This window comes from Phaethon aethereus, assembly GCF_964289735.1.
Source record: "Phaethon aethereus genome assembly, chromosome: 5".
Lineage (NCBI taxonomy): Eukaryota > Metazoa > Chordata > Aves > Phaethontiformes > Phaethontidae > Phaethon > Phaethon aethereus.
The window spans coordinates 41,332,815-41,476,993 of record NC_138579.1 but is presented as its reverse complement, the minus strand read 5'-3'; the positions used below and the strand labels follow the sequence as shown (position 1 = coordinate 41,476,993).

At 42.1% G+C, this 144,179-nt stretch overlaps 3 protein-coding genes across 8 annotated transcripts in view; 1 reads left to right on the top strand and 2 right to left on the bottom strand.

Moving 5' to 3' along the window:
* Positions 1–32,451: 32,451 nt before the first annotated feature.
* Positions 32,452–67,997, top strand: NUMB (NUMB endocytic adaptor protein; the record flags this gene model as incomplete). Of its 5 annotated transcripts, XM_082000606.1 has the most annotated exons (10): positions 32,452–32,577; positions 44,891–44,965; positions 50,403–50,435; positions 56,186–56,260; positions 58,134–58,274; positions 59,795–59,996; positions 62,203–62,505; positions 64,349–64,498; positions 65,350–65,493; positions 67,282–67,997. In XM_082000606.1, 10 exons carry the CDS (start codon positions 32,452–32,454, stop codon positions 67,995–67,997), a joined length of 1,965 nt encoding a protein of 654 aa, XP_081856732.1. The 5 variants fall into 5 exon arrangements, with proteins under 5 accessions (XP_081856732.1, XP_081856733.1, XP_081856734.1 ...); XM_082000607.1 differs by lacking the exon at positions 50,403–50,435; XM_082000608.1 differs by lacking the exon at positions 65,350–65,493.
* Positions 67,998–72,732: 4,735 nt separating this feature from the next.
* PAPLN (papilin, proteoglycan like sulfated glycoprotein) lies at positions 72,733–111,143 on the bottom strand (the record flags this gene model as incomplete). Its single annotated transcript, XM_081999957.1, has 27 exons — positions 72,733–73,004; positions 73,562–73,737; positions 75,046–75,154; positions 75,721–75,848; positions 76,527–76,664; positions 78,059–78,197; positions 79,130–79,254; positions 80,078–80,215; positions 81,013–81,664; positions 82,861–82,990; positions 83,687–83,804; positions 83,933–84,221; positions 84,759–84,845; positions 85,483–85,639; positions 86,941–87,117; positions 88,879–89,086; positions 91,153–91,218; positions 91,924–92,050; positions 93,150–93,273; positions 93,800–93,972; positions 95,191–95,271; positions 96,158–96,281; positions 96,618–96,748; positions 97,678–97,780; positions 98,053–98,113; positions 99,445–99,560; positions 111,087–111,143. The coding sequence occupies 27 exons, from the start codon at positions 111,141–111,143 to the stop codon at positions 72,829–72,831; spliced, it is 4,110 nt and encodes a 1,369-aa protein (XP_081856083.1). The 3' UTR covers positions 72,733–72,828.
* A 32,542-nt stretch (positions 111,144–143,685) lies between these two features.
* The window catches only part of PSEN1 (presenilin 1), a gene marked incomplete at its 5' end in the record, with an annotated part of 20,297 nt that continues 19,803 nt past the window's right edge, over positions 143,686–144,179 (bottom strand). For both annotated transcript variants that reach the window (XM_082001083.1, XM_082001084.1), the window contains one exon: positions 143,686–144,179. This exon is cut by the window's right edge and continues 161 nt beyond it.

Here is a 144,179-nt window from a genome sequence, read left to right as displayed (position 1 = left end):
TGCGGCCCTTCTCTGGACCCCCTCTGTCCTGTCCACATCTTTTTTGCATAGCGGGGACCGAAGCTGAACACAGGTGTGGCCTGACAAGTGCTGAGTAGAGTGGCATAATGGCTTCTTTATCTCTGCTGGTGTTGCCTTTGCTGATGCAACCCAGCATCCTGTTGGCTTGCTTTGCCACAGCAGCGCACTGTTCACTCACATTGAGCTTGCTGTCCACCAGGACCCCCAGGTCCCTTTCTACAGAGCTGATCCCCAGCCAGGTAGCTCCCAGCCTGTGCTGCACTCCTGGATTATGTTTTCCCAGGTGTAAGACCTTACACTTGTCCTTGCTGAGCTTCATAAGGGTTCTTGTCAGCCCACTCTTCCAGCCTATCCAGGTCTTGCTGCAGGGTGGCTCTCTCTTCCGAAGTATCCGCTTGCTCACTCAGTTTGGTATCATCAGCAAACTTCATCAGGGTACAATTGATTGCATCATCCGGATCACTTACGAAGACACTCCACAGCGTTGTGCCCAATATCGATCCCTGGGGGACCCTGCTTGTGACAGGTTTCCAGTTTGAAAAGGAGCTATTTTACCACCACCTCCGGGTGCAGCGTGTCGGCCAGTTCCCCACCCACCGCACAGACCGTTTGTCTAGACCGTAACACATCGGTTTCTCTAGGAGGAGGTTGTGGGAAACCGTATCGAAATAACATAGCTGCACTTTCTCAAAATTTATGTTTATGAATTTTTTCCATCTACTAAAATATTTTATTGCTATTTAAAATAGCATTTGTGAATTTAGCAATACTTCTAGTTCCTGAAAAATAGAGATCTCAATCTAGCTTTGCTTTATAGGAAAGGGTGTGTATATATTATAAGGAATGTAACCGGAGTCTCTAAATCTTCATCTGGTTTATTCAGTCTGGATTATGTGATTTGCTTTGTCATTGTGTAAAAAGTACAGTATGTAACTGTGCTTCACTGTTTGAACTAGGATTTAACGTATACGAGCTCAAATTTGACTCTGTGACTTGGCTCTGTGTTTTGCTGTGCGTGGCTTGCACAATTCTCTTTGCTATTTGATAAAATTACATTCTGTTTCTCAAAAATTCTTAGCTGTTATTTTAATCGGATGTTAAAAACTGAGGTAATGCATTTTATCTAATGTATTAAGAGCTTGAACTGGAAAAAATATTAACTGTTTGAGATCTCATCTGGCAGCTTTTTTTCTTCCCCATCTCAGTTGCAAATGCAAATATCTAGAAATGCAAACGGATTGCTGATACTTCGTATGTTTTGAGCTAAATATGAGAGCAAGCTTGTGCAGCTGTCTCACTCCACCAAACATTTTTAAGAGTTTATAGCACTAAAGCAAATCTCACTGAATGAAGCTTTAATGTAGTTTTCAGTTGACATTTTACTAAAAAAAGATTGAAATAATGTTGCTTATTTTCTCAATGCTCTCCATTTGCATTGACTTCCAGAAAAATGCAGAGAGCGGTGCTCCATCTTGGGGAGAAATGGCAACTAAATATGAAGGTCTAATAATAAAAACACAGTAAAATCACATTTGAAGTACTCATTCAAGTAGTCTGGGCCAATCTTGTTGTTAATCGTGTACTTGAGAAGGTAAGACTTAAGTGTCTTGACCAGTAAAGCAGTAATTTTACTTAGGAGGGAAATTGGTAAAATATTACCAGTTCATTTAGGAGCCCTGTGGTTTATTATTGACCTAAGCAGCTGCTTCTATAAGGACTTGGTGCCACTACTAAGAAACAGGGAAAATGAGCCTGATCAAAGTAGTGTTGACTTTGTTCCTTATGTCATGGGCATCTTCTCGCAGGTTTGGGTATGTGGTCCTAAAAAAGGAAACACAGAAAAAAACATAAAAGCAAAAAACATACTATCTTTCCTAAACAGATGAATACAGTTTCCTTAGTGAACAGACCTGGACCATATTTTGATAAATTCCCAATCTCTATATTGGGAGAAATAGCAAATAAATATGTTGTTCTGCTAAACCAATTTCAGGAAACATGCAACTTCAAAACAGAACGGGTGTAACAAATGAAAGCTTTCACACAAGACCACCACGTACAGAGCTTAACAAATATATTGTTCCTAGTTCCCTGCAGCTGCAGAAGTGGACATGTTCACCAGGATTTCTGTAGTGGACAAGACTTGGTTAGAAAAGCCTCAATGTTCTTCAACAATACTTTTTTGGGAAGCCAAAGCAAGTAACTAGTAAAACTGTACTTATTATCCTAATCTCCAAATTTGCACGCTTTTTACTGCTTTCCTGTCAGGATGTTTTGGAGGACAGTGTGTCCCTCCCTTGAGGTCAAGGCAGGACAGGGAACAGATCTTCATCCTTAAGAACTGGAGCCATTTTAAACAATGATGCACCTTTGATATGTGATTGTCTGCAGAGAAGAGGGGTATCAGCTACACCACTTCCTCATATTGTTGTGTACTCAGAAACACGTCACTATGAAGGTCTCAAATCTTTACAAAGTCCATGTTGTAAACTGGAGTGTGTGCAAAGCTGTAATTTATGAAACCTCAATTTCTTGAAGACCTTTGTACTAATCAGTTTTAAAACTCTACCCTTGTTTTGTAGATATGGTTTAGCAGGTTGTTTTACTCCATGTGACACAGCTGTTTTAAATGTAGCAAGTTACATGTTGAGGGGGATTTTTTTGCTGTGGGTTTTTTGTTGGTGTTTGTTTGTTTGTTTCCTTTTTTCTTCTTTTTTTCCCCCAAATCATTAATTTACATCCTTCATATCTATATAGACTGACTAGTAAACAACTTTTATAATAGAATTAGAGGGCTGGGTTGGTGGGGATTTTTTTGGTCTGTTTTTAAAGCTGTGTTTTCTGCTGGAAATCTCTTTGTGAACTTTCTTCTGTGGAGCACCTCCCTTCTGAAGACACCTCCCACTTGTCCTTAAGGGGCTGTGAGTTGGTGTTAGGGGAGCGCTTCTTCTGGATTACTTGGATTACTGCTGCATAGGTTTCCCAATCTGAAGGAGTGTCAGTAGTTTAATTTCAGGGGCATGGATGTAATATTTCAAGAACTACTTGACACATGGAATGCAGGAGGTATCATGCCAGCTAATGAAGATGGGGCTTATTTGCTCACTGGCCTGCACGCTAGATTCTGAACCGGTGGTTTAGTGTGTTTTCCCAGGTGTAGCACTCTGCTTATGGGGGTGCTGGTCTAGAAAATCTGTCCTGAAAGTGTTCTCCAAGAAAGCTGAATCCCATTTTACTGGTGACATATAACACACTTTCAGATGAGTGCAAAGGAGCTGTCTTTGTAAATTAAAATAAAATTATGAAGGGGCGTGTGTGTCATGCTGTGTTCTTGGTGTTTTTTTTTCCTAAGATCTGAATGTAAATCTGATGATCTCTGATTACAACTAAAAGAGCTGCCGGAAGATCTAATGCAATGGTTGATAAGGGGTTCGCTCTTTTGGGAGGAGCGTTAGGAATGAATATCAATTTTTATAAGAGGTTTGATTTTTTTAAATGTTTTTTAAAAAATGAAAGGTGCTTTATTACAGGCAGTAGGCTCTACTGACCAGAATGTCCTTTGAAACAAAATCATTGTTGATACAAAGCTGTAGAGTTGCTTCAAGGAGTAAGTTTTAAGTACTGATACTTGCTAGGCATTTAGGATTTAATTAAGTGTCTGACTTGCAGAAAGCCACATGCCAGTTTAAGCTAAATATGTAGAATTCTAATGGAAAAATGATACAGTAATTAATAGCACATAGAAATTTCATCAGGGATTATCATTGTTTTGTAATTCTAAGTAAACTAGACATAATTTTGGTGCACTTGTGGCAGCTGTAAACCAAATCTTTTCCCATTAAAGGGGAGAAAAAAGAAGGGAGAAGGATAGGAGAGGAAACCATGGGAGGCAGGGTAGGTAGGCTATTTGGATTAGATTTATTATTCACAACATAGTGATGTGTTGGCTACTGTGATGAAAAGTTTCTGTTGGTACCTTCAGGGAGATGGGGAAGAGAGGATTATAGCTTTGACTTTCCCGCTGAGAGTCTTTAATTTTGGTTTGTACAGAAATGAAGAGGATAATTGTCCAGTCCCAAGCCTTACTGAATATAAATGTGATGTTGCCTTTCACTTACTGGATTGATACTGGGTTGTTGTTTTTTTTTTTTTTTTTAAGCTGAGAAATGCTTTCTTTCCTTTGCTGTTTTTAATGGAATAGAAAGTGGAGATGAAAAGGCATGAATTCTCCTCGAGGCCGGAGTTTGCAGAGAGGCACTTTTGTCTGAACATACAGTACTCATCCAAGCTCTTCTTTAACCCATAATCCCAAGCATAGTAGTGATTTGTATTATTTTAATTCAGGAAGCATTTTTGTGTGTGGATGAAGGGAGCGAGAGAAGAGTGTCTTAAGAGCCCAGTGACATTCTGCAGTGAGACTTTACAAGTTAAGTGAGCTGGAAGGCTGCCCTAACTTAATTTTTGCTATTAATAGTAGAACTTGATTTTGTACTTCGGTTACCTGAAGTCTGGTAGAAAGTATTTTTTCCTCATATTTGCCTGTAGGAGATTTCGCTATGAGTGAATGTGTTCAAAACATAACACTTTGGTATATGTTGAAATAGTAATTGATGTTGGGGGTGGGTATTTCCTGGTACTTAATGATGGTTTAGAAGAGTTAGTCATCATTGGCCAGGAAATACCAATACCAGACTAGATAGAGTTCAGTTATCTAAAAGATATTTCAGAGTGTCCATCTGAATGTGGTATGTTGTCAGAGTCATTGTGTTCATAATAGCATCTTGTTTTGGTGTTTAATTATAGAATAAGTAGTGGGATGTGGGTTCTGTGTGCTATAAATATATTGTCTTGGAGTCCCTGCCTCTGCTGCCCAGGCTTTTGGGAAGTGGTCAGATTGTGTTGCCCCTGCCTCTGCTGCCCAGGCTTTTGGGCAGTGGTCAGATTGTGTTGCTGAAAATTTGACTTAAATTCTGTAACTGTAAGAATTGCTTTTGGATTCTTAAAGAATACTTGCTACTTCCCCTCCTCTCCTTCCCCCTGTCCTCGGCAACCATAACTGCCGTCTGTGTACATTTTACAGTATACTTCAGTTTGGGATTAAAACTGCATCTTTTCAGGTTGATCAGGTTCCCTTCCACTTTCTGAATGGGACTGATGATTTTGTGAATCCTCAGGAAGCATTTTTTCCCCCTCAAGAGTCTTACCAATTGTTTTATTTCCCAATGAAGTTTACCTTGACCTATGTTCTTGATCTTACAGATTGCCTTGGTGCATGTATGTACTTTTTCCATGTTATTGACAGGAAGTTAAAGCACTGATACTAGAGAAAAGTGGTGTTTTATTCTGCCCCCTTCCTCCCTCCACAACCTTTATACAAATTGAAGAAGGGGCTTGTTTTGCTGCTTATACTTTTTCCTACTATAGCAAAAAACATTTTAGATTTGTGTTGGATTTTCACAGAAGCTCGTCAAACTTTTTTCCAAGGTGAATTATCAGCTTTTTGGTAGGGTTAAGCAGATGCCACGATAAACTTTAGATGACTATTTAAGAGATCTTGAGAGATAAAATACCAGTAAGGCTGAGTAATGTTTCCTTTTTAATCCCATTCATCCTGCTTAGCTCAGTCTAGATAAAGATGTCCCTCCTCCTTGCAGGAAAGGGTGCAGATGTGATAAAGACTTTTGTACCAGCCAGTAAACTGAACTGGTCAAATAAACTAGATGTGGAGTGTACAGTAGATGGTGCATAATGATCTTAATTGCTTTGGTTATGTCAAAACAAAACAACCCCCAAATTGCTGATGATCTGCTACGTAATAAATATATCTTGTTGCTATATAGCTTGTGCATTTTTCTGTGCTGTTTTTTCAATGTGAGAACTCTCTCAGGGGCCTGAAATTCCAGATGTAATTTATCATGTCATGTAACACTATTTGAAAGCACTTCCCAATTTTATGTGTGGGTATAAATTCATGATGATGTTCCTCTTCTGTGGTTAGCTAGTTAGAATTCGGAACCTGTAAAATCCTTTTCCTAGTTTAAAAAAAAAAAAAAAGCATATGTTGGCAAAAATTCATTGTTCAATGTTAAGATTGGACTCTGAATCTTTATCTTCAAATAAGATTGAGGTTTTGAATTTAAAGCTGCTTACAAAAGATTAGATTTGATACAGTTACAAGGCAAAAATCACTTCTCCAGTTATAACTATACTGTTCTGCTGATTTGGGACCGCTCAGCACCTTAACGTGAGAAGTAGTAATCCAGAGAAGTGCTCTTATCAAATAATTGCACGTGCAATTGAAAAGGGATTGGCTATTTTACAGAAAATATCTAGAAAAAGAGGTATATATAGTGTAATGAACTTTTTTGATGTGCAACAGCGTGTTTAGTAAGGGTGGTGCATCTTAGTGAATGGCAGCAGTATTTTACTTCCTCCAGGAACAGAGCTGCTGTCTGGGAATCCTCACTCTTCTGCTGTCTTTGGTGAAGCAGGCTTTTGCAGTTGCGTGCTTTCTTAATTTTTCAGATGGATAATTAGTCTCCACTCTTCTAGAACATGTGCATTTTATTACTTAATCTCTCTAAACCCAGTAACAGCTCGTACAGAGTTCATACAGTCATACAGGGTTCTACTCCTGTTCTTTTAATCTGGTGTGCAAGCCTTAGCTTGCACCTGGCATGATGGAATAAGTAAGTTTATTTAAGAAAACTGGACAAAGATGCAGAAACTGGCATATACCAATATCAAACAACCCTGGTAGTTACAACCAAAAATATTTTTTTGTTTTCTGATGTTAACAAAAAAAAAAGTATTTCTAAGCATTTGCAGACCCCTTTTCTGGAGATACTTAGTCCAGATATTTGCTGCAGTCTTTACTGTCTAGGCACAAACCATGTTGACTGAATATTTTGAGGGGGCTGAGGAGGCAGAAAACCCACCAGTGAGTGTTGTAATTCAAGGCTCGTGAGAAATCCTGAGAATGTTTTCATGACTGTCTCAATATCTCTTCTGCCTTTTGGCTTCTTTCCTTCTCAGGACAGGTGAATTTTTCCAGCTATAATCTTGTAAAAATGTATATTGGGACTTAACTGTGTAATTGTAGGCCTCTATGCTTCCATTAAGTATTACGTTCCTTTGAAATAGGCTGAAACTTCCTGCGATCTAGGCATGTAACTATCTTATTAGTACACCTCGAGATCCTTCCCTCTGCACAGTTATTTTTATAGGTGCATGCTGAAGGGTAAAGTAGCTCTATCAGTCAAACGACAAGCTTGGACAGCACAGGTGAAAGTGGGATTCACGAATGACACTCGATTCAAGTTATAGAACTAAACATGCCACACGGTTTACATACATGAGAGCCGATTTAAAATGTTTTGCTCTAGATGTTACCCTGCTCCTTGCCAGTTTTGGCAAGTTTTCTTAGGTTATCAGTGAGCACAGCTGGAGCCGGCTAAGCCTTGCATATGCCTTGAGGATGCAGAGGGAATGAGGCATCTTCTGTAGAGAGCAAGGGACCTGCAGTGGCCTGGCCCAGTGCTGCAATTGCTCAGGCTTTGCAGAAAAGCTGTGGTGTCATTGAAGATCTCACTTATGTTGTAGTATCCAAGACCAGGACCAATGCTGCCTGCTGAAAACCACTGGTTTCCATTCTCTGTCACGGAAGGATGGAGTTTATGAGCATGTTAACTGCAGAACAAAAAAGGACTTCAGTAGATTTTATTTTTAACTTCATGTAGACAGTGTCAGTGGTGCTTCTGATGGAATGTAATAAATGCAGGCACAGTAAGCTGCCCTGGTTTCTATAGCAGGATATAGCTACTGCTTCTAACAGAGATGTCCTAATGTATTATGGCTGTAGCAGTCTGTTACAAAACGTTTGCTCGGGACTCAGATGTCTCAGAACTGATGCAGGTGCTACCAAAACCTGTGCAAAACCAGACAGCCGAAGATGGCTTCGGTTTGTGCGCACCACAGTGCCTTACAGATCCAAGCTAAGTACCTCGGACGTAGCCTTTACTTTGACCCAAGGCCACGTCCAGCTTGTTTAGGTTTCCCAGAAGTGTTTCAATACACCTGACCCAGAACGAAGGCTGTCCAGGCCCTTCCTGTTGCGTGTCATGTCTGTGTACCTAACGCGAGGGGATGTGGGTGGCGAAGACAATTTGCAGGGAGTGTCTCGGGGCAGTCTGTCCAATGAAGCCTGTGTCACAGCCGCATTCTTGCCTTCCGCTCTCTCTCTTGCAGAGGTTTACCTTTTCATGCTCTGAATTTTGGAGAACTGTATCATCATGACTTATTTGTGTGTAGTGTAACCAGCAAAGTCTGTGTGCGCAGTAATGGGTGGACTTATTAAAACAACAGCCATTTTTTTCAAATGGTAAGTTAGGTACTATGGAAACCAACAACTTAATTCTATAGATAAAAGCGAGTGTTTCATAGGAGGCTTTTCTTTTCAATTCCTGGATGGACTGGATTCAAATTATTAAAGGAGGTATTTGTTAGCACTTCTAATTGAATTAGGTACAACAATGTACCCTGGGTTAGCTCTGCTTTCTTTGATCAGTTCAGTAATGTGTTTATTCCCTGAACTAAGCTTGTGGACTTCCTCTTCGTTTCTTGAAAACTGAATACCACATCTTTTTACCTTAAGACTTTGTGAATTTTAAAATTTGAGAGATTCTATGAAAGATTGTAAATGAATTGCGAGGCATCCTTGGGAAGTTCATTCCTTTTTTTAAAATGTGTATCTTAATGTAGTTGAGAACATCATGTAGAAGTGCTTTTCAAGTTGTCTGAACTCATCTCTACCAAAACCTTTAAATCTAGTGAGATCTTTAAATAATATTTATAATTGTATTCATAGTGGGAATCTTTAACTACTTAACATAGATTCAGAAAATGAATTACTAGTTACTGATAATGTTGAAACTGTTTGAACCTTTGAAATGTATTAAATACTGCATTTTTTTACATTGTATTTAGTAGATAATGTTTTTCTAGTTTGAAGACTTGAGCCTTGGTTGGATTTGCTTATAAACATCATACTCAATAAGCTGATCCATAATGCTATTAATATTCAGGTTTCTACTCAAAATCTGTTTCTTCTGTGATGCCTGTCAATAACTAGCCACCTTAAAAGCTACATAAGGTGCCACTTAGCCATAGCTGTGCTAATGATGAAGTAATTTCTTTTTACTCATGTTTTAGTCCTTATTTCAATTTTTTTTCCCCTCCTCAGACCTAGGACATAATGTGTAGTCAGTAATACTGACACACATTGCCTGCTCCCATAATCTGTAGCTACCTATATCTTCAGAAAGCACACTGTTTCTTTTCTTCCCCATTCCCAAAATCATTGTATGAAAGAAAATTAGAGCCAGAGGACTCGATTCTGATTTTGCACTGGGGTGAGCATGGATTAACTTTACAGAATGTGCATCACCCTGGGATGCACAGGTTTTACAGAGGTGTTCAGTCATCTCTCTTGCTGATGTATTACAATACCCTTAGTCCCTTCCGGAGTCTCCCTTCAGAGAGGAGGAGAGCTCTGCTGAAAGCTTCACATGTTGCAGATATTTTAATTTTACCAATGTAACTGTTTTTATGTGCAACATAATATTATTATCCAGCAGGAAATATAGCCTCCTACTGTGAACCTCAAGACTATCCAATATTTTAGGAATGCTTTCTAACCTTCTTTCCAGCATCAGGGAAACCAATATGTCAAATATCCTGTCCTGCACAATCCCCACTCCTCTGCCCCTTTAGGAAAAAAAACTTAAAAGCTTGCTTTACATGTCCTGACCCTTTTGAAATGTAAGATTTTTTTTTTAATCATTTCAGATTTTAATTGTTTCATAAATCTGGGGTGGCTTCCAGAAAAGGACCATAACAATAATAAAACGTACAAAAATCCTTCTTAGTAGAAAAGTCACTTAACTGCAGAGAATATTTTGAAAAGTAAAAATATTCTTAGTAGAACAACACCCCTCAACAAAACCAATTGAACAAAAAACCCCCCAAAACTGGACTAAAAACAATTAAACTGCAAGAACTGGAGCAGATTTGGTGTATATTCATCTATGAATATGATATTAAGCATGGGCAGATTTTAGGTATGTTCTGTGAAGTTAATTTACCTGGTCATTCAAATCTTTTTGGGCCTTTTGCCTTATTATCTAATAAGGAAGGATGGAATTGGCTTATCTGCTCATCACTGGTGTCCAAGTTTTAACTCGTGCTGTTTGAAATACTGAAACTTTTAAAGATGTATCTCAATTGTTCTGGAAATTACAACTAGATCAGGAAGTATAGAAGTTCATTTTAATAAAACATGTATTCAATCTGAGTGCATTGTCAGGTTAGTAACCTGTATTATGATTTTTCACTGCAGAAGCAGGGTAGGAATGACGCACAGCAACTATAAGTCTTATAGCCCCTTTCTGAGACAGAAAACATGGAAATGCCTCTTGCTGCAGAGTTGGGTTTGCAGTGCAAAACTCGGACCTCCAGGGAAGCTGCTGATGCTCATTAGCCTAGCCTAGCAGTATGTCAAACACACTTGTGTTTTGTCTTCATCCTTATGTCTTGTGTTACAGGGTAGTCTGCTACCACTTAAATTTGTGTGGAAAAATACATTTACTTGCTTTATGTAGAAAAGATAAATTCGGTAACAGGATTGTATGCATCAGTATATAATATACAGGGGAATTTGTCTGTAGCCCAAACCCCTGATTTCTTCCACAGCCTTATCTCTTGGTTGCTCTGTTTTCATGAGAGTTCAGAGTTCATGGGCTGTATGCCCTAAAGTAGACCACTTCCTGAATCTCCTCTTCTTCCTTAATTTTATATTTTATATTGCTGACACTTTACTCAGTGTGTAATTAATATTTGGGTCTCCTACATCTGGCTCCAATCTCCTTCTATATCTACAGAACTAGATATTTATAGCAAACCCGCCTATAGGTATTATTCCAGTGGTGAGAAACTGATTCAGTGTGCATTGTGATTCCTCTTGCGCCTACGTCAGTGACCAACTGTTGAGTTTTGGCATGCGTTGCATTCCTGGGTGTGGTTGTAGGACAATCCAAGATAGCCTGGGTTATCTTGGCTTTGTTACAGCAGCCCGTCACAGCTTAGAGGTTCATGTTAGAGGTTATGAAAAGCATTTCATTCCAGACTGTGAAGTTACTTTGTCACCTTCATCTTTAGTTCTTTTTTTTGTAGGACTTGAGAGAGAAGTTTCATGAGTAGTAAGAAAGGCCTGGTGTAGTTCACAAACTCAACACATTTTTTAAATATAGTGAGTCATGGGAATAAAAATTTTTGTAGTTGCGGTTGCTTTTCAGTTTAGAATGCTGGGTGCCCTGAATTTCATCCTGTTCTTTCTGCTATAGATTCAGGGTTAAGGAGATTGTATCTTTTAACACTAGTGAGTCTGCTTCCAGCCAGCATGACTGTAATGTTTAATCTTGAGAAGCTCCTAAAATGCAAGATGACTGACCAAGACAAGACTCAGCCATGAGTTAAGGTTACACACAGAAGGACTAAGTACAGGAAAGGAAATGAGGACTGAGCATGGAACATGAAAACCCACAGTAGCTGTCAGACATGATGCATGGACTGCAGCCCTTCTTGTGACAAGGGACTCCCAACAGGCAACATGAGTATGAGTGTACTGGAGACTGTTGTCACCTAATAGTGTTGGCATCACTCAAGACTTGGAAAGGCTAAGAAAATTCTGTCTGTTTGTATAGTCAGACACTGTGTACTTTATAGAAATGTTTCTATATAATCCTTGTATAAACAGTACTGGAGGTCAACTTCCAGTGGATGTATCTCACAATAGAGAGAGGTGGAAAAGGAGAACCTGATTTCTACAAATGTAGCCTCTTTCTTTATAGAGTATTTTCTCGTAGACAGCGAGGGAACGATAAGAATATAAAACTCATTAAGAACTCTGAACTTCAAATACTTCAGCTCTCCTTAACAGGAAAGATTGAGTGACTAAACTATGCAGCCCTTGCAAATTCTCATGTTACTACTTTTGCAGCTTGATAAATTTCATTGAAGAAGCCTTATTTATGTAAAATATTGAGGGGAAATAACTGGAGAACATGTTATTGCATAGATGATTGATCTTTTTGGATAATATTTGTGAGTTTATCAACTTTGCCTAACCACTGGAAAAAATCAATTTGGCATAATGCTTAAGTATGCTTGGTGTGAAATTTGAGGAAAGGTGGTTTGTGGCTTGCAACAGTACTTTTTGAGGCATGTGATTCAAATGCCTGTAGACACTGGTATAATTTTACTGTCATGAGGCTAAATTGGCCAGAAAAACATCTGTAATAGTTACTTGTTTTTTTCACCTCCTAACTTAACACAAGTTCTGCGATGCCGCTCTAAGTAGGAATCCAGCTTCTCAAGTTTTAATGCTGCGAAAACTGTGTGATAAACTGCTTGTATTTAGAAGGGAAGGCTTTATATAAATGCTTTCAGCATCTCTATCTACAGTGGTAAGCTAGGCTGCTACAAATGTCAAAAGAAACCTCTTATCGAGAGATGAGGAAGTTCTTGTATGAGAACCCTTTCCTTTTCCAGAAAATAATGCTACTGGAGGAGACGACTGCTTTTGATAGTGGTAGCTGTTTGGTGCGATGTGTGCAGCTCCAGAAAGCTGCAGGTAAGATGCTGCTGTGTAGATGATCTCAGGAAGTGAAATTTGAGCTGGGAAGATACAGAACAAACCATAAGCAGAGTAGAAGGATGGCACTGTAATATAGATAAGTGGCACCTGATGGACAATCAGCCTTTGAAATGAAATCTGTCCTTTAAGAAGTAATGTGAGATATTTGCACCCAGCAAGTGCTAGAAAATGGACCTACGGAGACCCTATCCATTCTGATGTAGGCAGTCTTTGGTTTGTTAGTGCTTTTTTAATGTATGCTTGCAAGATACTAGTTGCCAGTTAACCAGGGGTGAAGATTGCTAAAGCTGCTGGAACAACGGTGCAGTCTGAGTGGACTTCCTAAGTTCTGCCATGTGCACTGATGTTTTCTGGCCAAGTGAAACATGTGGCTTTGGTAATCTGAAAGGGACATAAGGTGATGCTTGGTCCCCCAGGGGTTGTGGTCAAATCCACTCTTGTGGAGCTTGCCAGCAAGAAGGGATTATGCCAGCTTCTTAGGAGATCTGATTTTCCTAGAGTGGAATAAGCTGGCTTTCCATCTCAATTCAGTACCTATGTCACCAACTCCCTATTTGCATCCCCTGCTCATAAATTCCATTCTTGTGAATGTGTTAAATAAGGTGAAGTTTAATGTACATAGAGGAATTGTAGGATAATTGAGGAATGTAGAATTGGTTCCCTGTGAAGGAAGGTGGTGTTGTCTCCCACGTAATGTTAATGACATTCTAAATGATAGTATCAATATTATCAATGTCCTATACGCTGCCTATTGTGTAAGGGACAACACATTCTGTAAGGAATAGACTTTTTTTTTAAATTGGTTTCTGGACTTAGGAAAGGAAGGCAGAGGGTACTGTTAAGAATGGTGATCTATAAATTGAGTAGCTATGCTGCAGTCACCTGCCAGAGTAACTGAGTTTATTCAAGGTGCTGCTCAGATCAGTGGACCCTGTGACTAATCATTGGTGAAGATAACACAATTGTGACTTTTATGGTTGTGTAAATCTGGCAGCACAATATCCAGTATCCTTTGCACTGAGTCCCTATCATGCCTGCTCTGCTGCTAAGTGCCAGCTGTTACATTGCAGGCATTTTTAGACTGCTTTCCTCTTCATCCTGTCTTCTGCTTCCAAGCTCAGTTGCCACCCCAGGAAGCAGCTGTCTTTTCTGAAAGTATGGTGATGTGTTGCCATCTTGATATGGCAAGCAAGGTGCAATGTTTCATCTACCAGCCTGGGCAGCAGCAGCATGATTTCCTGCTTGCTCAGTCTGTAGAGCTCATACCGTTTCTATGTCAAACCCATTCATAACAGGAGTGAAATTTGTTGCTTGCCGCTGCGGTCATCCATCGGCAGGTGATGCACAATATGGCAGTGGTAGAATCCGAACATGTTACTCAGAGGAAACTCCTGCGAGTGATGACTTTGTCATCAGAATCATTCTCATGATCAAATGATCAGAATCATTTGTCACCAAAGCCATTCAGATGACTTTGATCTGTCGCTTGCTCTGTGCTGTGTCTGGTTTTCAGGAGTGATGGGTAGCAGTGTGCTGTGCTGCAGACGTGGAAAGGCTGCCCATGGGTGCAGGATTTCAGGATCGTCATGTGATATTCCTGTCTGTGCTGAGCTTGAAGCTTCGTTGATTGCTCTGATGAATGTGAGGCCCAATGAGAATGAAGACAATTTTCCTGGTTGTTTCCTGTTTGACTTATTCCTTTGCCGAGCAGTTTAAAGTTGGGAAGATGACAGCTAGTGTATGATTCAAGAGGCTCCTGCAGCCATGTGGTTTTCCAGCATGTTACTTCTGGGCAATGCACTTTTTGGCACTCTTTCTGCCACCAAACTCCGTGTGTCGCAGAAGATCGGTGTAGCTGCTTTACTGTAGTGAACAACAGCTGATGTAGAAAGGTGAGAGACATCTGTAGACTTCACAGTTCCACCCTGGCCGAGGTTATTCCGTCAGACTGGTGCTCTTGTGGGGGCTGTTGGCACAGTGGAGCTGCTGGATTGCCACTGTTATCAGCAGCCCTGCCTATACTCTGGGCATGGACTCATGGGCAACCTGATCTCCTTCTGGGAGAACATGACCTGCTACGTGGCCGTGGGATACATTTAACCATCTGAAAGAGATAGAAGCATGATCCCATGTACGATAAACGGGATCTTATTTTGCTTAAGATCATGGCAGGAGTGAGGGAGGTAATTTCTATACCAGTGACATAACTAATGTGAGGAGAGCTTTAGGGATCTGTATTCTCTGTACTTACCTCTTTAGTTCAGCATGATGTTAATATTGGACTTTCTTCTTGGATTTGAACAACAGTAACAAGAAGGCCAAGAGCTCAGTTTGTTTGAATAATGAACGTCTTTGTCTTTTTGTCCATGTCTTAGCTGGCAGCTTATTTTAAATAAAGTTAATAAGTGCTTGGTTGCAGTACAATATGCAATATTTCTGTAGCTCTTACCTGGCCCTAGCTGACAAAATCTGCATTACTGATGGCTTGAGATATTTCTGAATTCAGCAGATATTGCTTGTAATTATCCTTTTATTTGAAGCTTGTGCTGAAATAGAAGGAACTTTTTCATGCTCTTCTGCTATTTTCCTTAGAATTGACCATTTATTTGCAGATCAGGTCTAAAATAAACACAGTTTAGAATCTCTGAGGTGGAAGAACTGTTCATGAGTAATTTTGTGAATGTGAGTATTCATGGGATTTCAGTATTCATGGAAGAAGATAGTCTTAGCTCCTTGTATAAATAAACTGGGATCCCAAAAGGCAGCACTAGCATTTTGATATCCATATGTTAGTCTTTTGAATGTATGATTGATCAACTGCTGTTGGTTAAACTGCATCTCACTAATAAGTGTTCTGTGTCTTGATGGACTAAGAGTATGGGAACACTTTTGATCTTAATTTCTAGATTCTACAGACAATTTCAGTGGAAGTTATTTATTGTTATGTGAAGGTGATTTTAAACTGTTGGTATTAGGATGCACATTGTAAGGAAAACAAACATGCAAAGGCTCGTTCTGGCTTTTAATGCCTGTTTGTTTGTAGCGCTTGTCTATATTGTAGCAGAAAGTCTGTGCTGATCTTGAAGGAGCTAATAAAACCTGTATGCTAACAGTTGGAATTAATATGGGGACGAGAAAGCTAACAGAAAAAAGTTGAATTAAGAACCCAATATTTTATGACAGGAAACTGATACAGTAAGGCTGAATCCATTATATTCTAAGCCAAAGACTTGGCTTGTGTGCTGAATTAATATAGATTTAATTTTGACTAGAAGCTGAAATGCTGATGTGAGTGCTTGCAGTGCAGTTAGTAGGTAAAGCAGTTTTACTAGTTTGGAACAGTCTGTCTCAAGTAATGAAATGAGTTGGGGTTTTTTTTCTTCTATACTGAAGGATGTTATAATGGACTTACTGGTTTAAATGTTGTCTACAGGCTGGAATTAAGATATTGTTGTGCTGGATAGACCACGTATTTTGGCTGGGTTGTTCAAGAGTTGAACATACTGCTTCCATTCTTGGTTAATGCTTTCTTTAAAAAAATTTTCATTATCATGGAGGAATTTTGTAATTACTGATTTGATACTAGGCAAAAAGGGTGGAAACCATCTATTTGGGTGTCTACTGAGTTATTTATTTAGAGAAATAAGTATACTTAAAGTAGGTCTGTATAACTGCACGCTTTTTTCTGTCCACTGAGTCTAATGCGAGTGTAAGTAACCACTTTGGATGTGGACTCCTGGATTTATAGACATCTGTGATGAGTTGACCCTGGCTGGACACCAGGTGTCCACCAAAGCTGCTCTATCAATCCCCTTATCAGCTGGACAGGGGAGAAAACGTATAACGAAAAACTTGTGCGTCAAGATAAGGATAGGGAGAGATCGTTCAGCAATTACTGTTACAGGCAATAAAGACTAGACTTGGGGAAATTAATTTAATTTAGTGCCAATCAAATCAGACTAGGGCAATGAGAACTAAAACCAAATCTCAAAATACCTTCCCCCCACCCCTCCCTTCTTCCCCAGGCTCAACTTCACTCCTGATTTGCTCTACCTCCCCCATCTCAGCAGCGCAAGGGATGGGGAACGGGGGTTGTGGTCAGTTCATCACACACTGTCTCTGCCACTCACTCCTCAGGGGGAGGACTCCTCACGCTCTTACTCTGCTTCAATGTGGGTTCCCTCTCACGGGAGACAGTCCTCCACGAACTTTTCTAACATGAGAGTCCTTCCCACGGGCTGCAGTTCTTCACGAACTGCTCCAGCCTGGGTCCCTTCAGGGGTGCTGTCCTTCAGGAACAGATTGCCCCAGCCTAGGTCCCCCACGAGGTCACGAGTCCTGCCAGCAAACCTGTTCCAGCCTGGGCTCCTCTCTGCACGAGTTCTGCCAGGACCCTGGTCTAGTGTGGTTTTCCCACAGGGTTACAGCCCCCTTTGGGCATCCACCTGCTCTGGCATGGGATCCTGCATGGGCTGCAGGTGGATCTCTGCTCCACTGTGGACCAACATGGGCTGCAGGGGGACAGCCGGCCTTGCCAAGGTCTTTACCACAGCACCTGGAACACCTTCTCCCCCTCCTTCTTCACTGACCTTGGTGTCTGCAGAGTTGTTTCTCTTGCATATTCTCACTCTTCCCTCCAGCTGCAATTGCTTTGCCTTTTTTCCCCCCTTCCCAACTACATTATCCCAGAGGTGCTACCACCATCGCTGATTGGGTCAGCCTTGGCCAGCGGTGGGTCCGTCTTGGAGCTGGCTGGCATTGGGCTCTATTGGACATAGGGGAAGCCTCTAGCAGCTACTCACCGAAGCCCCCCCACTACCAAAACCTTGCCACACAAACCCAGTATAACATCTCAAGTTGTATGTGGTAATTCTCACTGAGCATGTAATTGTGGGTTCTTAGTATATTATTGCTGATCAGCAGTAATGTGTTACTAATTTTAGTGATCATAATGAAACCTGGTAACTTCTGTGAAAGAAGAATCTGAGAGATTTCAAAAAATAGTGCCTGTGAGATTTTGTAGCAATAACAGTTAAATTCCTATCTACTGCCTCCATAAAGAAAAACATTATTATCCTTTATAAGAAAAAGGCTTTAAATGCCAAGCGATAGGAAGAGGGAGTAGGGAGGGAAGTATGCATCTGTTTATAAGATGCGATCTGAAAGACTTGACTTGGAGTTCTTCCAAAAAAACCTAAAGCTTCAATGCAGTCTGATTGATTTGTCTTTTTATCCCTTAATTTTTTTTGGACCAGAAAAATCCCCCACCCAAAATCCTCCCCAATTCCATTGAGATTCCTCTCCCTCCTCTTCTTCCCCCTCTTCCCGCCCCCACAACCCCCAACTGATAATAGGCAGATATTGAATTTAGTAAGACAAAAGGTTTTGGCATAGGGCTGAGAAGTTTCAGATCTGTTGCCATGAACAATGGAAAATCCAGTGTTGACTGGAGCTGTGGCAAGTTGCTATAATGGTGTAATAATTTCAGATTGTGGGGTTGCTCTTTAAAAGAAGCACTAGAAATAATCTAAAAATCCATTGACTTTTGACGTACAGAGACGAAAAGACATAAATTTTCAGATTAAAACTTTTTTAACCCATATTAGACTTGACTTTAGAATATCTCTGGTTTTTTTCAGCCCATAGGTTCATATTTTATTGTATAACCATGGAGGCAAGGTTATAGCTTCAAGAGAGTGTTTTTGAGAGAGGGATTTAAGAAAAGTACTATTGTAGAACCTGAGGAAAAAAACATAAGTCAGTCATGAAGTCAACATATTCTTGCTACTGTCATATGAACATTATGTTCTGGTAATTGATCCTATTACACTTGGGGTTGGTGAATTTTTTTGCCACCCATTACATAGATCAGGATTTTATGAAGTTAAATACTTGAAAAACATATCATCTCTTTAGTTATGTTGCTATATCTGATTTTCAAATCACTGAGTAAGCATGCCACTGAAGTTGTGCTTGGAACTTCTTAAGGCTTCGCAGTAAGCAGACGTGGGGAATGTTAGGCACAAAATGAGGTTTTACATGCTGTGTAATCATAAGAAATATTAGCTATGTATATACAAAATTGTACCAGAAAGCTGGAATTGTGTTAGAGTACCCTGTTTAGACACCTCTCATAGCGACTGTGGTGATAGATTCCGTAAACATCTTGTGAGCTCTTCTGTGAGTGAGGAAACATGTGGCTTATATTAGGCTCTAGAGAGGATGCAGAATATTTTAAAGGTATTTAACTGGTGGGGGAATTCAGAAAACATTACATCCTTTGTGCTTAGAAGAATTTATAGTTTGTATCTGACTTAGTTAAGCTACCTTCTGATTTGATTACATTTATGTAAAGCAAACAGATTTGGGAAATAATCCTGTTAGTGGCTGGTAATGTTTTGCTAAGAGCTATTATGAGAAAAGAGTTATGGAACAACTCAAAATTTGCACTGGACAGGTGTACAAATGTTAACAACCATTCCTAATATAATGAATAGGAATATTGCTGTGAAGAAGAATTTATGTTCTTACAAGTCTTCTTGTATGTTCTTCTCTCTAAATCGGAGATTTAGATCCAATGTCGGATCTAATTGCTACCGATGTTGTCTATCTGGACTTCTCTAAGGCCTGTGACACCGTCCCTCACAACATCCTTCTCTCTAAATTGGAGAGATATGGATTTGATGGGTGGACTGTTCAATAGATAAGGAATTGGTTGGATGGTCACAGCCAGAGGGTAGTGGTCAATGAGTAGAGCGAGTTCAATGTCCAGATGGAGATCAGTGACGAGTGGTATCCCTCAGGGGTCCGTCTTGGGACCAGTACTCTTTAATATCTTCATCAACGCCACAGGCAGTGGGATTGAGTGCACCCTCAGCAAGTTTGCAGATGACACCAAGCTCAGTGGTGCGGTTGACCTGCCCTGAGGGATGGGATGGCATCCGAAGGGACCTGGGCAACCTTGAGGAATGGGCCTGTGTAAACCTCATGAAGTTCAATAAGGCCAAGTGCAGGGTCCTGCACCTGGGTCAGGGCAACCCCCAGTATCGATACAGGCTGGGGGATGAAGGGATTGAGAGCAGCCCTGCCGAGAAGGACTTGGGCATATTGGTGGTTGAAAAGCTGGACATGATCTGGCGATGTGCGCTCACAGCCCAGAACGCCAGCTGTATCCTGGGCTGCATCCAAAGAAGCATGGCCAGCAGGTTGAGGGAGGTGATTCTGCCCCTCTAGTCCGCTCTGGTGGGACCCCACCTGGAGTCCTGCGTCCAGCTCTGGAGCCCTCAGCACAGGAAAGACATGGACCTGTTGGAGCGGGTCCAGAGGAGGGCCACAAAAATGATCAGAGGGATGGAGCACCTCTCCTAGGAGGACAGGCTGAGAGTGTTGGGGTTGTTCAGCCTGGAGAAGAGAAGGCTCCAGGGAGACCTTATTGCAGCCTTCCAGTACTTAAGGGGGGCTTCTAAGAAAGATGGGGACAGACTTTTTATTGGGGCCTGTTGCGATAGGACAAGGGTCATGGTTTTATAGTAAAAGAGGGTGGATTATGACTAGATCTAAGGAAGGTTGCTCAGAGAGGTGGTAGATGCCCCATCCCTGGAAACATTGCGGATCAGGTTGGACGAGGCTCTGAGCAACCTGGTCTAGTGGAAGATGTCCCTGCTTATTGCAGGGGCGTTGGACTAGATGACCTTTAAACATTCCTTCTAACCCAAATTGTTCAATGATTCTATGAAGGAAGCCACAGTTGCTATGCTGAACACCAGAGCGAGTTCCAAGAAGGTTCTGCCCATCTTTTATGTGAAAGTGATCTTTTTTGTGTTGCTAGGCTTACTGAGGCATGATCAAATGATTTTCCAATATTCTGACAGCCAGCAAAAGTTACGGTATATTTTATTTTGGCTCATTTTTTATCATCAAAACCTGCCAGTTTCACAAAGCCTTCACAATTTCACTGTGTGAGTTATAAATTAATATTAAAAATGCTTTTTGTGACACCCTCCTCTTTGCATTGGCTGTGGTCAAAAGCATGGCAGATCTAGTGTGAACAAGCTGAAGAAAATGCACAGATTAAAGGACCTTAATTATATTTATCTAACTGTTGGAGGATGGGAGCAAGTAAAGTGTTTTGAACTGCTGCGTAACAGCTGCCAAGCAGTGACTGACTGAAGTGCTTGGGCCTACTGCAGTAATGGTATAACAAGGAGTCATCTGTCATCTTGTGAATGTATGAGCTAATTTTTCCTCACCCATACTTCATGGCAGTTTAGGCTAACTTTCATTTTCTAATTGAGATTGACTAGCGCACACATGGCTTGTTGCCCCAGTAATTCAAATTTTGTGAGCTTGCCGGAATATACGAATTCACATGCTGGTTTTCATTTAAATGTCTTGAGCTATAGAAATTTCTGCTTCTGTGGGCTTGGGAAAGGGAGATCCTTACCACTTGTAGTGAGCCAGCTGGTGTAACTGGGTGCTAACAACTCTGCTGTGCTGTAACATGGGGGTTTGGCCAGCTGACTTGGTGTGAAGGGAGACCAACTTGTGAATTATGCTCGTTCGCAACAAGGGCTCTGTAGCACAGTAATTCTCTCTGATACAATTGGTGTTGGATCCCGGGGAAGAGTATAAGGTTAAGGCAGACATGAAATAGACTTTCACAGCTGGTCAGATTGGACTGGGTGGTTTCCTGAATGGGAGGCTGCACGTCTACTGTAGTTTCTAATACCCTTTGGAAATTTTCATCAAATAATTAAACTTTTTTTTTATCCTTTTATATTTTTGGTTTGCAAAATATCCTGAGGCAAGGAATTGTGCAAGTTGATTGCATATCATACGATAAATACTATTCTATTTTGAAACCTGGACTGCTAGAGAATTCCATCGTTTCTCCCCTATTTCTGCAATGTAAGAATTGGAAAATCATTTCCTGTTAATTTTCTGACACTTGTGATTCTATAATTTTTGTAGGTCTCCCCACCAGCAAATTGCTTTTCTGAGGTAAAGACCTTTAATGTATCTAATCTGTCCTTGAACAGAAGCTGTGATGCAGTCCTAATTACCCTTGTTACTCTTCTGCACCTTTGTGTTTCATTTCAGAAAGGGTACGTTAACTACGAGAACTACATGGTATTGAAGCTGAGCACAGTCCGGTCTTATGTTGCAGCATCTTACTGGTTTTGCTCTGCTGCTTTCATAATAATACTTAATACTGTTTGCTTATTCAACAGTTACATTTTTAGAGGACTAAACAGCTGACTTATCATCTTTCCTAAACAATAGTAATAGCTGAATTCATATTCATCATTATTTATAGTTAGGGTCATTCTCTTACCCTTTTTCCATCTGCTTTTCTCTGCTGGTTTTATCATAGAATAATTTCATCTTGTGAGATCCTCTTGTAGCTCTAAAATCAGTTTTATCTACTCCAGAACATTTTGCATCAGCTGTAAATGGTCACTCCACTATTTGCTTTTGAGAGCATGTATGAATAAAACAAAAAAATCACTGTTTCCAGCAGAGAACCCTGTGTAACTCCCCATTCTGCATCTGAGCATGCTATTATTCTTGTGGATTTACCTAGTGTGATTTACCTAGTTTCCCTATACCTGAATCCTACTTGCAGACAGAATTGGCAGCACTACTATCCCTGCTGAAGAATTCTCATAAAGCTGATACAAATTTATAGTTGTGGTTCCAAATGCTTCTGGACCATGGGCCATGCGGACTGGTGGACTGGACTTTTAAGGCTGTGGTGTGCTGGTGCAGGGCACTGTTGCTGGATCAGTTGTCCAACATGCTGTGGCTTTCACTTTTGTGTTGAGCATGACCATCGTATATGAAATGCTGCATAAATCTTCAGTATGAATATGTTTTTTTAAATCTTGCTGAAATGAATGCTCCAAGTAATCTGGTTTAGAGTGCATGTTGGCTCCTGAAACATGTGCTCAGGATCTGTAGCTTGTCTGCTGTTTCTGCTCTCCCTTCAGTTCTAGAACCAAAAATGCAGTGTATGTTCATATGTTTCTGAACTCCCAGTTAAGTAGGTAATGATCAGGTCAGTAGCACAAAGGTATGATTGATTGATTTATATTTTACCTTTTCTACTTCTAAGCAATAGATGTTTGCCATACTGGATACAATTCCTCGTATATTCACATACAGAATCGTTAAGGTTGGAAAAGACCTCCAAGATCATCAAGTCCAACCATCAACCCGACACCACCATGCCCACTAAACCATGTCCTGAAGTGCCACGTCTACACGTTTTTTGAACGCCTCCAGTGATGGTGACTCCACCACCTCCCTGGGCAGCCTGTTCCAATGCTTGCCCACTCTCTCTGTAACGAAGTTTTTTCTAATAGCTAGTCTAAACCCTGGCGCAACTTGAGGCCAGTTCCTCTCGTCCTATCACTAGTTACTTGGCAGAAGAGACCAACACCACGTCGCCACAACCCCCTTTCAGGTAGTTGTAGAGAGCAATAAGGTCTCCCCTCAGCCTCCTCTTCTCCAGGCTAAACAACCCCAGTTCCCTCAGCCGCTCCTCATAAGACTTGTGCTCTAGACCCTTCACCTGATTATTTGGTTATAAGACACTCACAGGTCCTACTGAAGTAACTCCAGTGTAAAAACCTTAGATCTGTGACTGAATTAAAAAAAAAAAAAAGCTTATTTTACTTGTAAAAGTTATTTTCTTTTAATTTAAAAAATGCGTTTATCTTCGTGAGATTTGACACATTTAACTTCAAGCCTTGGTTCTTGGATTTGGGTGATGTCTGGGTTTCGGCTGGGATAGAGTTAATTTTCTTCCTAATAGCTGGTATAGCACTGTCTTTTGGATTTCATATGAGAATAATGTTGATAACACACTGATGTTTTTAGTTGTGGCTAAGTAGTTGTAGTGCTTATGCTAAGTCAAAGACTTTTCAGGTTCCCATGTTCTGCCAGTGGGGAGATGTACAAGAAGCTGGGAGAGGACACAGCCAGGACAGCTGACCCAGGCTGGCCAAAGGGATATTCCCTGCTATATAATGTTGTGCTCAGTATAGAAAGCTGGAGTTTGGGCAGGGGGTGGCAGTTGCTGCTGAAGGACGGGCTATCTGTCACCGGGTGGTAAGCAATTGTTGCATTGAACATCACTTTATTATTATTATTATTATTATTATTGCTACTACTACTACCTACTACTACTACTTTCTTTGTAGTCCTATTAAACTGTTTTTATCTCAACCTGCGAGGGTTTTTTTTCCCCTGATTCTCTCCCCCATCCTACCTGGGGAGGAGGGCTGAATGGCTGCTTAGTTGCTGGCTGGGGCTAAACCACGACAGGTAATTAAAGGAAATCTTTTTCTACTGTTTCATCCCTTTCCGTACTTTCTTTAATATCTAATTTGTTTTCTAAATTCAACATGTATTTGTAAAGATACCTTTTAAACATGAGATCTTCTGTGTTTAGATTTGAAGACTGTTTAGTCATCTGAGATTTAGCTGCCCTAAATGTAAATGATTCACTTGGAAATGGTGTGACTTGGTTAGTTAAAATTCTTCACATGTGTGCAGATGAGCTGCAAAGCAGAATTGCCTGAACTGCTTTCCACAAGGCACAGCTAGTGTTTCTTTAGAAAACTTTTGCTTATTTTCAGTTGTTATAATATATAACTCAATTTGCTTTGTATCACACCGAGTGTTTAGGAGACCTGCTTTTCACCAGTGGTTGACAGTCATTGCAGGGTATTTTTAGACTGAGCCTATAAAACAAGGCAATTACTGCCTTATATCTCTGCTCTTAAACATTTTAGCTTATTGGATAGGACCATACGGTTTGCAGTCAGCAGTTGCTGTAGAGTCTGATGAATTGGGACACTTGCTTTAGGATAGTTATTGATGAAGAAAAGGAGGCTGCTTTCTTTTATTTGCTGAACTTCACAGGATTGGGAGAGGCAAGTGATTTCTCTTATGAGTGTTAGAAAGAGTGTTGCATATCTTTAGGAATAAATTCTGCTTTGCAATGATCAAACTTGTATTTTTCTAACTGTTTAAGACTGAGTGTGGTTGTTGTGATGGTACTTCCGTTATGATGGTACTTCCGTTACATACTGTTGTAGAATACTGAATACTGTAATTAATTGCTGCAGTCTGGGGATGAGAATTTGTTTCAAGAGTTTGGTGTATTTTACAAAATTCTAAACTTTAGGATTACCAGGGCTTCTGGTAGCTGAATGTTTTAGCCACACAATTTTTAACAGTGTCTTGGATTTGTGTAGGGTTTGTAGGGTTTGTGATTTCATTTCCTGATATTTCATAGGCTATCTGCAATTTTTGTTTAACTCTGGTTTTTGCCAGTAAGATGTTGCTGTCAACATTTCCCCCTGCCCCCCCACTTCTTCCACCCTCATCTGTGGTGCAAATAGCATTGCCAAGTGCTCTGGAAACCGCTGTGGAGTGCTCACATGATCAGCTACCTTAGCTCAGGTATGAGACAGCAAGAAATCTGATGGATTTGAGAGGATGGCTAGTACCTCACATCATATGATGACAGTATATCACAATTTCTAAGAACACTGTCAGAGAAACTTCTGTTATTGTCACCAGTCTGACCTCTCTGGTCTTATACAAAGAGTTTAAGGTTGCTGTTTCTGCTGTATTGTCAAAGTATGATCTAAATATTGCTTTCACTGCTAGAAGGTAAGTTTTCTATGGCTGATATGCTTGTTTCAGTAGTCTTTTTATTATGTATCCAACACTTTATTTTTCTACAGCAAGGAAAATCCCCTTAATTTGAATGCTAAATAATAACAACAACAACAAAATGTATTTACTGGCTCAACAAATGAACTCATGCTTCATCTTTACATTTATTTTGATATCTTAGAAGGCTTACTTGTAGTATTGTATTATTAGATCTTAATTGGGTAATGAAAGGGTAAATGGATTGGAAAGACATGTGGTGAATAATGTGGTTAGTCTACTGTATTGTGTAAGCAGGACTGTTAACGTTATAGTGAGAATGCTGATGTGGTTACATGCCTTCGTTTGCTTCAGTGTGACAGTGCTGGATTTAATTAGATTTTATGGGATCTAAACTTACAAAAAGGCTCAAAGTTCTGTATTCAAAATCCTGACACGTGGGGTGACCTTTTCTTCCTTAGAAGATAAGGGTACTCTGTGTTCTTGTGCTGGTGAATAATTGCAGAGAAGCTGTTGCAGGGCAATTTCAGCAAGTTTTGGCTAACCTTTACAGTAAGCTTGGAGAGACAGGGCATTACATGTTTTTGTACTGTGCAAGTGGGAGAGGAGGGGAGGCAGTTTGTTTAGCAGCAGTGTTTAATAAGGATTTTTCAGAGAAGTAAAACTCCATACTGGCAGCTTCATAATAGACAGGGACAGATGATTTACCTTGGCAGCAAGCAACTTGCTTTCCTAGCTTGCCTCTTTCTTATAGATGAAGTGTTCTTACCTTGTCCTCTTAAATGTAGAGATTCAAACTGCGCATTAGAAAGCAAAGTAGATCTAAATGTTTTGAACCACTTCTTTATATTAGCGCTTGTACTGTAGGTAAGCCTGCCAAAATCAAATCTGGTCCGAAGAAAACTGCTTGAAACAAGCATATTTCCTCGCTGTTGTCCTAGTATCCTAGTTATAGGCAAGATTTGCAATAAAGTTGAAGTGTCAGCAGTGAACTGAGTTTATAGGAGAAAGCAATGTGGAATACTCTTCTGAAATATGGAAGTGTGATCTGTTTGCATTTCCTGGTGCAGACCCTTGTGGATTTTGTAATAAAATTCAAGTTTTGATAATGCTAAGATGATAGCTGTTAGACATGAGTCTTTGGACAGGTGTGACCAGGTTGTACTTGCACAAGAACTCAAAGCCATGGAGTTTTCTGAAGATACATATCTTCACAGCCGTGTTGAGGAATGTTTCTGGAGTGTTTTCCTAGTAAGTAGGTTAGGCAAACATGCTTTTTTCAATGAGATTAAGATAATTTGCATGTCCTCTTAGGTCTGAAGTATCTTTGGCAGGAAAAAACGCATCCTTATTCAGAAAGCTTTGATGTCAAGAAGTGCGTGGTATTTCTTAGGCAAAAAACATATTTGAGATGGATGGACCTGTTGCTCTGGGTTTGGGGCTCTGTTTGGCTTGGTCCTTTTTTGATTAGCAATATTAGGTGCACTCCACTGGGAAAGAGCATGTAGGAGCTGGTAGTTGTGCAGCTGCTCCTACCTCACCTGTGTGTGGTCATCAGGCAATAGAGGTATGAATGAAACTTTTAATTACTAAGTCTGATTGTAACATTTTAATTGAATTAGCTTTATGTGGAGACTTGTAAATTTTAGAATGACCCCTATAACACGTTCTTAAAGCTAGATTTCCCTGCTGTTTGAAATGCATACTTCTGGGAACATCATTTATGTGTCAATTTGGTCGTCTCCTGATGGTTCAGCCTGGCAGGAGTTCTGGTGGTACAAAGCAGGAAGATGGCACCCAGGTGGGTGTGTGGGAGGTGTGTGTGTGCTGTCCCGTGCCCTGGCTGCTCTGTTACTTGTTGCAGCCGGCAGAGACCTTTGGCCTTCTTTGACCCATGACTGACTTTTTTTCTAAATTGGTAAAGTAAATAGGAAACAGTATTAAATCCTGAGAGAAACCAGAAAATAATCCCAAACCCTCTGAATGCTTTTAGAAAACTGGCTTAACTGAAGACTTAAAAGCAGTTTTTATCCCTTTCCATTGCAAACAAAAGATACCACATAACTCAATGCAGATTAAATTATCTTTGTGAAGGCTAGAGTTCAGAAGAAAGATAAAAATGGGTGTTCCTCGGTGTTGAAACTGCAGGTGGTTGCTTAGAATTGTGAAATTTGTAGTACCCCTAGCCTAAAATCTAACCACTTAAACTTTTGAATGCAATTCAGGTGCCAATACTGTCCTGCCCTGCAGAATCTGTAGTTTGGATCACCTTGTAGCAGCAACTGCTATGCAAGAAACATTTATGCAAAATGTAAATGAATTGCTTATCTCGAGGTATGGGTACATATGTGAACTCCTGCAGGGCAAGCTAAGCTCCAAATTTGCACCGTCATCAGTTCCCACCTGATCTAACTTCAGTTAATGTGAAAGCTTTCCCCGTCTCTCACTGGAAGATAAATTGCTGGCTTGTGCTCACTGAAGGGTAAAAGTGAACACATTCTTACAGCAGAGCAGCTAATAAGACAGGAATTAACATGCTAGTTTATCTTGCAGTAATTTGTTCTGCAGACGTAACCTGATGATGCACAAGGCAATGAAGCCAAGAGTGCTTCTAAGGTGGACTTTTCTCCGTGACAACATTGTTTCTGTCTCTGCTGCCCTGAGTTGTCAGTGAACTGGTACCGGTTAAAATGATACCTTTTCATGTGATCAGAAGAGTAACAGTGCCAAAGCTCTCCTTAAATTGGCTTTGGAGCCGTGTTTTCAAAATATATCAATTTGCATAAAAATAAACAGCAACATAAATTTATAAGCTCACTATGTGAATAACACTTGTCTTTTCCATATCTCTTGTAGATGCTTGTTTGGTGGTTTGCGAACTGGTCTAATGTTTAGTCTAATGTAATCTCCTGGATTGCAAAAGTGGTGCAGGTTTCCTTGTTTGGTTTTTGGTTTTTTGTTTCCAATGGGCGTGACCATTCTGATGTCGAGCTGTCTGCAGTTAGCCTTCTGCTAGAGATAACCTTGAAATGTAACAGAACTGAAAGTGGCTCTGTTTTCTCTTTTCTCCAGAAGATCTCAGCCCTTTCAGCCTTTGTTACCATTTTGTCTCTGATATAATGCTGCCTCTTGTGATTTAATTAGATTTTGATTTTCCTGTCTTGGCTTTTCACCACGTTTATCTTCAAATACTGTTTCTCTGTGATCCTCTCTCTGGGCCCAAGCTGGATTTGGGGTTGTAAAAGTGAAAAGGAAATAGTGTCTTTGGTGGTTTGGTTTGTTTCTTCTTGGGGCGTTTTAAAATGCTTTTAATTACAGGACAAAAATCAGTTGCTAAATATAGAAAAATCAGGGACAGATAACTTTCAGCCAACATAATTCCGAAACAGGATATAAAATGTTTTACAGTAGCAATGATGCTGTCAGTTTAGTAGAAAATACCCTGCTAGCTGGTTGCAGCCTAGGTTCGGGTGTCTCATGTCGGAGGCATGCTATGCTTGTATGGAAACGTGAAGTGCACTGCAAAGAATTCAAGTAGAAAATGTTCACTTGTGTTTCTCTAGAGTTCCTGTGCAGGGATTTTGAGATCCAGACAAAATTAGTAGAAATTTCAGCACGCACTTGCAGCAATTCCTGTGCTTCTCTCCTGAATCCTCAAATATGTAGCCTGTGTGAACTGTATTACTTAACGCTTTCCCATCGGATGGCAATTCTCGTTATATTGGGCTGACATGCCTGTTACCAGCAAATCAGGTGTTTACAGGGCAAACTATTTTGCAACCTACTTGAAACAGCCTGACATCTCAGAAAATCCAAGTGTGGCAGTTGGAGAAAGTTATCTGGTTGCCTGACCAGAAATTAATCATGCTATCTGTCAGCATTTCTATTAAATAGAATAAGCTATTTTTAAACCACTTGTTGCCAACATGACCTCAAAATTAGAACATGTAGGAAAATGGGTTTGGTTTTCAATGAAAAGGAAATACTTTCGGGCAAAATGCCACTTCAGCTTCTCATAGGAAGTGTAGTTGAGGAACTCTTGTTCTCATCCTCCCCTGTGGATTGAGATTCCTAGTTGGAATAAATCTCTGCTAAGGTACCAGTCTCCGGGGCAAATCAGTGCTTCCTGGGAGAAGTCCAAGGAAATGCTAACATAAGCAAATGTTATGATAAGGCAATTAGACTGTGATTTCACAAGTGGTACAGTGGCACCGTGCTGTTCTCAGCTCTTGTTTTGTTACTTACCAAAGCTTTTGAGATTCAGAGTTACCTTGAAAAGTTTTCCACAGGTTGTTTTTACACGCTTGTAGGTTTGAAATTTCTACAAAGCCTTTTTTAATTGGTCATACTCAGAATGCTGGCACATGAGCTTCACTGCATCTTTTAGTAGCAGTTGAAGAGCCTGTTGCCCCCTTTGGCAGAACTGAGTATCGATGCCTATTTCTGTCACCCGAGTGCAAGGGTGGGCAGCTGGGCGTTACGCTACGTGCTGACCGGATTCCTGAGCTTCGTACCGAAGCAGATGGAGCAGCAGTTTTGCTCATCGTGCTGTGGCACTGCTAGTCTTCAGTGGGGACAAGAGTGGGTGTCTGTCCTCGTGAGCTGAGATGGCATGTGTCGATTTGCTGCCGTACATGTCACCTGCCCGAGGTGACTGAATGCCCCCCCTGCCCTTGAAATTCTGGTTCCTTTGGACTCAGTGATGTATAGGCTCCTATGTCTGCAGTTTGTAAAGCAAAATAAGTAACTAATACTGCTCTAATCATCTCTAAGCTTTAATAGAGAATAGAAGCCTTTCACCTTCTCTTAAAAACTTCCAGAATTGCCCTGCACATTTAAAGATTTTTAAATGGCTTTTAGCTTGTAAAATAAAGAAACTGTGTTTGTAGAGGAGCTGCTTCAGCTTGTTCAGTGGTAAGAAATGTGCATATTTTTTATTTTGCACACATGTTCTAATCTCTAAATCCTACCAAGTAAATTCAAGAAAATATTTTATGTTGCTAGTTATGTCAGGCATTTTGCAGCTGTGAAGGGATGAGGCTAACACTGCTTTATAACTAGGTAATTGCGATTCAGAATCTTTGAGCAACTTCTTATCCCTACTCTTACGCTGTTAGAGCTCGTGTCTGTTCTAGGTACATGCTCCCTTCCAGGGACAGTCATCTAGCCTTTGCCATACATCTCAACCCTTCACTTAATTTTCAAGAGAGATTATTACTGCTTTCATTATTATTGCTTATTGCTTTCAAATGCTCATCAAGCAGCTTTGAGCGCAGGTGTTTGCTGCAAAAGTGGAGTTTGGTCTGGTTGTTTGCTAATGTAGAAATATTTCAGGAATTATCCCTTATGCTGAAAGAATGCCCACAATGCTACAAGACCAGGCAGTGTTGCATTCATTCACCACTGAACTCGTGCAGCATGCTTATTTGCACTTCAAGTGTTAACATCACCACACTTAAATTTCCCAGTTCTAGTGATATAGTGCTGCTATATGGGTATATCTTTAAATTATTACTTATTTTACAATATTGCTTTTAATAGATTATGGAAAGACAGAAGACTCTAGAGAAATGAGCCAATGCCATGCCTATAAGATACAGTGGGAACTGACTTGCCTGATGACTTACAGCATAAGGAGGAAAGTAACAGTTGCTGAAGGAGGGTCTGGGGAGTTGGTGACAAAACTCACACCTTTTTGTTACTTGGAATGGCTAAAGTGTGTCATGAGATATAAAACAACAATATTTTCAATTTGGCTGATCAGAATTAGTAGCGGTGGGCAGTGATTTTCTGTAATGCTTCTAATTTCTGACTTTTGTTCAGCTTTGAAATTGTTGCATTTTGAGTTTAAGCTTCTTAAATGTCAGATACCACAAACATGAATGTGTTGAATTTTCTCATCTATGTCAGATAGTTTTAACTGGAAAACACTAGTTCTTTTCAGGGTTTAAAATAGTGTTCAAACTGCTTTTAAAGCTGCTTTCATTCGAAGGCCACCTATTGACACCCATAAACATCTGTATCCTGTAGTTTAGTTAATCTAATGGGAAATAAGCGTATATAATCCAGTTAGATTTTGCTGCCTTGCATTCTGCAGCACCTTTTTTTCTATCAAAATGAGACATCATGGTTGTAAGAAGGCTTCTTAGTTAGGAAAGAAGAGCAATATCTCAAGAAGCCTTTCAGCATGTTTTATATATTCCCCACATTGTATCCCTTATGATTTTACTTCAGCAGCTGAATATGGAGTTGTCTTATTAATAGTACTTCCTCTAATGTCTTCTCAGCTAATTGTAGTTTGAATCCAGTAAAGGTGAGCATGCCTAAAGTATAGATTGGTTTGTATATAGCAACTGATACATAGAAGAATAGTGTATAAAAAGCATCTAATTCTAGGCTTTGGAAGAACTGTCTTTACCCGTTGAAGAGGTAAGGCTATCTAATTGTTTAGAGATTTACCCAGAACATGGAAGTCAATTCAGTGCATTTCTCATTTAAACTTAAGAACTTTTACCTGTAGACCATGCAAGGACTGGACTGTGCCCCCAGTAAAAACACGAGCCTATGAACAGCACAAGTATCAAATTTTAGGAGCAGTCTTGGGGCTCTGAATCCTTGCCTTGTATGGGTACCTTGGAAGCTTGTGCTACTGGTGTCCTGCTAGGTTGCTCTAGGTAGGTGTTTAAATTCGGGGAGGCAGGCTTTCAGAGCTTCTTTGTCAGCTATTTTAGGTAACCTCATGCTCAGAGTAATCGTTATTCCTAGGTCTAATGTTTCAGTTGCTGTGGAAAGATATTAAACAAGTAATGTAGATTTGTGTTTTCTACTTGGAAGTGAACATCTATCTTTCTCTGAATCTGTGTCCAGAATATTTTCCTTTCATAGGTACCTCCGTTCATATTTGCAGAAGCTCAGATTTTTCACAGGGACATTTATCATGATAGTAGTTGACCCAGAGTGGCTAAATGTGTGTTTTGGTGCCTATTGGCAGTATTCTTTTTTTCTTCTTCTAGGACGTGAAAATCTGAGAAATGAACAAACTACGGCAAAGCTTTAGGAGAAAGAAAGATGTCTATGTCCCAGAGGCCAGTAGGCCTCATCAGTGGCAGACTGATGAAGAAGGCGTTCGTACTGGCAAGTGTAGCTTTCCCGTTAAGGTAAGAGTTTCTGCCTTTCTTTTGGGTAAGAGTACCTCCATGAGGTACTCTTGCCATGAATTATTATTTGGATTTTTTTTGGCGAGCATAAGCCAGTGGCATGCTTCATTACACACTGACCTATTTTACAGTCAGCTCTCATTGCAAAGTATGTGGCTTTTTTTTAAAGCCAGATGACTCATGCAACAAACGCCTTGGAAAATCACTGTCTGAGATATTTCAACTAGATAATAATGTAGGATAAATCATGTAGCTAGACAGAGGAGTAACATAATATTTGTCTTCATTTTTCTGGAAGAGCAGAAATTGTAGACCTCTTGGATTGCATGGAAAGGTACTAATTTTTCTCTGTTAAAAGTGGAGTTATGGTTACAGTTTTACTTGTAAGATAAGCAGTGGGTTGTGCTTGGAAAGGAATCCTTCCTCCCTTTTGATAATTGAAAACATTGCAAAGTAACACCTGGGTTTCCTTCCGATGCTTGAGGTTGTAAGCACTTGCTAACTTCTAAGAGTGTCTTTGGTGCTATGATTTTGTGTGTGTGTGTATGTTACAGACTATTAATGCATGTGAAACTGAAATTACCTTTTTGAATTCTGAGAACTCATTCCAGATTATATAAGTATTATAAATAGGTACTTTCTTGTGTCACTATTTCTCCTTCCCATTTACTTAAGAAACAACGTTATTTTAATACTTTAGAAGAGTATTTGATGTTAATACTTAAGAAATATAATAATAAAAATAAATATCAAACTTAAGGTGTCTTGTTGCATATGCTGCCCTTGTAATCAAAAACTTGCTTCCTCAAAGCACACTAATACTAACACACTCTACAGATTGTAAGCAGATGACACTTATGGAAAGCTAATGGATTAAATATCTATGCAAAAGGAAAAATTTGTTCTGACACCTAAGGACCTTTTATTAGTTTTTATCTGTATTACACTTAAAGTGATTCTGTCTGATAGTTAAACAGGTGATGTTGCTAGGTGGAACTCTTGAAGCTGGCAGTTAGATATTTTTGTAAAGCTGTGGGTATGTGCAGATATACAATAAATTTGAGAGAACTTCCTTGCTAAGTTCATGCCCTACTTCACCCTACTATAGTTGTTTATGTGTGCTTTTACATATACTCAAGTGTATATAATGTTCTAGTTTGTTATGGTTGCTTGCTTGTTTGTTTTGTGTTCGTGTTCTGTTAGAAGAAAGGAACTGTAATCCAGTACTAATCAGAGATGGTGGTTTGCCAGAGCTTTGAAAGTGAGTAACTGCTTTGTGGAAGCTCAGACTTAGATTAAGGTTTAACACTGTCTAGGAGAGAAGAGGGCTGTTAGCTTGAGTCTTGTTATTTTTTAATAATTTAGCCATTACACAGGTTGAAAAGCAAAATGCTCAATTTCTAGACATTTAGTTTTACTCAAAACTTTTTCAATCCTTTACTAAACACAAAGGGTGTGAATCACTTCTTGCTGTTTAAAGACTGACTTTTATTTAACTCTCAGTCAGGACTTGCACTTATAATGACAAATGCTTCCTGTGTTTAAATGAAGCATTCATCTATTCCGGGCACATGTACCCAAAGTCAAAAAAGGTTTTGGGCTATTCTGTGCTGAAGAGGCATAGAAATGGATGAGTCTTTGCATCCTGTCATCATGATGGGAATTATTTACCCTTATTTGCCTGCTTTATATTGGAATTCACTGAATTAATTTAACTTGCTCTTTGGAAAAAATACTCTGAAGTAAACTCATCTTTACATATGTTTCTTGATTTGGTCAGAATGGTAGACTGTTAATATTTGAAGAATTTGCAATTAGATGAAAACTTAAAATCAGAACCATTTGACATTGAGAGGCATTTTAGCTTATTTGATTAGAAATTATCTTCCAAAATACTGTGCCTGGAGATGGGCAGTAGTGGAAATTTTTATTAGGCTTGGGATGCAAAGTGGGTGTTAACTGGTGTTTAATAGATACAGACAGGAAGTATGGCATTGTGAGTGAACGAGATAAACCAGATGTAGAGTCATTGGTTTGGTGGGTGGTACTATATTTTGCTCACAAAAAAGAATAGAACTTTGTGCTATTGAAGGAGAGTATCCTGTCACACTGTTCTTAGGTATTATTCAGAAATTCATACATTCCAGGAAAAGTATGCTGTCTCCTATGTCCTTAAATATCTGATGGGGTGACTTTTCTTCCTGATGCTCCTCAATGGAGCAGAATAAACTGAGATATTTTAGGAAAAATGGGTAATGAATAGGAATGCATTTAAATCTGAAACATGGTGAAAATATCTTCAATTTCTTAAAGTTCCTAAATGGGAATTCCAGACTGGTCAATTGCCTGTATATAGCTGCTCAACCACAGTTGAATATGGTACCGGGAGTGGGGGGTGCTTAGTCTGTCACTTTTTATGGCCTGCCTTGCCCACTTGCTAAAAAAATCAGCCGTAGTTCTTCAGAGCTCAAAGCATAGCTGAGTGGCAAGACTGGAGTCTGGCTTTTGCAGAAATGATGAAGATTTTTACCTGTATAGCTGATGAAGGCCTGAGAATTGTTAACAAATGTCTCTACAGCTGTTTTTAAGGTTTTCTGTATGAAAGTAAAATACATGAAACTAATGTAGTAGCAGCCCTGTTGAGGGCTTTGTTTCTTCTAATGCTTGCTATTTTATTTAGGCAAGACTCTAATGCTCTATTTTGGAGAGAGGAGACTAGTGCAAATGCAGAATAGGGAACATTTGCTCTTGGTTTCTCTTGTAAAAGAGAAAGATCATAAAAGTTTGATGGGTGAAAGAGATGTCGGGCTGTAGTGTTAAGTTGGTTTGGTATTTAACTTCTTGCATTTGGGTATTTTTATTTTGTGCAGAGTTGGGGTGTTTATAGTGCTAGCACAGATTTATCCTTTTTTTATATATTACAGAACATGTGGAAGTACTTTGAAAGTCATGTTGCAAATAGGATTTCATTCTGCCTCCAGGCTTCATTCTGTTAGTGTTGGATAGGGACTCCAGTAGCTGCTCATTCATTGTGCTTTGAGGATGCTGTACTGCAAACAGATTTAATGTTATTGAAAGGTTTTCTACGTTGGCAAGGTTCTTGAAGCTCTTCCTGTGCTACATCCACAGCTGATCCTTATCGTTAATTAAAGTCTGTAAGCTGTTGGATTTTGAGCAAATCTAATGCATCTATGGATTGTCTTCATTTTGGTAGAGAAGATGCTCTGTGGAAAGTATTGGCAAAAATCCTATTACATTGTTGCTTTAAAATTCAGGGAAGTGGATTTGATGCACAGTTGATTCTCTCCAGTGCTGTGCTCATAAATTTGGAGGTGGTGATAATTCTGGGCGCATACTGTTACTTTTAGGCAATAACGCCTTTTTTTTTGTTGTTTTGTTTTGTTTAACAGTCTGTGTTTTTCCACCAGTTGGAGTGGCTGTGTTATATGTAACCAGCTACTGATCATATTTTCTCAGTCATCTGTGTGTAGGATGTATTTACAGATAGCTCTTCACTGTGTTGGAAATCTAACCATGCTTGAGGTGGTAATCTGACACATTCAAAATTGGGGCCTCGGAATGGCTACTGATGTTCCTGCAGTGCTCTTCTGTGTAAACTGCTTTGAATCCGCTAAAGTTGCATTGAAAGAAGAGCCAGGATGCTGGAGTGTATGAATGGATGTTTTTTTTTTTTTCACTCCAGTGCATCAGCAGAGAGACAGGTGCCTGTCTGTCAGCAAAAGTATGAAGAGGATGTTAAAATTGTGTTTAGACAAGTGTGACTTGCGGACTTTTGCTATTCCATTGGGAACATAATAGTATTCCTCCCCGAACTTGTGTGGTGTGGATGCATGATACATTGCAGCTCTTATAGATGTACTCAGAGTTGCCCCATTATTAAATGTGGCACTGGTACAGCTGCTGGAAAATCCATGCAGAAGTATATTTTCAGGGGTGAACTCTCTTCCACTGTCCTAACAAACTAAAGAGTTACTACCATGTTTCAATAGTGAATCATCCCCCTGACAGAAAAACTGTGCCAGATATATGTAATGTATAAGGGACTTAGAGCCATTGTATTTAAAACTATTCAGAAGTAGATTATTCTAACAGACATTATCAGTGCTATAATTTATTTTTACACAATCTTTATACATCATAATCGCAAAAAATGAAGTTCATTGACATACACATTTTCAAACTTGCTTTCTTGCTCCAGACGCTACCTCACTGAGAACATGCAGCTGTTCTATGTTTTAATGACTAAAATATTTGACACTAGGGCTTCTTTTGTCTGAAAGGCCTTTTCGAATGTCCCTCTGGGTAAGTAGTTTTTATTCATACAAATGCACTTTAGAGTAGCTGGCCTGTGAAATTTATATCAGAAAAATTAGGTCATTTCCCTCTACTTAACAAAACTGAACAAACCAAACATTTGGAAGTTCTTGGTGGTTCTAACCAACCGGACATATTAAACAGAATATTAACAGCTGATTCCTGCCTGTGGTTCTAGAAGACACAAGAGTCACATACATCTTGGATTAATTTAATTAGTTTTATTCTGTCACTTTCATGTTTTTGGTTGTCCGTCTCTTTTGACCTTAATGCATCTAAGGCTACTGTTGCCTGTAGCCTGCAAGTTTACTTGTGTATTTTATTCCATTTATTCCAACTGGAAGACTAAAGATATTAGTGAAAAAAGTCAATGTAGAACAGTAACAAACCACACTGTATTCTTGAAGTCCAGGATTTGCTGCTCAGTGCCTGGTATCATGTGAATTAGCCTTTCCACTGAATCTTGATTTCTGTGTTAGTGTTGACAAATAAAAATTGTATGGATACAGTTGTACATTCACACATAGAAAAATTGACTTTTCAGAGTAAATGCTCTTCAGCTGTTTCCTGTCTAGCCATTGCTTTGATGGGAGATGTTTGGAGGACACCATATTGCTCTGTATTCAAGCAGAGACAGAAGAAAAGGGAACAACTTGTGCTGAGTCCTGTAGAGTATCCTCATTGGGACCTGTGAGTGTCAGTTCTCATCCCTGGGGTCCCTGTGACCCAGCAGTATGTTATGTCATTAGGCCATACGTGGCCCTGTTGAAACTGCCATCAGTAGGAAATAGGCCATTTCTGTCACTTTGCTGTGTGTGCTCACACCACCAGTGTCTGCCCAGTTGTCCTCTTTAGTTTTGGAATTTGCATATTGAACTTTATTACTTAATGTCTAATTTATAAATCTCATATTACAAATAACTTCTTATTTTTAATCAGTTTATAAATACAGCTTTTGTGCCCTTCTGTTCTTCCAGATCAGAAAGACTGGTACTCGGCACAGGTAACTGTGGCTTTTATTTTACGTCCTAAATGTACTTCTAGTTTGAAATAATAGTAGCTGTGAAAGTTCACCAGCATGTTGATGCTGAAGTGCCTTTAAGTTAGGCATGTGATATTTTTGTCCGTGAAAGCTTGAGATGCTTGAATAGTCTTTGGAAACTATGTTAAGTATTTTTAAGAAGTTAATGTGACAAATCTGCTGATTTCTGAAATGTTGCACAGCCTTACACATTAAACACTAAAAATTCCTACCCCTTAAGACATGAATTGATGTTAGCAATGAACAATAACTGTTCCTTTTGAATGCTAACCCAGCAGCAAGCAAAGGTACATTTTAAAGATCCTGCAGCATTTAAGATCCCAGGAAAAAAGCTTGCAGACGGCTGATTATAAAAGAATGGCAATTATAGCTGAAGGTGTAAGACTTGTCTCAAATATTTTCCTATGCATTTTTGTCATGATTAAAAGGAATGTAATGCAATCCCTAATCTTTAAACTTTTCACACTTGTGTCCAGCCCTCAGTTTTGTTTGAATAGCCTTGCTAATACGAAGTTTTAAATGAAGCTTCTTACACAGTTTTAAAACTCTCCTGTCTTTGGCCGAGGTAAAAATCTTAACTTGTTTAGTAAACTTCAAATTGTTTTAAAGATATGACTATTAATGTTTAAAGTCATAAAAATGGTTTGAATGTCCTTGCAGAAATATTTATTTTAAATGTAATTTAGGTGTTGGAAATAAAGAAGTTTTCATTGGGTTATACTTTTTAATTCTGGGTGGTTTGTTTTTTAAAATTAAGGTATTTCCAGTATAATGAATGGAAACTGAATTTTTTGCAGGACTTTAAGAAAAGGTACAATGTGCACCTGTGCAATGTGTTTATAAAACTTTGTGCTACTAACACTAGATTTTTTTTCTTTTTAAAGAAAATTTTAAATTTATTTACTAATGCTGAATTCCTGGAAAAGTAGGAATTGCACATCAGAGTGAACAACCAAAAAAAAGAAATCTAGCAGTACATATATGAAGCTGTAAAGGGGCTAGGAGAAATAGTGGGTTTAAGCCTCATCAAGAAAAATTCAGGATAAGCATTAACAACAACTCAGCAAAACAACCTCCCTTTCTAGCAGTGAGGCACGTAAGCTATAGAGTAGGTGGTCTACACCATTGATCTCCAGTTACAGAAATGTCATAGCACTTCAAGGCTGACTTCTCTGATGCAGATGTGGAAGTAGATCCTGCCTTGAGGCAAGTGCTGTCCTACATAACCTCCTGAGTTCCTTTGCTGACTCATTTTAGGGATTTGTGAGAATATGAAGAATATAGCATTTGTGTATCCTGTATTGAGCTTTGCTACATCTTCAAAAGTCCTAACGGGAAATGTTTGCTATTCCCTCACAGTGTTGTTTCTGTTCACACTGATGGTATGAGAACCAGTAATTGAAATGCACAGCATGGCTCTTAGGTGGGTGTGATGTGAAGAGGCAGGGAGAACTACTACTGTAGATACTGCTTTGTTTTTAGAGTTAGATTCTGTTGACCCACACTTTTCAAAGACATTTAGCAGTCATAGGCTGTTACAGCTCCTATTTTGGGGGGTTTAACAGGTTTATGAGACATTTTCATTTCTAGTGACTTAAGGAAGTGGAAGAAGGTGGACCCTAAGGACATGTGTGGCATCGTAACTAACCTGTAGCTTTGACTAAGCAGAATTAAGCTTAGTTTGTTGATGCTTAGTCATGGAGTTTGTTGTCTGTGCTTCTACAGTTCTGTCTAAGCAAACATCTGTTTCAAACTGATAAATTAAAACAGCAGGAGCATTGGCGTGACAGAGAAGAGAAATAAAGCATTGAACATTGGGTTGTAAATCTTACAGAAGTCAGTGGAAAAGTAGCTCAGCTTTAAGCTGTATCCAGGCTTTCTGGATTTAAGCTTTTGTCTAGTTGCAAGACAGCATTTCACTGTGAAACTGTGGAGCTCAGACTTTAATTCTTGAGCAATACCAATTCCAGAAGCATATCTACACAAGCAGATGCCAAGTAGTCAGTCTTACTGTTAGAAATAATACCCCAGTTGTAGAGAGAATAGTACTTACACAGAGGAAGAAAGAGGAATGTCGCCGCCTCTAGGAAAAATACCAGGGAGATGGTGGTGTGCTTTTCTCTATGGCAGCTGGTTCCCTAGCATGGGACACCTTGGCCAAGACTTAAAGTAAGCTCATTTCCTGCATCCATCTAGTTTCAAATGTAATCTGAAGAACGTAATCTGTTACTGCAAATAAAACAGTGCCTGTGAACATCTGCTGATACAGAGGGAACTTCTATGATTTGTGTAGCTGCATCTGTTTGGAAGAGAGTCTGCAATAGCATGTTACTAGGTTTGAACAAACAAAACTAGCTCAAGGAGTTGTCCAGGTGGAAGGAGTTCTGGTGAAGGCTCTTTCTTTTTGCCATCTATTATTGTTGAACTTCGAAATTTTGAAAACTGAGTCAGCCAAGTATTTCTGAAAGAAATGAAAACTAAGAAAGAAGATCAGAGCAGTATTTCTTGTGCTAGAACATGGAATGGTAGATCTGTTTTGTTTCTGACCTGATACATCAGCCCTTGATGTTTTCTTAGGAGTAATTTCAATTAACATATTATTTGGGGGAAGGCAGTAGGACAGCTTCACCAAAAGCACTTGATATGGTAACTTAAGTTGTTCATTTTTAGATGAAGTTGGAAAAAGTTTAAAATGTTGAAAAGGAATAACATTTCTGAAGCACTTTTCAAGTTCTAAGGGCGGTTTGCGATGTGTAACTTGTCCCTGTGTTGATCACTTTGTTTTACTTGAGATGGATACCAACCACCACCATCTGTGAAAGAGAACATAAAGCCCAGAGGTGAAGAGGGAAAAGTTTTGGGTTTTTTTCTTATTACTTGCTGTACCGTCATCTCATCCTTTTTTTTTTCCCTGAAAATGTTAAAATAAGCAATACTTCTATTTAAAAATGTTTGTGTTAAGGGGTTCTCCAACAGCCCCTGAAAGTATTTTATTTGGATTAAAGCTTATGCTACTTTGTATGTGGACTCTGCCCAGAAGGATTTTAGCTTTCTATAAAAGTATTGGTGGCTAATTTCTGGTGTAATGATTAAATCTCTTACAGAACATCTTATGGCTGAGAATTGCTGATGTCATGACTATCGTTCATTGGTTGCTATGGAAATTAAGTAGGAATGCATTCAATATTAATACTGCATTCCTGCTACGTGCACTTCCATGATGGAAAAGTACTCACTTTTTCTAGGAACCTTAGCTGCAGTGATCCTTGCGACAAGGAATGCTCTTTGCAAATATGTCAGGGGTACTCCTTTCCTTACTGTTCTGCAAAGTCACCAGCCCCCATGGTATGGCTTACGCAGTTTTCTGTGCACCCGGTGATTATGTGTCCCAGTCCTTGTGTGTGTTTGTGGTAATGTGCCATGATGGATTTGCATGAGATTTTACTTATATAGGACAAGTTGCTGCCCAGGCACTTCACAGTGTGTTTCCTCTCCTTTAGTTTGAAAGGGAATTTCCTTTCACAGATCCTGAAAAGTTGGGTATATAAATGTGGGATTTGTGTATCTGCTTTTTAAAGTGGTTTCCATGCAGTCTCTTTCCTGTGTTAGGACAACAGAGTTTGGGGATTTTTTGTCAAGTCCTGAATGCTGCTGTTTAATTTCCATTTCAGGCTGTAAGGAGCAGACGATGTCTTACTCTAGATAGCAGCTGTATTTTCTTTATTGAATTTTGAAATATTATTCATAAAATGCTGTTGCGCTAGTAAGTTGAGCTAATATTTAAAATTTAAGGTTAGGTAGTGATATAATCACAATTTAACCCTTCTGATTAAAATGTAGGGTGCTAGAAAAGGTCTCAGTCTGTAGCAGAGCTGTTTGCCAAGTTTCTCGAAGAAATATTTATGTCCTTGATTATTAGTCATTAAAAGTCAGATAACTATTGTAGCATGGGTTAAACATAAGAGCCATGTATATCTACTCTCAGCCTGGGGGGGTGGTGGGGGGAAGGAAGTTTTTAGAAAGAAGCCTGAAGACTTATATGGAGACCTGCTGCTTAAGGGAGACTTGGCTACAAAAAAGACCACAGCGTTCTGATTATACAGTTGAAAGTTATTTTTACAAGAAAGAAACTTTAAAATATATTGGTATCTATAAGGAATTAACACCCCATCACCCCAGCCCAGGAAAAAAACCCACAGAATTTTGAAGCTGCCAGTAAAATGTGCGAGGTCACTGGTACTTACAGTGATGAGCTGCTGGCTTCTGCAAAAATGGTGCAATGGGAAGAACAAGGTTTTTTTGATGAAGGGCCTAAAGTGTAAAGTGTAAGTGCAAACAAAGCACCTTTTGTCCTCTATATCATAAAGAAGTATTGTGTGGCAGTGTAATTTCTTTTATAATTCAGAATTGATTGATGCTCAATGAGGTCTGTGGATTGTACCCTTTCGGGGTGGGTAGATGCACTTGATATGTGCAATAATGTCCCCATTCACTGAAGTGGAAGTAGTATTGAAAACTGCAGCTAAACTTGCTGTCTGTAGCAGCAGTGGCATGACTGATTGCTTAAAGTTGGAGCATGGGACATGAATAGAGGTTTGGCAACACAGGGGAAAATGGTTGTCTGTTTTGGAGTGTGACATGAGGCAATATTTACCCTGCTCTGTTTCTCCCTTTCCAAGCAAAAGGCAGGTTGCCAAGTACAGGGACTGAATGGTTTGGATCTTCAGTTGGGAACATTTTGCCTGCACTGGGGTAAATGAGATGTGCAGATAGCTCAGGAAATCCTAAAGTTGTCCTCTATTTGTAATGATACTTTACTTAATGGTCATGTAAACTAGATGGCTTATTCCACGCGTATATCTCTTTTTTTCTGTCCTGTATAAACCTCAGCTTTGTTCCTGTCTATAACCCTCCTGTTTAAAGAGAAGTTTCTTAAGTTACTAAACCCAAAACTTTCCCATGACAAATATGCACAACCACAGAATGTCTGCATCTCTGGAACTTCCAGAGCAGTCATGGCAGAGCCAAAGATCTATCTACAATAGCTGTTGATATAAATGTGTACTTCCAGACAGATGGTAAATGCCTCTTTAGTTGTTACTATCTGTGTATTTTTAGGATTAAATTTTTCTACTTGGTGTGTGTTCTGGTAAAGTTAAGATCTTGTGCAAATGTTCAGCAAGCTCAGCTGAGGGAGTACAGTTGCTGTTTTGGCAGCTCCAGCATTCAATTATAAGGCTTCAGCCTCACAGAGCTCATTTTGAAAAAACTCTGAAGTGTCAGATCTCTTATTTACCTTGTAGTTTCAATGCAATTTATTTTTTCAAGCTGTTCTCCAGCTGTGAAGGCTGGTTTAAATGAAATTCTTGCGGAATTGTTCCATCCACATTTACTGTTTTAAATATGCCACATAGTGAGATTTAGTGTTAAAGCCCTCTGTCACTTAAGATCTTTTAAATTTTTCATCAGTTTAATGATATGTAGGGCGATATGTAGAGTCTCCTTTTGGAGGTTCTTGCCTTGCATGAAAAAAACCTCAGCTTTCAAATTTCTATTGAATCTTTAAAATAGTCTGAGTTTGTCCATTTAGTTCAATCTGTTATGTTATTTGATAGAGTGCTTCAATATGGTGCTAAAGAGTGAAATCTTTTTCTGTCCATCTAGTTAAGTATGGTATCCTAATTTATGAAAAAAAAAAACCTGGGAGGTTTCAGATAACTCATGACAAAATATGCTGTGATGGAGTGGGACTTCTCAAGAGATTATTAAACCAAGCTTTACCACTGCATTAAGTGACACAAGTATTGATTCTGATATTTTAAAACCATTTCTTAATTGTCTAGCTAGTCTAGAATCTAAATGCTGAATTGAATGTAATTCTTACAATACCACATAAATTGGGGCAAGTTTCTTTGACCCATACCTCTTATTAAAAAACTTCAGAAAGGTGTTATTTAATAGTTTCTATGGTTTCCTTCAAGAATTAAGTACTTTGAGTAAGGATATGAATGTTTCTGAGAGAACATTTCCTTCCCCTATCAAAAAGAACTACGATTGAAAAAGGGAGAAATTGGAAAACTTAGAGCTGTGTCGTGTCGTTTCCCACACCCCACAAATGTAATATGAAACTATCCACAGTACCCTGAGCACTACACTCCCATGTATTTCTTGAAATTGCTTTATCTATAGGCTAATGTTATTCTGGGTTACTAAACCACGACATTAATTTAAAAGCTTTGAAACTTGCAGTTTCTATTCACTATTGTTTTGATGTTTGATTTTTTTTTTTAAAGTAGTGCTTGCTAAGATGAATATATAGAAAACTGATATTTTAGAAAACTCTTTGTGAGAATGATGAATGTCTCAGTGTTCACATAAGAGCCTGGTGCAATGAAGATAAACAATTTTGGTTTACAATTTTAAAAAAGGGGAAGAAAAAAAGAAAGATTTTTTTCTGTTTGCAACATGGAAATTTCTTGTATTTGGACATGAACATTCAAGTATATTTGGTTATCTTACTACATAGTATAATTCAGTTTTTAATACTAAAATATATTTATCATTATTCAAATATAATTTATTCACAGTCATCTCCATATTGACTTAAGGTTTTCAACTATGCTAGTAAAAAAACCAACTGACTAAAGCTCATGCTGAATAAGCAGGAAAATACAGTTCTGCTTTTCAATTTAATTTTTCCCCCGCAAGTATGGAAAGTCTGTCTTTCCCTCAATTTCTAGATATATTACGCTTTTCTACTGATGCTGGTGCCCCTTATAAATACAAACTTGCAAATACAGGTCTCAAGGCTGGCGAAGTGCTGTTAATGTCTATCATCTCAGCTCTACTGAGATGAATTCAGAGATTGGATTTTTAAACCCAGGGAGTTTAAGGAGCAGCTATTAAGCTTTTCTTCCCCTACTCTCTTTCCTGCAGTACTTGGGACATGTTGAAGTGGATGAATCCAGAGGAATGCATATCTGTGAAGATGCTGTGAAGAGACTGAAATCTGTATGTATATTTGTTTCATGAAAAAGTTGGCTTTGGGGCTGTGAGCATTACTGGAAAAGGTCCGTTTGGCAGCAGTGCCCCAGCTAAAGACTGAACTTTTGACCCATGTTAGGAGAACAGTTGGCCAGTTTGAGAGCACTGCCGCAGTTAGGTGGACGTGCTAATCTGATGATGAGAGAGAGAGAGTTACAAGTGTTCTTTCTACTTGCAGAAACTATTTGCAAAACAAATGTGTAAAAATCCTCTGTGACCTTTGAGACTAAATTGGGACCCATATGGGGCTTCAACCATTGTTTTTTAACAGTTCTTTCTCCCTCTCTCTTTTCCTCTCCCCCTCTCTCTCCCTCTGTTGCTTGCCACTTTAATAGTGACTTAATTCACTGTTATTATACAAAACATTACTTGACTTAGGCTGCTTTTTTCTAATGCACTGCAACATTGTAGTCACGCATGAAATAATCTGGCTTGCATCTGCTCAAAGTGGCCTGAAGGCTGCCTAATTCTGGTATGTCATGAAGTGGGCTGCTCTTAGTTTGGCTTCTGTGAACGTTTGCTCCTGTAAATGGCACTCGTTCGAAGTTCTTTGCATTTCTATGGCTCATTTGAAGAGGTCTTGTCATCTCTTTCCTGCAGTAGTAATATCACAAAATCCTGCGGAAATAGCAAACTGCAGAAAGGCAGTGATCAGTCTATCAAGGAACTGAGGCTAAAACAGCATTGAAGAGAACAGAAGGAAAAAGGACATTGATGTTTGAAGTCTGAATGGAGATAGAGAACTGCAATCCTTTTCATCACATCTCTTATGTGTCTTAGCTATACACATTCTTTAGTGATGCCTTTAGTGGAAGAAACTCTTGTATCCTTGTAGCTCAGCAAAATTACTGAAAGTACATCAAACTCTTCTGTGGTACCTTTGCTAACCTAAGATATCTGCTACTGGACATTATTTTTTTTCCTCACCAAATCTGAGAGCTCAAATGGCTTCCAACTAAACCTGTTCTTTATTTCTTCCTAGCACACAACAGAGGATTATAGATTATCTTTTCTTTCCTCTGTTGTGCTGTAGAGTTTCTGAATTGGTTTAGTGCTCTGATTAAAATCAAGTCTTTTCATTCTTTTCTCTCTCAACTAATGTATAGCAACCTGTTAAAGCTGCATCCCATCTGTTCCCATTCAGTCCAACAGTGGTTGGTGATTGATTTTTATTAAAAAGGGCCACACAAAATATAAATTAGTTTCTTTGTTCTATGGATTTAGTTTATGTAGCTAAAAGTGCAAATACTGACCATGTAATGAATTGCATCCTTTTCTGTTTCGTTCTGGTTTTTGTTCTATCAGAATACTTTCTATTAGCACACCAAATAACATTGCAGTGTCTACTTTGTGCAACTTCTGTCATTCTCTTCTCTAGGGACCTGTGTTGTGAAGTATTTGTTCTTTAGGTTTTTTTATAAACTTTAAGCTCAGAAGGCAGTTAAGTGTAGCTAAGCTTATAAATAAAGGAACACAGTAAAAGCATACCGCCCAGTTTCTTCAGGAATCTGGGTAATTCCAGGATTGTGATTCTTGATCACCTGCATTATTGATTCAGATGTCAGGCTTGGATATCTGACTTTTACAGTGCATTCTCTGGAAGTAAATAATATCATTTGCCTATTCTGTGCTATGCCATCATTTCAAATTGTGAATGGCGTGAACTTAACCATTCTCATAAATTCAACATTTTTCTTCAGATAATTTTGATTTCTTCTGCTGATTGAAGTTTTTTGATGTCTACATATAAATTAGACACAAATGCACATCTTTTACGTTTGCTATTTGCATTGTCTCCTTTGTCAGTGTTGGAAGTTGAGAAGCAGAGGTGAAATTCTCATTGGGCCCCAAGAGGAAGATTCAGATTACTGAGACTGCTTTGTGTGCTTTAGTTGCTAGACTCCATCAGATCCAAGGTTCATTTAGAGCTACTCACTGCAATTCAACCCCTGCCCCCCACCCCCAGCATGTAGGTTTTAAATGGGGCGGGGGGGGGAATTTCTTTAGGACTCTACTATTACTGAAAGCTCTTTTCTGTACAATATGCTCTCTTAATTAGCAAAAGCCAAACTGCTGGATGATGTTTCAACATGCAAGGAATGTGATAAGACAACAGTTTGTTCTTTTGGTAGTCTCTTGCTTTCACAGTACTTGGTTATTTTGATGGGTTTTCTCTTGGTCTTGAAAGAATTACAAGTCTGAGCTGCAGTGCTCAGACTGCAAGACTGGCTTAAGGGAAATTGGACTTCACTTTTTATTCAGTTAAACTACATCGAAACATATGTGGCCTATTTTAATCTATACTGTTTTCTCTCCAAGTAATGTGTAGGTTTTATAAATCCAGTCAATAGATATTAGTTCTTTTATGACATAACTGTTGAATACCTGTAGCTTCTAAAAATTAAGTTCTGTCTGTCTTACGTTAACAGATATATTTTTTTCCTCTTAATTCTTGTTCTCCAACAGCTGGCAATTCATTTGGGGAACTGAAGTCTGTTCCTTTTTTAGGGTAGACTAATGGATTTTAGAGCATTTTATGGGATTTGTCAAGAAGAATATAGAACAGTGCTAATCTTGATTTTAGGAATAGCTTAATTGCTGCTTTGCTTTTTGAAAGAAAAGATGCAAACAGATCTTTCTGTCTCCTTATTGTGGGAAATAACCTTTCAGGGTGTTTGTTTTTTTATTACCTGCTTGTTTATGTGGTGTAATTGTTTTTGAGCACTGCATTTTGCAGAACTTGAAACCAGATGATGGTGAGCATTTTATTCAGGCATTGTTTAATTGACAACTGAGTAAAAGAAGCCACTTTTAACTAGAGAATCCCTCATCAATACTGTATTCTGTCGTTATAGTTTTGTAGCTCTGAAATTGCACACCAACAATACTATAATGTGCAGGTTATAATGATGTTTAGAATGAATGAAGACAAACCTGGGTTATGTCCCTATTTTCTGTCTGATGAAACGGCACTGCAGTTTCTTTAATAGATCAGAAACCCATGTATTCAGCTATCAGTCTATTATTAACATGGGTTTATATTACCAGTGGAGCTTGCCTTTTTCCTTTAGTAGGATGTTACCAATGTACCTTACATTTTTCCCGTAGCAGGGATATATTACTAACTGTGTATGCATTTCGCACACACAGAATCATTATTGACGCAGAATCATTAAGGTTGGAAAAGACCTTTAAGATCATCGAGTCCAACCATTTCATATCTGATGTAGGATCCTTGTATTTGGACACTAAGCACTAAATGGTTTCTTCAGAACCATTTCACTGAATTTAAAATATTTAGTGCAAAGTGGAAAACAACTTTGTAAGGGTCCTGTAAGTGTATTTGACTCAGGTATGGGAACATCATATAAAGACAAAAGTATACTCTCTTGTGTCATGTTTTGATTTTAAATCAGCTTTAGCGTGTAGTATTGGTTTCTAACTTGCCACTCTTTGTTTTAAATGATGCATTTGTTTTAATATATGTTCTTGTTTTAGCAGGTAAAGAGACATAATTTAATATTTTAAAACATGCATTAGTTATCTCTAAACTACATTAACTTAGTGTTGTTTAAAACCCATTTTGCATGATGCCTTTTCCATTAACCTTTTCTAGTTTATTTGAAAAAATAATCTTGTTTAACAAGCATTTTGCTGAGAGCAAAATTAACCATTGCCTAAAAATGAGGTAGCTTCTGGTGAATCTCTGTAGCTTTTGCTGTCTTTAAAAAGCTGTTATTTAGTGTAACGCAATAGTCATTGCTCAACTTGGCAGCAGCATCCAGCCCCTTCTCATTATGTACACAACACTGTGATTAATCCATTAGTTCCCCTCCTAGTGTTCAGCATATCCTGTCCAAATACATAACTGTTCCTGCCTCTAAAAATTCTTAAGCTTTTGAGCTGACTGAACGTAGAGATGTTCCTTATACAGTGTCCGAGTTGACGTGAATACGTTACAGATACTCAATAAAAAGCTCTGTGGAAGGACGTCGGGCAGAGGGACATGGCAACACAAGTCAGGAAATGCGGTCGAGATTGACACTCCCTTCTTAACTTTGTGTTTCCTGGCTTTTGTTGGCTTGCGTCAGAACCATAGCTTTGTTTTAAATATAACCTTGTTTATCAATCAATTCTTGAGACACTGCCTCAGGATATTTGTAATAACATTTTTAATATAGTATTGTTATCAGCGATCAACACGTTGGAATTGCATGGTGTTAATTTGGGGTCAGGGGCTGTCGCAAAGATGCTCTCTGTCTCATCTGCAATTCTCCACCTCCTCCTCATTGCTGCTACACCACAGTTTCCTTACAAGCAAAACAATTTGGAAAGACAGCAGGAACAGCGATGCATTTCATGCCAGCTTCTCTCAAATGTGGAGCAGTGTGTGGCTGTGCTTGCAGAGCGCCAGGCCTGGTGAAGTGTTCTCTCAGGAGATGGGTTCAGATCTTGCAGTTTTCTTTTCACAATCTGGTAATAAAATAAAGCCAGTAAACTAAACTGCGTGCAAATACGCTTAAAATTGTATGCTGCCTTTTTCTCAATGTGAATTGGGCAATCGGTATAATTGCTTCCAGGCTGAAGAAATTTAGGAAGTTTAGTTCAGCTCTTGGTATCTTTGCAGTGGCCTAACTGTCTGTTCCTGTCTGAGCTGACTTTTAAAGGGGTCTTGTTCAGCCTACCAGTTCAGAGTTGTAGAATGAATATCTAGTATTTGTATAAATACTGTATAAAGCCTTGGAAGGCTTTAGAGACAGGGAAAGAGGAAAGGATCTCATTTGTGTTTTAGTTGTACCACAAGGTAAGATGAAATTCCTCGCTCTTCAGAGAAGACTGCATAAGATGTGAAGTGTAAGAGTAGCATGTAAACCAAAGCATCAAATAAATGGAATAAAATGAAGCAGTGTTGAATCCTGCCTTATACCAGCCATACACACTTCTCCAGCTTACGAAGCATTTGCTTTGGGGAAGACTGATCAATACAGAGCAAACTTGGCTGTAATTCTGAAGTCAGAACTTTGCATTTCACAAGACCCCGTACAATATTTTAATTGTTTAACCACCATGTCTGCTGCCAAGTTCGGTTTATAACCTAACTAAAAGGGACTAAACAAGGGAAAGTGAAAATAAAGTAACCACTTTGCATGAAATTGGGGCCAAGGTTCTCTTCTTTCCACCAACTCCAGGGCAGTAGCTTGTTAGAATTGTGTGCGTGCCCTTTGATCTGCATTTTTCATGGGATTATTTTCACATTTGTCTGTCGCACCTTCTCATGGATAACTCTAAAAACCCCTTCCTTTCCCTCCAAACCCTATCTTGTGTGTGCTTGTTGGTTTGAAACCCTGGGACATTTTAGCTACCTACAGTAATAGCGCTCGACTTGTCCCCCCTGTTCCTCCAGGAAAGGAAGTTCTTCAAAGGCTTCTTTGGAAAAGTAAGTTTAATGACTCGTTTGTGCTTGCACTATAAGGAGTTACATCCCTGGTATAGCACTGCCATAAAATCAGGGTGTTGAGAGTCCCTTAATCCGTTTCAGAATATTTGCTTCCAAAACAGACTTGGAAATATGTTGATCAAACAAAGAACATGGTTAAAAAAGCAACCTGAAACAGAAACTTAAATCCTTATGGACTGTATCAGAAATCCAGTGTTCTGAAGTGATCTGGTCTTCCTCAAAAACATGTGAATTGTCCTTTTAAACCCTTAAACTTGTGCTGGCCTACATCACCTGGGCAAATATCTACAGAGCAGTTGGGGTCTGTGCCTCATAAGGGCTTCATTATCGGCTGCCTGGCACCATGAGTTGACCCAAATGTTAGTGTTGGGAGAAAGCAGCGTGCCTACACATACTCTTTTAAACCTATCTTTTTTTTTTATCTTTTTTTTCTTTTTTTTTTGAGCAGAGTCCTAATTCAAAGGTATATGAAGATGAGACCAGGTGTTTACCTACTACGTTTTTCTAATTGCAACTCAACTGTATAACTTAAAAATTTACTGGTTTTATTATCACTCTTGATTTCATGGGGACAGCGTCTTAGATGCAAAGGGAAGCAACTCTTTGTCCTTATTAAGAACGTGGTGTACTGGCAGCTGGGTGGTTTTATTCCTGCTGTCCACATCTCCGCAAGGCAGTGCCTGTAGACCTCTGAAAGACCTCTCTCTCATTTACCTCTCATCTCTTCCCTAATTCTGCGTTTAAAATTCCTGTAAAACATTTTAATTTAGTTTTCATGTGGAGTTAATCTAAGGTATGGCTTCTGAAATATCTTGTTACAGAATGAATCTTGGCTCACCTGTTACTTTCTAACAGGCTTTTAGCTTCCATATATACAAAAATCTTTTGGAGCAGATTATTCTCTCGTCACAAATTTGTTTTGCCTTTGCTTGCAGAGTAAATAAAGTGGTATTGTTTTTTTGTGGGTTTTTGTTGTTGTTGTTTGTTTGGTTTTTTTGTTGTTTTGTTTTTTTTTTTTCCCAGCTGCTCCTTTTTCACCTTTCACTTGGATAGTGGTACATGTCACAGAGGGACAGCTGTTTCCCCAATCCAGGTTTCTTCCTATGATCTGGCAAAGCATGCATCTAAAGTGTAGTGATAGTGAAGGGCCAAAAATGCCTTAGGTGGGAGCTCTGTCAGATTAATTAGATCATTCCCATGTGCTAACAGAATTTGAGGGCTGGAATCTACACAGACTGGAGTGAAAACATGCTGTTTGCTTTACAGTTGAAAATGCTAACAACTACTTAGAATTTGTTTAAAACAAACAGAAAAATCCCCATCTCAACCTGATCAGATGTTAGATTTTTTTTTTCTGCTTGCTGGTATTAACTTATGTTAGTATACATAAGAAAGTAAAGATATAAAAGGACAGAGCTTTGCATAACACTTAAATCTGTCTTTTACTTTTTTAATTACCTATTAAATATGCCAGCTTCCCTTAGTAGCTTAGTAGCTACTTAGTACTTACTAAGGTACTATCATCTTAGTAGCTTTTTAATGAAGTCCAGTACTTTGCCACAGCCTTGTAGGTTTGCTTTGCCTTTTATTACAATATTTTCCCAAAGAGGGACCCACTTCTATTCAGCCTGTGAAGTTTCTTTAGTTAGGACTGAAACCACTTAAATCCATCGTGTTTAGACATCCCCACAGCGTCAGTATGGCAAGTGCCTTTTTTACAGCTTTGGCCTGCAAGGGTAGGCCAAATCTAGAGGAAAAACTGTAAAAAAAGGGACAGCTGTTCTCTTATTAATATTTGAGAAATACTAATAACTTTAATATCTTTTGGCTGTCTCATCTATAATTTCTCCGCAGATGCCTTCCATTGGGATTAATATAATATTCCAAACTGCAGAGCTGCTTAAAACGCCCTGCCAGCTTTCAGAAAGTTGGTCTAGACAGGTTTGCTTCTTTCCCTGTCCATGTTTTCTCCCTGCTAAAAGGTAAATCTGATGGATTTGTGTCCAGAAATGTTCAAGTGTTTAGTATTGAAAATACTCTATTTTCAGCTTTAAATAAAAATGAGTGTCTGCTGATAGCTCCACGTTAAGCTTCTGCAGTTTTATTTTGCGTAGCTAACCCAGCGTAACCGAACCAACTGCCTTTTTTGGCAGGTCTTCATGTTTTAAAACTAAATCTTTTCTGTTGTAATGAATAGTGGTACAGATTGGGTGATCTTTCTCATGTTTTGCTTCCACCAAGTGTGTGTATTTCTCATCATGCAATACATAGTCTGAAATGAAAAATTTTCTTTTTCATTTCAATTAATTTCAATTACCCTCAGGCTCCAGATATATCTTACATCTGTTTGTAAGTCCCAGAACAGAATAAAATAGGCAGAAAGACTAGAAACAATTTAGAAGTATTAAAAAAATGCATTATTGGGCAACTTTTAATTCTGCTCTGGTATCCTTAAAACTTTATTTTCCAACTTAAACTGTAGCTGCAGCTTATCTCCACGTTCCTATCCCTTCTCACAGTGAAATTGTTGTGACCCATACTGCCGATTAGGAAACGTGCATTTCGGATTTAGTCCACTTTTCCTTTTATTCTCCCCCTACCAATGGATGCCCCTATCTGTTGGAGAGGCTTCCCTTGTGCCCAGCCTGCGGTGGTCCTGCTTTGTCTTCAGGCCTTGCTGTCTGTTTAGGGCGAATGCCTTGCCCTTCCTCCTGGAGACCTCTGAGGACTCTGAAATTAGTCCAGATAAGGAGTCTCGTACCGGAGCAGATTGCTGGCCTCCTCAGAAGTGCTGAGCACAAGGTTTCTATCAGGGCTGACTCAGCACTGACAAATCAGGCTCCTGGGAGTCGGTGCCACACATGGCTCTCCTCCAGCAGTGCTGTCATCTGAAAGCTCTTGAATATGAAGACAAGCTACTGATATGGATGTCTAGATGAGTCCCTTGGTAGCAACATTTAAGACCACGCTGTTCCAGTGGATATTGGCCATTTGCTTTAAATACATTAGTTTGAAGTCACCTATACCTTTCAGTGTTTATTACACAAGCTGCGATTCTGCATTGGGGTTTGCTTCCCATGCACTATCTTGCATCTGGTCTGGTCTTTGTCCAGCGTTTGCTAGGAGTGCAAAGGCTCATATTTACTTTCTAATCATGATATACTTGGCAATATCCCACCCATAATAGAGTCATACTCTGATTTGTATAGCCAATATAAACTGATTTTGAGAGAATTATGTTCCTTTATACATCACCTGTAGGCACAGATAAGCTGAGATCCCATCAGTAGATGGGAAAATCGTATGTTGCCCAAGAGTAGTGGCTGTGGGTTTGGGTTATAGGACTTACCCCTTCTAAGCACTGTATCCACTATAAATCTAGGAGAAGGAATTGGGAGATAAAAGTGTGTTTTCTTTTTCTCTTAGCGTAGCAAACCCATGTTTGGTTATGTTTCCAGTGGGAGAGGAGGACTTGACAGCCCTTTAGCCTTTTCATTTTATGCTGAGAAACATGAAGTTCCATGTCTTAGCTACTTCTAAATCCTCATTTGGTAAAACAGCAGGTGAGGAGTAGCTCTGCTGAAGATCAGTACTGCTTTACGAAGTTCCCAGCTTAGTTAAACTTGACTTGTTTAATACAAACTTCAGGAACTGTTCACTATTTCTGCAGAAACAAGGTTTTTATTGTTTGCTGTGGAAAGACATGTATCTCAGTTTCAAATGGTGGTAATCTAAACCACACAGTTATACCTGCAGGCATTGTCTTCTCTTGATTGTTTGTATTTGCTTGAAATATAAGCCGTTCATAGTCTTAAAATCTATAAGAAACTGGTACTCCTTTTTAAAACAGTTCAAGGAGACAGACATCTACAAACAATTTGTTTTGGGGATTAATAAGGACTTTTAGCCTATGGAAGCTAGCTGACCATTGAAAATACAAGCTATATTTTGTGGCATCAATATTTACTGCCTTTTAAGACCCAAAAGTAGAAGTGACTTTTAAATGCTGCAATATTTTTAACACATATGATGGTAAATTTAAGTACAACTTCCTCTGTGAAGTATATTTTTTCTGTTAGGCATTCCAGAATCTGACAGTTTTACTTTAAACCTTCCCTGGGGTATCCAGCAGGCTAGATGGACATTTAGAAATTTGCTTCTGCAAGCACTTCTCTGTAGCTTGCTTTCATACTGTGCTTATTTTCTCTCTTCTTCTCTTTTAATCGCTCTTCCGTACAAGTCGGTGCCATTCCCAGGTCTCACCAAGCTTTTTGAAAATGCTCGGGTTGTCATTGCCGCTTCCAAAATTGGGTCAGATAGTTCCTCCCCAGAAACAAGCAGAAGTCCTGCCAGGCCTGTTTTCTTCACACTTGCTGCTTTCTCTGAGGATGAAACCGATGTGATATAACAGGAGACTTTTCACTTCAAGATATTTCATCCTTACAGTGTTAAAATCAGCGTCGCAGACTTTGAACATGTGGTAGCTTATGCCAGAATGTGTCCTTGTTCCATTACTTGCCGTATAAATATAAATTATATACATCTGCAATGAACTATTAAAAAAATGAAATAAATTGCAATTCTGAAGCCATTAGCTGATACCCCCTCATCTTTTGTTGTTGTTGCTGTCTTCACTCCCTGCAGTGCTCTGTGGTGGGTGTCATTAGCAGCCACAAACTATGTAAACCCAGTGCTTCAAAAAAAGTTATAGAGGGAATAGTTTATTATCTGGCTTAAAGTATGGGGCTTGTGAATTAAAGTAACATGTTAAAAAAAAAAAAAAGATTATTTTTCTAGTAGTAGTTCTGTGTAACAACCAGTGAAATTATGTTGACATCTTGTACCTATCTTCTGCTCAGTGAATTAGTTTCAGAAGAATATTGTGTCAAGTGTTTATACTGTTTTCTGTAACTTTCCCTTAAAAAGTAAACAGTCCAGAAAGAATCCATAGTTTAGATGGCTCCTGAAGCCTTCCTGTGTTTCCCACTTTTACTTACCCTCAGCCTGTGGCAGCTGAAAGTTCCCACAGTCAGATTTTGGATAAAAGCCAGACCACTCCTCCGCTGCGTCAGCCTGCCACACACTATTGCTTTTTCAAGATACACACCAAATGGTTAAGAAATCATATTTTTCGACCTCTCTTCCAAGATGTGACATTTAGCTCTTAAAGAGTTAGTGAAACATGTTTGGATGATTGATGTTAGCATTAAGCTTATAAGACAGTAACTGATGATTTTTTTGGGTGCTTTTAACACTGGTTTAAGGTGATGCCATGATTCTGCCATGCGACTATTGGGGCAGAGGGTAGGGCTGGTGGAAATATCAGGTAAGAATTTTCCTATGTTTAAACTTGTGCTAAAGCAGCTACCTGTGGTGTAACTCCTTATGAATTAGTGTTTTCTGACTCTGTAGTGGAATTCTTCACCCACTTGGTCAGTCTTGAATTCTCTACTGTCAGTGGACGTACACCCTATTTTCACCCCCACCTGTCCTGTGCCCTCTCCCCATCCCCACGACGTGCTGTTTCTGAAATACTGGCTTTGGCTTGGTTCTCTGAATGTTTTGCAACTTGGATTGAGTATCTGGCTTTGGGCACCCTACTGACCGTGGACTTCACCTGCACTTAATGTTATGGTTCTTGGAAAGGGGAAGCGGGTGGCAGTCTGAAGCTGTTGGCGTAAAACTGTGGTTTTTTTCTTTCCTTTTTTTTTTTTTTCTTTTTCTGAAAGTCTGGGAAGAAAGCCGTTAAAGCAGTCCTGTGGGTTTCGGCGGATGGACTCAGAGTTGTAGATGAGAAAACAAAGGTCAGATTTCCCTGGACAAAAGTTTTAAATCTCTCTATAATAATGTATGTGCTATAACTTTAAATAGACACCAATCTTTATGTTAATGCAAGTGTTGGTATTTGAAAGGAAGACTGAAGTGTATAATTAGTTTAATAATTTCTTGCTTTCTACATATATATATGCCTGCTGATTTTTTTTTTCCCCAGTTAATGCCACACTTCTCTCAAGACACATTTCATAAAATGTGGCAGATAGCACAAGCTTGGAATTTTTTTTTGTTGTATTTACCCTTTTTTTTCCCCTGTTAAATTCTGTTGATACTGAACTTGGCGAGTCCCTTGACTTTGTTCTGCACCGCTGCAGAAGGCTGCCATAGTAATACGTGAGCGAACTCATGTTAATTGATGTAATTTTCAGTGCTTCCAAATCCTACAGTGGGTATGAATGAACAAGAGATAGCTTCTAAAAATGCAATGAAGAGAGTAAATGAAATAAGGGGGTTGTGCTTTCAGACTCAAGCTAAATAGTAACTGAGTATCAAATTCAGTAATTTCTAATTCTAGTATCTAAGCTGTTGGTCCAAAGTGGAAGAATAATGTATTTGTGGCATCCTTCTAGATTGTTTTACAATTTTGAAATAGCACAATATGTACTACCAAGGCGCCTGTGTGCAAGTAATAGCAAACAATTCTTGGTTCTACCTAAATGTAGGCAATTAGAGATAAGAGCTTTAGGCTTGCCTCTATAAGTTTACTAGTATTTTAAAAGATGGCATGGCTGTTGGAACAATTTTTACTCTCATTAGTTTGAAATAAATTCGTATTATATTCATGTCATTTAACCCTTACTTTGTCAACCTAAAAGATGATTTCTGCAAGCCAACATTGAGAAGCAGGTAGAGAGAATTCATATGCCTCTGCAGTATGACTGCCTGTCAAATACTTGCCCTGTGGCTAGACTTCTCCAGGGGTGCTGTTATGGTATGGTTCACCCTTACTAAAGCTTCTGTCTCTTAAGAATTCGTTTCTAATACAAACATACTGATGTAGGTGAATTCAGTCTACTGATTGCTTAATTAAAAAAAAAACAAAACATGTATTATTTTTAGAAATGTTACTGCATATAGCTAATCTTTTAAAATTGAATTTTAATACATTGTGCAGGCTCTGGAGGAAATTAAAAGTATAGGACTTAAAAAGAGAATATGCTGTTGCCTCCTGGTGGTTGAATACATGAGCACAGGTGCCAAGTACCAACCAGAAGAAAAAATTTTGAAAAAAATATTGAAAACATAATTTTGAATGCAGATAGTATAGTTTAAGAACTATGCTATGTCCTTTTTAGAAACACTTCCCCATCAATCTGTGAGAACAAATCAGGGGTGTTTATCAAACACCGGTGGTGCTGGTGCTTTTCCATTGCATCCGTGCTTAGCTAATTGACAGATCAGCTTTTGCTTTTTGTGTAGCAGCTGTGAGACGTTTTCACACTTGCAGACCTCTCCCATAAGTTTCAGAGTTGTGTTTTAACCACAGTAAAGGTTTTTTGACTGCAAGATTACTGAGGCTGCTGTAAAAAAAAAAAAAAAAAAAAAAAGTGAGCTCCATAAGAGATCTTAGGAAATGTTTGGGACCCTACATTCTTAAGTGGTGCCTTGGCACAATTATACCAAAAGTAGCTGGTGAAAAATGTTATCTGTCCTTTTTGTTTCATACTGGGAATAGATTCTGAATTGTGAATTTGTTGACAGATAATTATAGCCACATCAGGTTATCCTCTTTTTAGTATAATTCATCTTCTTGCATTTAACACTAGAAAATTACTTGTTCAAGTGTTTCTCCCTACTTCCTCACGTCTTTTATTGTGTGTGGGGATTTTTTTTTCCCTTTAGGATCTTATTGTTGATCAGACAATAGAGAAAGTTTCTTTCTGCGCACCAGACAGGAACTTTGACCGGGCATTCTCATACATCTGTCGAGATGGCACGACGAGGCGCTGGATATGCCACTGCTTTATGGCCGTAAAGGACACGGTAAGTTTAATATGGTGTGTGTCCAACTTTTCTAGCTTCTATCTGGAAGTTATGCTTGGAAAAATTAACTACCTAGAATACTGCAATATGTTTTGACTTCAGCTAAAATAGTACTTAGTCCTTGAAAATTATTTTAGTTCTAATTCTTTATATCTGAATTATTTGCCGTCTCTCTGTGGTGTCGTCTTGTGGAGAGAAACGTTGCCCAGCATGTGTATAAATGGAATGCAGTCAGCCTCAGATATCTCTAGCAGAAGGGAACTACTCTTCTAAAAATAGACAGAAGATATTCTCATCTGAAAATGTATACAGCCAAAAACTGAAACAGCAATGACAGTTTTTCCAGGATAAAATCATAGTGAGTAAATACAGACTGGTTATGAATGCAGCCTCTTGTATGCGAATGTTATCTTGAATCGTGGAAAGTCATTTGAATGTTAAGGGATGGAGCTAAACTGAATTAAATTAGCAGCCTGTTTGCTTCCAAGTGATAGAATTTTTTCCAGTAGAAGGTTTGAAAGTAAGTTACCTCTATCAGTCTCTTGCTGTGTAGACTTAAGTTATTTATTTAACTCCCTGATCTGGCCTTTTCCTCTTTCTGCTTTTGGTTGAATCCTGCCTATATTGTACAAAGTGCTTGAAACCTCCTGCAAATTCATTGCGTGAACTCCACATAGCTGCATGTTCAGAGCAATTGTACTTGACAATTTATCTTTTTTCTCTAAAGAGAAACAGTGAAGTTAAAAATTCCCCAGTGAAACTTATGTTAGAGCTGGAGCATTTCTATTTTCACCTGTGAATAACAGGTGAATTCACTTACTGGTTATAATAGATGAGTTGAGCTACTGGTGGTAATAGTGCCTCTGACTCAACTGTAGCCACCATATGAGCTGGATTGCTGGACTTCCTCCAACTTGAATTTCCTTTCCTTATTGCAGTTATTGGACAGTGGATCCTTTTGACCTCACTGGTTGATAATGGAAGTGCTTTTCAGAAGGCACTCTTAATACTAACTTGTGCATTTGGTCAGGGCCATTAAGAGGTGTCAGTAGTCACCATTGTACTTTTAATTTTCATGCTTGCACACAACAGTAGTGTCTCCCTGAGCCCCCTCTAAACTTTCTCCATCTGAGAATAGCACTTACCTGTCCTTCAGAACTTACACCTGCTTAAGATGGCTTCACAAGAGTTTCTTTGTGCACAAATGTACCCAGAGGCAAGGGATCCGTGCAGGCACGTTATCGCACTAGCATCTTAGTAGCAGTTGAACTAAATAGATCATCCAACAATCTCTTTCATTTCTGGGTGGCCTTCTTGAACACTGCCTGTGCATTAGTAGGTGGGAGTCTTTATATATCAGGTTTAATTTTAGAGCCATACAAAAGGTGGCCAATTACAGCAGTTCTTTTTAATGCCTTAATTAGATTCCTCTTGTAAAGGCAGGTTATCACTTTGCAATGCTTGAAGCACACGTATGTTTCTGTTCCAGTTACTGTATGACGCAATGTTGTCTTATACAGGGGGAAAGGTTGAGTCATGCCGTGGGCTGTGCATTTGCAGCATGCCTGGAGCGAAAGCAGAAGCGAGAGAAGGAGTGCGGAGTGACTGCCACCTTTGATGCCAGCAGAACCACATTCACTAGAGAGGGGTCATTCAGGGTCACTACAGCTACTGAACAAGCAGAGAGAGAGGAAATTATGAGACAGATGCCGGATGCTAAAGGTACGGGGTGCAACTTACACAATCATCCGTAGCGAGCAAAATCAGCACTGAGGTGAATTGGAGCCTGTGCAAGGATTGAGGCTTAACATCCTTGCAACATTCCCTCTCTTCTGTACAAATCATATTCCCAGACGTTTGTCACTTCACAAGGTGAAAAATGCTCCCAGATTCACTCATGGTGCATTTTCCCACATCTCCTCTAGAAAAAGTACAAGTGGCTTCATTTGCAAAAGCTGCTTCTGCTTTGTGTTGTCAGCCTGCTTTATGGCAGAGAACACCGTAGATACCATACTAAATTTCTAATATACTTATTAGAAAAATGTTATAAAAATATAACAGGTTTGCCAGACATGAAGTAATCCTTTTTGTAGCCTAAAGCTTATGGTAAACGAACAGAAAATGATACACATTTTTCTTAGAAAATAATGTGGCTTTATTTTTAAGGCAGGTTACAAAGTGTATGTACAGAGTTCTATTGCATGAGGGAAGAACAGGTCAATCACAGTGTGCTTTCTAAAACAACTAAACCAAAACAACCCCCTCCCCATAAAACACGTAACTTTTGCACTGTTAATTACATTCAAAACTAGTAACTAACTGATTTGAAAGGAGTTAGTTCTTATTTTAGCCACTTAAAATGTCATTTAAAGTGTTCTCAAATTCAAGTGAAAGTAGAACTTCTTACCCAAGTTCTACCACAAGTGGTGGAGTTCTACAGCTAACAAAAAATTATTATAAATATTGCCTGTAGCCCTCTTTACAGTGGAGTTAAACTTTTGTTTGAGGGTTTCACAGCAAGTTTTATGCTGCCACTCGATTGCAAAACTTTTAATCTTCGTTTTCATCGTCCATCTGCTTGTTCCCATGTGTTAGTTTTAGAATGTGCTAAATGAAGCTTAAACACAAGGCCTTTGTTACTTGAGAGCATGAGTCAAACTCTTGACTCAATGAAGGTGTGTGAAATCCTTTCCAAGAAAGACTGATTAGAAAAGTTTCACTTGAATGAGCCACAGCAACTCATGGGTACTGAAGCTTGCAAGACAACATAATTAGTTCCTCCTACCATTCCAGCTCCTCAGAAATCTCTAGTGTGACTCCTTTTTACCAGACTTCTAGTAATTCTGTTGATGTGTCAGCAAAAAAAGTCATTGTTTTTCCTAAAACATTTGGAAAGCAATATAGGGAAAATAAGAGTTCACACCAGGACAGTGAGATTTCCCTTTTTCCTGCTGTGTTGATTACCCCCAAAGCCAATTCCCTTATGATGAGTGAGAGTTTTCCTAGAGATGGAAAGATCCCCATTGCTGTTCTAATCATAGGTGTCATGATTTACACTAAGCTTAATCCTACATTTCTGCCATTAGGCCTGGTTCACAGAAGCACTGTGGTGCTCTGCAGAACCCTGCAAAATGAAGCAGCTGACTTTAAGTTGGAGGAGCTTCTAGAGCCACTAACTAGTGACAGCGTGGTAACATACAGATAAATTCAGGGAAAGTGACACGGGAACTCCCTGTAAATGCGGCTGGTGTTAGCAAGGCCTGTCAGCTCAGAGGCTGGATCTGCTTTGCAGCACGCTTCCATCTATCTGTAACGTATTTCCTGGAGGAGCTGGGGAGCTGAAGCCTGAGAGCTGAATGCAGCCCACCCTGTTAAGTGCTGCTGCTGCCTTTGGCCGGCTGAACCTTGTGCAGGGTGTTTGGCTACTGCTGCTGATTCTGCAGGGGTAGGAGGGTGGCCTTTAAAAGAAGGTCCTAGAGCTGTGTTCTGTTCCCTGCTGCTGCTGAGCTAAGCCATCCTAAGTAACTTAGCATAGTTTGTAGTAATATTTTGGCCATAGTTCTGTGTGAGGCAAAGTAAAGGTCTCAAACACACAGTATACTTTTCAGTCTTAATCATAAAGGAATTGCAGGTATTCCTAGAGCTGCGGTCTCAGGAATAGCTAGAGAGAATGGATACATAAGGCCATCATTTCCATGAAGTGGCTAGCCTTAGTAAGCTTTGCTGTGGAGACTGGATGTAATGTGACATGGTGAAGACAGTGAAGGTACACAGAAATGATTTTTCTGCTGTGATGTTAGTAACACATTTGGAAGAGTACTAGTTAGAGAAATTGCAGGAATTTGCATTTTGAAAACAAATGGGAGTAGGGGCAGGCAGTTGAACACTACTTTGCGTTACTCTTCTAACCTCACCCTATTTCCTCCAGCAGTTGAAACAGAAGTGAAAACAGTAGCAGCAGGTGCTGCACCAAACAATACTGCCCCCTCTTCTGGCTCACCAACCTCTCCTACTGCTGAAGTTGCTGCCTCTCTGGATAAAGAAATGAGCAATCCCCACGCTATTCCACGGAGGCATGCCCCTATAGAACAGCTTGCCAGGCAAGGGTCTTTCAGGGGCTTCCCTGCCCTTAGCCAAAAGATGTCTCCTTTTAAACGCCAGTTGTCTTTGCGAATAAATGAGCTGCCTTCAACAGTGCAAAGGAAGACCGATTTCCCCATGAAAAACTCAGGTAAAACCAATATAGTTCCGGTGAAACATTAGCTTAAATTGTCTCTTCCTCCTTTCCTTCTCTGTGACTTCAAATAACTCTTTGCTTTCTAGCAAATGCTTCTTCCTGCCTCATGTGTATCATTTCTCATGAATAAACATCACCATGTCAGAAAACTTCTCCTTTGGGAATAGGCAGGAATTTCAAATGTGGTATTCACACACAGAAGGCAAACAGTTCTAATTGCTACCTGAAATATTGGAGCACAGCTTGAAGTGCTCCAGGAATGGGTGTTGGTGAATTAGTAGGTGCTGGCTCTTCCCTCTGAGTCACTGAACCAGTTCCTCTGCTTAATGCCAAGGCATCTTGAGAGACAAATCCCTTCAAGGCCTTAACCACTTGTCATGGGATCATGTGATGCTTTTCTGCAGTCTGTCCTTCTGCCTGTCTGAATTATTCTTTTTAAGAGCAATGAAATGCATTTTCACCTTGCATTAAAAGAAACTTTACTGTTTAGGTGGCACAGCTGGCTGTATCAGTAATGTATTTTCCTGTGGTGGTAGTGGGGTTTTCTAGAGTCACCCCAACATAAACACCTGGAGTGCTCTGTACCTAATGTCCTAGAATCCCTTAGCTAGGCTCTCTTGCAGGCCAGCTGTACTCTCAGAACTAGTTTTAAGGCAACAGAACTAGTTTTTTAGGCAACAGAACTAGTTTTAAAGTTCTAAGCTTTAAAGTAAAAATTACTGTGGCAAAGGCAAAACCAACAAAAATACGTAGCCTGACTTCTCTTCTAATCCTTATTTGGTGACTTGTGCTTTAAGACCGGTACTGAGTTTATCACGTTTACAGTAATAGTGCACTGCTTACTGGTGATGCTCACTGAGCACACTATAATCTGAGTTTTTAATGATTCATAACATTTCTGACGCATGTTCCCATGTATGCTGCTGCCAGTGCTGCTTACTGTCACACCACACGTGCTGTATTGGAATATCCCTCAAAGACTCAGTTTTTGGGCATGCCTCCCCCTGAATTTTAAATACGGTGCATGTTGTGTCCAGACATCTTATTTTTTTCAATATTATTTATTTGTGCTTAATTATGCCTGCTTATGTCAGTTCTGTGCAATGAAGGACTGATGATCAGTACTTTTGAAAAGCAGAGCAATTAGTAATAATGAGAACATCTGGTAAGTCAACAGTTTTACTCCAGATGTTACTTTATCCACATTATGCTGATACTTGGTTTAAAACTGAGTGTCCATTTTATTAGAGCATTCAGCTTTTGCTTTTCATAATTCTACCACAGGAGCTAGGGATTTCAGCTACCGCTGAACTGGAACAATCAATGTTCTAACTCTAGACTTAACTCGCCACTGCACATTGCTGTCAGCACATTTAAACTTTATCCAGTTACTGTGGAAGTATGTTGTTGGAACACTTAAATCTATCATAAGTATTTTAATTTCACGGAGTGATAAATCTTAGTGCCAAATCCTTGAGATGTTTAGCACTTTAATATTGAAAGATTTAGATCTCTACTAAAGCTATAGAAACCCCTTTTATTTTTTGAAATGGACATCCTCTTGCCTTAACACAGAGAAGCAGTAATAACTGACTTGAAATCTGGAACACTCACCTCCTTACCCTCTTGTCTTAGTCACAAAATACACTAACGTGGCATTCTATCTCAGATCAGGACTTCAACACTGATTTAAAAAAAAAAAGCTGTCATGCAAATCAGTAGCAGGAACATCTAGGATGTAAGGGAACTAATTATATTTCCATTTCACATTAGTATTTGTAAACTGTTTCTGGTATCCTTTAAACTTCCAGTTTAATTAATTTTGTTTACATTTTAGTCCCTGAGGTAGAAGGGGAAACGGACAGCATTAGTGCCCTGTGCTCGCAGATCACCAGTGCTTTCAGCACACCGTCAGAAGATCCTTTCTCTTCAGCCCCCATGACAAAACCAGTGACAGTAGTCGCACCACAGTCTCCTGCCTTTCAAGGTTGGTGATTTCTTTGCGTGCTGTCGTCATGCTGGATGAGGCTTGAATGCACATAATGTTGCTTTCCAGTAACACATGGTCTTAATTTCTTGTGCAAGTCCTGTTACCAGTATTTTGGGGGAATGCATCCTGCTTTATTCATCTTGTCTGTTTAGTTTTTCTGTGTGTTTGTTTTTAACAAGAAGTTCATGCACCTACCACACGATAGTTACCTGTAAAAGGGACTGGCTTTGAGTTAATGGCTGTTTTAACATTCTGCCTCCTGAACTGCAAAAACCTTAATGACTGTGTGTCACAGGAACCAAATCCCAAAAGGGAAGAGATTTTGTGCCACCACATGATTACTGTTTTCCACACAAACTCTTAGATAAGTTGTGGAGAGATGCCAACTATAGAACTCATAGCAGCCTCTAATTTTCATTTCACTGATATGCTTTTATACAAGTTGTGTGAAAAAAGAACCTCTCCTTGTTAAATGTAGTTATTGTTAGTTTGCATCTAAAATCTGTTCCTCTTTGAATCTAAATTAATCATACAGTAACTTCTGGTGAGCTATATCTCTTTACAAAAACAACAAGTTTAACTTCTGTTGGTTATCAGAACTGAAGAGCTCATTGGGTACATAAAATCCACCATCCCACAATTCTGTTAACAAGCGTTGGCTTGGTGAAAAGGATTTTACTAGCTTTATCGACTGTCAGTCCAATTTGGCTAGTTTACACAAACTGCTGTCATGTGGAAGGGTCTAATATTGTTGTATGTTGATAGGTATGACATTGCCCACTAACGTTCCAGTCACGTGCATGCCTTGCATGAATTAATTGCACTGATGTTGTCTGCTCCCATTTTAGTTAATGGCACTGCCTCTGCCTTCTGTGTGCTTGCTGCTAAACCATCCCAAGCTGCTGTAGTGTCTACTGCTATGCCAGTTCGTGAAACCAATCCTTGGGCTCATGCTCCTGCTGCTAATACTGGAGCTGCAGCCATGGTCGCTGGTAAGATTGGAAGTAGATCTGGTGCGTTGCTATGAGAACTTGGATCAAAAGCATAATTGAGCCCTTGAGACAATTGTCAATGCCACTTAATGGCAAGTGGAAGGAACACTAACAAAAGCCGGAAGTAGTAGCCTTTTGCACAAGTGGATGGAGGGAAACGATGGACTCACTGGTTCTGGGTCTATAAGCTGGACTGATTCTTCTTTTAGCAGCATTTTAGAAAATCCAGTGCTTAAAAAGGAAGTAATGAAATATTGTGTGTTTGGGGATGAAGGGGAAAGAACTTGTATGTCTACCCAAAATAATTTTTGTGCTAACGTACATAAGGAGAGATTAAGTTGGTTGCTTAAAGGCTTTAGAGGTTAATTTCTTCTATTTAGTAAGTTTAATCTGTCCCTCCAGTCCTTGTCTATAGTTATATATAAGGTAAGGTGGTACTTTAAATAGCTGTCACTTGTGTGGACATGTATGTTAGAAGGCTACAATCAAACTAACATAATTTCCTGGTGTAAGCTCAATTCAAAAAGAGTGAGCTTACACTATTACTACGCTTCCTTACTAACTATTTTCACTTTGCTAGTGAAATAGTAGGTTCTGCTTGGCCTTGTAAGAGTAACAGCCATTTTCAGTAAGTCTTCCCCCATAAGAGAGGGTCCCTAAGCTCTGCCTCCAACAGTTCCCATTGTAAAGACAACAGTAAACTGATCTTTAGCTAGTGTTTAACTAGATCAGGCTGAATGAAGACTATTGAGCAGTAACGGTTTTCCACTTCTCCAAATTGTCAAATGAAACACATGAACTGCAGAGCCAGCTCTAGCATTCCTGGTTGCTTTGCTCATCACGTTGGAAACCTGGCAAGGCCCTATGGGAGGGAAAGAGAATTTGAAACTGTAGGGAGAAGGAAAACAAGAATTCAGCTGTCAGGAGATAGTTTTGAAACTAGGGGAGGAATGGAAATGATGGTGGTTTTTGTTTTTTGTTTTTTGTTGGTTTTTTTTTAAATCATTGAAGATAAGATAAACGTGTTAAAATCAGAGCTGGTTTTATAGAATAAAAGTCTAAAACGCTAAGCGTTGAACATTGCGAAAGAGTTTGAGAGGTTAACAGCCTGAGTTATATATGAAAAGAGTAAGGGAAGACTGAGTGGAGATGGAAGAATGTAAAGGATTCAATAGTAAGTCCAGTTTACATATCATATAGTAATTTGATTAGATGTATTGCCTTAAATGTTCCTGTGTATCATAGTGAATATTCACACTTCACTTAAGTGTTTATGGGACAGAAAAATGAATGTTGTCTTGAACTCCCAGTACCATTACATTACTGTCCTTTAGAGTGTAAAGCCTTAATTTAGGAAACAGAGCAAATGAGTCTTAAAAACAGCTTTTTATAGCTTTGTCTTCTAACATTCCACCAGTCCTGAGTTGCACATTCAGAAACTGATACTCCTCAGTTAGAGGAATTAGTGGTTGTAGACTAGATCATTGCCACTAAGTTATAAGTGCAGGCAGCAGCTCTCCAGAATGCCCTAAAGTCTCAGAGATCTGCTATGAATGAAAAGAAAAAAGCATTTTAGTGAAGAAACTCTTCTCTACCCCTTCTTGACCAATGTCTTCCTATAACAGAACAGTATAGTGGATGCATAAAAATGCTTCTAGTGTTGGTAGCAGTCTTTCAACGGTGGAGGGAGGAGGCCTGTCTGTTCTTGCGTACATCCTCCAGCCTTCCTAACCGATAAAAGGGTGATGAGTGGAAATATTAATGGCTTCCCCATGCTTTCCTTCCCAGGCACCGAATGGAGCAGCACCTCCTCAGGTGCAGCCTCACCAAGTCTCTTCCAGGGAAATCACAGACGTACTCCCTCAGAGGCAGACCGCTGGTTGGAAGAGGTCTCAAAGACTGTCAGAGCCCAACAGCAGCCAACCCCAGCCCCAGCCCCAGCCCCACAGCCACTATTACAGCCTCCTCCAGCAGCTTCCCAGTCAGCACCAGCCTTCCCAGTCAGCACCTTCATTGCGCCTCAGCCTGTGCCGGTGGGTGTGGTACCACCCATGCAGCCAGCATTTATTCCAGCTCAGCCCTATGCTGTAGCAAACGGGATGACCTATGCAGCCCCAAGCGTACCTGTGGTTGGAATCACACCTTCCCAGATGGTAGCCAACGTCTTTGGCACCGCAAGCCACACTCCAGCAGCCCATCCGCATCAGTCACCCAGTCTTGTCAAACAGCAGACATTCCCTCAGTATGAAAGCAACAGTGCTACGACCAGCCCTTTCTTCACTCCACCTGCGCAGCACAACGGCTCTGCAGCTTTCAACGGAGTCGACAGTGGCAAATGGGCTGCAGAGGACAAGCATTCCCAGCCTCCTGCAGCTGCTCCGCAGGTAGACCCATTTGAAGCACAGTGGGCAGCACTAGAGAGCAAGGCAAAGCAGCGCACTAATCCCTCTCCAACTAACCCCTTCTCAAGTGATTTACAGAAGACATTTGAGATTGAACTTTAAGCAGTCCTGTGGGGGGTGGATAAATTGTACATTAGAATAGAGGGATAAAGGGAGCAGAGGGGACTGTTTCTGATCAGTTTGCTTTGATAATCCCAAAGGTCCCTTCAAAACAAAAATGAGTTAGAAAGAGGAAGCAATTATGGGGAGGCTATAAACACACAGAGAAATTAATGTGCAGTTCTTAAAAGGAATCCTGGAGCCACCCCAGTCTGCATTCCCTCCTCACTTGGAAAGCTGGAAGTCAAACAGAGCAAAGGCAGGCACCCAGCCCCGAAGCCTGTTCCGCAGCAACATCAATGATCTCACAGAAAGGGAGGCAGATTTTGTACTTGTGTCCTTCTGATGCCCTGTGAGTCCTGGAGTGGGGGGTGGATGTGGGTGGGAGACTGTCACCTGCTTAGCAAAAAGCTAGGTTTGTGAGAAAAGTTGAGCTTCCATTTTGAGTAACACAGTGAATATTATATGTAAAGAATAAAGTAAAGCCAAAATCTTTATTTTTATGCATTTAGAATATTTTAAATAGTTGGATATTAAAAGCTGTATGAGTTGTAAGTAATCTTGCCAAAGGTTAAAAAAAAGGGGGGGTTGGATGTAAGAAATTGTACATAAGATTGATTTATCTCTGATTCTTATTGTAAGTAATATTGGGGGGTGGGTGGAAGAAGGGGCTCTAGCTTGTTCTTGTATCTGTTCATTGTAAGTAACATATTGCAACAACAATCACAACCAATAAGTCACTATATCGTAGTTTTAAATAAAGAAAATTAAAGAACAGTATTGTCATGGTTTGAAAACCATGGGGAAAATTTACTGGTTTTTATCGGAATCAAGCTACATATTATATATAGTATGAGTTTTTTCCTTTCATGTATTGCTGCAGTTTCTTTGTCTTAATCTATTGGTTCTAACACTACTGTGACAACTTACTGTAATCATATCTATGTCCTGGGGCTACCTGGGAAACCATTTTATGTTTGTCTGTCAATAGATCTTAGAGGTTTTTAACTTTGGTTTTATTTTTTTTTCCACTGATTTGTGAAACCTTGTGGTTAAGGCTGCAGCTGGTCCAGGTTCTGCCTCTGGTGACTCGTGAAAACCATCTCATTTTAACTTTACTTTTAAACTTTGGCCTTACAAGCAAATGTAAGTTATATATATTTGTACTGATGATTTATAATCTGCTTTAACAGAAATAAATGTTGGTGGTAGAAGTGCTGTCTGTGAAAGCTTTATTCCCCACCCCCCTTCAGTTTTCAGGATCTGCCCTTCTGGGTGGCTTCTGTGTTGTTAGGTGAATGTAGATGATAAGCTGGGCTTGCCAACATAGAAGCTTAGTAATGGTGTCTTAACACCCCTCATATTGTACACCAGGTTAGGTTACCTTGAGCTTTAAGCCTGAACTTGCGACCTGTAACTATTTAAAGCTCTGAAATGGCAGGCTTTACTGAAAACGTCAGATGCTGAGTTTGCATCACTGTATTCTCTATCAATGGGTGTTTACATACAGACAAATACGAAGACACTAACATTCAGAAAGGAAAACTCACTTGGTTTTCTTTCCCCTACTACTAAAAGGACTGAAAAGCCACATGAGCAGACGGCGCATTTTTCACTCCTTTTCTGGTCTCCCAGTAAGTTGATACCTACCCTGTTAGTATGACTGTTTCTTACTGCATTCTTGTGTGCACCACCTAGATTTAGACATAAGGACAAGTCAGACTTTGTGAGCTGAAGGGGAAGAAATGCTCCCTTTGTTTGGCCCTAGGTTTCCAGCAGTTTCCATTTCCAGGCAAGCACAGTGAGTCTCACAGTGTTATGGTCTGGAAAACCAGGGCTTTTTTTTTTTCTTGACAGATTCTTACCTGTTTTCAGTATGGTATGAATAGTAATGCCCAACATTCCCTATGGTATTTGAATTGGTACCAATGCTTTTTTCAGCTTTCAAAAAGTAAGCAAATATTTGTAGACATTTATAAGAGAATAAGGCATACATGCTTGCTTTCCTATTAGTTCCCTATCTTTCACAGCAGTGCCCAAAGATCAGCTGAAAATAGCCCAGTATAGCTACACCCTTCCCCTGCCCTGGAGATAACGGTAAAGGAGATATGACCTTCCTACAATCCATTGTTAGGGAAGAAAACAAACATCTTGACCCTCAAATCAAAAAAGTAAACATCCAGTTAGGCAGTTAAGTGGTACTATATAGAGAGGGAAAGTCAGCTTGCCAAATAGAAATGTAAAAAGACCCTTTAGTTAACTATTACAGGGATGACAGGTACTTAAAAGCAGTGAACTGCATGCCTTCAAATACTATCCTTGCTACAGTGGTTGTGCCGCTGAAAGGAGGTCAGAATAAACACTCCCTTAACCGAAGCACCATCAATGTTAAAGTTTAAAGTCCTGCCCATCAGAATCCAGGTGGCTGTTACAGCCCTCATGAGGCTTGAGAAAGTGCTCCCTGGCCCCATCTTGTATAACCATACAGCTGAAATGAAAGCTGCCTATACAAACTATTTAAATATTCTAAAAGCAGAGCCTCTGACAGAGTAGAAAGGGGTAGTATAGAACTGACTGCTTATTCTGGCACAAAAGGGTCTGATACAACCGCAATCAACTTTTAACCGTACTCCTGAGCAGGTCCACAGGTCTTTACCCTCTGTGCCTACCACATGCAAACCGAGAGGGCTTCACTAAGACTGGAATTTACACAGTCTGTGATTAATCCCTGGTCTCAACAGGCAAAGTCATGCTACACACTGAACTATCATCCCCCCCTGCCAAATAAAGGTGCCAGTCTGAGATGTCAAATGCAAAATTATATACAAACACAATCATTGTTCTTAAATAGCCAATGATGGCAACGTCAAACCTTATACTGTGACACCTACCATGAATTACAGCAGAGGAAGGTCCCCCGAATCAAATTAAAGCATCTTAACTGCAAAAATAAGTATTTTTGTCTTCCAGCAAGCAGAATCTACCAGACCACAGAAAGACCCATGCCCAAATAGCTGGTAACTGTCATGTCTCGCTCCTTTACTGGATAGCTTCTAGACTTTTCAGTTTGTTCACATCTTAAAGCAGTGTGTCCAATCCTGAAAATCCACAATACCTGTGCTGAAGAGAGCACAATCATTAGCTTAATAATTCTTATTTTTAGGTGCAGCTGAACTGATTTGCTGGATTTAGAATCCAAACCAGCTTTAGGCTGTCAAGCCTGGGGATTTACACCTATGTATTACTGCTGCCCTGAGTACGGAGTCAGGACTGAAGGAGAGGAGAGTGGTATGAGCAGAGTCCTGAATTAGCCACCTTCCCTAGAAGCCTGAAATTAAAGTAACAGAAGTGGGGGGTATGGGGGAAGCCAATCCTCCATCCCCCCAACCAAACCATCAACGCTACACACCAGTGTACTAGTTTTTCACTACATCTATGCAAATAATGAATGGGTAACCATGCTAATTAATATGATTAACCCATCCAACACTCAGCAGGGAGTCAGGGGGTTTGGAATGAGGAAGAGAGGGACTGTTAGAGCTGATGCTAGGGTACAACAATACCTTGGAGGCTATAAAAAATGCTTTTGCTCAGAAGTTGTAATTCCATTTTGAGATACTAAAGACACCCAAGGGTCTTTCCTGGTTTAACAGATTGTATAATCTTACCTCCCTGCACACACCCCTTAATGCCTGAAAATGTCTTTCAGAGCCTCATATGCACATTGGCTGCCACTCAGTGTTAGTCTTGAGCTGAAGGGTGCCTTTCAGCTATAGCTGCTCTGCATGTTGTTAGCCCATAGCAGCAGCCCAGGCCACATGCAGAGCCAGGCTTTCCTGGAGTTAACAGACTAGAGCGGATCATTGGGAGGTTTATTCTGGCAAGTCAAATGCTCCTACATGTATTTCTAGGTGTATATTATTTGCCTCCCCAAGCTACCCAGCACAACGCTACCATCGAGCCCAGCTTTGCAATAAAATTCAACAGCACAGTTCTGGCTCAGAAAAAGAGTAAAATTATCTGCCGAGCCTTCCTATGGTGAGTGATACTTAAACTGCAACATCTCAGAGCAGATAACGGTGTTGGTATATTCATCTAAATTACCCCTAAAATTCAGGAAGGGCTAAAAGTATTCCTTTATTTTGTCATAAGCTTTCTGTGAAGCCTTGCTTCTGCATTTCACTCCAAAGCTGATTACAGTCAAGTAGAAACCAAACTGATCCAGCTAGAAATTTGTCTAAGGTCTACTGGAATGAAACAGCTACTGTAACGTGGCAGTACAGCTGCATTGCTAGAGCTAGCGGTCTCATAGGACCTGAACGCTAATTTTATATGCATCAAGCCTTTTCTCATGGCCAGAGTCCTTTGCATTTAGATGGAAAGTGCTCCCCAGGATTACAAGTGTTCATTGTTCATTAGTGCTTTGGTTAAGACAGTTCAGGCCCATCTTCAAACGCTTCAGAGATGATTTTTTGTAAGGGGGCTTCTCTCTCGTGCTCCCTTTTTCATGCTGGTTATCTGCCTTCTCTAGTCTCGCAGCATCCTTACGTTCCCAGTGTCGTCTTGTTCTGGCAATGACAGCAACTATCCTTAAGTGAAGAGATGGATTAGCTAAGAAAGGCATGGCGGGGGGGGAAAGAAGTTTGCAATAAACTTGAGGGTGGTGGGTCTCCCACCCTTTGAACAGTTACACCCACTACACTCTGTTCCATTCACCCTCTCGGGCTTTCCAGCAGGGCAGAGCTCCCAGAACAGTTTCATGCAGTAAAATGAGAAGAGTTCAGACTTCCAGTCTTGCTACCGGTCACCTTTTGCGTGGCCGCGGAGGCGTCCGTCACCCGCGGTGACGAGGCGGGCTGGCCTGCGGTTGGTGGCGCGAGCAGCTGGCGCAGCAGAAGCTGGAGTAGTATTCGCTGCGGCAGAGCTGGGCCTGCAGGATCAGCTCACAGTTGGCGAGGTGCGGCTGGTCCACGCACTCTCTGCTGGGGTCCACAACGTGATTCACAGTAGCTGCAGCCGAGCAAAAGGCGAAGCAGCGGTAAATACACTGCCAGGGCTGATCCTCGGGTGTCGTTTCCCTCCCAAAAGGCGCAAGCATGTTCCCTCTTTCTCCACCCTGCCAATTCTAAGGGGATTGTTTCAAATTTAGCCCAACATCTGGGATGGGAGAGAAACTGTCACCGCTGGTGAGATACAGGAGGAGAACGCAGTCTCTTCTGAGGCTGATCTCCTGAGGAGACACCACTCTACACCCTTTGTAAAGCCAGCTGGATGGTGTCCAGAGTCCAAACACAAAACTTGGAGCCAACTATTTGGTCAACCAACTATGGCATTTTGGCCTCAGGAAATTAATTAGGCTCCCAGCACCCTGGTGGGGGGCATGTTTCCAACCGTCCTTCTCTGCCCAGGGAAAGCAGGGGTCCACAGGTAGCACAGCCCAAGGGCTCCTGCTGCTCCCCAAAGCCAGAGGACAGCGGTGGATGAGCACACGCAATGGGAAGACCGATAACCGCAGCCCAGAGGCTGGCACTGTGCCGGGAGAAGCGGGAAGGACAGGCTGTACTCACCGCTGGGCCTGCCCCTCAGCACTTTCACCTCCGTGCTGGCACTGACCGAGCTGCTGCTGCTGTAGGCGCTGCACGTGTAGGATCCCTCATCAGCCTCTTGAACGTTGCTTATGATCAGGCTTCCATCCTGGGACAGGTGGATGTGGTGGCCATCTGCCTGCATGGGGACTCCATTCCTGTGGCGGAAAACATTTTGTACTACTATTCCCACCCACGGGGCTAAAGGAGCTCTCTGTGCTCTTTGGGAACTGATGCTCTGCGGAAGGGGTGGATTTTTACAAATTCAGCAGGAAGGAAGAAGAAATCTTCTTTTGCCATGACCTGGCTCTGCTATCGGGTAGTAACAGGAGTCTGCATCCGTTAGCCCACTGCCTGCGTGGGAGGTAGCTAGCTGCGTGCTCTGTATAAAGACAGTTGCCCTTTCCGCTATTACACATTTTTGAGGAACTAAGAGAAAATCCAGGGTGCCTTTCCCACTCCCCAGGTTGTGGTCTGGCAGTGCTTGTTTGGCTGGCATCGATAGCAGCGCATATTGCTTAAGGAACATATGGGGTAGTGAGCAATGCGCCCTCTTTCCTCTCCCGTTAAAGTTTGTTTAAAAAAAAAAAAAGTTTAAAATACCAGCAAGATTGTGTCTGTTCTGTTCCTCCTGGAATACTCTGTGCCCAGCAGGAAAACTGCCTGAATTATGAGCTCCCAGCTACCAAGGAAATGAAATCTGTTTCACTGAAAAGGGTTTCATTCAGACTCAGAAACTTGCATCATGTTGTTAACTCGAATACTCTCTTTGCGAGATGGCCCACTTCAGTCCTACCCCTTGGAGTCGAGGGATTTAAATGATTACCAATCCATCTCTCTGGATCCTTTGCAGGAAGGCTCCAAACCAGAACAGATTACTTTCAAGTAGGGGAAAACCACCCACCAAACACTTGCACAAATTCAGAGTTTCACTGTAAACCATCAAGAGAAGAGGACACAGCTTTTCCTTTACCTTTATCAAAACGCTTTAAATTTTCCTTTGCTCCACTTGAGAGTAGAGGGAGAGAACTATCACAGCAGGAAGCTGGGAGAAGAGTTGCTGGTATTGTAGGGGGCTAAAATGTTTGCTAGGGTTAGGCAGAGATTGTTTTATAAAGACCAACTAAAGATCTTCCTCCAGTTACTCATTTTACTTTTTGCTGTTGTAATGTCACTAGCTTTCCAGCATGGAGCCCTTCTGAACTCCATAAAATATTAGCTTAAAGTCTGCTTTCCTCCTCATTTGGCTGGAACACAAACTTGGTGACCCCTACACCCCACAGGGATCTTGCCCAGGATTTTTAGGGGTAATGGGCAAGTTGATTAGGAAAGGGCAGGTGATGCCAGCTGGGGCTGACAACTGTGGGTCTCTCTTACCCGGCAGGCATGCTGCATTACTATTTGGAGGGTAAGCGATGAGGTTCAGGAAGAGAAGGAAAGGGAAGTTCTGTCTCATTTTTGCTCACCTTGACCACCTTATATTCACATTGTTGCCAGTCACTGTACAATGAAGTTGAGCAGTCCCTCCCTCAGGTACCGTGATGCTTGGCAGAAGACCAGTGATCCTCAGCTCTCCTAGACCAGAAGAAAAATCATCACTAGCAGGAAGACAATACTATGCTGCCTCATGGGAAAAGTCCAACGTATGCTATGATGAGCTATGAGCCCCTAGGCTTTGAAACAGCATGTTTGGAGCTATGACGCTGTTGCTATGGGGAATGTGGAGTTCCTAAGGGCTTTGGCCTAAGCAAGGGCAAGTAGCAGAGGCCTCAAAGAGCTTTTTCCTCCAGCTGGACACAAGCACATCACATGCACAGAAGAAGCATCTCCTTAGTTCCTCTTGCTTCTATATCCATTCCACACCAGTGTCCCAGAAAGAAGGCCCTGAGAGTCACTCTTACTGTGCTATTAGTTCCTCTTCCCAGCTGCCTGGAGCACCAAGATCTACTAGGCACACACAGATTACTATTGGCAAAACCAACTCATTCTTCCATTGCCCTCAAGCTGCCCGTTAAACATTAGGTATGAAGCCAAGAGGCATGGCCAGAGAAGACACCCACGCTGCCGGGCCCTCCCTGTTTCCCTGTATGCACACACACGTGTGTGTAGACATGCCATGCACGCCTCCACCCATCCAGTACCTAGAGGTCGGAATAGGACCTGGCGCCGGTCCTGGTCACGTCCATTTGAGGCAATGCAAGTGAAGAAGCCAACGTCTTCAGAGCTGACCCGGCTGATAACCAGGGCCCCGTCTGACTGCTGCCTGTGTCTGGGGAACAAAACCAGAAGGCCCCTCAGCCTGTGCTTGGGTCAGAATGGGACTCCAGCCACCAGAGCTGAAGCTGAGCCTCATGCACAACTTTGGAGTAACGCTGAGCAAAGGTTTAGCAGCAGCTTAGTTCAACCTGTAATGTAACCCCTTGTCCCCAAAATCCCAGCACTGGTGCTGTAGGCTCTGGAAAAGCTCGCTGCTAGAGCAGGCTTCTGGGAGCAGAGGGTGAGGGGAGCTGCAGGAGACCAGCACCAGTAGCTATGGAAGTTCACTTGCAGGCACCCTGATCTCTCTCTTTGCTGTGAACCTCTGCCCCGGCTCACACACCAGCTGGTTTTTGGCAAATTTGCTTGCCGTGTGTTCCCTTTCTGCTCATCTTGTAGATGAAGAAATTCCAGCATTAGCTCACTTGTAGACCCTGTATCACAGCTGTTCACTGGAGGGTTCAGTGTTCAGACTTTGACCCGTGAGCGAGGCTCAGGCAGTCAGGCAGCACAGCCTGGCCCAAAGGGAGGAAGCTGGCCAGCATAAGGCAGGACAGGCCCTAGCTGCATGGCCAGCAGCTCCTTGCTCTCAGGGACGAGACAGGGAAGGCAAAGCAGGGCAAGGCAAGGCGGAGGCTCCCCTCCCCATGAACCTGCCTGTGGGGTATGGTGGAGCCACCTGGGGGTTCACCTGGGAGAGGAGAGGGGCTGCCCGTCTTTCTGCCACTCAATGGTGAGAGCCGGCGATGCTTCCACTGTGCAGGGCAGTCTGACTCGCTCCCCGACGTTGGCCTCCACTACTGAGGGCTCGCTCTTATCCATTCTCAACCTGCAAAGTCCACAAGCACAGCAAAAGATGCAGAAACTTCCTCGTTCAGCATTTGACCTTCAGCACACGGCTTTTTTAATCACAAGCCTTACTTTTTGCCTCTAATGGGAAAGGGAGGTCTCTGCACTCCTGTCAGAGCTCTGATACTTGCCATTACCAGCATTCACGATTCAGAAAAGAGCAGCCTCCATCAAATCCTGCTCCAGTTGAGGACAGCTTGGTGCTGCACTCCTGACAGCCAGCTTAACCCTTTAGAGACAGCAACCCTGTTTCTTATAGCATCCCTCTGGATCACAGCCTAGGAAGCGTTACAACATGAGCACATGGCAAATGGTACCAAGTCCTGAACAGAGCACCAAGCAAGCTTCCCCTAAGGTGCTTGTCTGGCACACAAAAACGAGCAGGTGTTTTTGGGGGTGTGAAGAGCCCGTTGCAATCACTTGACTGCACGCAAGGCCCAGGAGCTGGCCATCCACTTCATGCAGCAGAAAGGTTGAGATCAGGCTCTCACACCACTCATCTCCCCATGCTCTTTGCTCTCTTAATAACTATAGCTAAACACCATTTAGAACCATGATGTTCCCAGAGTCAACTAAAACATCACGTCCCCCAGCCCCGTTCTCTGACCTGAATACTCGATCTCAAAAAACAAAACCAAAGAGCCTTAATACAATGCTCTTAATTCAATGAATCACTTCTTTCTGCTTTTAAGCAGAAGCAGCTAAGGAGGTTGGTGGGGAGTTCAGCAAATTAGCTGGGTTTTAGGTTGTAAACTCAAAAGAAGGGAGGGATCAGATCATGGTCCCATTTAATCTGGAGCCCTAACATGCTGCATTTAAGGCAAAAATAATTTGTACTCTTTTATTTCTGTGGGGCCTAGAAGCATCAAAGAAACGTGCAAGAAGCTACAAAATATGCCACCCAGTATGTGAGGAGACAGTTTTGAGTCAAACTGGTTTGTTCACAAAATATTTAAAATAAATAGACAGGGGCTAAAGTAACTGGAGCTTTTTTTATTATACACATGTCAATTTTGTGCTAGTTAACCACTTCCTGTTTGCTTTGTTTTTTTTCCAGAACAGGCTCCTCTTTCTGCCTACACTAACTTGAACAGCTAAGGATGCTTGAACCTAGCCCCTTTGCTGTCAGCCTCCCTGCACGTCTTTGCTCAGAATACGCTTCTTTCAAGAGACCCTCAGGAAGACAGAAGACAGCGTGTGACTGGGATCTTTGCCCATTCCTGCTGTCAGCAGTTCAGTACTGCTTGCTTCCCAACCGTGCCCCAGAACAGCTGACCCAGGACCTTTCCAGTCTTCAGCTTTTCTACATGAAGAGGCGCCATATGGTTCATCAGCTGGACATGGTAGACAAACCGTTCCTGTATGTGAACTCACCTGTATGTGAATTGCTGATGCACAGAGGAACCGGCTGCCTGTACAACCTTGCTGCCTCTGGATAGCTCTCCATGCTGCTGGTTTTCCTTGTGAAGGACCCGACCTCTCTCACCCTCTGCCAGAGCAGTACTCTGGTACTCTATTCAAAATAAAATGCCATATGTGAATAAAAGGACCCTTCTTACTGTGACCTCTTGCGTAGGGTTTCCATGAGCTTGGGAGAGCTTGCTGAACTGGAGCCAAAGAGCCCTTCAGCCATCTGTTTTCTGGCTGGCTATTGCAGTAAGTCTGCACTGTCTACTAATGAGAGTCACAGACCTGCAGGCAAGCATTTTTAGACTCCTTTCTCTCCTCTGTCAATGAGCATGTTGCAGCATCCCTTAGGCCACAATGCCTTCTGCCCCATGTGCCATTCCTGTGACAAAGTACACTTCAGAGATTGAAGGCTATAGGGTACCTTGCTGGCCCATCTTTTAAGACTAGTCTTTCTTTTTTTTGTTGTTTTTTTTATTTCTTAAAGGTGGCACATTTTTCAGAACAGAGAATCTGTTACCCAGCAGGACCTGTTCGGGCGAAACACAAAACAAATGCACCAGCAGAGACAGCTATGGCACACTGGTCACATTACAGTGTGAGATGGAGGACCCAAGAAACTGCAGAAAACCCCTCTTCTGGAGCCTACTTTCTGGGATCAGGAGGCAGCTGATGGCTCTTAGGGAAGACATGCTCGCTGTGCTGGAAATGAGGCAGGTTACAGGCAAGCCACAACTCTGGTTATGGGGTGACCCTGCAGGGGAAGAAGTGCTTTAGGGCTAAGGTTTTATCATGAGGCAACACCAAAAGAAGCCCTGCTGCCTCCACACTCCTTCCTGGCACCCCTACAGCAGAGGAGGCCGACTGCTTTGACTAGCTCTTGGGACACCACTGCCATGGAGTGAAGGCAACCCTGCTAGCACAGTGTGGCAGCGGAGGAAGTTTGCTCCTGCAGCTGGCTTTATTGCTCCTGTTGCCAATAGCTGTTAACGAGGAGCCCTGAGCTACCTCTTTGGTCTTAAACGGAAGATAAGTCACCTATGATCTGTAACTGAATCTGTCGTCTCTCTGTCCTCCCGTCAGAAATGAGGCAAGTGTAAGTCCCGGCGTCCTCCGGCTTGGCGTGGCTGATCACTAAGGAGCTGTCGGACTGGTAGGTGTGCCTGCAACAGGAGCGAGAACTAACTGCCCCTGCCCAGCCACGGACATCAATGGGAGAGCAGCCCTTCCTGCTGACGTTACATAAACCATCACCAGGTAGTGCCCTCCCCGGCTTAGAATAAAACAAAACCTTGTTGACCACAGAGGGGTCACAGGCAGGGGAAATAACTGTGGCAGAAGGGAAGTCAGGAACAGAGAGGAAACAGAGATGGGAAAACAGGGAACTGCTTTCAGCAACCCTCTTCCATGAGGAGGCAAACCGCCCTTCCAGGCAGGAGCCTGAGCCCCAGCAGTCATCTGCAAACAGAAAAGCAGAACTGGGCTTTTCCCAATTGTGATTTTCATAACACAAAGTGATTGTCTGGCTCCAAACTGTTGCTGGAAACAGACTTCCCAGGAAAAACAGGCTTTAAAAGTAGTTTTTAAAAAAGTTATATCTTAGATGGCAGTGCCAGAAACTTCCAGCCAGAAGAACTCTGAGTTATTCGGCTACAAGCTTCATCCTGGACTACTGACTTAGTGCTGCTCCAAGGTGAATCCAACAGAGACGGCATTTTTCTGTATCACTACCCACATGTCAGCTTCCACCAGTGCCTTGTTATGGGACAGTGCCTGTTCACTAGCCAACACCTCAATACTATTGCAGACTGTATCTGTTTCTGCTGTATGCAGACCAGGTGGACAGTTCATACTCTTAGGCCAATACATGGGCTTGTTTGTTTATTTTTTAAAGAGTGTTAAAGGTAAGATTACAAAGAAAGTGGGCAAGCATATTTGGCACTTGTATTTGGCAAGGAGCCCATCAGTGAAGGGAGCTGAGCTCACCTGTCAGAGGAGACCGGTCGGCCACCCCTCATCCACTCCACTCTGGAGAAGGGGGACATGCCCGTCTTGCAGACCAGCTGGATGTTTTGTCCCACGACTGCTGTCACAAAAGAGGGCTTGGCTTCCTCCAGGATGGCTCTGAAAGAGAAAGTGATTCCATTAGCACCTCTGCTGCCCTCCTCTCCTCTGGGTCCTCTAAGGTGACTCTGGATGAGTCACAACCACAGGGCAAAGCAGGACTGGCTGCCTGTTCACCTCAGAGCAGATGCACCAGGCAACACATGGGAAGTCCTCTCCTACATGGCAAAAGCTGCTCTGGACAGACTGAATGCCACAGTATCTCCAGGAAGAGAGAGAGAGTCCTACAACCCCTCTTTTCTGAAGGAAGAGGTTCAGCTTGGCAGGCAGACATGGATCCGGTGATCCATTTATACAGACACAGATCCATTTAGACCTAACTCTATGCACTCCTGATTTTCAGGGTGACACCACCTGGATCCTGACTCAAACTCTGCATCTTAAAAGTCTTTCCTAGAACAACCCACTGCTGGTCTATGCAGGCTCTGAAGTCAGAGAGTTGGTTAATTTTTTTTTTGGTCAGAACAAGAAAAACACCTATGGATTCTTATTTACAGTGTAAGAATGCCTCCCAGACAAAGACCCCAGGATCCTGCAGTCTTTTCACACACTGTACTTCCAGTGCTGTCAGAAAGAAGGAGAGTGCAAGGAAAGAGACAGCAGATAACTCCAGGGCCTGAATAACTTGATTTACCAAAGAGCCACCCACATCTATAGCCAATCCATTGCATGATATTCCCAGTTAGCTGGTCCCGGCTGGGGCAACACTTTCACTCCAGAGGAAGCTGCACCGATGCTTCACAATGAGCTGACAGAACAGGAAAAACAAACAAACAAACCAACCAACCAACCATCACCTGTGCAGAGCCCTCGCTGGGAACAAGTCTGCAGACAGCTGGTGCCCAAATCCCTCCGTCATGGAAACATCTGCTCCCAAGGCCTTATGCCACTGCTTGCCTTCGTGGGGCAGGACCTGCTGGCCACTGCTGCTCTGCCTCCCCGAGGGCCCAGGCACTGCTGCTTCCTGCAAGTGCGGCTGGCTCAGGCTGCCCAATCTGCTTTGTTGGGTGCCCCAGCGCTGGCTCTCCAGCACGCTGGTCCTTGGCAAAAACTCTGGCAGCACCTCACTTCTCCAGCTGTCCTGTCTGTGGCTGTCTTGCGTGGGGCGTGAAGCCCCATAGGCTCTTCCTTCTTGGTTGCGACTTGCAGACTCTCTCGGGGGTGGCTGCTGCTGACCCCGAGCATCCCCTGTGTGAGAGCGGGAGCCAGCGTGCTGGCCTTGCAGGGTTCCTGTGCCAGAAGGGGGGTGGTGCTCCAGAGGACTGACCCCCCCGGAGCTGTGGCATGTTCTCATGCACTCCTCCTCTGAGGCAAAGCTGTTTTTATTGCCGTGACAGCCGCCGTACCAAAACCGGTTGCACTTGCCAACAACAGTCACGAAGTACCAGCGAGTGGTCCAGTTTGTGCAGGGTCCGTGGGCACTGGGCAGCAGGCATAGGACAGGATACGCTGCCAAAAAGAGTGGAATGGAGTGAGATTTAAGGGTCACGAAGCATGAAGTTTCAGGTGCTTCAAGTCACCTCCTTAGGTGATCTGATGCACCTTATGGGCAGAGGGCATGTAGGAAAGTAGGACACTTGAGTTTTGCACCCTCGTCTGCTTTGAAATTGGGCAGCTGTTCACGTGTTTCTTTCTGCTCCAGTTTTGCCACTGGTGGAAGGAAAACCAACCTCAGAGACACTTCTGAATCTAGATACTAGACAGATGCTTTACGGCCTTTCTCGGGGAATTGTGCAGCTACAAGGGTGGCTCTGGGGCTTCCTCTCCTGTGAGGGTTATGCGACTGCCGTTTGCGTATTTCCAGCCCACAAAGCAAGTGGATTAGACCCAGTTGTGAAGCCTCATGCATTACAGAATGCCCCTCCACACGTTGATATAGAGAGGAGCACAGCCCAATATATCTGCAAACAGAGCCCCGAGTCACAGGTATTCACAGGCGCATGCTGACAAACCCTGGATGCAAGGCTCTGACTGAGGGGTCCGTTGCCAAGCTGCGGTTGAGCAGAGAGGATCCAGAGAGCTTTCCGTTTCCCCAAGGCAGCCCCACCGTGCCGGCCACCATGCAGTCTCTGTGCTGCGGCAAAAGGACGAGGCAATGCAGCAGCAATGCGCCTGCAGAGGATACAGCTGGGTACAGCAGGCACTGTATTGAACTCTGTTGGCTGAAAGCATCCATGCAGTCCTGAGGAACACCTCCATCCTTAGCTGTAGCTCTCATTCCACCCCCATCCATGGGTTGTCTGAATGCTGAGCACAGCCCTGACTCCTCAGAGAGGCCTTACTTCTCCTAAACCCTAGTAACTAATTTGGAGCACTCTAGGCTGCATCAAGGTGTCTTCTCAGGGGCAAACAGCTCCCCAGAAGTCCTACAGACTGACAGAGATCACATAAACACACATCTGTCCAACTATCACCAGAGGACACCAAGAGTGTCTGTGGTAGCTGACAAAACTGACCTATCTGGCCACTTTTCTACACTCCCTCCAAGCTTCCCCTGCCTCAGCCACCAGGCAGAATTTATTTTCAGAGATAATTTACTATATTTTACAGAGAGTAGAGCCTCTACACAGGAAGCTTCTGTACGCTACTGGATTCTGTAGGACTCTTTCTACCGTTTTAAACCAAAAAGCCAAAGCATCACTTACGGTAGTTGGGCCTATTGAGACATCCTTCCCCTTGAGGACCTGAAGCTGAAGCGACATTGTCAAAACAGCAGCCGTACACGGAACTGCGGCACTCGCCCGAGGGGTGCTGCTGGGACAAGGCTTGGCTTGCCTTAGAGACAGGAATTGAAAGCCAAACATTATCACGTGTAGATGGGGACAGTAGCACATGCAAGGCACTGTGTCCAAGCTGTTGGCTGCAGAAGGCCAGCTGTTAGAGGACCTACTATTTGTTTGTTTGCCTCCTAGAGGCTTTCATGCTGGGAAGGGGTGGGAAACTTGGCTGATAGCCATGGAGCCAGGGCTGCACTTCTCTGCAAGACAGACCTAACCAGCCCAGCCGCAGGCCAGTTTTTTCAGCTGGCCCCACCAAGCACCCCAAGCTATGAGAGGAATTACCTCCCTGACTATTTTGCCCTCAATTAACCTGCAGAGTTGACAAACAAAGGCAACAAATAGTGGCCATGTTTTTCCCACTTTTTTTCTCCTAGAAATTGGATGGCAAGTTTCTGACCGACAGAAATTTGATTACTTGGGTTTATTCAATCAGTTCTACACAGGATGGTCTTCTACTTCTCAGACATCTAACCACCCACCCTGTCCCCTGCATACAGAGGATCACAGGTGGATGCCCCAAACAGAACAGGAGCAAAGTGGGCCAAAGGGCTTGATGCCATGCATGGAGCATTGGTCTCCAGCATTACTGGCAGAGATGAAGCACAACAGAAATACAGTCTGAGTCACTGGGGTCAAATCTGAATCTTCGTAGCTGATGGGCAGCTAAAACACAAAGGGGTTTTGTACTTACTGTTGGGGCAGCCGCAGTGGGCTGATTCCTGTTCACTTGCACGTCATGGTAGTATTGTGGGCATCCCATGTTGTTTGGACCCTGGGCAGCCGATACTCCATCAGGACAGCATCCATACCTACAGGGAGAAGGCAGAAGGGCTGCAGCAATACCTGACCTGCCCAGCTCAACAGGCAGAGGCTGTAAATTTCAGTAAGCCCCCAGGAAAGGCAATGCCTCCCTGCTCAGGCCTCTACTTCCAGCTACCTGTTTCCTTGACAAGTGCTGAAGGGGCAACCTCTCCCCAGAGGGCCTGAAGCTGGAGTGTGCCCATCTGGACAGCAGCCGTGTGGGCTCCAATGACAGTCCTGAGAGCCAGGCCCTACAGTGGGGTCCTGAGAGAAGCTGAGCTGATGGGAACCCGACGAGTGTGGCTGGGATTCCCAGCGAACAGGCAACAAGTTGATGCCACGGTTCTTGGTGGATGGGATGTGGTGATTCCCAGAGGCACTATGGATCGTGGATCTCCCAGGGAGCATCCTTTCATCACCAGAATCTGGGGAGAGAACTCCTTAAAGCATGCAAGTGAGCATCAAAATCTGGTCAGTTTTCCTCATCTCTGCTCTCTCACCTGCCCAAGGCTCCAGGGCATGCTTTTCTGTATCAGGATTTCACCTACATATGTGTCTTCTGGCCTACTCTTCAGGATTTTGTTGTCCTGAGGTTCTTTTGCTCACTGCCCTGACCATTCTTCCTGTTGTCCCATGAGAAACCACCTGCCACATCACTGTGGTCCCCTCACATGATCCTTTCTTCCCACAGTCTGCTTTGGGCAGCATTTCTCTCAGCCAACACTTAAGTCAGGCTACCAGAGCCTGGGATCTATACGCTGTACAGTCTCTTCTGCATGGACAGATTCAGATACTGCTCACGATCATGTAAAAGAATCTACACTTTGTCCCCGGCTCCACAGATTTCTAGAAGATCATGAAATGAACAAGAGAAATGAAGAAAAGGAAGAACCTTACCCTTGCCACACCCTGTTTCAAGTCCACCATCACAAAACCCCCAAACTAACAAAATTCTTCCAAACCTGTGACAGGGCTGTTTGGGTTGTAACGTGTCAGCGAGGACTGGCGAGTGACATCGTATCCCATACTGTCCTGCATACTGGGGACCTCTGCAAAGAGAGGCATACACAAAATAAGTGCAGTTAGTCCAGTTCTGTGTTCTAATAATTGCAAATGCATCCAGGAGCCAACAGGAGATTAAAGCTGATGAAAATGTTTCTCTCCTCCTGGAACAGCTGCTGAGCAGCAATTGGATTCAATTGGATTGTCAGGACAGTGACCTGCAATGGGCAGGCAGACAAAAGTCAGCATTTCAGCTCTGGCATGAAGACTAGACAGAGATTGCAAGCAAAATCTTCTGAGCAGTTGTGTCTCCTTTATAGCTGGTCCACAGAGGGATGAGAGTTTGCTATAGTCTTTAGCTACTGAACCTGCCCAGGTTGCCATCCTCCTTGATTGGGAGCCCTGGGGTCAGTCTGCAGCGCACACTGGGACAGAGCCATCACAGAATACTGAATTCAAAATGGACACACACACCAATGTTGTTCCCAAGCCTGTTACACACATTTCAAATAGCACAGGTACTGGGACTCTGAAGATGCCGTGGTTATGTGCACAAAGCACAAACGCACCGGATGAAGACAGGCAGGCAAGAAACTGGGAACATAAGCTTGTGCAGAGCTGGGAATTTCTACTCCTAAACGAAAGCATCTTAGATAAAGCTAGGTGTGCAGCAACACCACTCACGCTGTGGCAGGTAGCAGGGCTGCATGTTGCAGCTACCCAGGGTGGCTGGTTTCTGTGGCTGGATGGCTTTGCATGTCTCGGGACTGTAGAATTTGGAGTCGCCGTCAGCACAGATGACTTGGCGTGTCCGGATGCCTGAATTGCAGCTCTTCGAACACTTGGGCACAGAGACAAGGCAAGTGAGCAGGCAGCAGAGGCCAAATGCAGAAACCCCACAGACCATAAGTGTGGAACAGCTGCATGATTAGCTGCAGGCTGAGCACAGCTTCTTCTACCAAGACAAAGCAAACAATACTTCAGCTGGATTCATCTGAACGATTAGAAAACCATACTTTAAACCGTTTTACCAAATGTTTCACCCAGCCCTGAAGCATTAGGCTCTGAGCCATGCTCAGCCTGTAACATCCAGATGAGCTGCTGTTACCCACAGTGGTGTGGCAGGGAGCTGGAGTGAATTGTTTCAGCCTGGCCTGAAGGCATCTCAATACTGTGGAGATCCACCAGCTGTGAGAGGGTCAGTTTTGAACTACTCATGCAACAACAACAGTTTACAACGGGGAAAAATAAACTAGTAAGCAGCTAGCTGGAGTTCCTCTCACTGGAAGCTGCAGATGAAGAGGAAGCAATGAGCAGCAGCTCAGGGGAGGGCCGAGGATGAGGTATCTGTGTAACCCGCCTGCTCATGGCAAGCTCTACAGACACTGAGAGAGTACTTCTCTCTCTTATTCAGATGCAGGTAGGAGCCCTTCCGATATTGGAAAGCCAGGGGCCAGGAAAGATCAGATTAAGGTATGCAACTTCATTAGCTGTTTATTAAAACTTGGCTCACATCTCATGCAGAACCAGCTGTAACATGTTTTAACTCAGAATGAGCTGGTCTGGCTAGCACAGAAGAGAAAAAGTGTGTTTGGAAGTCACCTGCTGCATTGGATCTACCCCCATCTCTTCCCCCCCGTCGCTTTTCCCAGGTTGAACATAGCCTGGCTCCCTCCACAAAGACAAGACTAATCCAGCTGAAGCACAGTTGATCTGAACAATTACAAAAATGTACTTTAAACCATACCACCAAACGCAATGACCAGTCCTGAAGCCTGGAGCTCTGAGCCATACTCAGCCAGAGCGCTGTTCTGCTATTCACAGCAATGGAGCGAGGAATTGGGAATAAGCAGCGAGAGTGGATTGTTTCAGCTTATTGGCTGCATTTTGCCACTGTCACTGAAACGGTAATCCCCCCTCAGAAGGATTTATTTTTGTAGCAGCTGCATACAAAGCAGGCAGCAGATTAACTGGGGCGTTACTAGTGCCAGTTACAACGCAAGTGTGAGCCAAGGGACTGGTAACGAAGCAGTACGTGCTCCCAGCCTCGGCCCACGCGCAGACTGCACGGATCAAAGTTTGTTTGCGAGGAGCACAGCAATATAATCAGGTATTTCCGAACCGCGAAAGTGCGATGCTCACCAGGCCCCAGTCTCCAACGTGCCAGCCGATTTCCTGGATGCAGTTCTCCTTAAGGCAGGGCTGGGTGGCCGATGGCTTTGGCTCCATTAGGCAAGCAAAGTCCTGAGCCGGAGAGCCCTGCTGTGTTCTGCACGTGACGGTCCGAGTCTGGACCCCCTCCCCACAGCTGGCTGAGCACTGCAGAAAGGGGCCCAACAATTACAAGGAAGAACCTGGTTTCCATTTACATTTCCAGGCTGCGCTCCCTAACTTTAGGGCACAGCACCGTTTTGAGATTGCCTGAAACAACCAACCATCATTAAAACCATCTTCTGGGATGAGATTTAGCAGAGTAGTTGTTTATGCTGTAGAAGAGACAATAAGGCACGGTGGATAGGGTCTGAGAGGTCTGGAGCTCCCTGGATAATTTTGGCCTAGTCATATCATTTTTCTTGATCTCTATCAAAGACGACATGGAAAGTGATTTTGGAAAAATATCAATACTGCAGAATACATTGAGAACAATAAATGGCAGGAAATACCTGGAACCTCATGTTATTTACTCCTGACTCAAATCAGCTCAAGGTAAAGAATTCAGGGGAAGATAAAAAGATTAGGTTCTTGTATTGCTCATGTCTTCTGCCTGAAGACCATGTGCTCCATTTTTAAGGTGTGGAACTGTGACAACTTCTACACTAGTAACCGGTTTGTGACGTTTTCAATGCCCTCTTAAATGCACAGTCGTATTTCCTGGAATCCAGCCTACTTCTCCATGAATTACCAAGATCTCTTACAGAGAGCATTAACTTGGGGACAGTCTGAATTACTTTAGATGAGCTTCCCAGCTGAGTTTCAGCCACTCATTTACTAGAGTGTCCTTTTATCTCTGAGAGTATATGAAACACAGTCACTTTTGAGAACCCTGGAATGAATCATTTGGGAATCGGTTTGTAAGAACATGACACTTGGTGCCTTCCCCAAATAGCGCTCTTACTCCGCAGCCTTGAAGTCATCTCAATATTCACACCTCCATCTCACAAGGGATGGGGGGGAAGGACTTTACAGTCTAGGTTATTTTGCCTCAAAGTTGTATTTTATGCTGCTGCACCACTCAGACAAAGTACCACCACAAGATCATAAGTCAAATGTTGCAAGCATGCATGTCCTTCTTTTAAAAGAGGAAAATTCAGGTGTGCTTTAGGGACCGAGTAGACACTACCTTTACTTTCTAAGCCCTTGGAACACAAGATGCCTTCTAAATGCCTGGCTGGCAGCCCTGAGCACATACAGTTTGAACAGTTTCCTCTCCTGGAGACACAAATGCACACAGGCATCAAAAACACACCTCGCAGCTGCGTTCGGAGAAGCCCCACACTGACACACAGCAAACAGCAGGTCACCAGTGTTCCAGGAGTAACTTGCTAACTGACTGTGATTTTAGTACTGCTGTCCAGGGCTAGTAATGCTGAGGCAGCAATATGCATGGCAATGCACAGCACAGGCAGGAGCCGTGAGCTCCTGTTTTACAGAAGAGGGAGTGTTACTGCCCATCACCAGCTGATGGACAGCAGCTCTCGTGGCCGTCCTCTGCCTTCACCAGGCCCGTCTCAGAAACTCAGCCAGTGCCAGGTCCGGTGGATCTGATAGAAATACAGGAGTGGGGAAAGGACTGGGAGACCAGAGAGAAGGTAACATGCAATGGGAGGAGCAGGGGGGCAGGGGCATGCACAGTTTTGAGGAACAAGATGTGTTTATAGGAGTGCATAGCTGCTAGCTAGCTGGAGAACTTGTTTGGAGGACCACAGGGACAAGTCCTATACCCCTGCACACCACCTCTCCAGGGACATACACCTTTTACAGTCCCAGAAAAGGAGCCTGGCTCTTTATCCCCAGTCTTTGGCAGATCGTCCTTCAATATGTGCCAAGAGGCGGTTGCCCCTCCCACACCCCCAAACTCACCTCGGACCAGGGCCCGGTGCTCCAGGTCGCACACTGCCTCACGTTGCAGGGCTGACTGCTGCGAGGCTGCTGTGCGAAGGCCATGCACTCGGCGTTATCCACCACCCCTTCGGAGCTCTGACCGTCGAATGCCACACAGTAAACGGAGCGAGTCTGGGTGCCCCCACCACAGGTAGCTGAGCAGGATCCCCACTCCCCCGTTTTCCACCTGAAGGTCACAGAACGAAGCAAACAAATGTAAGCCCAGCTAAACTGCCCGGAGGCAGAGGGGAGGTCAGTGCCGTGTCACTGTTGTAATCGGACAGGGAAAATGTCCCTCTGCAGAACAGAGTCAGAGGCGAGTTCCCGTTTGACCAGGAGCTGCCCAGCTTAATCGGCAATGCAGAGCACGAGTCCCACTCCAGAGACAAAGCCCCAGTTACAAAACACTTGTTTCTCTGGAAGTGCAGAGCTCTCTCAGAGGGGGAAGATTTCTCTCCATGGCTTTTGGTCTCCTGATGTTTGCAAAAGTGCCATGCCTGGAATGGAAGACCAAATAAGAAAAAAAGAAACAAGAAAACAATCCAGATCAGCTAAGAGAAAAGCAACCCACACCTGCCTAACAGCCTGTTACACTCCAGGCATTATCAGAAACAGCAAAACCAAGCCAAGACCTCACTCCACCTGCAAACCATGCCAGACACTCTCAGAAGTGCTTGTGAACTTTTCACTGACAGCTGTTAAGAAAGCTAGTTTATTCCTCCCATCAGCCAAATTCTCTAACAGCAGCACACACAAAAAAGCTCCCAAAACTTTAAATAGATTTTGTCCTGTGTTTGGTTGCTGAGGCTGTCACCGAAATTACATACACTTCCTGACTGAAGGGGGAACGTCCACAAAACAATCTGTTTGGATGCTAAAATCCCTGGCCTAGTCCACTCCTGTGTCTCAGAGCTGCCCCAGTAGCCAGGAGCACAGCTTACATGGCCTGGCTTCAGGGACAACATGATGGTTCATTCCCGACTCCAGCGTGCTGTGCAGTCTAAAGGCACTGGTAGTGCAGCAGAAGCATCACGACGATCTGCTTGTCAGCTGCTACCTCCTCTCGCAGTCCGGTAAGCCCCAGCCAGGGCATGAAGGCAGTTCATGTTTTCTCCCTTAGCCTTCCAGCTGCCTCCCTGGTCCACCCTCACCACCCCTGAACTGATGAACTGAACTGATTTCAGCCAGCCAATTCACATTCACATCCTACCAGAAACTACACGACAGACTCAGCAAAGGGAAGACATGTTCATCTCCTTAACATACCCTTCTTTCCTGTTTAGGTGCAAATATCAGCCCAAAACTGAACCGTCTTTACTATAAAATAAGATGTTCCCTTTGGAAAGGGAACAACTACAGCAAGTAGAAGCCTCTTAAGGTGATGTGGTTGCAGGGCTCAAAACAAATTAATTGTTCAAGATTTTTCAGACGCTCCAGTGGGGATTAAAAAACCCCAAAAACTGTATTCTGCCTACTGTAAAGAAAATGTGCAATTTTAGAAAGGCTATATCAACTGGATGGGCTCACCTACAGCTTCCTGAGCCAAGACACAATGTCTGACACTTGTTTCATTTCATTTGTAAGGTGAGGTCAACCATAAGGCTGGGACCCTCATCAGAGAGCAAAGCATTACAAGTCCTAAGCTATTAGCAGTTTGCTGAAGGACAACGGTTTTGGCTTTGATCTTTTTTACTTCTCATACCTTAGTGTGCATTGCAAGTATTGTATCTACCACATCCTTGCACTCATCACAGTATACAGGCACTTTTCTGCCCGGTGTAGGGCCCATGCCAAAGAAAGAGCTTTTGAGGAACTCGGAGGCTTTTGCTATGGCACTCTGGGACCCTGGCCAATGTTTCAATCTCTCAACCCATCATGCTCTCTTTTCCTTTCTGTTCTTTTATTTATCTTGATAAATCAAACAAAAATCTTCCAAAACATCCTTTCACCTCTCTACCTTGATTCCAGAGAAAAAACAATTATCAAGATAAGCAGCCAAAAGCTATTGAAAAAAACTGTCCCCTTCTCAGTCCCGTAAGAGCCAAGTTACCAGGAGCATGCACAACCACCTAAGCAAAGCTGTCAGCCAGCACCCTCCACCATCATTTTCACCGGCAAGAACCAAAAGCAAAGCACCACCCACTGCTACCACCAGTGCCAAAGAGGAAAATCCCCACAGACTTCAGTGGGCAACTAGGTGGAGAGCAGAAGAGAGCAGCTGCCTTCCTGTGCTTTCTGCTACCGCCTTGTTACCTCTTCATCTGAGAGCTCCGTGCTCCACTGTGACTCCAGGCTTGCGGCAGAGAGACGTAAGAAGTCCTTTATACACAGAACAAAGTATTTAAAGAACTTAAAGCTAGTAGCTACAGACTACCAGGTATTCAGAAATGCTCCCAAGTTTCCAAGTGCCCTCTCACCCACTACAGCACACTCAGAGGCCTCCACTGCACCCACTAGATACACAGTGAGATACACAGTTAAGGCTCTGGTTACAGTCCTGGATGCCCACATAAGACCCAGGTGAAGCCAGCTGCAAGGCTATGTCAGCAAGGGACAGGGTGAAAATGGCTGGGTAAAGGCATTTGAAAATGCTGGTGAACAAAAAGATTCCAGGATTCATCCCTTTCTAAGAGCAAGGACACTGAGGAATGCAGAAATGACATGAAATGACACCAGCTCTGACCTACTCTTTTTTTGCAGGCTCCAGCTGAAGAGAACAAAACCCAAAGAATCCGTTTCCTATCCCCTACATGGGCTAGAAGACTATCTTCCACAATCACATGCTGGAAAGCAAATTTAATTTGTCTATGAAATGAACATATGACTTCACAAGCCTTGTGCACACAGAAATGCTCATGACGGTGTTATCATCACCGTCCTTTGTCTTGGGCTTTCTCTAAGAAGTGAAACATTTCCTTAGAGAGCACCATGCTGTCGGGAAGTAGTGAGAGAGTAATTCTTTTTCCTGGCTCCAAAAGCACCTAAGGAAGAAGTCAGAGTCCAGAAGAGGAAAGGAAATCTTACCGTTTTGTCTGGGGACAAGTCTGACGGCCACATGTCCGGTTATTGTCTGGTTGTGGCTTATTCCTGCACATATAGTCTGGATAAATTTCATTGTCTATGGTACAAAACACCAAGCGGGACTGGAAACCTAAAGGAGAAGCAAGAGAGTATCTGGGTTAATGCAAGCCGCCCAGGACTAGGTTTGAAATGCACTGGGGTTGGCAAGACAAGTTTCTAAAGTCATACAGAATCCGCACCTGCCCCAGTCAAGCTGGAAAAGTCAGGTGCGGTTCTTGGTCTGTCACCAGATGTACATATGATGCCTCTCCACAGTACGAGTCCACTGGAAGGGCAAGAGAGAAAGAACAATTCCATGTAGCTGAGGGGCATTTTCCTGTTGAGTGGATTGCGACTCACAAGGGAAGTGCCATATCCAGATGTTGCTCATCAGGGAACCCTGCATGGTGTGTGCAGTATACAGCAGCAGAGCTGGGGGCCTCCTTTTAGACCCAGAAGGTCAGTCTTGTGAAGACTGAAGAAAATACTTGCCACTCTTCATGCCTCCTACAGGATGAGAGTGCTCAGCAAAGACAGTATCAGCTCCTACAACCACAACATGGCAAAAGCTATTGAAATGGCCATCAGCACAGAAGACTGGAAGAGGCTGATGGAAACTCTACATGGAGAAACTCTTCAGCTGGAGGGTTGGGTTTTTTTTTTTTCCATTTGATTGGGATTTTTTTTAGCTTAAAATCATAACTTTGCTCCTGGAAGAATTTGTAAACTGAACATGACGTGACACGCCAGGAGATACGACAGTCCCCCTGCAGAGAGGGAATCTTCCAGGCTATGGTAGAGGGGAATGATGCAACTTAGTTACGTAGGCCAGGTCAGATTGGAGAGGACCTCTCAAGTGGTTGAAAAGGCCTGAAAAGGACATGATGAACTGAAGCAGAACAAAATAAAAGAAAGGCTACCTATGAAGAAGTTTAACAAATCCTAGTAACAAGTCTGAGGACTAGGGCATGGAAACTAAGACAGGACAGTGCATGGGACACAGTCCTGTTGTGACTCCATGGGTGGCCCTTCCTTGACAAAACCTTAGCTGCCCCCTGCAGATACCTGTGCTGTCCTCCAGCGGGAGACTGCTGGGAAGCAGCTGCAGAGGGCAGCACACAGTCACACTGTCTTCAGGATGTGGATATGAACCCTACACCAGCCCAGAGACCGGGTCCGGTCCCCCTTACCTCCGCCACACTCGGAGCTGCACTCGCTCCAGGAACTGTAGCTCCAGCTGTAGTCCGAGGCCTGTCCTTGCACGGGCAGGTAGTACTCGTACTGTACCCCTGGGTTTGGCTCCTGGCTGATGAGCTGTGCAAGCATGGCATAAAGTCAGGGAAACAACAGCAGCAGCACTTTTCCCTGTCGCAGCATTTTCCCACCATGTCTGAGGGTTCAAGCTGACCTGCTTCCCTCCCGTTCAAGGGGCACTTATCCTCTACATTGCATTTTCTCCTCGCCTTCTATGCAACCCTAGAGAGCATTATTTTTCAGAGAAGGTTGCATTCATCCCTCTCGGAGACAGAAGATCCAGCTGCTCCTGTAACAGTAAGTACCCTTGCCTGGCCCGCAGCACACTGTAACAAGCAGTGCCCTAAAGCCTGTCCTTGCCCCAACCCCACTTGGTGCTGACTCTCCTCTCCCTTAAAGCCAGAGCCCAAGGGAACAGGCAGGAAGCCAACATCAAGCCTTTCCCTGCTCCTTTCTGGGCAGCAGAACCAGAGCCCCCCCGGGGCCCTGTCACCTCTCCAGTCCCCACCAGCGTGCTCCACAGAGAGGGCTTCTGCACAAAGCGAGCACGCGAGAGCCTCGGCGGGGGCCAGGCGCAGCCGCTTACCTCAATGACGAGGGGTTCCGTGGTGGGGCCCCGGGCATGGAGGAGCTCTGGGGCCAGATCACCCTCCGAGCCACGGTCGTAGTGCATAACCGTGCTAGCTGCATGCAGTGCTCGGCTGAAGTCAATTGTCCAGTGCCCGTTCAGGTAGTACTCCCCTCGCACGTTCTTGACAGCTGGACAAACCCACATGCCGGAGAAGAAAAGGCAGCAAATTAACACACCTATAACCTGACTCCTGGCTCCAGATACCACCAGACAGGGCCTGCTCTAGACTGTCAGGGTACTGTCAATCCACAGAGCTCTCAGCTCCACCGTTTGAACGCCAGCTCTTTTACATCAGTATTGTAACCCCTTAGGTGTGGCGACCATCTAATATGGCAGCACCTACCAACACAGCATGAATGCACATATCAAAAGAAGGCCTTCAGAACTCAACAGGGATGCTCCTGTTTCCACTCAACACTGCATCACAGGTGTAGCAAAAAACCGAGACCATCATCCTCCAACAGTGCTGTCTCCCTTGTACTGCTCTCTTGTTAGAAGCTGCTCCACGTTCAGACAGTGGTTCTTGCCAGCTTTGCTGCAGACCAAGCACTTTTCTGCTGCACAACCAAATGTCTCCAAGTGTATTCCATCCCTGTCTCTGCATTCCCCACTGTTAGTTACTGCGGCACAGCCTATGTCAGCCTATGTCCCGCTTGCCGTTAGGATGTGGTATTCACAACCCACTGCCTTTACACCACTATCCTGTTCATCAGACATTTGATTCAGAAGACAAAGACTTTGGTGCTACATCCTCTGTTCTACAAACAAAACCACCAGAGTGATTTGTCCAAAGCATTGGGCAATGGAAGAGTCAGAAAGCAGAAGAGTATTTGCTTTCTCCACTGGAATTTCCTGCCCAGAAAGCTCGGTGAGGACATTTCCCCCCTCTATTTTGCCCTCTGCAGCACAACCAGAATTTGAGGTTGTACAGACAAACACCCAGAAGACATCTATGGGGGAAAGAAGCCCATCCCAAATCTTTGGGTGACAGGAAGAGTTAGGATTTACATCCACCAAGCAAACGGCAAAACTCATAGCCAAATTCTGCTATATCAACTAGATTCCATGTAAGTTCCAGGCAGGAAGTCTGAACATGGTTCAAGTCTTTTTATTCCCCACCCAACAGCAAGATCATTACAGAAAAGATAATGAGATAAACCTGAAGGCCAGAGTTGAGCATCAGTAACACTTCAAGGATACTCAATATTGAGATCCTGATTTTCACAGAGTTTTTCCCTCTGCCGTATCAAGCCCTCAAGGTAAATATCCCAAAGCCCAGTATACCCGAAAACCAAGTTTTAACACAATGGCTGGAATCCAAATGGAGGTTTGGACATCAGTCTTACCTAGAAAGTTCCTGCTGGGCATAACCTCCTTAATTCGGATGCTTGTGGCTCCCACAGGGATGATGAAGATTTGATTGTACCCTGAAAAAAAAAAAAGACGGGGGATTTTTCAATACCTGTCATGTGGATGCCACACAGTTACTCTTCTGTGCCAAAGATGTTCCTGGTTTTATTGGTGCCTGAACAACTGGATGAGCTTTTTGATGGTGGCTTGAAGTATTTCACACACACAGAATCACACAGGATCATGAAGGTTGGAAAAGACCTTTAAGATCATCAAGTCCAACCATCAACCCAACATCACCATGCCCACTAAACCATATCCTGAAGATTTCACTTTACCTGCATTCTGAAGAGCTCCACCCAAAACTATCCACAGGACAGTCCATGTGTAAAATGTTCCAACTACACCTCAGAAAAGTAAGTATGGAGGTCAGTGCAATGTTCATTTTTTAGATTTTAAAATCTTAGGAACTTCAGCAAGTATCATATTGGTGCTCAACACAGAGAGATTTGACCACAAATGCAGTTGTTATTTTGAAATTACTCAAAATTGGCCAAATGCAGAAGATGCAGTCCCATTTCTAGCCTTGCACCAATCCCTGTGGGGCTGTCAAAAGATTGGGATGGGGGGACAGTCTTATGAAGGAGGTGTATAACTATATTCATATGGTATATTTACAGCACCTGCTGGAGCCTGAGCAGGGAAAGACACTAACAACATGGCAAGTACATCCATCTGTACTGAGACTAGGGAAATGATTCCCAGGATAAGACCATCAGTACAATACATTTTCTGATGCTAAAGCAGCTAAAGAGCCACGTGCCATACAGACTTTTCAAGTGAACGTCCACGCCTGCCTACAACAATCATGTGAGCAGGTGTCTCCACCAGCCCTTGCAGGAGCTTGAGTTTAGGTTTAACTCTCCCCTTCTCACTTGCCCAAACTACCCAGATCATTTGTACCTTTGGGGAGGTTGGGGACATCAAAAGTGCCCTTCACACCATAGCAGGTGCTGCCATCTCCTCCACACTGCAGGCACTTGTCCTCCTTCTTGGCAGATTCCAGCATGTTATCACAGCCAACGGCCTGTCAGAGCACAGGAGCACTGATATGAATAATCCATAATGGCAGAGGAAAGAAAGAAAAAATGACCAAATGCTAGATCTAACGAGAAAGTCTGAATCTAGGGAGTCTGGGAAGTCAGGATAGGGCAGGGAAGGAGCTGTCAGAGAAAGGACAGAGTTGGCAACTTCTATTATTTTGCATTCAGAGACAGATAAATGCTGTCCACGTGCTCCTCAGCACCTTGGAAACTGAATGATTCTCCTTTTCTGGTGCTATTATGAAAGGCCAAGTTGGACAGAGGGAAGCAACAGAAAGACAGTCACAAAGGTAAATGAAAGAAGCAAGAAGACGACTAACCTGACAAGCTCCCTCTACACAGATATCCCGCTTGCCAGGCTCACAGGTAGTCCCATCTACCACTGCTTCCTTGTGCCTGTAGTAGAAGTTTTCCCCCTTGGGAATACAGTTTAACTCACACTTATTAGGTGCTGGTAGGAGAGAAAAAACAAACATTATATACTATCGTTAATAGCTTGATGATTATGCATCAGGAGCCTGGTTTTAGATCACAGGAGCAGAAACAGAGGAGTGGACTGATATTAAGTGGCAGATATTGAAGACATTTCTGGGTCACAAACTGCTGGGGGCTGGAAAAATACCCTGGTAGACCCTCACTGTATGCAATCATTTCCTTGGGCACCTTGGCTGGCCAGTGGTGGAGGGGGGATGTTGGGCCAGGTGGATATTTGCTTATCCCTTAGTAGGACTGTTCTTATGCTCTCTTGGGGTACAAGGCTTTCTAGAATGAGAACAAGTGCTGGTACAGAACATAAGGGCGCTGTTATCTTAACAGTCAAACAACAAAACTTTAAGTCCATCTTGAAATCCCTCGTAATTTGTTAAACCTCTGTGAATGATAATATATCAAAGCTCAGAGCAAGGACCTCTGGTTCCTACACCTGCCTTCTGAGTTGGTTCCTCAAGGAAGCATGGGCCAATTAAAGGAGATGTCATATTTTCTGAAGCACTTGTTAATTATATGCATTTGTTTCTGTTGTGCCCTGCTAATACTCTTTTGCCAATTGAAAAATACAGCAGCGCTTCTGCTGCTCTAACACTTTAGGACCTAGCTGCAGTCAATCCCAGCCTTCTTAAGCAATGTTTCTGCAAGAATGGCTGTTAAAAGAGACAACTATGTACTGCTGCAATGGGAGCTGCCTCTTGGCCCATGCATCCAGTGTCTTTGCAAGAGCAATGCTTTGCTGCTGGTAAAAACATTTTTTCCATGCTTGCCCCTCCCCTGCAACTCCAGCTAAGGAAGTACCCTACGAGGATACTACAGTCAAAACATTACAGTCGCTTCAAAACATACTGTTGATAGTTACAGATGAAGTGTAACCCTCATGTTTATCATTACCTCCATAATACGGAAGCCACTTGTATTTCTTTCCTTGGAATTCTGTCCCATCGAACGCTGCACATTGCTCTGCCCGGAAATCCCGGGAGCCTTCTGGGCAACTCTGTTCGGAGGAAAAAATGCTTGTGTTGGGCCATTATAAAAAGGAGGAAAATTATGTGTACAACAAAAATAAGTTTTTATTTGTTATTGCTCCATATAAAATCAGGGGCATAAATTCAATATGCTTTTGAAGTGGTACTGTTGATGAACCACATTCACCAGTGATGCTAGAGAAGGAGAAACTAATAATAACATATCACTTCTGAGCAAGAGTGATGTTTGTCTGGGGAACAGAAGCAACAGCAAGCAAAAACAAAAAACAGAGCACTGTACCTGAATGTTGCACGACTGATAGCTTCGAGTTGGTCCAACACAACTGGAAGCACCTTCTGTCCTGAAAGACAGAAAATCAACATGAAGCTCTGAAGCATACAGATGCAAAAAATCATCTTGTGGCAGACATTACAAGTCACCTTCACATCAAGCATATCACCCTCACACAGTTTCCTGAAACAGCAAAATAACTAAAATGCACTTCTTTCCAGTAAAGCAAGCTGGAATCTTCTAGTGCCATTTTCTGCTATGGTTTGCATTCCGGCATGAGACACACACACCAAGAACGATTGCAGTATAGCTCTTCAGGGTCATGTTTCACCTAAATAACGAAAGCAGAGCTTTCAGTCCTTTGTCCACCAGCAAACAGTCGGGGTGTCCACACCAGAACCAGAAACATGTTGCAAGCAGCAGGAGGGTAGTGGCCAATTCAGAATAGGTGCACACAACATCTCTCATGCTGTTTACGTGCACACTAGGCCCATTAGTAGGAAGAGCTAAACATGCCTATGGAAAGTGTGCAACACACAGTCAAACGATTCCAGCTGAGAATTATGGAGAGTAACAGTAATGGAGAAAACTGATCCGAAAAGCCAACCAGTATCTCACATCCCTAAAAGGGAGAGATAGGCCCCCAGGGATTCTGGCAGGTGTCTACCATAATGCACAGGTGTATAACATAACGGGCAGCCTTCAAAAGAGACCTTTCTTTATTGGGTGGGAAGAAGCAGTGCTCCATAACTCTGGATTCTTCTATTAAAAAAAAACCCCTCTCATTTCTCTAAACACAAAGAGGCTGCTTTTTTCTGGGTATTATTGAGAGTCTGGCTTTTTTTCCCCCCCTTTCTTTGTTTTTATCCACAACAGGTTCTCTCCAGTCCATCATTCCCAACAGGCACAGTCCCAGTCATCATCCTCACTGCATCTAACCCAGCTGCAAATGTGGTGGCAGAGTGTTACCGCTGCTTAAGCCAACGCCACTCTTCCGTTTCTTCCAGGGCAATTTACCTTCCTTGGAATCATAAGCCTGAGAAAATCTTGGCACCGGCTCTCTGGAGAGAAACCTGCTGCTCTGGACTGTTCTCCCTCTCTGCCGGGCCCGCCACACTAGACCTGATTGAACAGCTGCTGCCATACCAATCTCCTGATTGCAAAACCCCGTGCTCTGGTGAGGGAGCCAGAGCAAGGCTGTGTTGAAGAGAGTGCTATTCAAAACAGCAGTGACGAGGCTGAAGCCAAGGATCATCTCAAAGTGGACTCGGGTAACTTATTCCCCTGGAATCAAACACTAGGTCTTTTTTTGTTCTGCGTGTACATTGGAACATAAGTGTAGGAGCTCAATAACAGAAAAAAAACACATTTAAAGAAAGAAAAAAGGAGGTTAGCCCTCACCTTTGGGAATAGCAGCGCCGCTGCCGAAAGCTGACTCCACCGCCACAGCTCCGACTGCACTTGCTCCATTCACCCCAGCTCCCCCAGACATCAATCTGCCGTTTCATCCGGTGGCCCTGTAAATAAAATCCCTGCAGGCATATCAAATGGACATGGCAACCCAGGAAAAAAAACAATGAAAATGAAGCAGAGCTCCTCTCTGTTCTCTTGCAAAAGAGACTGTCTTGCTGGGCTGCATTCCTAGTATGAAAAGTAGCAGAGAATAATACATCAAAAATGACAAGCCTCTAATATGTAGGAGCATTAGTTTCCTGAAGCCATATAGCGCATCCAGCTTTATAATGTCCCTTAAACTGTTATTGTTTGTCTATGTACAGAATCTCAGCACCTTTGAATGACCATTTAAAACGGATAACATCTCCCTCTCAGCAAGGCAGCAAAAGCAAGTCATTACTTCAGGGACTATGAGCACTGTCACTCCACACCAGATCAATAGAGCCACTTAATTCCAAATCCTTGGCTCCAAGCCAGATACTTAAGAGAAATAAAGGAAGCAGTAAGGAAATCCCCGGAACACACTTTTTCCTGCAACAAAATTCCATACAAGGACTGTTTTTTCCCCCTACCCAACTGTGTCCAATGATGAAGTCAAGGTATGGGCCACCATTAGCTAGAGCCTTAATTACTTTTGTGTTCAGAAAGTCTGAATGGATGCTGACATTAAGAGAAGGAAGTGAGAAAGAAGCATGATAATATAGACAAGAAGTTACAAGTGCAATGGAACCAAACAAAATACATTGTCTGAGAAGCACATGAAAGAACATATTTTCAGAAAAAAGGGCCTACTGTAGCTGGTGGGATCCACATACATGGGGCTTTAATGGGAAGAATAGCAATATCCTGAGGAAAAAGAATAATTGCAAGATGCAACAGGATTAATTCTGCTTGGGAAAAGAAGGTAAATGTGGGGTTACACAGGGAGTGATGCTGTAAAAACAGGGTTTGCTGTGCAGCTGCACCTGTAGATGCAGCTTATGTATATATTATACAACTGAGCAGGTAATGCATACCATTTGGGCACTTGGACATTTGCGGTAGTGAAGAGTGGGCAGGCTGAGGAAAAAAAAAAGGTAAAAAAATTACTGAGATGTAGTCTAATTCCCTTCCACACACACAGTATCCCACCAAATCTACATAACCCCTGGGTCTGGATCCCAATCCATCCTCTAGTTTCACACAGTCCCTTTTGACTTGACCACAGCATCCCATGTTCCCATCCTCTACTTTTCCTTGTTTGCGCTCTGTTTCCATTCCTTCCTGTCATCCCTCCTGCATCCTCATGTAAGCCACTCCCTGATGACCACCTGGCTAGTAAGTGCCATCGTGAGGGTATTTCTGATGGAGTGGAGGAACATCCTAGCAATGGAGAATTTCACCATAGCAGGGATATTGACCCTACTCCGCAAGCACTTCCCACCCACGCAAGGTCCCTTTCCAAGGCCTACAGAGAAGGCACAAGCTCCTCGCTCTAAGAGCGTAATTTTCACTTCAGTTAACTGATAACTGCTTTTACATAAGACATCCAGGTCTCTGCTAGAAATAGGATCTAGCCTAATAAATTATCCAGTGAATGCAACTCAGGCAAAATGCATAGGTTAATCCTCATTTGTCATTTAAACAGATTTTGTAACTTTCTACACATACTCCTTGCCTGACCGTATGTCCCTGAGTTACGGCCTTGTTTCTCTCTTTCACCCACTTTTAAGAAATAATTCCCTGCTGCTGACAGAGCAACAGTCAGATATTAGCTGATCGTATTTATGCACTTACTACCAAATCACTCAAAACTATGTAGCTGCAGAGTCACCCCAAATCCTTCCTGCCTCTTATCTATATTGCTCTAATGTGAAACACTTTCTGCCTAGCCCATGCTATTTGATTTCGTTCACATAAATTTTGTGCAATTCTTTCTAATACCTCTGCAAGCAAAATCCTTCAGGACAAGTTTTCTGGTTCAGACTGACTCTGTTTGCCTTCACCCTGCTCACTCAATAGCACTACCCAGGTTACAGCCACTTCTACATACCTTCTCTCTGCCAAGTCAACATCTCCCTGACCCCTTGCCAAACCCTTCTCCCATTCTTCCATTCCAGATACTAAGCTCAGTGTTTGTCTTCTGCATTCTCATTTGCCTTTCCGGGAGTAATCCCATCAATAGAGATTTAGCTTTCAGCAAGGCATCTTATTTTCCCAAGTTTTTCTTTCAGACACCTAATTCCTCTCCCTGTAATCCCTCCTCCCTTACTCTCAAAGGAATGAAACATGCTACCACTCTGTTTCTCTTCTGCAGTCTTACTCCTTTATATCAACTCACTGATTTAGGAGCAGTATTAGCTCACCCTGGAAACAAGGAACCTTTCAGTCAGCATAAGGGAGAAAGCATGTAGCTAAAAATCGAAAGGAAGAGCATTTGAAAGTCAGATTATTGGAAGGCAATTAGGATAGAAAGTCTTTCCCTGACACACACACTGACCTGATAAATATTCCAATATCCCTCCTAAAGAAGTAGCATTCTTTATTCCTTCTACAGAGAGCAAAATCTGCAGGGACTCTTTGTGGTACAGTTTATGCATCCGTAGAGTGCAGGAACAATCATTTTCTCTGTATCACTCCATTTATGTATACCCCAAAAGGAGCATCAGCCAGAATAATCCTCCCAAAGCTGTACAGTGTTAGAAAAACATTTTAATAGGCACCAAACTCCAACATTCAGAAATCTGTGCACAGTCCTCATTAGTTCAGTAACTGCATGCATGTGTATGCAGGCACATATAAAGCTGTGTATTTATAACAAATAAGAAATCTATTATTACACAATCTGATAACAAGATATTTTTAGATGCTATTAGCTAGTTTCTGTTTCAAAAGCCTCCTTCTGCTCTCTTCAGACTCTGGAATGTTATCATCTGTTGTCAGCCAGGACAACTAAATCTCAGTCCCTCCTGGACTCCAGAGCTTAAAAAAAAAAATAAAAATCTACAAGCTTCACCACTGTTATCAATTCATTCAGCTCCATTCTCACCTTGCTTCAGCCTAGCACGCACACAAGAACGCAGTTTGTTTATCTGCAATAAGTATATATTTTAATGTTTCAGGAAAAGCCAGAGGAAGCGTACAACCATCTCATTTCTAAAAACTCCAGAATGGACAGTCAATTAATGCCCAACTGCTCTATCTAGTTTTATTGCATGTTAAGACAACAAAAATCCATACTTTCTGGGGATATTGATGGTGCACATGACCCTGGCCACCACATGCTCTCAGTGCTCACTGGTAAACAGGCTGCTGTGGCATAATAGTTTAGAAGGCCAGTGATTTCATTTTTATGAGCACTGCATTGCTTTCATCAATTCCTAGACAGATGCATTACTGATGTAGTCGCAGCATCTGCTGTTATCAGGCCAACGGTGTCTGATATAACCAGCAAGTAAAAAAGCTATGCCTCTGAGTCACTGGAGCTCCAGACTTTGCCTTTAAAGGCAATTCCAGTATGTGTCAGACAAACAAAAGAATTCTGTGAAAGGACCCTAGATAGCATAATATATACCATATAATTTTTATATATGAACCATGCACTGAAAGAGGAGTTATGAATGGGACTCGACTCAGAAAGAGAGAAAATGTTGGCAGTATGTAGGAACACTTTAAAAAGGGTCCTTGAAAGACTTCTCTGTCAGTCTGATGAGATGGATAGGAAACTATGCACGGGAAGAAGACTGCGCTTCCCAGACAGATGCATTGCAGGCATGCAGTGGTCCACCAAGTTACAGTTGCACTTGATGATCTTAAAGGTCTTTTCCAGCCTAAATGATTTTATGATTCTAAGTTTGTATAACTAAATGTGGACTAGCAATTAAGCATGAATAATTTTCTAGTGCCTTATTGCAACTCAAATACTAGCAAGCTATCAAAGCAAACATCAATTTACTGTACAGTCCAAAGTGAGCAGTGAAGGTCTGCAGTCACAGGCCCAAACAACCTAAAAACCAGCCAAGTTCTTACCCCTAGTGTTTCCCATACTCCTTGGGCACCTAGAGGGCCTAGAGATAGTCAACCTGAATTATTCTGTGATTCTTTGTGCTGCCTTTCCAGACTGACAAGCAGCAACAAAACAACATGTTACACCACTCCAACAGTCGTTGCTCAAAGCACATGGTTACCGATATCCACACTATGCCTGAGAGCTTTTGGACAATGCTAGTGCTTGCTTTTAGCTCAGGTCACATAGCTTTGGTCCACTGAGCTGCAACCGAAGCATCTTTTTGGACACTGAGAATTTTTTACTGTGATTTCTTGAGCTGCATCACATAGTTACTAGCCTCTATTCAGATCTGATACAAACCTCAGTGTCAACACCGAGGAAATGGTGGGAAACCCTTGACATTGGAAGTTGACTACAAAGCCCTGTACAATTGTTACCCATTGAAAACGGGCATTGCTGAATAATGTGAGGTTGATTGCCCAGATGTCACTTATTTTATGCAGCATTTTCATGGCTTAAAACTATAATAAAAATCAGACTCTCTCTTTAACCTTTCTTAGTATTTTTCAAATAACGCTACATCCTTTTATTTGATAAATACCAGCTTTCTGGGGTTTACAGTTTCTGACGCAAGGTTAATGTTTATTTTGACACACCCCTGAACTGTAGCCCCACTGATGAAACATGTATGAAAGAAAGTTATCACCCCAGTCATTTATTCTGTAATGGTTTCATTGCCAAATTCTTGGCAAGTAAGAAGTCTCCAGCGAAAAGTGCAGCCTTGCTAAGTTTGAATTATAATTACTTAGAGAAAAGTTAATTGCTTAGAGAAAAAGGAGGGAAAAAAAAAGAAAACTGTCAAGGTGGCTGCTCCGTGTGGTCTGGGGGCCAGTAGCACGGGGCTCTCACAGGGCAGCAGGGCAAGCCAGGGAGCAGAGCAGCCAGGAATTGGGCACCTCCGGCTGAAGCCAGGCAGGGCAGGGCTGCGGGGAGGTGGAGACCAGCCCTGCTGCAGCATCACTGGGGCAGGGGCCGACAGCCCCGGGTGGCTGCAGTGGGGTCCTGGGCTGTGGGGTGAGGCCAGTCAGGGCCAGTAAAGCCAAGTTGTGGGCCCTGACAAAAACAACCCACGTGGAGCGTATACTTAGCCCACGTGCTTTTCAGGACATGAATGACTTCCTTTCCTTTTCTATGTCCAGAAGACCTACCCAGTACTACGATGGTGGTCACCTATAATATTTCCATATAGCTAAGCTCTGCAAGACGTGTGGCATTCAACACTCACACTTAATTGAAAAGGAGCTGAAAACATGCAGCGCATCTCACACATTTGTAATGTAGATAGATTCTACTACTCCAATAGATGCGTTTTCAAGATAAAACCGTCTGCAACTGGCTATGCTACTAGCCAAAAATTCAACAAAAAAATAAGTGAATGGACTCACAACAGCAAAGCATTTTTTATAATTCTGTCTTAAGCATTGATCTCAGCTCAGACACAGCAGGCTTGCAAAGAGCTTTAAAGGTGAAGAATGCCAAGTACCATTTTTATGAATAATGAATAAGCAAACAAAGAATTGCATTTGAGCAAAACTAGAAAAACAAGAATGAAAGTGACAACAAGATGGTGACAGCAGGAAGCGAAATACAAAATAGTACATGAGAAGAGAGCATCTTATTAAGACAAACTGCTTCACAAAGAGGAGAAAAAACCCCAAGGCTTCATTAGTTTTAATGGCTTGTGGATTTTACACTCACTGTGTATATCTCCTTTCATTCCCCTTTATCACCCTAGCCAGGGCTTGTTAGCATATCCCCTCCAACAAATCCGCTTCAGCTCCCCCAAAACATTTCATGTTCTCCCTACATCACTTAACGCACTCCCTCATTGTTCACAACTCTTTTCCACGTTCCCCGTCTTCACCTTCCCCCAGCACTCCGCACTCTTCTACCTCTTTATGGGCTGTCCCACCACATACCTGGCTCCTTCCACACCCCTTGCTTTCCCGTCAGCTGGGCGGGACGCAGTGCACGCCTCACCTACTGCAGAACCAGGTACGTGCTGCCCCATGGGAACGTGCTGGCTAGCGGGCAGAGCGGATGAGTTACTTTCCAGAAATGGAAAGTCTTCCAGAAACTCTGGGTGGCCTGGAGCTGACTAGGGTATAAGAAGAGCGCTTTCTCAAAAAAAAAAAAAAAAAAAAAAAAAAGATACAGCCATTGCAGAGAAGTCAAATTAATTCTTGGAATCCTTGTGGGAGAAACTGGGGACATTCAGAAAACTCCACAAAGAGGAGGATTGTGAGAAAACTTTATGACCTCAAACTTATCTGGAAAAGCGGACAAAACACACAGTATGAAGTCACCAGAAGTTGTTTATCCAAGGGATCTAAGAGGAGCTCAAGGTTGAAATGGAAAAACTGTTACATACTAGCAGACAACCCTCTGGGCTAAAACCACTTTGGCACCTGATTATCGGAACATGGAAAATCTGACATCAGTTTACAAAAGGATCCCAGGGGAACCCAAGGAATTGTACACCCGCATAGTGTAAAACTGATGTCTACTGATAAATTAATAGAAATTGTAACAAAGAACAGAATTAGCAGGCACCTGCATAAATACAGTATATTTGGGAAAAAGTCAACAAGGCTTTTTTAAAGGCAAACCCATCTAAGACTATTGCATTTCTTTCAGACATTCACAAACATGTCAACAAGGGTAACCTGTCAGATAGACTCAGATTTCCAAAAAGCTTTCAACAAAATCCTTCAGCTAAAGCTTTGAAAGAAGCTAAGCAGCCAGAAGGAAAGTCCTTGCATGGATGATGAGATGGGGGCCTAAAGACAAAAACAAACATAGGAGTGAAATCTCCATCCACTGCAAGAACTGACATTATCAGCAGAATTCCCAAACTTCTCAACATATTAGTTACACCAAAAACACAGAAGTAACGAAGGCAGCTGATAAGGGTAATTCTGAGCGATAAAGGACAATAGAGAACCAGAGATGGACTGCAAAGATCTATGGAAAGACATTATAGTATAAGTGATTTGTCACTAAAATGACAGTTGAGATTTCATGTAGGTAACTTAAACTTATGTGATGCACAGGAGAAAACACAAATCCTATCCTAACAAATAAAATTATTACATATGAGCTGGTCATCACCACTCAAGAGCAGGATCTTGGTGTTATGATAGAAATGCTGTGATGCTAGAAGTCTACATGGATTCAAGGAGACACTGAGCAAATTCAGGGAAGAGAAAGAGAGATGTCTCCAGCTCAGAGGGTTCATAAACTACAAATGACTAGAGACTGGAAGTGTGTTGGGGGAAATAGTACTTACTTAGCAATCTTTTTATAGGTTTTTCTAGACATGTTTGTGACATAGCTGGAGATAGGATATAGGACAAAATTAACTAGTCCTACCCAGTACAATTATTCTTCTGCACTTTTTCTACTTTTCCCTCAATAGAAACATTAATAAAATCTCCTTCTCTTTCTCCCTCCTTACAGTAATTTTCACTGTTTCTGTATGACCTTAACTTTGAGGTCCTTCTGCACCTTCTGCCCTTTCTGTCAGATCTGGTTTAGGGGTTTAGAAGTTTAGTCAATAGATTAACAGTGTTTAAACAATAACATTGTTCATTTCTTTAGAAGAAATTAAAGACAGTATTTTAACTCAGAAACACAGACACGTAGAAAGCCATACTGTCCAGGTGAAATGTATTTGAATATGATTTTCAGCCAAGCCCCAGACCAGCCTTCACTTTAAGAACACCTGCAGTACAGTCTAGGAGCAAATATAAGTATTGGACACAACCTAACTATCAGCTAATGCCTACAGATCATAAGAGATTAAATAAAACTCTTCCCCTGACAAGCAGCTTTTCCTTGAAATAGTCCCATGGTATGGGCAGATAAGACAGTTCCAATCTGGACAGAAGGAATTCCAGATGCAAAAATTTGCCAACATGAAATCACACTTGTAAAAAAGAAATTGAGGCAGAGAGAAATCTGATTAATGTCATGTTTACCAAACATAAAGCAACCCCAAAGCATACAGTACACAGACACAATCATGCCAAATACACACACGCAACAAAAAGAGAGTTATTCACATGGAAAACCTCCAGAATTTATTTTCTACAATTCAGCAGAACCACTGTTCTGTCAGCAGTAGCACTAACAGACAGGGCTCAGGCAGTTTTACTTTTACATCATTTCATCCTTCTCTGAAAACACAGGAGGAATCATGAAAAAACGCACTGGAACCTGGCATTTTCCATTATTGCCACTGTCCACAACCTTCCTAGAAGCAATGACAGAACGGCCTGAAATTGCACCAGACTCTTCTGTCTCAGTTCTGCATTAACAGCTAACGTATAAGAGAGACATCTTTGTTTTCTGTTTGTATAACCCCTAAACACAACTCCTCCTGACCATCCAGCTGTAGTTTCTAGTACTACCACAGCGCAAACAATAAAGGAGCTACGGGTAATGGATGACCTCCTTTTCTGGGTCCTTCAAAGCCTGGTGAAAAGGGGCAGACACCTCAGGTGCTGTACAGTAAGACCCTCTCCATATTCTAGCAGGAAAGAAGGGAAGAGTCCAGTGGGTCCCACTGGGGATGGAGCACTGGGCAGGAAATTCTCAGCAGCCAGTGGCTTTGACAAGCAGGAGTCCTTCTCTTGCTCGTTAACGTTATCTGCTGTCACGTCTGGCAGATAAACCAGCCGCTCTCAGACTGCGAGCAGAGAGAAGATGTAGGCAATAGCCTCAACTGCTCTTTGAGTCTCAGCCCTGTCAATATGTCTGCCCTTACTCTGCTTGCTGCTTTCCCTGGCCTACAATCAATGAAGTAAAAACAAGTTCAACTACTCCACTCCAAAAGTAGGAGAAAAGATGAAAAACAGCAGGCATCAATCTACACCCTTTAATCACAAGCAGACATGGATCCCTGCGGACCCATCTCCACCCTCGGGCAGGCCTGCAGTTCACACCTTTGTAGCCGCGCTCCCGTTAGCACTATCAGCCTGTGTGTTTGCAAGTTCACGCTTTCCTCCTTCCGGGACAAAAGGTGTGCAGTCGCTGTTTGCATCAGCGGACAGGATGGATCTAAGCGGTCAGCGGTTCATTCTGGAATAAAACCCACACGTGCTAGTCTGTGCCTTTTCTGACGTTTTTGGTTCTCCCACCACCACCCTCTTCTTCCTGGGGTGTTGTATAAAAGACCATACAAAACAAGTGATGCACAGCAGAGCTGCTCACCACCCGCTGACCGATGCCCAGTTAGTTCCCGAGTCCCAGTGCCTCCCTGGCCAGCTCCCCCAGTTTGTATACTGGGCGTGACGTCGTATGATACGGAATAGCCCTTTGGCCAGCCTGGGTCAGCTGTCCTGGCCGTGCCCCCTCCCAGCTCCCCGAGCACCCCCAGCCTTCTCGCTGGCAGGCCAACGTGAGAAGCTCATCAGTCCTTGACTGTTTAGCAACAACTCAAAACATCAGTGTGTTATCAACATTATTTTCATCCCAAATCCAAAACACAGCATTATACTCGCTCTCAGGAAGAAAATTACCTCTATCCCAGCCAAAACCAGGACAGATGTACAATATTCACTGTACAGCTGGCGGTGACCCACCTTTCTACCCACATGCTGCTATACTGGCAGCTCATTTGATACCAAAATCAAAACAATTGCTGCTGTCTCGGATGCAGGGCTGCTCTAGATCTAATATTTAGCACAGTTAAAGTGACAGAGCCTCAATTTCTTAGAGAGATGATACTACACATTAAAGTAAGCGTTTCTCCTTCAGCATGGGGAAATGCACCATGGCACCTGACAATCTCTTACACCTCTGCCACTGGGAATTACAAAAGAACAGCACAGGGAAGGGACCTTTTCAATGCTATGTGACATGGATTAAAGGTACTTTTCAATAAACCTGCCATCTCAGGTGAAGCCCGAAAGGCATGGAGAATGGTGTAGATCAGCAAGCAATTCTCCGAGTTATTTTCCCACCATGCAGTATTCCCTGCCTCTGTTTTCAGTCTCACCCTCTCCTTCCATTCCTTTCTCCCACCACATAAATGCAAATTTTGTATGTATAGCAGCAGGGCTACCACTCCTCTTCCGCAGCAGTGAAAGAGAGACTTGTTGGCACTGCTCTTCCAGAGCTATCCCACCTGTGGAGTTCAAGCAGCTCCGCTACTCTTTCGGTGCACAGCCTGATCTAGCACAGACCGGAGTTGCCATCGCTACAATCGGTCCTGCCAGCTCCAGCCCCCACAAGCTGACCATCGTTTGCTATGGTTCAGCCTACTTGCATTAGCATCTGGTAAGGTATGGCCCGTATGAAACCAACACCATTTCTTTCTTCCCTCCTAGAAAAAAAAATGGAGAATTATCACAGCAGAGTGCCTCAGTGCTCCTGGATCTCCCTGCTTCCTCATGGCTTGGACAGATCCAGCATGTCAGGGAAACTGAAATTAAGTGGTGGCCAAACAGAACTTCCTCCCTTCATTTAACATGCCTTCAAGAGGAGCTACTGATTGCATGCAGGGGACAGAGTCTAATGCTACAGAGAAATGTCATCCTTCACTGTTGCAGGGTGTTTCAGTCATTTCCCTTCCAAAAAATCACCAGGTTGGAGATAGGCAAGTGAACAGATGAACTGAATATCATATACTCTGTTTCTGGTTCTTTTAACATTAGATGTGAGATACCAAGATCTCATTTAAGCATATTTCCACCTGTAATATAGGAAATATATGAGGACTAACAAACTCTGCTTTGATTTCTGGCCTCTCATCCCTGATCTTCAAAGAAAGGCTAGAAAGCATTTGCAAATGCTGAATCTGGGAATAGAAATTCATAAAAGAGATTAAAAGTTATGGACTCATTAATTTTAACGGCATATTTATAATTCCTCAATACTCTCGCAAAACACTTACTCCAGGTGATAATTACCTTCCCCCCATCCCTGTTCCTTTACGCCTAACAAACTTATCACATCTTCTTTTGCTAACACTTCCACTCTACTCAGCAGGTCACCTTTTACCTCAGATATCCAACTCATTAATAAAACTGAAGTTTAACTCAGAGAAGTGTTCTCAAGCTGCATTTTCTTCAGAAAGATCCTACTTCTCTCTCAGAAAGGAAGAGGAATCTCAGATCCTAATAGCTGTGTTCTTTTTCTGACTATATCAAATTGGCTTAACATAAAGATTACTTCCCCCAATAACGCTAAACCGTATGGCTTAGACCACTAAGACCAAAGAAAAGAGAAAAACCAGATAACCAAAGATTCATTCTTTTTACTTCAAGTAACAATCTCTGTAGCTTTGAAGCAGGAGACAGCAATTACTGCTTTGCAGATAACATAACAGCCCTAGAGCCAAAGGCACTACTAGAATTTTGTTATTTAATTGCCATGTTAGACTTTTCGTAACATGTACTACAGCAGGCTTGATGACCCCAACCCATTAGCTGTTTCAGAAAGACTTTCTACAAAATACTTGAGTTACAGATGTTGACAGTCCTTGACAAAAGTATCTTTCATTCTCATAACAGTGTTCAGAAGAGCTTTTACTTACTGAAAATGCAGAAGGTGGCATCATTGCTAGCATGAGCAGAAGGAACAAGTTCTTCATCTCTGCCTGTGGGAACAGAAAGATTTTTGATCAGAATTGCTTGCTTCTTTGCCGCCTGTATGGCAGAAAAGCTAAGCTACTATACAGTAAAAATGGAGGTGGAACTAAAATCAAGGTGAGAGAAGAAAACAGTTTTATCACTACACTCCCTGGATAGGTGAAGGCAACTGCAAAGACCGAAATTACCCCACGTAGAAAGCCAGAATGTAATTACTGAGTGCAAATATTTCCCTGAACTTTCCTCTGGTATTATGAGAACACCACTCCCGGGCACAGTACAAGATGCATGCTGTTGCATGCCTGCCCTCCCACCCTTTTATATATACACATGATAAAATACTTGAAGATTGCAATGACTTCAACCAACCCAAGGTAACAAATTCCACAGTTAACATTTCTGTACCCTATAGTCATTCTGCGTGGACTGGTGAAGCTTCGTGTCTGTCTGTGTGACCTTGCTTGTTTAAAATCTTACAGTTCATCATGGATAGCCATAGCTAGATTCAGACATCAGTAGTTAAAACCCTTCTGCAGAGCTAGAAAGGAGATCAGGCCACAGACTGGTAGGGCAGCATACAACAGTTCCTAAAAATGGGGGCATTATGCACATTTAGGACCACAATACTTCATTGGTGCATTGCCTGTGGCTACTTTATCCTTCCTCTTTTGAGTTGCAGCAACCAAGCCCACACCAATCGCCACTCATCAATGCTTACAGCTGCGACCGTGGACACTTCAGCCAGTAGAGACTGCCTGTTTCTCATGACCGTTCTTGTGACCTCATTGACCCCAGAAAGAAGAGATGGACTAGATATTCCCAGCACAGTTTTATCTTGTCTAAGCTTCTAACTTGGAAAAGGAAAGGGAACAGAAAAGGAAAAATGGCGAAATCTTCCTTTCACAGTGCATAAAAGCACCAGGGAAGAAACATTTATCTCATCTGTCACTGTAACAACATCTGTTTTAATATTAAAACTTCATATATAGCTCCTTTAGCCTGGCCTATTAAATTCAGATAAAATACAGAAGGTATATCACCACTAACAATTACAATATTGATATAAAGCAATTGTTGCATGAGAATACCAAATCAGAAACAAAATATAACGAAAATGAAACCTGCTTGATCTAGTATTTGCATATTTCAGGTTACCTTATGACAAGCAATGGTTTTTCTCATAGTGTTAGGCCTCAGCGAATCACAGCTCATTACATTTGTAAGTCCATACATACCATGGATTTTGACATTTCCAACATTCACAGTGCTGGGGAAAAAAGCTTGTTCTTTAATGTTTTTCCTTTTGGATATAAAAACTACTAAAGTGCTGAAAATCCAGTTGCACCAAATTCTGTGTGCAAAATAGCAATGAAGAGGGAAAATGTAATTGGGAAAACAAGCACTGATAAGCTTCTCTCTATATACTGAGTGCCATATATGATTAATAAGAAAATGAAGCTGTAGGAGCTTTTTATATGAATAGGCTTTCATTAATTTTGGATTAGTCCTTCTTAAGAAGCTGAGGGAAACCTATGTACCATCTACCACCCAACATGCTATTACCTCTTGACCCATTCAAGTCAAGGAAGAAACAACCTGGAGATGCCCTCCACAAGAGGTCAAGTACACTCTCCATGCTGTAGAGGCCAATAGCCAAAACACAGGCTAGATGGGTGTCAACAACACTATCCAACTGCCAAATCCTTTCAGAGGGGAAGGACAGTCAGGAGAGACCCTTTTTGCTACAAGTTTCATGCATGCAAACAGCAAAGCTTTTCTGAAGCAGTTATAACATCCTCACATCACTGGCAAAGGGCACCATGAGAACAGCATCTTCCTTGAACGGTGTTGGTGTCAAACAGAGGTAAGTCTTTGAGATTGATCAGCTCCTCTTCCTACTGCACAGAGGGGAAAAAAAAAAAAAATCTCTTCCCCAGCATTCCTCTCTCACATCTTCCATTCCAGGCACCTCTCAGGTTCACAGAGATGGCTGTGGAAATCACATCGCCTGCTCTAGCAGCCTTGCTCTGCTGCTAATGGACTGCCCGCTCAGCTCCTTCTGGCATCCGAACCAAGAGGCAGGCAGGGACTTGGGCCCAAACCACGTGAGGCTCCTGAAGAAGAGGCTAGAGAAGCAGCTCACCAGGGCTAGCAGTGGTCCCACTCTCCAAGCAGTTAGTATCTTCAAGGTTTTTAGCCAGATGGGATAAAAAGATTCTGTGAATTTAGCATTAAAAAGTGCAGACCATCCAGCCTTGTTAAACTAGAGTCAAGAGATTCCAGGAAGGGTGTTCAGAAGGAAGAACAGGGACTTCTGCATCCTATTAAATCCCCTACTGGGGGGAAAAAAAAAAAAAAAAAAAAAAAAAAATCTTGTGTCCGGTTCTCTGAGCTTCAACAAACTTGTTATTTTAAAAGCTTCTTCAGATGTAGTATTCAGCATTGATGTCTCTTGCCTTACTTTCAACAAGAAACAACACAAATGGGATGGAGGAATCTGTCTGAAACCTTGGAAAAAAGGTCAAGTTCTGTTTCCGGATTTAACGGCTCTTTCACTCCTTGTAGGATCTGGGATACAACAGCATATGTTTATTCTGCTTGTTTGCCATTCTTCCCACCAAAGGCTGGGTATGCAGGGGAAGGAATGAAAAGGACAGTGTTTTGCAGTGCTTTCACTTGCAACAACAGCAGCAGCTGCTGCTCCCTGTGCCTTCTGCCCTTCTTCAGTTCTCTTCAACCCGCCCCAGCTCCCTTTTCCCACTGTGTGCTAGACCAGCATCTCCACCCCCCTCCGGCCCGAAACAGCAGCAGGGCCTGAGGGGAAATGGTGACTTTATGCTCAAGATATGGAACAGCTGCTGGAAAGATCACATGGAGGAATTCCTGCCATAGTGCTAAAACATGAAGTTATCTCAGCGAGAGGGACCAGTGAGAATCCGTTCACAATAAGTAAGAAACAACCAGAATCTTCAACCAGAACTAGAGGTGTGCCCAGCTGAAACCTCTGTTCCATACACCAGAAGAGATTCAAATTGTCTAGCCAACCACATCTGGCATTAGCTGCTCAGATTAGATTACTGAAAGGGTTGAAGTGACTGACTCCAGCCATCTATAAGCTTGGCCAAAGAGTCAGTCCAGACCTGAACTATGAAGCTGTTTTCTCTAAGAGATGCTGACTCAGGCTCCTCTGAACAGTGGAAAAGTTCAAACTTGAATCTGACTTTAGCAGCTCAGGACCCTTCTATTCCAAAACAGCATGGATCAAATAATATTTTGTGGAAATTTCAGAAACTTCTGAAAGGATGTTCTGGTGCCCTTTCTGAACTGCCTGCACGGCACCTACTTCTCCCTGGCACTGCAGACAGGAGGGTCAGAGTGCCACAAAGGATACGGCTGGAATTTCATAACTCTGGGCAGAACACAAGAGCTCCAGTACAACTGGAAAGTGGGATAAGCACCCTTATTCCAGGGCTTAGCACTGAACCCACTTAGGAAAGAAGCTTTTGCCTTAACAAATAGAAGGTCTAGAAAAGACAGATGGGCTGTCTTGGAGATTTCCCTATAGTGGAGCCAGCAGCAAACTGCTGTAAAAATACTTTATTTAGTTACAAACTCTTATCCAGGGTCAGGCAGACTTAGCAAGATCAGTCAAATCTTCATTAAGACCAGGAGTATGTTTCAGAATAAAAGATAGTTTTAATGACTCCTATATTTACTTTATGTGTGCAAATCCTGCCTTCCAATGCACAAACAAGGTTCTAGATTGTTTACTTAAACTTGGCCGCTTTTCCAAATAACCTCTCAACATCCATGTTCCTAGGGAAACAAGACCTGCATTGCCTGTATATATACGTAAAAATAACTTTAAATCAGCTGGCTGATTTCATGGTTTCAAAAGCATAAAGTTAACTTTTGTTTGAGGAAAAAGGTACTGGGCTGGGATAAAGAGACATATTGGACTTCTAACCCATTTAGATGATGACTTTTTCTTTTCAACAGGAGGGAAACCAAACTTGAAAGACATGTTACAAGTAACTCAGCCTTGCTTAAACAAGAGCTTAAGCTGTTTAGACACTACAGAATCAGATCATAAAGTCAGAATAAAACAGGTTTCATGCGTTCCATTCATTGCTCACAGATTTATCGGTCTGGGTTTTCCTCTATTCTTTTCAAAAGTAATTGGACAGCCAGTGCTATGTCGTTCTTCTCTGTTAGCACATAAGGCAGACTAGTCATCTTTTGCCTGTGAACCACATTTCTAAATCATCCTTTGGCCAAAGACACATACCACATATGCGGGTCAGGGACTGTTCTGGTTCATAGGTGGAAGACAAAAAGACCCCTTCAGGGTTCCCACTTTTCTATTGCCAGACAAGTGTTAGCTGGGGATGCAGGTAGGTGGCAAAGCCACACAGCAATACTAGCTGCAGCAGGTCCTTACAGCTCATTTTGTCTCCCAGCTGGGAATTTAAATTACCCAAGGTGGATCTATTATTCCCACCTGAGGTAGCCTTGACACAGAAGCTGTGAGCCACAGGTTGGCCACCCCTGCAGTTAATATTTGCCTGTTGCAATATAGACAGAAATTGCTTATTGTAAAGTTTAGCACATCCAGCACTAAGGCAGAAGTTGCCACTCTGATCCCGCTACTCGCACCTTTTCAGAATTTCCTTCCCTCTCCTCCACTCCCAACTCCACCCCCTTTCAACACGTCATATCTCACTCAGTTGTTACATTTTTAGAAGTTTGGTTGAAGGAGGTGGGAAGTCAGAAAGGATGATGATATGCTGCTCAGTTATCCACTGGCATAAATTTTTTAGCCATTGACTCAGAGCAAAGTCTTTTAGCTTTTAGACTTACTACATTTTCTAAAGACATTATGATTTTTGCTTTGCTCTCAAAACATCCAGCGTATCTTGGTTCCAGTTTGCTTTTGTTTGCCTTGTCTACTGAGAAGCACCTTTTAAGTTTTTGGTGGAAGAGTTAAAAAGGACAAAAATATACACATACAGCAAAAAGATGAGATTAAGGCCGGGAGAAAGAGAGAGGCTCCACGGAACAGGGATCAAGGGTACGGAAAAAACCTCTTTTTCCTTAGGCTGGGAGCAGAATTGGGAGAGCATGAGGACCATATCACACAGCCCCGAGGAACCAAGAAACCAATCACCCCTTTAGGCAGAGGGTATCACATTCAAGATACTTCTTAATACGCCTGTTTTCTTCCCTGACTATAGCAAACCATCTTTTGTTTGACATTTTTTTTTCCAAAGAAAATCCCGGGCCTGATGTCCTCTGGGCTAGGGCGGATAAGCCAACTAATGTGCGTGTGCCTGTTAAAGTGGGAGGATGCTGAATTCCTTCTGCCTTGACCACGCGATGAGCCACATTCATCAATAGCTGTTTATATGCAAAGCAACGGATAAATGTTTATGAACATGTGTTTAAATACAAGAGTGGTTGAAAGGGCTTAGTGGGAAAGTAAGAGAATAAAGAAAAACAAGACACAAGTTGTCTGAGCAAAGGTTTTGCAGAGATATCTTTACCACTGGTAAACAGATTTATGAATTCGGTCTAAATACATGCTAGGAGTTGAAGAATCCTCAACAAGAAAGTAACCCTGCCAAGATATACTTTCAGCCATATAATGCATATTATGAAAGATAAACTTTCAGCTAGAATAACTTTAAAATTCACCTTGTTAAATGAAAATAAAGTTACAAAAACTTACTAATGAGCACAGCAGCAGAGCACCAGCTGGCTGGAGAACTGAGTAGTATCATATCAGCATCTTCTAGACTGTTCTATCGATAGACTTTCATCTCAGCCTTCAGCCTGATTTATAACAGGCAGATAAATCTGCACCAGGCCATTGCTTAATGTGGCTGACTCAGGCTGGCAATGTTTTTACAGACGACTTCTACGGCAATGCCAAGTTCAGCAACACCTGGGGAAGCTATAGCAGCCTCTGTCACATAGTTTTAATCTGAATACCAAAATCACAAAATCAATACAAAACCGCAGCTGAAAAATCATCAGGTGCAAGAGCAAGATCAGACTGTGAAACACATGGAAGTTCTAGAAAGGCCTCATGCCATACCCTAACGGGGGGAGGCAAAGAGGCAGATCTGCTTCTTTCCCACTCTCCAAAATCCACAATGAAGTATCTAAGGTTTAGGTCAGCGAAGCAGCATCTCCCAGGTAAACGTGGTCACTATGCCAGCCCTTCGCAGGAGCTAACACAGTATTATCCTCATTTCAGAGGATAATTTTCTGTCTACCTATTAATATCAGCTGAGATTCAATTTTCTGCAACCAGCCTTTCACTATTAGGTTTGAAGCTAGAGATTTATTATAAGGAGTAAAGATAGGATTTTGCCTTCTATTTTGGTAGTCCTACTGTGCTTAGCTGTTAATTAAATCTGGGAGCATGTAGGGATAACGACAAGTGCACACAGACTAATTTAGACAGTTAACATTGCAACAAGAAGCCATGCACTGCCTATGGAAAATACACGACGAGGATACAATATCCCAAATACTACATAACTGAAGAGGAATGCTAACAACCTTTTACACTTACTACTGTCCTGTCACAGCTCAAGCTTCACTTATACAACTTATTTAGCCTAATCTGAAATATTACCTGACACTGAGCACTGCTGCTGTTTACAAACATGTTAGCCAGCTGAGACTAATCCCTTCAAGTTCCAATTTTGGAGCATTCTTTAGGAAAATAAAGGTTTTCAATGCTGGAAAATTACTTCCAATTTTATTTAACTTCAGTCCACCGTGGATATAAATATGGCAATCTTCTGCACTGTGCAAGGGGTTAAAACCCTCAAATTTAAAAATGAGCATTATTTCAAAAGGAAACTTTAAAACAATGCAAATTGTTTTCTGCCTCTCTGCAAGATCTACGTCGCTCTTCACTGAGAGGATGTCAGCACTACATTCAACAAGCATGCTTGTTGTATACATAGGCAACACCTGTGCTACCTTTAAATAAATTTGCTTGGGACTAACAACATAGGCAGGAAAACATGAGAGTATTTACCCTGAACCTCATGTGGGTTTTGATTGCTGCTGCCTCTACATTGTTTCTGCAACCTGAGATACTTTATTTTTTTAAAGCTAACTCAGTTTTAACTACATGTGTGCGTGCGTATATATCTGTAAACATGCCAAACGCACCACACTTGTACGGGTACATCTCTTCCCTAAGGAGTCACCCTTACCGAGTGTGATGCAGACATACCCTCAGCAGCACGAAGCAGGAATTCCCCCAGAGAAGTCGGTGGGCTTACTCACATTACTCTGCAAGGGAAAGATGACTAACGTGAGGAGAACTAAAAGAAATTAACAGGGGAAAAAACCCAACCCAGAGCTTTTGACTAACAAACTTAGGAGGCAGAACATGTGCTGGTGGAATTAGGGCTGCAGTCTCTAAGGATACTGGCCCTAACATCTTTCATCTGTCACTAAAAATTAACTTCATAAAAAATGATCTTAGGAGGGTGCGATCGCACTGCAGTGCCTGGAGAGATCTCAAAGGAAGCACGTGCTCGACTGTGTGATCGCAGCGAAATGACTACAGTGTGATCTAAAAATAAATTGGTTCTTTGCTCTGAAGCCGGTTTCTCCCACAGATGCCCAAACCAGAGCCTCCAATTACTGTTTTAAGGGCTAGGCAGAGAAACGAACGATCGGTGGATAGTACTCATTTTCTATAGATCATGACTGCACGACAAGAAGGCAAGCTTGCTACTGTGTGAGAGCGCATAAACAAGCGGTTTGTACATAGACTATGCAAATAATAGGTACCCACTCAAATCCTTTTATAGTAAAGTCCTTTCTCAGACATCTAGTAACCATTATTATTCATTGTCCAAGACAAGACTGGACCACAACAAATCACATTTCAGATCCAAGAGCGTTAAAAAATGAGACAGTGAAACTGCATCCAGCAGAGTATCATTTCCAGTGAAAAATGTTCTTTTGACAAGTCCATCATGCCACGGGCATAACTGCAAGTGACTGTGCTGGATTACAGCAATCATCCGTCACTGTCTAGGCTCAGTAGCTATGCTTGGTACACTGAGGGGTTTATCATCAGTTTTGTATAATCCTTCCTACAGACCTAAGAGTAAAGCAACTTATTTCCTCTGTAGGTCACTGAGCATCGATAGGATGATTGGAACTAGGAGAACGTTTGCCCCTTCGCTCAGCTGATGATGAGCCTGTAACGTGAATCGTGAGGACTGCTGTAATTGCATCCTGTGTATTCCAGGTGCTGTCATACAAAACAGCTCTCATCCTCTCATAAAAAAGCTGTTTGTTTGCTGTGTGTTGATGAGTCATAAGGTACATACATGGTGAATAAAATGGTTAACATTTTATTAACATTTAAAGCCCCCCTCTGAACAAAAGGAAAGCTTTCCAGCAGCCTAAGCCCTACCTGTTCTGAGGCACAGAACACTATTTGCCTTGTTTACATTGCATTCAGGAGAAGGTGCCCTCAATCAGGATCAGAGGTTTTTCCCCCAGTTTCCCCCTTTTAACAGAACATCTGTGTTTCTTTAGAATAAAATTTGCTCCTTAAACTCAAGTACCACCAGGAAAACCAGTCGCAGCAACATAACTTCTTTCACGTTTCCTAAACCCTTTCAGCAAGTTGGGGCACGGCCGTTCACACAGACTCCAACTGAATCGTGGTGCCTAATTTGTGAGGCAAGTAATCCCTTAAGCAACTAGATTAGATGAGCTCTACTGGTGTTCTCTTTTACCAAGCTGGTAAGTAGATGGATCTGAGAGAGCGCCCAACCCAGTAACAGAGAGAGGATCTGCATCAAAAAGTACCATACTTACTGCACAGCAACATTTGAGATCACCAATTCTCTTAACTTCTCTATAGCATTATAGTACCATAATGATTACTACTTTCCCCTTAAAATTAAGACAACTTAGTTTCTGTTATACTTGACACTATTTTTACAGGGGCCAGCAAAAAACCCCTACACCTTTGCTTGGAAATCACCTCAAATCATTTGTCACAAACCTTTTCTCAAACGCTACAGAGGGGACTGTTTACTAGTAGACAGATTTGGAATATGCAAACGCTACAGAGTAACTGCCCCAACCCCAGCATTTCTGCGAAGCCATCAAGCTTTTATACTCACGAAGCAAAATATTTGAAGAACACACACCTCTGAGGTGTCAGGATGCTCCACAGTGTGTGAGAACCTGAAAACATGCTCGAAAAAGAAGTCTCAACGATCTCACACTGGACAGGAAAATATGCTAAAAGAAAAACTTCCAGAGACAGCAAATCTGCTCTACGGGTTGGGGGTTTTTTTGCATTTTATTAATCTTTCCATTTACTAAAATTAAAAAATACTAGCTTAAGCTAGTGCCATGCTAAAGATACATGGTCCTACCCACCTTTGTTGCAAATTACAAACACCTCCCTTTGCTCCCTGTAACAGCACAGCATTTGTCCCGAAAGTCCAGAATGAGGTTGTCCAACACACACGTGGCTGCACAGCACGTCGGCTCACCAACACGCTGCACCTCAGAAAGAACGGTTTTTCATGGCTGCCCTGTCTACAGAGACTGTGGCATTACGGAGGGTGGTACATCTCTAAGAAGCCAGGATTGAAACATTTAAGTGACAAGCTAGCTTACAGAGAAGCTGTTGAAGGGCTCTTAGAAGTGCAATGCAGGAGGGATAAAACTCCAGGTGTTGTGAAGACACTTCCAAAAGCAATGAGCAAAAGTGTTTACAAACCCTCTTTAGGGTCTCTAAAGACAGACCTGAAGGAACATGCCATCTCCCTAAGCTCCTGTAGTAACACCAGTTAGTCCTAGGAACTCCATTCAAGACTGACATTACCTTCATCAAAGCTTTGAAACTCAGGTTTTAAATCAACTGCTCCTCTATCCCCACCTGACCACCCACAACAAACACCAGGGCATCAGGCAAATCTACCACCCTGCCACGTTGCTACCAGCCCACTGACCACCTCCTTACCAGGACAGGTCCCTGAAGCTACCTTCTTGGCCTGCCTCACACGTGAGACTTCTTCAGAGATGAGAGATCCATCCTGCAAGCCTCCCCTCTCGCAAAGGGGTCCGTTGGCTCTGACAGCATCCTTTGGCTGGGGAGAGCCTCCAGAACGAATCCTGTCCCACTCAGCTGAAAGCAATGACAGGAGACACTCCCTCCCCTCAGCACCTGCTAGCACAGGAACAGAAGCAGCTGAGCACTCCAGGGGTGATAGTCGGGGGTACAAGAGCCTTAGCTTTTATTCCTACCAGCAAAAATTACGTTTCTCCAGTCAATATCCCTGCTGTTTTTGTCTCGCTTTTTGTGTTCTTTCTGGCAGAGCACGTATGTCTGACCCAAGTGGGCTCATCCAGCATCCTATCAAACTGGTACCTTCCCCTTCCACCTCCCTGCTCCCCCCACCCACAATGTCAGGAACAGCAGTTTTGATTACATTAAGCCTCAGTGTAATTGACTGCAAGTCAAAGGGATTAATGTTCACAAAATACATGGAGTGTCTTCTTCTCTCCCTTCTAGGAAATAAAATTTTGCAGTCATAAGAACTCTGGTCTCTCCTCTCCCCTGTACTCTTTTAACTGAAGGAAAAAAATAGTGGGAAATAAAAAATAGTTTAAAAGGCACTAACAGCACTGAAGAGACTAATAGAAAATAGATGTCCAGGTAGAGGGATCAGGAGACAGCCCAGAACACAATGTTCACTCTTACCTTCTGCATGTACCTGTGAAAGGTGAGCGCAAAAGTTGGAGACACTTACACCACCCTCCAGCCAAGCTCCAAAAACCACTTTCCTATCCTTCTGGTTCCAACAGTGGCTCTTAATCGCTCTTCTCCCCAGCTTCTGTTTGGTTACTAATCCTTACTGCACAGGAAAAGGAGAGTTGTATTTCATTTAACCCCTTCAGCCTCTGAGTTTCTTCACAAGAGTTTTCGCTTTTGCTTGGGAAAGCCAGACTCATAAGCGTGCACACACTCATGCACGTTTTGGAGTTGTTTTTAGCTCCTGTGTGTGAGTCTGTGTGTGAGCATACACATTAGCTCTAAAATGCGCCTTAAGTTATTGCAGGGGTGGGGCCCTTTGTAACTAGTTTTATTTTAGCTGTAGGCAGCATATCAAAAGAGAGACAGTTACCCGCAGATCCCTTCGGTATTCATTTTCAGTAAGTTCCTAACTCTAAGAAAAAAATTTAATTAACTTAACATTTACTTTAAAATGTAAGCCTGAATCACAGTTCACAGTTATGCTTTTGACCAAAGAAATTTTGAACTTAAATAGAGTTTGCAGCTAGCTCTGGCTCTAGGCAGTTAAGCAGATCCGTAAGGTCTGAAAATACCAGCACTTCAGATACGGACCTGAATTTAACCAAAGACAATGGCAGCTCAGGTTTCTCTACTTCCTCCTCTAACAAATGCCATGCAATTCAGATACCCTCCGAAAAATCTCATGAAGGAACAACTTAACAATAGAAAAACTGTTAAGGGAAAAGGAATCTAGTTGGATGCATTACAAGGAAAAACTTCTGCTGTTAATCATGTGGATACTAGAGAAATCATTGCATAGCAACTTATGCGTTGCTGTTGTTGTTTTATCTTGAAAACAGATAATTCTCTCCCCCACGCCCGCCATTGATTTTGTCCTCTGCTTAGTATAAAACAAATAAATACTGAAATACAGAGATCACTGATCTATAAAAATAGATTCTGGTCCAGCAATTATAACAGCTACCGGCATTTCAACCCTACTTAAACAATATTATGACTGAGGTCTCCAAGATTACGAGAATTTGGGTTGGTCTTTTTGCTTGCCTTCCAGGGTCCTTTTTCATCAGTAGTTCCTTTGAAACCATGAGAAACAGAACCTTGCTTTCAAAAGGAAAGCTGAAGCTTAAACCTTCAGGTAACTCCACGTGTTGGATCTTCCAAGGAAGACATCAAGATGTACAATGAAATCTCCAGTACTGGTATCACTACACTTAGCCAACCCTACTGCTTTAGATGATGAAGAGAGACAATATCCTTGTTTCTAGCAGCCTCATAAATGCACCAAGTGACACAGAAGCAATTTTATTCTAGGGCTACAGCTCTTTTCACCCCTCCTGGTCAATCCCTGCCTGGCAACTGGCCACAAAAGGTACACAGTACTCAAATCCTACTGCTACTCATGTCACAGGGGACAGAGTTCAAATAAAAGTCACATCTTTTCCACATGCAGAAGCAATCCTATACTTTCCTGTCCAAGCTAACTCTGCCACGATAAACAAGCATAAAACCTAACAGGAAAACCAACACAAAATGGCAACACATCCCCCAAGAAGCAGGGGAACCCCCAAGGTTGAAAGACATGACACACCCCAGAAGAGTGCCTAATGGCGGTTGCTGACGCATAGCTACTTATGTTCCCCTTGTTAGAAGAGACAACAATTGGACATTGTTAATGCCTCATTAAGAATATAGAGATTATTGTCTTTCCCCAACTTTTCCCTTAAGAAAATAAATCTGGGCCTTGGGCCAAGCTGCGGGCCCTCCTTTTCCATCAGAAAGAAGTTAACATCAGCATATGTTTTTTCTTTATCCACCCGTACTCAACCGCCTGTTGGCTACTGCCATCCTACCAGCTGTCACAGTTGTAGCCTAAGTGTCATGGTATTTGATCCCCCCACAAACCAAAGCCCAAATACTCGGCCTTATATGAATAAACCACACTTTCAGATCAGTTTAAAGCTTTTAGCCTGTATCATTGGCAAGAAAAGACACAAAATCCAATACTAAAGGTTCAAAACTAGTAGGCAAAAAAACCACAACTCCAATTGAATTCATAAATACCTGATTCTTAAAATTTCTTCTCACAGCAGCAGGACCCTCAATGAATGTTTTTTGGAAATAGCAAGCTTAGTAATGTTCTTGTGGTTCTTGTGTTCTTGTTGATAGTTAAAATTACAAGGGAGTTCAGAGACGGGGAAAATGTGACTGCTCATGTTGGAATCTAGCCAGGATACATCCACAAAACAGCTGTGCCTACTGCATTAAAGCAGATACTGCGTAAACACATCTGGATTTATTTTTAACCCCATAAAGACTTAATAGATAACCTCCTGAAATGCTGAAATAAAACAAGAAGTGACCAGACTTTTACCACAACTAAGCAACATGAAACATTGATAAAACTCCTTTTATTAACAAAAAGAAAGAAAAATCTGTTCAAACTTCCTGGTTCCAGTGGAGACATGGCAAAATCAGAAGATATTAGTGTGGGATTTGAACTCAAGGCCAGTCCTTACCAGGAAAAAATAATGTAAATATGAAGTAAACCTTTGCCCCGTAGTTCCACAGAAAGTTTTGTGTGTGTACCTTTTCTCTGGGAGAAAGCACATGATCCCTGTGTTGAAATTGTTTTCAACACCTACCATTTAGTGAAAGTAAGATAATCCACTGATTCAAGACCATTCTCGTCTCTTGATAAGACACTCAGCAGTTCACTATGGAGTAAATAGAGTCAGGACCACAGGGACTTACCTCTTGCCACTAGCTCTATGCAGTGGCAAGCCTGGAGGCAAAGGCGTCTGGATGTCACAGATGTGATCAGCAAGAAGAAACAGTTGAGGTGAATGCATGGTAAATGGATACTGCTGAACAAGATACCCCTTCTAATCCCATCAGTGAAGTGTTTTTGGCAAGAAGCAATCTCTACAGGAGCTGCGATGCTGGGATTTCAACAGTTACGTGGCCAGAGGTCAGTAGTAAGACTTCTGCTTTCTCTTTTGTGATACTCCAGAAGTACTTTTCATGGAAACAAACCACCAGGACTCCTTACTGCCAGAGGCTGTTATCAAAGACTATATAAAGATTTGCATGCTTTACTGGACACAGCTCCAGCCTAACTAGTTATGGCTGTCTAACACTTATAGCATTGTCGTGGGTTAACCTTGGCTAGTCACCAGGTGCCCACCAAGCTGCTTTATCATGTCTCGTACTCAACAGGACAGGGCAAGAAAATATGATGGAAAAGCTCATCAAGCGCAATAAGGACACTCACCAGTTACTGCCACGGACAAAAAAGACTTGACTTCAGGGAAATTAATTTATTGCCAATTAATAACAGAGTAGGATAATGAGAAATAAGAACAAAACTAAAAATACCTTTCCCCCACCCCTCCCTCTTCCCAGGAGGGAATTTCACTCCTAACTCTTCTACCTCCTCTCCCCTCCCCCTGAGCAGGATCCAAGAAATTCAGACAAGACTCACAAAGCCTCCAGAAGAGAAGCTGGGCTCAGTGGCTTGAGCTTTCACTCAAGGATCTGTGTTCAGTTTGTTTAGGAGAACCTCCCAGGAGACTACTGTGATGAGGAAACCTTGGTATAGAGACACATTACAAACTGGTGTTCTTGATCGCTCCCTTAGTCCTTTAGCCAAAGAGCAAGGATGTGTGATGTTATGGTTATGGTTGGGTCACATGCTTAAAAATGGGATGTTTGCTTTGTTTTGCTTTCAGATTAATGTCCAGTTTCTTAGATAAGTGCAGTAGCCTAATCAAGGGAAATGGACAGCCATGCACATACTTTAGCCTACTACTCGGGGAACTTGATTCAGGGGATATGCTCACATCCTTCTGAGCACAGGATAACACTGAATGGTAATTTGACATCCCAGCTAAGTGTGCTGATGACTGAATGACAAGGTAAAGAAATAAGGGCCTCTGGGATGTCAAATCAAGTCCACTGCTACAGCATGTCACTCCTTCCATCAGCTGCACAAGGGTCTGAAAACAGGAGGCTTCAACTCACTGAAAAAAATGCATCTTTTGACATACTGAATTTTTTCTTCTTTTCAAAAAAGCAGGAAAGTCAAGTTTGATTCAATGTGAGCTGAACTTTTTTCAAATTTGAATAGTGCACCAACTACTCAGTTCTTCCCAGATTCTCGCTCAGTATCACAGGATAGACATGTCATGTAGCCCTCTGAATCACAGTCTCTCAGTATATAGAATGAACACCCTTGGCAATCCTTCGGGAAAAGAAGCTCAATTTCACATCCAGAAGACATAGCAAAGTCCTTAGAGGAAAGATGGAAACTGTATTACACACCAATGAGCTCTGCTGTACAGCTTAACTGCATCAAAGCCTGTTACCCTCCTGCAGTAATTCTTGCACTGGTCTATGTTTCTCTGCTCCAGAGACCTGGCCACTCATCAATTCTTTCAAGTGCTGAGGACTGCTGCAGAGGAGTTGACCCTGTACAGCTTTTGAATAGATACTGCTACTAGCAGAGACAATTTTATTGTCGTTTGCCAGCGAGCACCCACAGCAATGCAAGAGAGCAAACTGGACTAAGATATATGGAGAACAGACTCCAGTATTGATGGGAGTATTGACAGATAACTCAAGATGCCTTAAGCCAGGGCTTTGAGGACTGCAAAACTATCAGTATAGAGAACTGAACACATATAGACCTAGACCAAGCAGACTTCTGAAACAATCACCTTCTACATTGTATTCACATTTCCACATGATTTTTAGTCTAGAGGATCAAACTCCATCTGCTGATCTTCACAAGTTCTCCTGGAGATGCTGTATTTCTAAAATCTGGAGATCTTTCTGAAGGCAGATTTTCATGAGCAGTGATAGGTAATGAAATAGGTATCACATAGGGCTCTTTCACCTCTTTCATGCAGGGGCATGAAGAGCCACATTTTCATGAAGTTTTGTGGACTTTTAGTCCACTTTTAGGAGATTTTCCACACATTTTCCTGGCTGCAGAGAACACAGTTCAATAAATTAGTATAGTCCCCAACAAATTTGTGCTTCTCTTTACCTACACTCTATACAAATCCCACGATACCTCTAGCTTCTACTTTTGATTCACGCACACGCTTTCTTGTCCATTGTGAGCTACTAACCCAGGATTTACATCCATCAGGTCATATGCTCATGTGAATCATTAAACTTCCTCCCCCTCACCCAAGCACATTCTTGCTGAATGTCAAAGAAAGAGATGTTGCCTGTAATTTAAGGCATCAGCTTAATTCCTATCCAGTCTCCCTTCTTGCACACTTCCATATAATGCAGCCCATAACAATGAAAACTAACGCAATCAGTATTTTGCTATAATCTGCTCCAGGAACAGACCAACTCACAGGCATTTGGTCTGACTGGGTCCTCTTCTCTTAGTCCCTTCTTGACAACTGAGCCAATTCCTGTGCTGTGCTCTCCAAGACAGCCTTCAAATAAATTGCCTTTTTGTATTCAAAGAATTAGATACCTCTCTTTATCCCTTTCCAAGATGAGGGAAATGGTAAGCCTGTCACTTTGTATTTATTTTGATTCTCATCCAAATCAGACAAGACTTTTATTCAGGCCAACTTTCTGAACAAGCTGATGATACTACACACAAGTTTCAGCTCTTTATCTTTAGGCCATTTAAAGAAAAAAAGCAGCACGCACTAATAATGTTGGTGTTCAAAAAGCAAAACAACTTCAAAGTGCTGTGACTAATTCCAGGCAAACTTTGTTGTGAAAGGCTCTCCAATACACCGCACCTCAGGATACAAGTGAAGGCATGGATCCATTGCTAAGACTGTACTTGGATACACAAAAATTTGCATATAAAACCCAGAGGACCTACATGTAATGAAACGTACATTGGTTTTAAACCAGCCCAACTACTCCCAAGTTTAACCGGTGTACAGACAACACAGCTGAGTCTATCAGAAGGGAAAAGGTGTTAAAATAATTTTTTCTAGCATTGGATAACACAACCAGTTTTTCCAATGTCCCACCCCAAATCTTAAGATATTTGCATGAAATAATTCTCAGATCTTTCCTTAAAATTAGACACTTTGAATCCTGCTAATTATTAAGAAACTGATCATAAGGACACTGCAATCCCATTTTCTTTTTCTGTATCACGGATTTAAACATTGCGTAGGGTGAACTTGGCAGCCACACAGAGAATCTCATTTAGAGAGATTAACCTGGGAACACAGAGCGATCTGGAGAGTCTCCATTAGTCCATTCCTTGCTGCATAGGACTTAAACTGGAATAATTATATTTATCAAGCATAAACACACACACACTCCAAAAAATAACATATACATGCATTAAATGAGGCAATGCCTTATCCAGAACAGACGCTCCTTCAGCTGTTTGTTTTCCTTTTATTGTTGGTTTTACATTTTAATGATATATAAAAAGTAGAAGAAATCACAGGTGGTAAGCAGATTTGGGCTAGTGAATTAATTTCACAAGAAAACATTTTTAGTTCTTATACAAACAAACGTAGTGATTAATGTTGATTTCTTGTGTTCCTCAAGCTGTCACTGGTGAGCAAGGAGCAAAGGGTCAAGGCTGGTCATCTGTATTCAGATTACGTTTGAAAACATAAAGGACAGTCTCTGATCTCCCAAATGTGTTCCAGATATTCCAATCTGCTCCACCCAAAATAGCAAAAAATAAAAGTCTAGAACACACATATTTAACAAAACATGTTGTCACTGCTCCCACTTCCAGCGATTCACAGAGAAAGCTGTTCCTCATGGATGTCCCAGCGCTGATTGCCACACAAACAGCAGCCCTCTGCTCAGAAGGCCTGGCCCAGAGCTCAAATCAATGGGAAGATTTTAATTTCCAAAAGCTTTTGATCAGGCCCAGACTGATAGAGCAGAGAGGAGGGCAGAGAAGGAACACTAACTAGCTAATTCTGAGCCTGATCTCGCTCTTTTTACAATCAATGACCAAACTACAATTATTTTCACCATTGCTGGGCTGAATCCTAAGAGAAGGTCTTGCTAAACTCTCCTGCCCCTGCCTGAATCTCTAAGGGGAAACCAAAGCAGCCAGGTTTCCCCTTCCCGCCGGCGCTGACCCCCTGCTCTCAGTGCGGTTAGTCCCCTCTGCCCCTGCACAGCCTGCCCGAATTCCCGCTGCCACGCAGACCCCGAGCCCCTCAGGGATGGAGACAGCTTCCCTGCTTCTCCCAAACGTCAGCCCTCACTGCCGGGGGAGCTTGTCGGGCAGAGATAATAGTACAGCAAAGCTTCAGAGGGAAGAAGGAAGCTGGCTACATCACAGCCCACAAGAAGAAAGATCCTCCTGGAACTATTCCAGCTATTCTCCATTTTAACATTCAGGCTTTTTTTCTCAGCAATCCCTCCACGCTCCCCCCAGAGATCTCCCGCTATTCACTGTGGAGTCAAAAGTTGTCTTCTCTTAGCTGGGCTTGGCACTGACTACCCCAAATGCTGCTTAGGAGAGAGAGGAGAAGAGAGAAAAGTTGAAAGCAAAACGTCTGACAAGAAATTCTCATCCCCACACCCCAAATACATTTATCCCTCCTAATTCCTGGTCCATTTATACACGTTACTTCTGCTTAAGAAAAGTAAAGCCAGTGCTAAAACATAGCTCTTTGGTTAAAAAAGTGTTATATTCAGGAGAGGTTTAACTCTAGCATACTAAACATGAAGTCATTAGGATTTAACACTATTGAAACGGAAATTGAGACAGAAACCTTTCCAGTTCTTATACTCCACTTAGGAATTGGAAGAGGACAACACCGACTGTAATAGCATTAAAAGATCCTCTGGACCAACATGCCCTTGATAGCAAGTACTTGGAAGCATGAGGCACGACATAAGCGCTCGCTGATGTCTTCCAGCGTCAGGCAGCAGGGAAGCTGACACCCTACTAAGGACAGCATCACAGCCTCACTGTGCAACAGAAAGAAGTTAGCAACAAAACAGAGCAACAGGGGCTGTCAAGACGACGATCCTTCTCTCCGTCTCGGCAGACTCTCGTAGCACAGCTCCAGTGGCTCAAGGCAGAGACCGTTGTTTTTCCGGGCTCTATCGTTATGCAACCCCACAAGGCATGAGAAGGTGTCCAGATCCTGGCAGCCATTGCAGTATGCCTATGGCTCAGATCTCTGACAAGGGATTCTGGAATGAGATTTCCCTCCCAGCATAATGAGGTCATTGACAAAGGAGCCTTCTGGGGCAGAATTCCAGCTGCGCTTGAGATCTTGCCTCCACAAAGAGATTTTTTTTTTTCCAGCATGCAGGTTTAGTCTGAGGAGGAAGGGAAAGGGTTGCTTTAAAATACTGATCCAGGGATTTTCAGTTGCAATGGTTGAAGATTTCTGTTTACTCTTAGATCAGGTTAAGAAATCTCTCGCTTCTCTTTCCTGCCACTTCACAGCTGCCGGTTGAGCTTCTGCGCTTGCCGCTCCTTTGCCTCAAAGGCAAACTTGGTGTCCTGCAGCTGGGCAATGGCCTCCTTGGCCTCCTTCAGATCCTGACAGATGTGCTCGTACTTCTCTGTCAGCTCCCTGTTCTCTCGGCGCAGCTCCTGTACCACCTGGTTCACCTCCTCCGTCTGCTTGGTGCAGTGGATCTTCAGCTGCTCTACCTCAGAGAGCATAATCTCCATGTTCTTGACCAGTGACTCCATTTTCTCTTTGGACATGGCGTCGGGATCAGGTCTATTCAGTCTGCCTAACCCAAACCCGAAAGGGACAAAGAAAGCCACCCTGTGTAACATGCACCAGGAAGCCTTGCACTCACAGTCTTGTGGTCTCTTTTTATACTGCCTCCTGCTCATCCTCCTCCTGTCCCTTTCCTTCCCCAAAGTGTCTCTAATCTTCTTTGCTTGGTTAATCTACTTATTTTTATTGCACTGTAGAAATCTACTGAAGGGCTGACAACCCTGCAGTAACATATGTGCTGTGCAGCAAAAGCCAGAGCAATAACGAGACCATGCAGCCTGCCCATAGAAAAACAGCTTTCATCAGAAGAATTCTCTTAGGAACCCCTTGCAGTGACCATTAAAGTACAAAGAAACCTCTTCAAGCCAGACGCCTACTCCAGTCTCGCACGCCCAGTCCCAAGAGCACAGCCTGACTTTCGTCTTACATATTTTGAAGTAAGCAAGCTTACAGCAATATAAGCCAACTGTAGGCAAAGAAGAGAATTAGCCTCAGTTTCTCTTCCTCTCTCCTAATCTCATGTTTGGGCAAAGTGGGAGGAACAGATATTTTTTTTCAGGAGAAGGTCTATCCAAAAACAAACTCTACAACAGCCTGTATCCCATCTTCTGTTGAAGGAGTTCACAATGGTTATCACAATCAGTGGCAACCACAGCTACTGGGCTGTGTACCACTTGAAGGTGCCTTGTGTTCTGTTAGTGACATGCAGGCTAGAGATTTTGAACCCTGGTCCCATTCCTTTCCTGAAGTCACTTCAGCTTTATCAGTAACATGGGCCCGCAAAGTTATACGCCAAATGACCTACCGAAGTGGTTCCCAAGCTACTTCCAAGCCATTGTCAGGCACTGCCTGAACACACAAGAACTTCTTCCTGGACACACATGCCACCCACAACAAAGTCTTGAACTGCTGCTGAACACTACCATGAACCTGCGAGAATCAGGACTGAGCCATGCCAGTCTGACAATACACTGATTACTCAGGTCACACCAGGCAGCAGGATGATCCCAGCAGTCACAAGGGATTGAGAGAGTCTGGCCGACTTTCTGAAGTTTAACCCAGACTTTCTTATGTATCCAGTTAATTAATGCACTTGCCTAGACAATAAGAATCATTAATTAGCCAGGGATCTGATGTAACAATATCACCCTTGAGAAATTAATTTGGCTGAAAAGAAGGTGTTATTGCATGCGGCTCTCCAGGAAAGGAGCTATGCAATTTAACACTGATTGTCCGGTCAAAGGGCATAGACCACGTCAGAGAGAAGAAAACAGGCTTGCCCTTGGCTAACTTGCAAAGTAAGGACAGAGAAGAGCATCTCTCTCCTTTCTCCCCACATCAGGAACATTTCCTCCAGGCCAAGTCTGCACCTTTTCAAAAGCCCTCAGCCTGTTCTACATACCCACAGAAATGCACAGTCTCATTTGCCATATATCACATACAGGCATGGATCTGTCCTCACTGTATTCACCTCGAAGAATTACGTTCCAGTGCACAGCATTGCATAATGGCTTTTATTCTTGCATGCTGTTTTGCAATTCCAGTTCCCTTAAAAATGACACCTAGGTAAGATCCTGTAGTCCCATCACACACATTCAGTACCGGGCTGACACCAAATACACATATTCACATGCATAGCTCCCACAGATATATTTTTTCTCCATAAAACGTTGCCTTTTTTCTGCTATGGAGAGTTTCAGAGGCTTCATCCCACAAATTCATTCCCCCTTTTCCCCTGCCAGGCTCAGAGAAACGAAGCTCTTTCTTCCAGGGAATTTTACATCTCCTCCAGCACTGGATGAAAACACTGCTGGACACCGGCCAAGCTCTGACAGTGTTCAAAGGGCCGGGACTTCTCACAGCTGGAGGTTAAAGAGTCACTCACAAAGCCAGCCATCCCACTGCCTCTCACACAAGCGCACCAGTGGGCCCCTCTCACGCTGGCAGATGGAGCGCTTCGCACCGCACTTCAAAATGAGCAGAAAGAGTGACATCCTTCAGATGAAAAGGGAGTGGGAGAATCTAAACATAATTAGAATATGTCCTAAAGTCCTTGAAGAAACATTTGCACTGGCTGTCAGCCCAGATCCCATGTGATGCGCATGGCACTGGAATAGGCTGGAACATGTTGCAGCATTACAAAACAGCAGGTCTTCATTAGAGAGGAATCTTCCCTGTCTCCACAACCGTACACACTGCACCCAAACATTTTAAATCAAGCAGAATTACACTGATGCATAAAGGGAGTGCCACAGAGGTCATTTACTTGGATATTAGTAATTGATACATCACCTCTCACTATCTTACTCTCAAAATTATTTAAGTTGCCTTGGATACAGACAGAATCTTGGCAACAGAAATTGGGTAAGAGACGCTACTGAAATAACAATGTAAAATGAAAACAAGGAGTAGCATGAGAGAGTTTCTAACAAAGAAAGATGGGAACCATTACGAGGCTTGGTTTGATTCAAAATATTCTTTGATGAAGTAAGAAGCAGGAATTAAAAGCATGCTGATGAAAATTGCAGTGGGAGAATGATGCAAAAATCACTAGAGAGATACAGCGATGAACGTGAACTGTAGCTTGTTACCTTTATTCAATGCTGGACTCCACTGTTGCAGAAGAACTGGAGGCAAACACCAAGAGTGAATTTATCAGGGAAAAATGCAGAACGGCATACCTGAGAAAAACAACTCAAACCACAAGAATTCAGCGCACAAGGACGCAGGGCAAACAGCAGTGTTAGGCGGGTTGGGGGAATAGCATGTTAGACAGAAATTTGTGACACAACACAGTGGGGGAAAATAATAAAGCACTGCTAAGCTGTATTACACAGAGGCATTGCACCACAGGGGGTTGAAGTACCTTCAGCTTCTCCCTCCCTCCACGCCACTGGAGGTGAAATATAATGTTTCATTCTGGACACCTTGTTATAAAGGGGCCAAAAAAAAGTTCCAAACTTAGACAAGTGTCCAGAGAAGATGCTGATTTCAAAAAATGCAGACTCCAGGAACCAGGTTTAGGAAGAAGGATTGAAAACTGCGTGGCAAGATACTTCTAGGACTGTTTTGCAGTCATGCCCAGGTCCTCTCCACATGCTAGGGAAGACAGCTCAGCTGGAAGAATGTTTCTGTAATTATTAAGAGCCCGACTGTGCAATCGTCGTTGTGAAAACACCAGTAATTTCTATGCACTCAGCCAAGTGGTGTTTGTCTGGTCATTTCATAGCCATATTAAAGCAGGAAAACTTGGTGTTAAACCTCTCACTACAGTACACGCTACATTGAGAGACACGATTGCTAAATCCATCAGCCCTCTGCTGCGTGTTCTTCCTCTATTCAACCTTTCCCTCATGCACATGGATTTGAGATACATGAAAGCAGGAAAGGCAGAGCTAACTGAGAACAAAACAGGGGAGAAACCACTGGGAACGCCCACTCCTGCTTCTGTGGATGGCAGGAAAATTGTAGAAAGAGGCACAGGTGGAAGTGAAAGTTCTGGTGCTTTCCCATAATGGCTGGCAGCTACCGCATCTGACTGCAATACCATGCTCAGCTATGCTGGTTTTAGCACTAGAAGCAAATGACAGTATGAGACTGCCAAGCGGAGGATGGTTCATGTGAGACATACTTCTGTCGTCTTCACAGGTCTCCGAGCCAAAGAGAATCAACCATTCCTCTCACCCAGAGGCACAGCAAGCCAGAAATGCAGGTTTCCCACTGTGAGCATACCTCTGAGAGTCTGAGGAGATGCAAAAATCATACCCTTTAACTACCCGTCTGAAAGCAGACCACAGGCATTCCAGTTTCCAGCTTAATTCAAAAGGGTCCTGGGAACATGGATTAAATCAGTAAGCTACCTCACTCTCTCTCTGGGGTTTTCTCAGCAGAACAAGGGGGACAATTCACTAACCCACACTTTTAAATGGGAAGAAGAAACTGCAAACCCCCCAAAAAATGGCTTTTAAATAACTGCTCAGGCTGACAAAGCAAACCACTTGGTATAAACCCTGCAAGGTAAGCAGTAAAGCTACAAACCACGTACCTCATCTTCTCAGACACATACTTATATTGCTGTATCCATTTCTAGTTTTATCAGCCACAGACACCAAAAACCCCAATGCAACGTTCACAGAACTGTAGTGGGAGACAGCACTTTACTGTCTCACAGCAGCTAATTACGGTTATCATTCCCAGCTGGCAATGGTCACTATTTTAACAATTGATTATTTTTGGTTTTAAATACATTCAGTGTGTCACTAACTCTAGTGATAGCGTTAGAACTCTCCACGCTGCTTTCTCTCACAACATTTTCACTTATCCCTGGTTTACCCCAGCGGCATGTCTAGCAGCCAGCGCAGCATGCGCAAGCTCCGTGCTTCATCGCCTAGAAGTCCACTTGGGTAAATGCATTACGCAAACAAACTCATTACAAGATTAGGCATAAAGAGCTCTCATCTCTATAATTATAGTAAAACCATTTGAAAAAAACCAAACACAACACTAAAGATCAAGCAGCACCTGGAGACACTGACCATTCCTGTAAGTGGGAGACATTTATACCCAGCTGTTCAGTTTGTTTTTAATAGAAGACAAACACCATTGCTACGCATGTCAAAACACTCAGCACTGTGTAAAACATTGACATAATGACGATCTCATCCTGCACAGCTTAGAGGCTATTGATAAAATACGCTTTCTTATTAAAACAGGAAATTTAATTTTAGCTACTATTATAAGTATTAATCATACCTTAGGCAATTTGGCAGAACTTGATTTGAGCTGGATGTAAAACTACATGATTTACAGGTTTTGATCTAAAATGCTCCACCAAAAGGATACCCACCTAAAATTATGATCAAAATCCTTGACAAAAACTAAAATAATACGCCTCAATATTGTGTCTACAGAGGTATAAATGAATACAGAGGTGCTTTTTTCCATTCAGCCGCCATTTACTCACCAGTCAGATCAAAATATTTAAGAATTAATTTAGCGTAATACAGCTCAGTAAAGAAAAATTGATGCTTTTAACAGAGTTATCCCCAAACTGGGTTGATTTCTTGTTAAGAAATCAAGTGGGTAGTGTAAATACCAAACAGTGACAGGTTGCTTATAAAGACTGATAAAATACCCTGTAACCAGACTACACCAAATAAATTGGCAATGGCGCAGATCACAGTAATTGCTGAGAAATTTCATCTGGTGAGAAGGAAGGTCTCTTAGTTCTAGATACACATGAACGAATGTTCATGTCATTTTTGGTTCAGCATGCCAAATTCTATTATAATGATTATTTTGACATAACATTTAAAATTCTCCCTACCTATCTAAACTGATCTCCAAAACAGATGAAGAATTGGTCAGTTTTCTGCAGGTTCCTCTAGATTACCTATTGTCCATCTAAGAATAAGTCACCCTACATTATCCAAATACTTTAAGGAATTTTTCATTGCGCTTACTTTTCAGGGACTACATATTTAACAGCAATACATAAATATGACCCAATGCAGTTTGGGAAGCCTCAGAATGGAAGCACCAAGGATGAAAAGACCTCCTCAAAAAGGATGCTTTTAAACTATGGGAGATCCATGACAGGGGCAAACCCTTGCCCAGAACTATCTAGAACCAGCGTCATTTAACCATGATAACAAATTGTGGTATAAATGAAGACCAGCTTCCCGGTGACTGTCCTCCTACTAGATTGTCATGAGAACTGTCCCTCAGAAAATCCTAATCAAACACCATCAAAATAGATAAAAGCACTACATTTTCTGTGGGCAACATGTAGCATCTTCTCAGTGCTGTATCCCTAGCTCCCTGTCACATAGACACCCTTGACTATCTTTAAGCAGATTAAGTACACAACATCTCCATCTCCAGGAAGTGGGATTAAAAGGTTTATTGCTACTATGACAACAGCCAGGTTCTGCTGTTCTTAAAATAGTTTTGAAACCTTAGCAGTGGCTGGAAATGCATACATGCCTCCCCTACAGGAGTCATCATGTACTAAATACAGTCCTTCAAAAGGAAATCATATTTTGTAACAGTCTACTTTTTTTCAGTTTATTTTTATCATGCTCTTTAATCCCTTGTTACGAGCACCAAGAATAGAAAGCAGTAAAAAAAGGCACAGTGCTGTCGTGTGGCTGTGATTACAGTTTTAGAAGTGATTATTGCTGGGAGCTGGCTGCAGACACCAGGACAGGCACTGATCGCTCACTTTTGCTCCACGGCAGCATTTGTTTCTTGCCCTCAGACAGCAATCAACTCCCTTGCTGAAATGGGGCGCACCAGGGAGTAACCAGCCCTCCGGCTGCTTTGTGCTGCCAAACACCAGCCATTTTTGATCTTCTTACAAATCTCCCCCTTGAAACCCACAGGTATTCTGTTGCATTTAAGTCTGAATTAATTCTTTCATCACTGGTAACAACTGGAAGTAGAATTTGTCACACAGTTCATTACCAAGCAGTACCGGTTAAGTTTGTGCCCATGGCATTAAGTCTGCCAATAACTAGATGGTAACAGGACATTTCTTCATTTGAGTATGCTATTGCATGAGTGATTAATATTTTATTGTTGAGGATGGCTAAATAAACCATCGATTCAATCGGATATGCAGCTACTACATCTGATGAACACCCAGCTGTGCTCTGAGGCATTCTCCAAGTATGTTCATGCTGCCTGGTACAATAAAAACAGTAAGAAGTACAATGCTTAATTCTGACAGCAGCACTACCCAGATCAAAGCCAGTAATCCTTATCGAAAACTACTGAAATCAGAAAATTAGTATGAACACAGAAGTCTATTCATTACTCCAGCCAGTTTAGATTAAAAGCGTATTTCAAAACAAAGAAAAAGCAAATCTAGTCCAAGTACACTGGTATTATCCATCAGTGTCTCTTGATGCCACGCTGAAATCACCTTCATGCAGCACATGGGGCTTTAAAAAGGGGAGAACCAAATTCAGGTTATGAAACTCAGGAAGTGACTGTTTCCTTATCCAAAAACACAGTTCTGTTAGCTCCTGTCAATGAAGGATCATTCTTTTCTTTATAGACTTCACAAATTCTTGATATTTACAGACCAGAATTCGGCCTTAAACATACCTTTAATTGTGGTTTCTCGGTAATTTAAAAGTACCTAGCAGTGACTGCTACAGACCAAGCTGAATTCTCCAGGAGAGCCAATGCTGCCAATAAAATAAACTTCTTCACCAACCCCCAAAAGATTACATTAAAAATGGAGTGAAGTAAGAAAACAAATGGGTAATTAAATTAGAATATTAGAATTGTATCTCCAAGTTCACTATTTAACATCAGTAAGCTAAAATATTACTAAGATGGAAGCTCAAATTAAGTCCTAAGTCTCACTTTTAGAGGAGGTTTTAGCTCTTAGTTCCAAAAACTATTTCTATTCCTAACACTTTTCACCATATCATACCTCAGAACTTAATTGGAATTAGGAAATCCACATATTCTGGCACACTTTTGTGGCCCTGCACTGGACTCACTCCAGTAAGCCCAGTCTTCCTTGCACTGGGGAGCCCAGAACTGGACACAGCAGTCCACATGTGGCCTAACCAGTGCTGAGCAGAGAGGAAGGATCACTTCTCTCAACCTGCTGGCAACACTCCTGATGCAGCCCAGGATGCTGCTGGCCACCTTTGCTGTAAGGGGGCATTGCTGGCTCATGGTCAGCTTGAGGTCTACCAGGACCCCAAGGTCCTTCTCTGTAGAGCTGCTTTCCAACTGGTCAGACCACAGCATGTACTACTGCCTGGGGTTACTCTCCCCCAGATGCAGGGTTTTGCATTTCCCCTTGTTGAACTTCATGAGATTCCCTTTCTGCCTTGTTGAGGTTCTGCCATTTAGAGGCAGCACAGCCCTCTGGTCTACTATCAACTCCTTCCATTTTTTATCATCAGCAAACTTGTTGAGTGTGCATTCTGTCATCCAGATCATTAATGAAGATGTTGAACAGTATTGATCCGAGTATTGAGCCCTTGGGTACACCACAGCAACTTGCCTCCAACTGGATTTTGTGGTGCTGATCACAACCCTCTGGGCCTGGGCATTATGCCAGTTTTCAGTCCATCTCACTATCCGCTATTAACCCATATTTTGTCTGCTTCTCCATCATGAGGTTATGGGAAACTGTGAAAAGCTTTACAAAAGTTGAAGTAAATGGCATCAACTGCCTTCCTCTCATCCAGTACATTGGTCACCTCATTGTTGAAGGCAATGACATTGGTTAAACATGGGTTTCCCCTTTGTAAATCCACGTTAACTACTCAAACCATCCTCTTGTACTTCATGTGCTTGGAAGTGCTTTCCAGGATGATTTTCTCTGTCAGGTTCCCAGGGACTGAGGTGAAGCTGACAGGCCTGTAGCTTCCCAGTAGTTCCTTCTTTCTCTTCTTGAGGATAGGAGTGAAATTTGCTCTCTTCCAGTCTTCAGGAACCTCTCCCAACTGCCATGACCATTCAAAAACAATTGAGAGTGGCCTCGCAATGACATCAGCCAGTTCCCTCAGCACTCACAGGTGCAACCTGTCATGCCTCATAGACTTAAATACAACCAATTTGTTTACATGCTCCCTAACCTGGCCTCTTCCACTGAAGGCAAGTCTACCTCATTCCAGACTTTCCCTCTGGTCTCAGGGGTATGGGATTCCGTAAGGCCAGTCTTACCAATGAAGATTGAGGCAAGGAAGACATCAAGTACTTCAGCCTTCTCCATGTCCTTTGTCACAAGTTTCCCCACCCAATTCAATGGGGGTTGGGAGCATCTTTTTGCCCTCATCTTCCTTTTGCTCTTATATAATTGGAGAAACCTTTCTTCTTGCCCTTCACATCCCTTGCCAGATTCAACTCCAGAGGGGCCTTGGCTTTCCTAATCCTTTGCCTCCAAGATCACAAAGCAATTCTATGCTCCCTTTGGGTCATCTACCCCTGCTTCCACCTTTTCTACACTTCCTGTTTGAGTTCAGTTAGGAGCTCCCTGCTCATCCATGCAGGCCTCCTACCACCTGTGCTTGACTTTCTACTTGTCAGGATGGATCTTTAGGTCTTCCATGCAGAGACAAGCCAATCCCCCAAAAGAAACATCTTCAATAGCAGTCATTCAACACCGATAAATTTTAACTTTGCAGTGAATACTTCTCCAAAACACTTAAAGTGCTGCTAGGGAAAACCTCTTTTTCAATCATATTGATATGAAATCAACACCAAAATAACAAAACACACTACTGTTCATGAAGTGTTTTCTTTCTGAGCATTCTATGTATTCTTCCTGGGTAACATGGATCTTCATTGTGCCAGCTGGTGTTTGAGTAATCTCATAGCATTTTTTCACACCTTAATTATACCTCATGGGTGCTTTTGCAACAGGCTTTGACTAACTCTTCAAATGGAAAAAAAAAAAGTATCTTTTAGAAGAAAGTACTTCTACAGAAATCAGTCTGAAGCTATTCCTCTGAAATAAAGCAGCTACTTTAAGTGTCTTAAGACAGGAATCTCACTCATTAAATGTTGACTAGAAATAGCTATAGTGTTTAGGACTCCAGCAGCTTTAAGTGATGGCTTTAAAATAATATAGTAAAGGCAAGTCAACTCAGGCTCCATGCAATTTTTATTTTAATAATTGGACAAATACAGGAAAATTTGCAATAATCTATTAAAAATGTATCTTATCAAGAACCAGAAAGGTGTTTAAAAAACATTCACATTCAATTCAGATTATGTACAAACCAGTGTTGGTAAAAAAGAAAACAGCAAATGCTTTGAGTGTAAAAGAATCCTATTATAGTTCACGTTTCAGCGTTCCCAATGACCAAGTTACCAGTGAGATGCAATCACAGTGCAGACATGTTCCACAGTCTATTAAACTCGTTTCAACAGCATCATTGCCAAAATATTTTTTTTCAATAGAGCATTTTGAGAAGTTTCTTCATACAGTACCGTCGACCCCAAGGGTACTCCCCTGCATATTTAATTCTTGACTGCACTTATGGCAGAACAGCTGTCTCATACAGGCCCAAGGTGCATTATAATATATATCCACATCTCTATAGGTACAGATGTATATCTATATATCCAAGAAGCACCAGTCTCCTATGCCTGAAATAGTCAGGGTCTGCTTGGGACCTTGATAACAGACATTTTTAGTGGAGCCCAGCCCTTGATTATTTGGCTCGAAGAAGTCACCATTTGCCCATTCAGAATTATTCTGAATGTGCTGCAATAACAGGTGCGTACCTTCAAGACTCATCTCACACAGATGACATCTGAATTTGAGTGCCACCATAACAGCCACACATAGATATGACAGCGTCATACACCTTCGCTGTTAGAAGTCTTTTTGCTCTGGATTACATCCCTCAACACAAATAAAGGAGACATGAAAGTGGCTGGGTTTTAGGTAAATCTGTAACTCAGTATTACGTTTTCTAATATATTTATTTCAAGCTTAGCCAAAGAAGGAGACTAATCATTGATGGAAGCTTAAAGGAGAGAGAAATGACTACTGAAACAGTCACACAACAGTTATCAGTCAGCCTGCCTGGGCACAAAAATAACTTAATAACAAAACTCTCTCAAAAATGCAGACTACGTATCAGAAGTCTTTCAGATATACCGAGCTAACCAAGCTGAAACAGTCTCAATGTTGGTGTTTTAAGTATGAAGGAGAGAAAAGTGACACAACCTTCATGCTTACGTAGTAACAACCCAAACGCAAGCAAAAACTATTACCAACGGAACATTATGGACCCAAGTACTGAGATGATCTTTAGTTGCAGGATCTCATTTTGAACACAAGCTACCATGACTTGGCATAAGAGGGTAAATCTAGAAAACTTCATCCTGGTTTTTGAAAGTGTATATAAGACCTGATAATAAGCAGCATACTTTAATGTATATTGGCCTGGGCTTGAAAAGATTTCCCTTCTGAATTTATTTTGAGATTCAAATACATAAACTTGAACGGTTTCTGTGAACAAAAATTTTATAGTCTCCACCACTGTAACTTCACACTAGCTCATAAATTAAAACTTCAGGATAGCAGAAGCAGCTCTGGAGAGTGGAAGACTGGCAAATTAGTGTTTGAAGATTCTGAGCTTTTTCTTGGGTTGTACGTCTAACACCCATTCAAGTATGCGGAAAGGCTTTTGTGTATTTCTACAGATTCTAAAGAAAGTCTTAATAGAGCTAGTGCTCCCATGGTGCATATTTAAGCCAAGAAAACAAACAATAAAGATGACTGCTGTATTTAAGTAACAATTCTTAACTGAGAGTCGGCTCAGATAGGCAAATAGATGCTAGTGATGCCAACTCTTCACAAACCTATTCTATACAATGAAACAACAGTTAGGATGCCCAATAAAACACAGAAGGGAACTTTCTTAGATATAATTCTCAGGAAAGGGACAAGTTACAATAGCATAAGAAACCCTCAAAGTCTTGTAAAAAAAAAAAAAGAAAACCTGTTTTAAGTCAGGCTTCACTGCAGCAAAATCTGGAACAGTGACTTAAGCTAGAAAACACAAGCAAGTTTGACTTGAAAAGTCAGTGTAAGCAACTTTGATATGGTTACTTTATTAATGCTATCCACGACGAATCAGCACATAAATGAGATGAATAAAAGTACTTTAGAGGAGACAAGATGATATACCTTATGTAAATGCTAACACTACAATTAGCAAGTCATACTGGAAGAGACAGACATTTCCAAGGACAATCACAAAGTAAGCCTTTCTTGGTTTTAAAGCAGATTTATACATCACAGCCTTTCTTCCCTTACTTGGGCAACGGTTAGTGAGCATCTGTGATGTCTCAGTCCTTTGAATCTATAGGCACTGAAACAAAGCCCCAGAAAAAGGGTAAAAGGAGTTTGCGTCAGGATTTTGACAGTTGTTCTACCTGGCAAGGACTCCACTATCAAGAAGCAAGTAAAATGGAATGCCCATCAATAGTATCCACTCCCTACACCTCCCTCAGAAAAAAAAATTACTTGTACAGAGTAACAGCCTACGGCAAAAACAACTTCATCTCACACAAGTCTCATTTCCAAGCAATTATTCATAAATGAGTTCTTTCAAATGAAGAAAAAACCCCAGTTTAGCAGGTTTTGAAGTTTGAACAGATTCTTTTTCTTGTAACAAGTTCAAAATCTCATATCTTCTTTTCAGTGATTTTGAGTTGCCTTTCATTTGTCCAGTCTTCTGTTCCTCACTGGAGAGGTAATTAAAGTGAAGAGGGCCACAAATTTTGCTCCTTGGTAACATGAAGTAATGCTTCACCTAAATTAAGTATCCTCACCAATAAAAATATTGCATGAAAAAAAAAAATCCCTGCCCAACCTGAGGTGTTAAGACGGTTGAGTGACCAATACTTCAACTCAACAGAACTGTAAACCACATTTTTGTAGAGAAAAATTTCAGTGACGCATTAAAGTGCTGTTAATAGCACTTTGGCTTCTAGACCTGGCAAACTAAACTCCTTCTGGGATTGTTGCAAATGTCTACTTATTTCATAAGAATTTCAATAAAAGGTACATATACCAACAATACAGTCCGTGTTGTTAGTGACTATTCTCAAACACAGCGTTTAAAATGGTGTTCTAGCAAAATGATTTGCAAGAGCACAATGAGTTAAGTCCTGAAATTGCTTTTTAATGTAGTTTATTAACCTTTTAGAATCTAAGATCCAGATTAGGACCTTATGATCCACTAATGCCAAACAATTCAGTCCAAGTCTAAGTAGCTACATAAACTGGAGCAGGTGTACAGAAGGTGCACTCCATGCTTGAGAATACAAAGTATTAAAACTGAGAAGAGGCTCCTAGTTCCAGTAGGGGTGGTGGTGGTAGAAGCTTTTAAGTTTACTAAAATGAAGCACACTCAGGCACAGAGGCTATGAAGTGGTGGAGCACTCTTAGAGTGACAGTACTTTCTCCCTTCGTCAAGTGGCTACAAAGTCCTTTCTCATTACACAAAGCAGAGTCAGGACTCTGCTGTCAAAAGATCACTGCTGAAGAAGTCTGAATTGGGTTCTGTCTCTTCAAGCAGTTACAGGGACAAGTTCCATGTGATTTGTCAGCTTCCTCTGTTAACATCAAGGAAGTCCTGAGCACCCTTAATGCTGTGAAAATAATCAACCTGTGGTAAGAGATCACATTGCTGGTGGAAGCATTAGCAATTTTTACACAGGTAGTCCTTACCAGAGATACGTATATCAGATTACCTCTGATATAACAGCACCCAGTTTAGACCGGCCGTCAGGAAGAAGCTACTTTCACAGAGGAAAATTCATATGGTGCCCAGTGCAGCAGTTGTCTCAGAAAAAAAAACCCAAAAACCAAAACACCAAAACATCAGAAGAAGTTGTAATGATTCAGGCTTGGAATCTTGAGTATTAAACTTCAGTCTCACTTGAGAACTGAGAGAAAAACATTTCTCCTCCTCCCAGATTTGCTACAAATATCCATAGAATACCAGCATCAA